The sequence below is a fragment of the Tursiops truncatus genome, chromosome 7, assembly GCF_011762595.2.
Source record: "Tursiops truncatus isolate mTurTru1 chromosome 7, mTurTru1.mat.Y, whole genome shotgun sequence".
In the NCBI taxonomy this organism is placed as follows: domain Eukaryota; kingdom Metazoa; phylum Chordata; class Mammalia; order Artiodactyla; family Delphinidae; genus Tursiops; species Tursiops truncatus.
Genome location: NC_047040.1, coordinates 66446729 through 66571695, shown reverse-complemented (window position 1 = coordinate 66571695; position 124967 = coordinate 66446729). Strand labels below are relative to the sequence as shown.

Sequence of the window (124967 nt, the reverse complement as noted above, 5' to 3'; positions counted from 1 at the left end):
GGATCTCTAACCCATATTGGGTTAATCTTTGTCTTCTATTTTCTGTACGCAGGCAGTTAAAACCAAGCTATAGGTCACTGGGATCAATAGAAGCCCACAGAATAGCCTCTGACTTTAGTGCTAGCTTACCTTTCACTATCAGCCCTAAGGAATTTCCCTTGTTTTCTGGTAAGGCTAACCGTACATTAAAATGATCTTCTAAAAATATTTTATTCTGTTTTTAGATATTTTGTGACAAGAGTTTTAGGATAATTGTCCCATTATATGCTGGAAATATACATTCATCAAGCAAAATCCTAGTTATCAGTGTATTACCAGTGTACCTATGAGTTATTCAAGTGAAGAATATATACATGATTAAGGTAGTGAAATAAAACCTGATTATGTTTTTTCATCCATGCAGCATACATCTAATTGAGGACAACTAAGTAAACCTATTCTTTCACTGGCAGAATTAATGAAATGAAATTATTTTTTTTCAGTAGTTTTTGCTAGGCAATAGGCATTGCTTGTAAACTATAGTTACAAGGTGTACTGTATTTCTGAGATATTTTGTAATTATGGTAGTGCTTTATCTGAATTTAGATGCTAATAAATTAGAGAGTCATTCTCAGTAAGGACTGGAAAAATTTACTGGTGGTGTTGTTTGGCACTTAAGTATTTTTGTGTTTTCCTGCAAGACTCAATTCTAGCAATGTATCTGAAAACTGGTAGTCACATACCCTGTTAGTCATTGCTGATAAAGGATAAAAGGGTGAGAAAATTAATGAGATGCATCCCATACCTTGGATATACTACAATCTATTAGAAGAGATAAGTGCAAAGGAGGTAATACAGCATGGTATGGTACATAAAATCCTAGATGCACATTAGGAAGTCTGAGGAGAAATGTTTCGGGGAAATCTGAGGAAGCTTTGAAAAGATGATATTTGAGCCAGTTTTTGAAAGATGAGCAACAATTTGTCAGGGAAAAAAAGAGAAAGACATTTCAGGCAAAGACTGTAGCATGTGCCAAGACAGGAGAGATGTCCAAAAATTGTGTAATTGGAGACTATGTGATTCCGTGGGGAGGAGGCATGAGTTGTGGAGTGATGGCCAATGACAGAGGATAGTAGTGGGATATGTGAGGGACAGGTTATTCAGGGTTTTTTTTTTTTTTTTTTAAACTCTGTAATAAGAAAGGGAAATGGATTTTCTGAATAATGGGATGCCATCAGGTTTAGAAGATTTCAGATGTGTATTTCAGTATGCCAGCTGGACGGAATATTGGAGAGACTCTGGAGAGAAGAGGAGAGGAGAAATACTGCAGATGGAAGGACACATAGGAAGGAGACAGTTACAACAAAGTTTGGTTGCATCAAATCATAAATGTCTTTCTCTGTGAAAGAATAAAACATTTTAGGTGTTATCATAAGAGAATGATGTGCATCTTTTATTCTTTTTTCAGTAAAAATAGTGTTCTAGGGAATATAAGACTTAAGCCCAACTTCCTTAAGTTTTGTGGCAAATGTTAATGACAGAAGGAGTAAGTACACTTGTAGTTCGAGACAATTTTACAAATAACTAATGATTTCTTTGTTTTAATTTCTTCTGTTACATATCAGGTGTTGTCTTTTAGAAATCTGTAACATCATAGAAGAGAAATAATAGCTGTCCTTTCAATTATTTAAAACATTCTTCAACTTTGTCATATAAAATCTTTGAGGATAAGAAGACTTCTTCATTAGTGGGGCTAAAGTCAAGGTCAGATGTTGCATTTCTATTTTAAGTTATCTGAGTAATGTTTTAAATGGTGTATTGACAATGCACATTTTTTTAAATTAAGTATTATTCATATAAAGGAAATTACTCATTTTGAATGGCAATTTGATTTTGAACATAGAATTTTAGAATTAAAGTACTACTAGAGACAGCATACCTAATCCAGCATCCCCATTCAAATAAAGGGGGAATCTGAGGGGCCAGAATTTGGTTTGCCTGGATTACACTGCTAGTTTTATACCAGAACTGAAACTAGAAGCCAAGTGTCAGAACTCTTGGTCCAGTTCTTCTTACATTTTTCATTTCCACAAAAATGGTCAGTAAGAACTTTCTTTATGATTACTACTGAGTAGTTTGAAATGCACAAGAATGATTTTCAAGTTATTGTATTCTAGTTATTTGAAGATTAGTAAAACACGTAAATTTATATAGACATTATCTTTCAGCTACATTATTTGAAATGCAGAATTCTCATTTTTCTCTCCACACAAATGGTTTTTCTTTACTAAAGGATCACTTATTGGTAATTTAGTATCACTTATTGTTGATTTAGTATCACTTGTTGGTGAATTTAAGTTTCTTTAATTTCATGGTATTGTTATTTCTATGTCCAACTTGATTAATTCTATTTTTTACAAAATTCTATCATGAAGTTTAATAATAGAAGGATTTTTCTTGTGAAAGTAGTTATTTCAAAAATCTGTCAAATTGTATTAGCAACCCTGTATTCTGAACATTTTTCCGAATATCCTTTAGCTAGGTATATTTTTTAAAGTATTTTTTGTTTTTTGCAGCTGAGACTCTTCTGAACATAAGATCATTTAGATATAATGCATATCAATTAATAGATTGCTTGGCTAATGATTATATAATAGGATGCATAAAAAGGTTAAGGACTTTGCAGAGTAATACTTGACTTCTCTGTGGTGTTGGCAAGATCTGAAAATTTACCTGAACAGCAAGAAGGCAACAAATTACAATTAAGTCACCTCATACCGTTTATGTTGGGGAAATTATGAAATGCGTATTTAGATCCAATTCATCAAAAATATAAGCATTATAACTGGAGTTTTCTACTGAGAAGAAACATTTGGTTTTGACCTGACATAAATCCAAGGGACCCTGAAAAAAATGTTAATATAAATTTTCAATCACTGCATCATTAATATTTTATGTGTAAATAGGAGTTCATAAAATGGATTTAAGTAACAAACTATGTAATATAACATTTATTTAGTGCCAAGAAATTTGGAGATTACAATAATTACATTGAGAGGAGTTGAGGTCAAAATGTTTACAGCCAAGGGAGTTAATTGAAATGGATAACCATTATAGATGGCTACTATTATTGTTGTTGAACTTGAAAGTTGGAATATGTGAGCTTCATCTTTTGCACACAGAAAAGTTCACAAAAACTGCTTTTAATAGACTTTATTCTATAGTACTGCTTGGTGGATCATGCAGTAGGTTGTTATAAAATTCATGGGAACTTTTATGTATACAAATGTCAGATCAAGTACAGGTTTCATTAATTATATATGTTTTAAACTTCCAACAATAAAAAAAAACCCAGAAGCCAGGAAATTAAATACAATAAAAAATGAAATATTTATTCGTTTGGCTCAATAATGACATAGCTCACCATTCGTTTTAGTAATAGCAATTCCCTGCATGCAGTTCATCAATACACTACAAGTAAATAGTTGTGTAAAAGGAATTAACATTAATCTTTTAGTTTGTGCAAAAAACAAAAATTTATATCATGTTAGGTAATTGCACAGCTTAGCCACTATGTTCATGGCTAAAAGGGTCAGAGCCCAAGTTATATCTCTGATAGCTTTAGTGCAATAGGAATTAAAAAAATAAGACTAGTCTGCATAAGCAAATACTACAAAAGTTGAGTAAAAAAAAACCTTCCATGGATAAAGGGTTATATTGAGGCAACCATAGTTGGTAGAAAATGATCTAGGTTTCAATTTTTGACCAATGTTCTCCTACTGGAATGGTAGAAAATATAACAAAGAAATCCACAAAACACATTGTTTAACTTTTATTTTAAGAAATTATCCATTGAAAATTCTTATGGATTTAAAAGTTTGGAGTTGTGATTAAAAATAAAAAGAAAAAGCATAAAGTAAAATAAATTGGCATGTCATCAACCTGAAAATAATTTTCTTATGTACAAAATGCAACAAATAAAATTGATTATATTTTTACATTATTTATATTTAAACAAGTTTTAGACATATTTTAGCAAAATATGAAGTATAGGTTTTGACAGTAGGCAGTATGCAGTGTGTTTCCTTGAAATCTAGAGAGACACCATATGACACAAGTTGAATTAAAAATGCAAAAGGAAAGGTGCTTTTAAATAACTGCAAGCTATTCTGCTTGATGTACTAGACATAGAGCTGGTTAAATCACTCTACTACCAACATGTGACGACTTCTAACCAAGACTTGTGAAGAATGGATTGAGTAAAATAGAGCAGCATAGGTAATTAACATGCATTAGTGGTAGTCTTCAAACTATTTATGTTTAATGAATGGTGCAGGATACAACCCCGTTGGAAGCTCGTAAAAGACACATACACTGTGGTACATACTTGATTTAATAGAAGTTGTTTATCAGGATATATATATATATATATATATATATATATATATATATATTCCCAAACATGCCCCACAGGATAAAATAACTATTTACATAAAAGAGGGTGTGTTTAATTGACATAAAATGTCAGCTTTGCTGAGAGCAGAAGATGGCAAAGCAACACTGAATCAGAAGGTGGAACAACTATTCTAAAGCGATACTTTAGATATACTTTTCTAGAACAGATTTATTAGATTACTTTTTTTGGAAAGCATTTAACCAAAATTAAATATAGTGCTCTGGAACTTAGAATAAAATTTGCACTTGCTGAAACAGAATACTTTGCATAAAAATAATCCTTTAAAAATTAGAGGAGACTTTACAGGCACGTAACTGTTTAGATATAAACAAACATAGACTAAAACACTTTCAAAATTAAAGCCGTCTAGAAAACGGAAGTACCTGAAATTGTTATTAGATTTTTTCTTTCTGGTTTTGAGCAAGAACTTCATCTCTTGGACAAAACCCTTTGTCTGATTATTCGAGAAACTTGTGGAGTAGGAACACAGGGCTCTTATATACTTTTTTCTCAACTTAAATTTCATTTGCAAAAATAGTGACATAGTATTATGAATAAACTATGAAGTAGTGACTAGGGAAATCCACTAGAACAAATTTTGTAAAAATATTGCAGATATGGAAGTTAAAAATAGAGTGGATGCAAGTACTGTACTAAAAGTGTTTGGTGTAGTTACAATGATCACTTTGCACAACTATCCCTACAGTCTAGGTAGCCATTGAGTTTCTCCTCAGCAGTGTCAGCTGGTAATGAAAACAGCAACCTCTTGTCAGTGTTGATACCCTGACTCACAGAGTTATAGTGATGGAGAGGTCACTGTCTTGTTATAGGCACTGACCATGAGTATTTGTTAAAACAGTTTGGCATAGACCTCCTCTGGGAGTCCAGTTGACACATAAACTTTACCTTCTTAGGCTGTAAACAATTGATCACAAAGATAATTCTTTGTCTCTTTTTACTTTTGATTTTCCCTCACCTCTTTCCCTTTGCTTTCTTTTTCTGGTCTGTCTTTTCCAAACTTTTCTTTGTCTGGCTTTGTTACACTATCATAGGAAGGAGGAGAGGTGGTAGAGGAACTTCCATCTGTTTTTTCTGGGGTGGAGTTCCCATTTAATTTGTCAATAATCATATCGTCTTTTATAGGTAAATCAATCCTCCCTTTGATTGCCTCTTTGTTATACTCACTTAATACCGTCTTTAACCTTTGCCTTAAAAGATAACATCTGAAATTACGCTGAATGATAGCAGCAGATACCTCCTCTTGTTTGCGTTTCAAAGTGGTTGTAATGGGCTCATAGGAGACTTTGGAGGGGTTCGATGCCATGAACCGATCTTCCATTTGTATTCGAAGGGCATCCATCTCTCCACTTTCACCCAAAACACGCTTTGTAAAGGCAAATAAAATGTCGAGGCAGTGGATCCTGTCCCCATTGACCATGGGCAGATCCATGGCAATGAGCTGGACTTTGTTTGGTTTTGCTATGAGAAGAGGAGGATCCAGGGCAGCTGCAAAATCAGAGAGCTTGGAGAACTCTATGAACTGGGTGGCATCAGGATCAAACTTCTCCCAAACCTCATAGAACATCTCAAAGTCGTCCTCACTCAGGGGCTCTGCACTTTCTTCAGTAGCAACACTGAAGTTCTCCAGGATGACAGCGATGTACATGTTCACCACGACCAGAAATGATATGATGATGTAACTGACAAAAAAGAAAATCCCCACAGATGGGTTCCCACAATCTCCCTTAACTGAGCTGCCAGGGTGAATTGTGTCAGGGTCACAGTCAGGCGGTGCACTGTTGAGAATAGGTGCTAGCAATACATCCCAGCCACCAGAGGTGGTAATCTGGAACAGGCAGATCATGCTGTTGCCAAAAGTTTCAAAATTGAACATGTCATCAATTCCAGCTTCCTTTTTAACATAGGCGAAGTTGGACATCCCAAAGATGGCGTAGATGAACATGACTAGGAAGAGCAGGAGGCCGATGTTAAACAACGCAGGAAGGGACATCATCAAAGCAAAGAGCAGCGTGCGAATCCCCTTGGCCCCTTTGATCAGACGCAGGATTCGGCCAATCCTGGCAAGACGGATCACTCGGAACAGGGTAGGGGACACAAAATATTTCTCTATCAGCTCAGCCAGAAACATACCTATGGAACAATACAGAAAACAGCTAAACAGTGAGTATCTTATGCTTATATGAATGCTTTTTCTTTGCAAGGTTAATGAAAACAACAAATTTGTTACGCGTATAAACCTTTACTGTTTGGATCCACTTCCTAATATTACCAGTGAAAGATTATAGAGTTTTATTTAATAATTCTATAATGTCATAAACCAATATGGACTCTTGCAAAATCCCATAAGTTAAATAATCTCACATAGTGGTATGGCATTTTAAGATTATATACACCCAATTACTATGAATAGTTATCCTCGCATATGAAATGTGCCAACAGCAAACAAAGACTATTTCTGAAATCTTCAAATATATTGTTTTCTTTTTTTGAATAGTTAAATTCTTCAGTTAGTGGAAAATGAACAAGAGTGTTGAACTTTAGAGTTATACACATTATGATTCTCAGATCTAATTTCCATGTTACACAGGTGATAGGCTTTGGGGACTTTTCCAACAACTGCACTTCTCTGTAAATAAACCATTCTTACCTACAATGGAGAGAATCACCACCACAAAATCAAAGATGTTCCAGCCTATGGTGAAGTAGTAGTATCTGAGGGAGATAAGTTTCAGCACAAATTCTCCAGTGAACAGGATAATGAACACAAGGTTGATCCGGGACAAGACTAGAGTCATATATTTGCTCTGGTCATCAGTTTCTACCATCATGGTGACCATATTGAGGCAGATAAGGATCATGATGCTGATATCAAAAACTTGTCTGGTTACAAAATCAAAGACCATTCCTTGGTATTTGTTCTAGAAGGAGAGGAAGGAGAAGGTTAATATGCATATTTCATAAATATTGATCCATAAAATTGCAGATGAAGTCCTTTACGTATGGCCCATGGGATGTGCACCCTTCTCACATTACCGCAAACAAATTTGTTAAAAAAAGAGCAATAAATGAAGAATGTCATACGACAAAAACAAAATATAATTGTTTTATTTAGGTCCCATGGGAAGACAAAGCTGAATAAAACATAAATTGGTGGCAACTGGTTGATAATGTGCATGGGCTTTGCTTGATTTTAATAACTGATAATTTTTACAAAAAATAATGACAACTAATAATGAAGATTTACAAAGTAGGTTAATATAGACAGACTTTTAGATGGATGAATATGCCAATTCATTTATCAATGCTTTAGGGATTTTGAATTATAGCTTATTTCTGTCTGTCCATCCCTCAAAATATGTCAGTTGTTTTCTATTTAATTCTGCCTCTTCTAACTATAATATTTAAATGACATTCAGTAAAGTAGGTATATGCCCTTTTTTGTGCCCTCCCTTACATCATCCCTCTGCCCTGCTTCCCCTCCCCCCCCACCCCCCTCCTGCACCTACTCCAACTACTCTTAAAAATAATGCAAAGTGGAGTCATTTATAGGATTCATGAGACCTTGTCAAGTCCCAGTTCTGGCGATTACAGGCTTTGTGACTTTACGTACAGTATATACCTTCTTTGGGTCTCAGTTCCTTATTCCTTACCCATCTAAGAGGATAGGTGATTTAGAATACAGCTCTGTGAACATAGTCCGCCATCTTTATGACTTTCCACTATAATGAAGCTCTACAGAGTATGCATTCTGAATAAATCTTTTGTGTGTGGGTGTATTTGCTGAAACAAACTATTTTGATGATACACTTTTCCTTTCTAAAAACGTTAAAAATATTTTCTAGTCATAACAATGGAGAGAACAAATAGCATAGAGGGAGCCCATGGGTGTAGAATGGGAAGTCTGGAAAACTCCATCTACTTAAAAGGATAAGAGGGTGACATGTAACAAGATCAGAGGAGCTGGAACCAGGTGTGTTGTTGGCAGCAGTAGGTGGCAGCAGGAGCATGAACCTTGCTTTGGAAGCAGTTATTGGGAACCCTGACTTGGAGGTTTTCAACTGACAAACTAAAGAACATTGCCTCATTTTTAAGAACTTAGTAATTCTTACAGTGTAGTAGTTGCAAATTGTGTTACACAGTATGTACTTCACAATTAGGTCATATTATATATTGATGATATCACCTAATATGTTCTGATCCAGAGCACTGCCCAATTTCATCATATGGAAATAGGGCTTTGGAATGTTAAAGAAGATGAGTAATTCTTACTGCAGGCCGAGGTATGGGTTTCTGAGGTTTCTTGGACCCAAGTTTCTTCATTGCATTGTAATATTTTTTTTGTTCCTCTGTCATAAATATGTCTTGACCTCCAAAGTAAAGACATAGTATAAAACTGGTTACAATCCAACCTGTATTACAACAGTACTTTTACAAAAGTATTTCTGAGTCTCTCCTTTAATGCTTTTTTTTCAGTTTTTAAATGGATATTATCCTGCTTCATATAGATTTATCCTGCTTTTCCCTTTTATGTGAAATTCTGAGTACCTTAACATTATGTAAAACCCATAATCACATAAAACTCTGATTAGTACAGGATTCTAATTTGATTATATTACATTTAGAAGGAGGCTCAGGAGTCTCAAATATATTTTCATGAAAGAAAAAAAATCTTAGTCATTTCAGTGTTGACAATTTTACTTCTTTATTCAACACTTTTTGAGCACTTCCTGTGTCTTAGACAGTGCACCCAGTATCAGAACTACATAGATATATAAGACACAGTGTCTATATGCAAACAAACAAAAACAACCCAGTACTGCAGAGATAACAATAATCTGTTTCTGAATCTGTTCCGAGATTCAGAAACAGGCTTTGTATAGGGGAGTACTCTTAAGCTAGACCTTAAAGGATGATTAAGGGTTTGCTAGGCAAAGCACTTTAGGAAGAGAAAATATCCTATGTAAAGTCATGGAGGGAGAAGAGCATGCCTTGTTCAGAAAAGGGCAGAAAATCCATGTAGCTGTGTATGTAGCAAGTGATAGTGTTAATGGTGGGTACCTGAGGAGTAGGGAAGTGCATATAGAAAGTGTGGTGTGGAAGAAGATGAAGCAGGAAGACTGGGTGGAGATAATTCCTGAAAGGCTCTGTAAGCAAGGGTAAAGCATTGAGGCCCACTGGATGTTTTGAAGCAGTGGTCATATTTTTGAGTCAGAAAGACACTACAGCAGATCTGCAGAGGATGAATCTGGAGAGGAGCCACCAGTTAGAGGCTGGGCTCCTCTGCAGCTGAACTGACCACATAGTGAATGGAAGACAATTTAAAAATGATCTAACTCCGTCATGACTATGAGTGTCCTGGTTATTTGGATGTAAAACAGACAGAACCTCAGAATGGAGAAAGGTGAGAGCTGAGGAATACTTATCTTCTTTTTCTGTTGGTTGAAGTTATCTATGATGACACCAATGAATAGATTCAGAGTGAAGAATGACCCAAAGATGATAAAGATGACAAAGTATAAGTACATATACAGATTTTCTTCATATACAGGCTGAAGTTTAACCTAAATAATATTGAAAATATTAAATAATATTTAAAAACACAATAAATACTTGAGCTAAATTAAAAATTTGGTGAGTGTTGTTGCTTATTATAGAGTTATTTTTGCCTTGACCTGAGATACTGTTCTGCAAAAGCAATTCTTTTCTCAAGTTAGTATGACCTAATATAATGAAAATTTGTAATTTTACGATTGTTCTTAAATCTATTTTCCCATTGTGGCTTACCTGTACCTATTCTTTAGAGTAAGTAGCAGTGGTATAAACAAGGCAAACATTTTGAACCTGTTATTAGTCTTACTATAATTTTTTTTGCAATATTTTCTCCTTGGGTTTGTAAATGCTAGCTCTTGGAGATAAGGCTTTAATAACAGAACATCAAATTCTAAGAGGAAAATTCAGCATAAACAGATATGTTCTGAGGAACTATTTTTATTCCTATTTTCTAAATTGAGTTTCCCTGAAACTTGCTTGCTTTTATCATGATATTTTTGGAAGCTGCTTCACAGACTCTGGTTTATCATACTCTCCAGGGGTAGGGAGAGACAAATTACTTGCCCACTGAGCAGCTTTCCCAATCTTAAGAGTCTCATTTACTGGACCAATCTGATTCTTCTAATCCATGCAGTTAGATATCCTTTCATATTAGATCTATAATAGACATATGTTAACCAAAATATCATTTATATTGAAGTGAATTGGCTTAAAAAGAGAATTTATATATGCAGTTATAAATGTTCTGATTGCTTCTAATATAAAATTCTGGGCCTTTCAGTTAAATTATCACTATGGAAAAATCTAGTAGCTATAAATAGTATCTGAGTGAAACTTACATCTCGTGAATCAACAGCTGCATACATAATATCCATCCAGCCTTTAAATGTGGCCTGTAAACAACATATATTTGAATTCTGCATAAAAACCTAATCCAAGAATACGCATTTTAACATGAAAATATGATAGTGTTATTAAATATAACTTTTTGTACAATATTATGAAATATTCTACAAAGAGATTGAAATGGATTGAATGAAGAAATGAAATTGAAATAGAACAAGATTTTATTTCAAAACTGGAACTCTTTTTCTTTGTTTGTCTTGGAAGGTATTTTGTTTTTTTCTACACTAACATGTAACTAGGTGAAACTCTCATCTCAGTCTCAAATCCCTTTCAAAAGGTAAGCTCTATGATTCAAACCTCTTGTGTCTTTAAACACTCAACTGTTTTCATTAAATTCTTGATTAGTTAATATACTGTCAGTTAAGTCAAAATAATTAAATATTACACATTTTGAAACCCACTCCATAAGATTTGCATTTCCACACATAGTAGAACTATACTCCTTAGATCTTGGTACAATTATCTGTACATTAATCTGTACATTATCTGTATCTGTGTGTTAATTAATTAATACTTAGATTAATACATAGATTAATAATCTATACATTTAATTAATCACTACAATAGATACGTTATTATTTTAATACATATAATTGCTTCTTTGGCATTTATTGCTACAGAAAATTAAAAATGGTAATAGCACGATAACACTCAATAATAGAGTAAGAAAAGACAGGAAGCAGAAATATAAAATCACATTAAAACATATTAACAACTGAACACTGGGGAAAATACATTTTAAAATCACTGCAAAACATCTTCTTTAGTCAAGTCACGCTAATAGTACAGGTGTTATCATCAACTACTTTCGTGCTATGAGATATTAATCACTCAAAGAACATCAGAGAAATGATTTTACTTGAAACATTTTGAAAACGTATTCAAAACTCATACAGTAGGCACTTACCACTTGAAGCAATGCGAGATAGCCAGCGCCAACATTATCAAAGTTTACTTTCACATTTTTCCACCGAGCTTTCTTGCCAAGAGCCTGACAATCACTCAAATTGTTAACTTCACTAACTTCAAACATGTTACCAGTTGTCGTGTTTACACAGTGGTAGAACTTGCCAGCAAACAAATTCACACCCATGATGCTAAAGATCAGCCAGAAGATGAGACAAACCAACAGCACGTTCATGATAGAGGGAATTGCTCCAACAAGAGCATTCACAACCACCTAGAAGAGGAGATAAGGATAAGGCAGCTTACAAATTGTTAAAATGGAAACCATTTCTTCCATTATTTATTCAATATAAAATGGGTGTGAAACGAGTTAAATAAAAATCTAGGTGGACAAGTTTGTTTCTTCTGATATTTTCTAGGACATATTCGGTAGGGGAAAACAAACAGTGACACACTAAAGAGCTAAAGGATTTAAAGAAAGCAAAATATGCCAAAGTGTGAAAAGAAATAAACAAAAACCTGATATAGTAAGATGGAGTCAGAAAATGTTTGTATGCTGGGGAAAAAAAGAAAAAAAAAAGATGTATTAAATACCAACAAGAAATAATCATCATTCAACAATACATGTTAACTTTCAGGTGTGTTCATGAATGATTGATTGAAAACATGGTTAAACAAACCCATTACAAATAAAGTATTAATAATGCCTTAAATCTGTATCACCAGATCAAGTTAACTTTTGATGAAGTTGAAGAATGGTATAAGGAATTTACAAGGTCCTTTTTCCCCATATTGATAATTCCTAATTTTAAAAAAGTATATTAAATTAGGAAATGAGATGGAATTTATCTCTGGACATAAATTACTGAATGTATTCCCATTATTATTGATCCAAATCTCTTAAATGTTCACTTCAGGGCACATGTTACTTCACCAACCCAGGCCAACCTATTTCATGAAGGAGAAATTCAGTCATCTTTCCTCTAAATTCAGAAGAGATTAATGTGTATTTTCAAATCTCTAGTGATTTGTATCTTTTCTTATCTAATTAATCTAGCTCATACTGGGACTATTTTGTTAGGCACTTATATTAAATGAAACGATTGTTTTATTTTAAAATACTGAAACATTATTTTAGAAATCAACACCAAAGAATTAATATCAAAACCTGAAATCCAAAATTGTAAAAATTTCTTATGCTACTTGAATCTTATTTCATTTAGAAATTGTCATATATATTATACTGAAACCAGGTTGTCTTGGCTCTAAAATGTGTGTAAAATGACCTCCCACAAGTTCTCTTATCATCAAATAAATGCATGCCTTTTACCATATTTTATACCTAGAATGTTAATTCTGCCATATGACAAAATTAAAAATGCCAAACTAGAATAGTTTTCAGATTAGAGTAAACTTGGAAGTTTTCTATTTTGTTCAATTGCTGTCTCCCCTCAAAAATGGATTATTCGGGCTTCCCTTGTGGTGCAGTGATTGAGAGTCCGCCTGCCGATGCAGGGGACACAGGTTCGTGCCCCGGTCCGGGAAGATCCCACATGCCACGGAGCGGCTGGGCCCGTGAGCCATGGCCGCTGAGCCTGTGCGTCCGGAGCCTGTGCTCCACAATGGGAGAGGCCACAACAGTGAGAGGCCCACATACCGCAAAAAAAAAAAAAAGAATTATTCATATGAAACCATGCAGCCAGATGAAGGCTTAAATAATGTGAATGATGGTAAAAGATTGATGTGGAAAAAACTTGAAATTACATAATCATTTTTATTAACTTTATCTTGTCTTGTGACTTTATCAAGTAGCAATGAAAGAAACTTATAATGTAAAAGCAAGTATTTCTTTGCTTACAGTGCATCTGGAGAGTGGTTTCATTCTTCCTGGTGAGTGAATCTCAAAGTCAAAACTGAAGTGTTTTTATCACTTAAACAAACCACCTCCTAACATAAAAGCCCCATGGCATAGAAGAAATTCAGTATCCATGTGCATTTGCAAGCTGGATTAAACAAAGCTGGCCTTTGTGCTAAATAGTATTTTGAGGGGCGTGACAAGTAGATGTGTATATAAGTGTGTACTTTATGTTTAGATGCATAAAATATACACTAAGGAAGAGAGCTGGAGAGGAAAATACAAGTGCTAATGGAAAAAGTGAACCTCATTCAGAATGCTCACTTAAAAGGGAGATCTGTGAAACAAACCCCAGGGGTTGCCTTCAATACTTAGTTAATTATCCTAACCCCTACTTTGGTTGCTTAGGATATATAGATTTTGTCAGAGGCTACAATTTAGTGTTGTTTTCTTGTACAACAACTTTTATTACTGATATTAATTGAAGAAGTAGAGCACACAAAAACCATTCTATCTTTCATTCATTACTGGTAATTTTTTAGAAATCAAACTACCTACTGAGAGGAAGAAAAATCTCCTCCTAGGATGAATGTCAGTAGTAAATAATTATAAAATGCATAAGCAATGAAAAGAAATAAATGGCAACACATAGGTTTTACTTGTTGTGGAAATATCCTTGAACTGTCACCAGAAGACTTGGATTCTAGTTCTAGTTCTGCCACAAACAATTTTTGAGGGCCTATTTTAGTTTCAGGAGGCTAGGCTCAGTGATCCTTAGGATTTCTGCTTTGAAATTTTGTAATTCTATGAAATAAATATCAGAAGAGTATGGCAGCCCTCTGTATCTAAATCATTACCTACACTTAATTTTTTTCAACAACGCGTTTTATTTAATTAATTAATTTTTTGGCCGCGCTGTGTGGCATGTGGGATCCCATGTGACCAGGGATTGAACCTGTGCCCCCTGCGTTGGGACCTGGAGTCTTAACCACTGGACTGCCAGGGAAATCCTTACATTTAATTTTGACATGAATCATCAGAGAACCTGTATTTTTCTTACCCTCATGCCTTCAAACCGGGATAAAGCCCTCAGTGGTCTTAAAGCTCTTAATGTCCGTAGGGATTTGATGGCACCAAGTTCTGAGTAACCGAGAGCATTGGCTACCAAGCTAACCAAAGAAACCTAAAGAAGAAACAAATATCAATCAGTCCACCAAGAATATATCTATTCTTTAGTGCCGACCAAATAAAAATTCAGACATACCTTGGCAGCCTTCATATTCCACATAGTGCGATCATCTTACATTGCCAGCCTCATATCATATTATTGCTTTTCTTATCAGTGAAACTGGAGTCTTTGCCCATTTATATAAACATCTGTAAACCCGTCCAGTTAGATATTTTACCCATGGAGCCCTTTTCAACCTGTGCATACACCACTGATGATTTGGGATTTGATTCAAAAGCCATGTGCTCCACGGATCTGTGCTTAATATCATTGATTAGAAATCATGCTTTGCTTCCAAATTTATGTAATATCTTGGTTATGTGTATTGGAGGCATTGACCATGTAATAGAGTCAATACGTTAGATATCTTCTCTCCCCTTCCAGGTCACATTAACTTTTTATGGGCTGAGATGAAGCATTTTTCTTTTAACGTTCCTAATAATGTCTGGTTGAATATGTTTTAGTCAATATATGTTGGATAAATAAAAAAAGAATAAAATATAACCTGGAAAAACATTTTATCAGACCACATAGTTTCATAGTAATGAAAAATATTTTATCTAAACTACTGGACTTACAATTTAAAATATAGTACCTCTCATTCAGAATGATAATACATTTTTCTGATATTTACACAAATGCTAAATTTTACTTAAATATATGAAAGGTTAAAGAAGACATGTCTCTTTTGGGAGGAAGAGACTTTATTTGCTTTTATTTTCTTTCAATATAATAACATTTATTGAAAATTTACTATATGTTAGGTTCTGTTCTGAGTGTCTTACATGTATAAATCTCAAGAAGTAGGTACTATTACTTTTGCCTTTTCACCAGTGAGGAAGTTGAGTTTCCCCCACACTCCCCCCTTCAAAAAAAAAAAAAAGATGTACAGGTAGAAAGAGGTGAAGTTAGAATCCAAGTGATCTGACTTCAAAACCATATCTCAGCCTTTTTCCTCCATTATCAAAAATTCATCCTTAATCTGAACCACGGAACACAGAAAATGACTTGTATGATTATCTTCTCAATTCTTGCAAGGATTTTATATTACTAGTCCTCTTCTTGATGCATCGGAGAGAGGTTAATTTACTACATCCACTGGATGGCTTAAGGGTCATGGTGTAAAGGTGACACCAAAACCAGAACTGAGACTTTACAGGCAAATGGAGCCACTGTCCCTTCATTATTTAATTTAACATACATTTCGCAGAATTGAACAGAAAAATAAATGACTTGAATGTTAAACTTCACTAGTGGCAGTATAATTTATTGAGCTATTCATTTCTGTCTAGTGTTTGCTGCTACAGAAGAGTGGAAAGATGGGGAAAGTTATTATCAGAGAATGCACAGGCTTGTATATTCTGGGCTCATTTGCCTCCGGAAGCATTCACAGCTTTAAGTTTCTGGAGCTGCTTTCTGAAGACTTCCCTCATCTTCCCAACCAAGTCCTGAGACTTGGGCATTTAAAGGAAAGTGGCTGCAAATTTCTCAAGACCCTGATGTAAGGAAGCTCACGCTTTGAAAGGAAAAGAAAGGTAATGGTCAGAACCAGGAGGTTCTGGAAGAATAGCAAGTTTTGGGTTCAAATCTGAGAGGTACCACTTGCACACTGGGGCGGCTCTGTGTGTTGCTAGAGAAGCTGCATTTTAGTGAACTGCCCTCTTTTAATGGACTTCATGTCATTTTGTGTAGGACAAAAACTCATTGAGTTAAGTATTGTGAAAAACTTAATATGCTTTAAAGGCAATTTTGAAATAAATAATTTTAAAGATTTTCAACATACTTAAAATTGGAAGATGATGCCTTATGTTGGTAGGGTGCTTTAAAACTTACAGTGATCTTTTTCACTCATTATCTGTGTCTGAGAGTAGTCAAATGACTAGTCCAAGAAAAGGTAGCAAGGGGCAAGCACATAACTGGAATTTCTGTTTTCAAGTCCAGTGTGTTTCCCATCTCAGCAACTTTGTCCTTGACCTTTCAATACACAATGTTTTAATCTTAGTCTCTTATGCTAAACACAAAAGGCATTCTTCCTAATGTGTGCAAAGTGTAACAGAAACTCTTTGCCAAAAACTGAATTTTTAGTACAAATTTACATGATTCTAGATACCTTACTACCCAGAAAATATATGAAACCACAGGGGGTGGTTTAGTTGTCATCCACACCCTTCCACAGTCCTGTGGCAGTTGAGATTGAGAAGGAAGGGAATAATGCAGGAGGGAGTTGACGGTTCTGAAGAAGACCCTGGAAGTCCTGTGATTGTTTAATGAACTAAGTGATATGAATTTATTTCCCTTAAAATGGCTAAAGATAATTTTTTAAATTCAGTATAAGCAGTTAAAAGATTAAAACCATATGATCACCTCCATACATCGAGATGATACATTTCATTGCAAAGCCTTGCTTAATTTTTGATGGAGAAATTTAGAAGCATTCTCATTAAAACCAGAAATAAAAAAATATGTCCACTATCAACATTATTATTTAACACTTTCTGGAAAAAGAAATAAGAGCTATAACAATTAGAAAAGTGGAAGAAGCCATTATTTACATATATGTTATTTTTGACCTCAAAAAATCAGGGGAATAAAGTGAAAAACTATTGTAAACAATAATATAATTATTTTCGGTTGTAATATATTTTTTTCATATTAATTTTTTAAAGTTTATGTGTGTCTTTTGAAACTACACAAACTTTAAAATATTAACAAGGAAAAATAAAAGTATAAGAATAATCTAAAATATTGTTCCAAGAAGAAGAGCAATCAGAAAGGACAAATTCCACCTGATATTAAAGCTAATTATAGATCTACAATAATTAAAGCTGTCATATTAGTAGACAAAGAAGTGAATTAAACAAACCCAAATTAGACGCAAGGCATACTGGCATACCAAGATTTAGCACATAGAAAAGGGTAGCATTTTAAATGAGAGGTGAAAGAAACAACTAAAATGAGAAGCCATTTTGAGGAAGACAGAATTGGAGTCTCACCTCACACCTTACACCAAAATAAGTTCCAGACTGATCAAAAGTTCAAACATAAAAATGGATGAAGAAACAAAACTCAAACAGTAAAGCTGAGGGAAAAAGCATGACAAAATGTTTTAATAATCTTTAAAGCAAATGGTCTTCTAAGCATGAGAAAAACCAAAAAGGGAGAAAAAGGCTGATAAATTTGACTAAACCAATATGAAAACATTTTCACATGACAAAAAAAAAGCTCAAGAGACAAAAGCCCAAATCAGCAAAATAGTCATACCACATGTGACAAAATAGTAAATTTCCTTAATGTAAAAGGAGGTCCTACAAATCAGTAACAAAAAGGTCATTAACCAAATAGTATGACATACAAATTCCCTCTAAACTTTCATTTTAATATATTTGTTTGAACAACATATTTATTTATACTCCTTATTGAAATTTAACTCGAAGGAAAGCAAAAGAATACAAAGAGAATGCAAGAGACAAGAAGGAAGAGAGTTTTAAAAAAATTCTGGAGTTTGAAAAAATGAAGCACACCGGAATGATTACTTTCTCAGCAGAGCAAAAGCAGCAGCAGAAACCCAAGTTCCTGAAGAAGTAAGTCAAATTGTTCCAATGGACTCTGAAAATTTCTGGACATGGAGGCCCTGTGTTCTTCTAAAACAGGCGGTAATGGATGGCATTGAAAACAGAATCGATTCAAAGTCTCTGTATAGGGAAGCTGGACATTCTTGAGTCCCTTCACCCACCCTTCTCCAGCCCTGCCAGAGAGCAGAATGGAGTAATACTCCTTCACGACTTACAAAGTAAAATCTGTATTTGTTACAGAGGTCAGAACGTAGCAACAATAATCCACATTGTGGTTGGGTTTCCTTGTGAGACCACAAAAGCCTCTTTAATACATCATGCAATGGAGGGTTTTCCATTAATAGTACCATAGGGTTTAAATAGCATGTAGACTAACTCAGTATTTCCTAGAGAAGGGCACCTGGAGTTTCAGATTGCTAAGTGCATACCTCCTTCCTTCTACTCCAGAACAGTCGGCTAAGCAGCTTCTAAAATGGGGCTCAGGTGATGGTGAGGGAACAGGTACAAATCTTCCATGGAAGTGGTGGCAGAGGGCTCTTAACGAAGATGGGAGGTTGAGGATACTGGAGATGGCAGGGTTTGATCAGCTGGGATGGGTAACGTTTATAGTAGGAATAGAGTGAAGACCATCCAGTGTCTGAGAAGTGAAGAGCAGTTCGTATGCAATGTCAGTCAGGAATGAAAGTCCTTACACTTTTATGTAACGGAAGTCTGTAACTCAAGCCTGCCTCTTTGCTTTTGACATTCTCCTACTTTTATCTTAGGCTTTTATAGTTTATTTATTTGTCTATAACTTTTTACATGATTAGAAAATTCATAATGCTCACCAGACATGTAAAAGTGAGCATCTTGGTAATTATGGTATTTGTGGCAGAGGGAAACTGGAGATAATCTAAGTGCTCATTCCTGGGGAATGGATGAGTAAATTCTGGTGGTGCATCGCTGGGGACTGCACTGTGGCATGTAGACACCATGGGTTCCATAGGAATTTCATTGAAATATTGCAAACACCATTTTTAAATAAATGAGGACTTTGAATCAGGTGATTTCTAAGTTTACTTCCTTGCCTGGAATTCCATAATTCAGTAATTTCAAGATGATTAAAGCAATATAATGCTATATGTTATTCATGTTGAGAAGATAAATCACAGTATCTTTACTAATGGAGGCATCATCTTTAATCAAGTATTCTACTGGTAAAATACTGGTAAAAGTGCTAGTCTGATTGATAGTGAGCATGATTACTTATGGGGTATATAATTGTGAATCTGTTCTTAGGTTTAATTATTGTTTTTTTCTAGGAAAATAGGAATTGTTTTTGACATTTTACTTAATGAACATATGTTATATAGTCACTTAATAGCTAAGTAATTACTCCGTGTCTCAGTTTCCTCATCTACAAAATTGGGATCATAACAGTGGATACCTCAGTGGTTGTTGTGATGATTAAATTAATTAAAGCAAAGGTTAATCATTATTAATATTATACATGAGAGCCCTTATCTGCCTTCAGTGTCACTGCTTGGAATCTTAGCAGTGATGAGCTGGTACGATATCCCATGGGAAGGCTTTTAGAAAAAGAAAGAGACATGTGGATCTTCCTAAGGGAGATATTTAACGAGGTCATGACTAGAGAGGCAGGGAGAACATTTATAAAGCAGCTCAGTGCTTTGTGACCACCTAGAGGGGTGGGATAGGGAGGGTGGGAGGGAGACGCAAGAGGGAAGACATATGGGGATATATGGATATATATCTCTGATTCACTTTGCTATAAAGCAGAAACTAACACACCATTTTAAAGCAATTATACCCCAATAAAGATGTTAAAAGAAATAAAAGCCATTGCTTGGTCTAGTTAGTCATTGTGATGTTGGTGTGTTGTTGAAGAGGAGGGTCCAGACCTCCAATTCATTTTTTAGTTGGTAATTTGAAGTAGAATTTGCTGATTGATTGACTGTGAGGGGTGAAAGAAAGGGAGAGGCTGAAGATGACATTTAGCTTAGCTTCATAAATATACCACTACCAGACTAAACAGGACATTCAGGAAGAAATGCATGACTGGAGGGAAAAAGTAATGAATGTACTCAGTCAGGAGGAGGATCAGTAGAATTATCTAGGAAGCAATTAGAAATGTGAATTGGGGTTAAGGGAAGACCAGTATTGGCTAAAAGTCATAATCTTTTAAAAACTGGAATATAGAATTTATGCTATTAAATTAACAGGATTATCTCTTTAAACATAGCCAGTGAAAAATTTTTCTTATTAATAAATTGATAATGCTAAAAGAATTAAATTCTTCCTGAAAAGGAACAAAGTGAGTCATTCCTATTAGGAGACATTTGTAGAAAAAGCCAAAGCACATACTAGACTGTTGACATGGAAGTATGTTTGAAGAGAGATCAGAAATTGATATGAAATGACAATAATTTATAGCTATTCAGTTCCTTTACCTCAAAGTTTTTAAGTTAATCAAATATTTCCACAAGAGCTCCAGGTGAAATTCAAGGCAGGTGTGTACATATTAGCAAGGCATCTTATTGTTTTCATTCACCACCACCAAAGGCAGCCACCTTCAGAGTGTAATGTGGGAACTCTTTGACTAGTGCAACATGACATTTTACGTATATCTGTGCTCTGTTGAAAAATATGGGGCAAAGAAAGAGCACAGTGCTAGACAGAGGTACCTCTGACCTAATAGCTGTGTGACATCTCTAAACCTCATTTTATCAGTAGCAAAATAGAGATAAAAATAAGAATTACATCACAGGATTGTTATGAGGATTAATAAATACTGTATAATTAAAAAGAGATACTGATAATGAGGTTGGTAATGTAGGGGTTAGGAAGCACAGTCATTAGAGCCAGACTCCTTGGTTACAAAATCCAGCTTAGCCTCTTCCTTATTTACTGTGTTTACAAGTAACAACTTTTCTTTGTCTTAGTTTCCCCATCTGCAAAATGAGAATAATTATGGTTTCTAACTCATAGAGTTTTGAAGATTAGATGAATTAACATGTAAAGTGATTTTAGCAGCAGTTGTACACAGTAAGCATTAAATCAGGGTTACCAATTTTCTTTATTATTATTAGGTAAGGCTCTGAATTAGTGCTGTTCCCACAGTAAGTGTTCAGGACTAGGCATCTTATTGTGGCTACTAATATTAATAACAATTCTGGCTTCATTATTGAGGATGCTGATATGTCAAAAATAAATGTCAAGAACAGCCAGGATCACCTGATTCTAGAGGTTGATGGCAATTGTAAATACATACTAGAATCAGAAAATGTCCCTATTCTGCTTTTGTTCACTTCAGCAGAGCAGCTGATGAGGATTCTAAGGAGCCCTTGAGCAAGCAGGATGTCTGAGTAGCAGACATCAAGCATCTAATTTCAACCACATCAGCAACCTGTGCTGTCTCTAAAGTGGAAATCACTTGTGGACAATAAATATTTCATGATGGTTGAATCTTTACCAAGAGTGTGTTTTGGAAACATTAGCACCTTAGGATAATTTAGAACCAAATTTGAAGTTGTCATGATAGATGCTCAATGAATTTTCTTAGGGATGACACTTATGCAAAAATCCATAAGGACCGCAAGAAATGTGATTTTTTTTCAGTAAATTATGATCACATGTTTAATTCATTCTATGGATAATAATAGCATCTAAAGTATAGCTTGTATAGTTATAATACAGGATAGTTTGGTTTTCATATGAATATAGTATATTTTGCCTTTGGATAGGAGAAAATAATTATACAGAGTTAGAAAAAGTGGTCCATCTAGTGTGCGATTCTGACAACAAAGGCATGGGTTAAGTTGTCCTACTTGATTCCAACCTGAATTATCATACTTGCTGTCTCTATCTCTTCGCCTCCATTCTTCCTCAATCTTACCAATATTTCTAGTACTTTATCCCCATACTTCCATGAGACATCTCTTAACTATGACAGCAATGACGTCCATTCTGCCAAATCTAAGTGTCATTTCTCAGTATTCCTGTCACTTGACCTCCTTGCAGCCTTTTGATCACCTCTCCTTTGGAAAAATTGATCACCTCTCCTTTGGAAAAACCCAACTATCCTCCTCTGGGCTTCTGTGATACCATGTATATTTTGTTTTCCTTTTTCTTCTAATTGCTACTTCTCAATCTAATTTACTGGTTCCTTCTCTTTTGCCCAACTTCTAAATGTTGAAGTGTCTCCAGAGTTTGGTCTGGGCTCTTTTGTTTGTCAGCTTGCATTCTCTCCCTAGGTGAGCTAATCCAGGTTCATGATTTCAAATGTCATCTCTTTCCTGCTGCAAGTCAGACAGGTCTTGTTATTGGCAATGTTCCTGTGACTGTTCACCTCAGGGTAATCAGATTCAGAACAGGGCTTCTACACCTATCTCTTTGCATGGTAAATATTTCATTAGCTACTGAGATATCTAACTACTGATTTAAGAATGGAAATACATTTTATTGTCTCTGTGGGTTTGTGGCTGAATGAATACAGTGAATAGGTTATTTTAACATTATTTAGTAACATACACTCTAGTAAGGGATTAGAGTACAATTCTGACAATTCCTGGCCCCAAATATGTCTTGATTTTGCCTCCTGGAGATATTTTTTTTCAATTGAACTGTTAATAAGCTAGATCTGTCAATTAACAGATTTTTAACTATTCCTTACCTTGAGATACTTAATTTTCAGAAAAAGAAGAGCTATTTGCTTGTGGCCTAGAACAACTCTCTCTGTGTTTTCTCTTACCACTGTCCACATTTTTAGGACCTTTTCTACTGCTTTCCCTTGAGACTTACCTCATTTTTGCATTTTTTTGTAGTTTTTTAAAAAGATAATTGCATAATTGTGTCAGAATTAGTGAAACTAGGGTCTAATTAAAGTCAAGGTTTTAATTATAGAAATATATGAAATGTCAAACTTGCCTCTTTTAAGAATAATTTCATAAAAATCACTTAGGATACTTACATCGACAATCAAGAAATCTAGCCAGCACCAGGCATTAGTGAAATAGGTTTGAAATCCATAAGCTACCCATTTGAGAAGCATTTCCAGGATGAATATATAAGTGAAGACCTTGTCAGCATATTCTAGCATGGTTTTGATAGTTTTTCGTTGTTCAATGTATATATCTTCAAAAGCCTGTGAATCAAGAATGCTTTTATTTTATTTGAATGGCTTGCCTCCACCCAAATACTTGATAAAATTCTTAGTAGAATGCTTGGCACAAAGCACTAATTTGATAAATATTGGCTAGTATCAGACAAATGTGGAACCAGATGAAATCTAAAGACTAAAACTAATGGAAAATGTTGGCAAGAAAACGTCAGTATCTTTACTGATTTAGTTTGGGCTTTCTTCTCTGCCTCTCACCCCAAAATCTGTATCTCAATTACTTCTACAAAGACATGCTCTTAGAGAAGTAATATGAACTCAGAAAATATCTAGAAGTTCTGTTAACGAGGGATAGACTCGGCCTATTCCAACCTTACTTTCATCAATTCTCTGAATGATCTGGCTCATTTTGAAAGAATAAATTGATTAGACATAAAAAAATACACTTTTAGTCCATAAATATTACTATGATTATTTGGGAGAACTGGATGGGATTTGACATGGAAGGTAATGTAGTTACAGAATGTCCCTGGAAATGGTTGTCTCAGTAAGGAAAACATCTGTTAGAAAAGCACCAGACGAGAAATTCCATCTGGCTGCTCATGGTTCTAATTTATTCTGTAATGAATTTTGCATAGTTAAACCCTGGGTGCCAAGCTCTGCAAGGTACAAATACACCTCTTGTTTTGCTCCTTAAACTAAGTGTATGCTTCTGGTATTTTTGGAGATAAGCTGTTTCACTAGAACCTGATTCTTGCCAATAATGCGTTACACTTACCAAAGCACCACTACTGAGAAGGATCATGAAGACAATGAAAGTCTCAAACCAGTTGTGTTCAACAATGCTGTAGCAGGTTTTCCGCAGATTCCACCAGACTTTTCCTTTGCCTTCTTCTGTACTTACTTGACAGAATGGAAACTTTTTAATACATCCTAAAAGATAACATTAAATATAATAAATTAGAAATATATATTTCAATCTTAAATAGGAAGAAATAAACTTTGTTCCTCCCTCCCCAGTCCTAGTCTCAGATCATCATTTTATACAGCAACTGGCTACTTCATCCCTTAGTTATCTTCAGCATCCCTCCTGTATAGTGAATCATTCTCAGACTTACATATCAGCCAGCTACCTAGAATCAAAGAATTACTTTACCAAGAGCTGCTTGAGTATAAATGGTTCCATTCTTTAACCCTGCTTAGGATCTGTCTTTGCCTCAAGGCCAATCATGGACAAGAACATCTCTCAGGTTTGGGGAAAAACTGCATATTCAAATTGTTTATTCATTTTTTGATGTGATCCTGGATTTTTACACACTTCTTTTCACACAGAAAATTCCCCTGTCTCCCAAGGTATCATCCACTGTCAGTTTTCCCAAGCTATTTATTTTCAGCCTCAGTGCTTTTCTTAGTCACACCTATGACTCATCTTGTCAGTCAGTATCTCTCTTCCTTTGTCCTACCTCTCTTAGCTTTCATGTTATTTCTAAACTTCCATCCACTCTTCTGCTCTGAGTTACTACTTATGGGATTCAGTCCAATCACACTGAATCAGCAAACCTTTATTGATTTGTGTGCTAGCCACTGTACTGGTCACTGTGAGAATAACCGCTGGTCTCCCTGACAAGGCTCTAGAGCACATCTATATCCCCAAACAGCTCTGGTCACAGCCCAAATTAACCACATTTGAAACTGTTAGAGATGGAGTGTAATTATTGCAGCATCTATAAATCAAATCACAACATTGCCAATGAGGTCTGAAGGGATTGCTTTATCAATAATGAGATGATGTTCCAGAATGCCATTTATCTTCTAGGGTTCACTTCTCCACATTCTGGAGGATGAAAAAAAGGACGTGTCAAATTATCTTAATTGTCCAGGCACAGTAGCTGCTATAGTATAATCAGGAAATACAGATAAATTAACTTTTTGGAAGAAAAGAGGAAAACAAAGATAAATATGCCTTCACCATTTCATTGAAATATTTCCTTCAAATGAGGTATATTTAGTCTCTGTAAGGAAAGAAGGGAGATTGCATTTAACCATATTAGAGCTTGTTTACCTTCAGTAAAACAAGCTTCTGGCTTAAGGTCTTCCTCGGGTTCAATTTCAGCTTGTTCACCTTCTCGGGGCAGAGCAACATCAACTGTACTTCCTTCAGATGAGCTGATTGCATTTAATTTCTGGAAACAAAATCGCATTGCAAAGATGTGATTTTTCTCCCCTTTTATTCAGCTAATTTGGAAATGCTCTGTGATGGTGTGAAAAAATGATGGTGGTAGTGATAGCATTTGACTCTGTTAACAGTACTGATAATTGTGTACTAATAATTTAACATACTTGAAGTCCTATTGTTTAAAACAGTGTAACTACTAAGTTGATTCAGACAAAAAATGGTTAGACAGCATTCAATGTGGGTGATTTGGAAGGGAGTGATTTTACTGATTAACTTGTTTATGATCTCTATTTGTCTATGGATGCCATATGAAAATAATTTAATACATCAACACTCAGGCCAAATCAAGAATAGTTTGATAAAAGTTTGGTATGCTGACATTCACTATTGATTATATTAATTAAAATGCTTCAAATCAAATTGTAATTTCCACTCTTCAATGGAAATTTTCAGAGGGCAAAGAACATTACCAGTTGTCTGTAACTACTGTCCATGTTTCTGTAATTTTAGAAAGGAAGAGTGGCACATTAACATTAGTCACAGTCATTATAGTTCAACTTTGAGCTATATTTTTCTCTGGCTTACATAATTTTCTTTTTACTTTACTAGCAGAAAAATGATAGATCTCTCTTTCTCTTTCCCTTTTTTGAACTGCTTAAATGAATTCAATACTTGCCAAAGAATTCTAAACGAAATGGAAATTTCTTCATAAATGACATTGTTCAAAATCTGTATAGACTTTCATTAGGAGCATATTCCGAATTCAACATGTGATCAGGCTGTGAATTTTTCCTTTAAAAAAATTATTGTGACATGCCACGTGGCTAGGAAGAGCCACTTTAGTGTTGCAAGAATAAATATCTAATAAGTACTCTGATACCACTTGGGATGACATTATGGATGTGCAATGCTTTATGAAAAGTGATGCAAAGATATGACATACAGCACAACCCAGGGAATGTAAAACTTTTAGAGTGAAAGAACATGGACATGTTAATGGTTTCAAAGGCCCCATTAACTTTAGTAGCTGAGTGATAGGGTCACTCTGCCCTAACCCTCTGAAAGAGTTAATGTGTTACTGAAAAATACCTGGATAACTCCCTAAGCATCAGTCATATTGGAGGAAATTTGGCTCAAAATTCTTGATTTTTTGAAATCACCATGCAAATGTAGTTTAATACTTTATAACGTGAACATGGAAGAGTAGTGTCCAGATGATATTTTCTGTGGTATTACTTTGAGGGTGACGTTAACCATGTCCAATTAAATATATTATGAAAGTTACCCTAAGTCAAAATATAATTCTATAATAAAATGTCTCCTAGTCTGGAGTATGCTAAAGAGAGGCTAGGCCATCGATTATGGCCTATGGTTCTTAGGATCATTAGAGTACAAGAATTTTTACCATTAAAATCCTCTACTTTTTGGAGAGGTGGAAGGTAAAGACGTATTTTATTCTCTCAGGATTTTTCTGCTTCTTACAGCCAGAATATCTTTATTCTTTTAAGAAAATCCCAGGAAAGCTACTGCTGGATAGAATTGCAGCAGCCTCTGGTATAACCAAGAAAATACTAGATAATTCTTCCCTTCCAATTTCATTGGTGGTTTATGAGTTGGACACTCTGACATTTGATGAGTGGCAGCAATAATATCCACTGTATAAATAAAACCAGTAAGAAACCAAATTATTTTGAGGTTAGTTATAAAAAGCTTCATGTTTCTTCTTCCTTTTGGCCAATCCAAGCTGAATAATTTCTTCTGAGCCTGGTCACGATCCACCTTTTCCATGAAGCCTTTCTTTCTTATGATTTCTCCATGCTAAATTTTATAGAACGTTTTGCCCATAATACTTGTTTGCTTTGACCAAATAGTCTCATAAATATATATATATATAAATTATATATATACATAAAATTGTATATTTATGTACATATATACATATATATTAAAATGTACACACATACACAAATATACATCTATACACCAAAAGATTCAAGCATAGAATAGACACTAAATGGTTATGTTGAATTTATGAAAAATGAATAATTGAATGCATTTTGTTATTACTCTTATAGAGAGAATTATAGCGTTTAGATAATTTGATCTCTTCATTTTGATATGTAACTCAATTGTGGCCTTTGCAGAAGTCTGTTTAGTTGTATTAGAAAATGCATTTTCTTAATGAATAGGAATTATTAATGATATTTTAGTGATAAAAACACATATTTCCAAAATGTTTCTCTAAAATATTGGCAGACATTCAATAAAGAAATCTGAAGGAAGAAAGTTATAAGTATATATGTATACACACGCAAATACACATATACTTTTCCATTTGAAAACTTTAGAAAATATACTCACCCTTCACTTCTTATTTACCACTGTTAATACAGTTGTGAAATGTTCAATTTTTTGCATTATAATTCTCTGCCATGTATTACACAAGTGTCTTATATTTAAATACAAATATTTAAAGCAAATCCTTTACAGCACAAGTGATGGTAGCCATTAATCTGAATGGCAATTGTATCCACCATTTACCAAGTATCGACCTCTGGATGTATCTTTGTTATTGGTACTGTCTTTAGATTGTAAACTTTTGTGAATGTGTTTAGTATGTTAAAATACAAATAATTTCAATTTTCTAAATAGCTATGGAGGTAATGTACATTGTAAAGCAGAGAGGGTCCGTGTGTGAGTTAGTTTACCTCTATCTGCCTGGCATTATGAAGCATAGCATGTCTTTTGAAAACAGACAAGGAAAAAAACTCTGCATGTATTCTGCTCTTCTCAAATGAGCAGAACCAATTTTACATGCGGAATTGCTTCACCGTTATCCAGGAGTTTTTCTGATTATAAGGATAAGCTCATTAACGTTATGCTCTGCAAAACTCCTTAAGGAATGTTTAGACAGAGACTTGATGAATCAAGGTTTAAAAAATAGTTGGTAGGCTAGTGTTTCTGCCACTGAAAGTGTTTTGTGGGAGGCTCCTTTTCCTATGAAAGTTGGCATAAAGTTAATTCCTGCTAGTTGGAGAGTCAGGCTTATTCATGGTATAATCTTCATAGGCCACATTTTTGTCATAAGAAGGTACATATACTTTATCCTATGAAGTTATAAAAATATTGTATCAACTACATAAACATTTTAAAGTTGTGAATTTACCTACATTTATAAATTAAAGCTTAGACTGTGTTCTTATTAAGTTACAACAACTTACCAATTAAGATATACTGCCTGATAAGCTTTAGTCACTGGAAACATAAAGAATTTTACTACTGTATTTTAAAATTTTGAAATTTAGATCCTAGAAAACTACTTAAGCATTTAAAATTCTGTACATGGATATAATACTATCTTCATAATCTAAACATTTCTAATTAAGTTCAACATTTTGGCATTCATACTCTGGTAGAGGGTAGTTTGTCATACATTTTGTCATAACCATACCAAAATGACTTCCAAATTTTATTTAAAAACACATAACTGATTTAAAAGCAGGTGACTGATGATAAATACAAAGAATAACTTACTTTCTTTAAATTGCCATAGCTGTGCTACTAAAATGATAAAAAAAAAAGATACCTGAAATGAAATTTTCCACATTAAGGAACTTGATGACTATACTAAATAACTAAAATTAATACTTGTTCTGAAGTAGTTATAAAAATGTAATTAGGTATATAGGCATAACAGTAGAAAGCTTCCATATAAAACCACATAGTACAAGCTCATTACTTGTTTTCTTGTACTGTTTTCTCCCTATCCGTCCAATATTTTATGGCACTTAAGGCTAGATTCTTCCATCCCTTGTAGAAACTACTGAGTCTACAGAGGGATGATGACTTATGCTCTACAAATGCACACTGGAAAGCAGGTTTGAAGATGCAACATTCTCCAGGCCTAATTCAGCCACAGGAAGCATGCCTGGCTGAAGCAGAAGCCCGGCGCAATGCTGTGGAAGCCGCACGCTGGTCCAAGAACCATGTTCTCAAAGACATGGTACCTGAATGTGAAGTTTTCAAGGTTAGCTGCAAATACTACTTGTAAGAAATGACAGAATCAGCACCCAGAAAGGCCATTTTCCCCTGATAACATGAACTTATATAGAAATCCCCCCTTATGGCGAATATTGCTCAATTTTTATCCAATTAAATAGTGAAATTTAACTTTCAGAAATGGAAGAGAATGTTAGCAACTGGCCTACTTCCACCGAAATGCGCTCACATTTCATTTATTTTCAGTCAGCTATCAAATATTTGACTCTCACAAACTGCTATATGATTCAAAAGGCAAAAATAAAAGATTCAGCCATTACAGACTGCCTTTAAAATCTAGCCATTTCTTTCAAAATTTCTGGGTTTTGTCTTGAAAGTAAAAGAAGAAAATCTTTTGGTTACACAATCTATCAGGGCCTTAGTCTGATCTTTTGGATATGTATATCCATATCTTGACTGATATTTCATTTGAAGGACAGGTAGCCACACAGTGAGGTCACTGGGCTGCATATCCAAGGCAGGAGGAACACGACTAAAACCAATAGCTCTTTTTTTCTGGACCACTTATTGAATGGTTAAAAATACAAACCATCTCTATTTAGTTTGGCCTTAACATATTTTAAATGTGTAACACCCCTGATGCACCTTTTATTTTAAAAGAGCCTTACTACGGACATAATATAGGAAACTGACAATAATTATATGGTAGTTGAAGAATAAGGTAAAAGGACATCCAGCAGGCAAAAGAAAAAACTGGTTTATGTTAAGAAGATAATACAAAATTTCCATCTAAACTTGCCTTAATTTTTATTTCAGCAGAAGTACACTGAAGCACCAAAACCTTTCTCTAAAGGTCGAGATAGGTTTAAAATGGCTATTCACACTCCCATCTGTGCCACATTCAGTTTCTCAGAGAGCATTTGGAAGACACTGAGAACGTAACAGAAATAGGAAGCTAGAGGTATTCTCCCATTGTTCTCCAGATTCTGAAAACGGAGCACAGGGCCTTTTCTAGAAGGGTACGTGCTTGGGACCTTAGTCAAGCATCATTTTCAAAGTTTCCATAACGACTTTGAAAAAGAGGGAATCCTGTTATAAACATGGTGTAAAAGATAATTTTCCAGTACCATTTAATTCTGCCCTGCTTGTGAAGAAAAAATAATCAGATTTTCTTCAATGACTAATAATCTTGTTTTACTCCTAAAACTAAAAAGTCATTTTAAGTAAAATTACATAAATCACCAGGGGCTGTATTTTAGAAAAATTTTTATTTATAATTTTATGTCTGAATTTGTTTCATTTTACAGCTAATTCTCAGTTATCCCTAAAGAAGAAGAGAGTATGTATAAATTAAACCTACAGACAAACCCCAAGCTCTAATTAGGTTTTTTTTTTTTTCACCAAAAGCCTTGAAAAGTGCTAATACTCATGAACTTTTCACTTTTGCTTTTTAATTTGCCTTCAAGAACACTCACTCTGGGGAATTCCCTGGTGGTCCAGTGGTTAAGACTCAGGCTTTCATTGCTGTGGACCCGGCTTTGATCCCTGGTCAGGGAACTAAGATCCCACAAGCCGTGTGGTGTGCCCAAAAACAAACAAGCAAGAACACTCACTCTGGCTGTGATTCCAGTAACAGGAGAAAGTTGAGTCAAGAGAATAAACTAAAGATTTATTTCATCCACAAACCTACAGCAATTTTTGGAGATATCCTTTATTCCTCATAAAACTATAATCAATAATTAATAATCCAAAGTAGGAAATTTTCCAAGTCTCTTTTTTGCCTGCTCAGTTTTGGGTAGAACATTTAGGGAGAAATTAATGTAGATCAGAGAAATTTAAAAAAATGGGTACACTGAACCAATTACTTAATATTAAGATGCAATGAACTTTTCCTACCCTGTATCATGATGCTTTTCATTTTTTAATTACAGTGATCATTTAGGGTTTGGCAGACACATGACTTAACAACTTCCCCAAACTACATGAAAATCCAAGATATGTAGTGCCCAAATGTATACAGACTATGGCCCTTCATATCCAAAATCTCATGATCACCTTGCTCTTTTTTTTTTAATGGAGGCTTTCCCCCAAAACATGAAAGTAAACATTTCTATCTGGAGCACATGAATTGGATGGGTTGAAAATTATATTCACAGATCTGAATATAATGATCTGAAAATGGCAACACTGTCAAACAAACCCTGTGAGGCTCATTTTGGTAATACAGTTTACTTATAAGGGCTGAATCAACAACAGCAAAAAGTTGTGGTCTTATTTTAATGAAATAAAAGCAGAAAAAAAATGCATCCTCTCAAGTTCTTAACTATTTTGAACTTTAAAGATTTCTATCATGTTTTAAAATAGATATAAATCCTATAGAGCATGCAATTATTGCTTTTAAAAGCCTAAACAGACTAAACTGGAAAGTCATTAACAGAATCAAAAACGGTGTTGGGACTGCCCGTCTTGCCTGACCATGCTGTGATGTGTCACACGATTCAGCAGAGAGCAGCTGGGCACGTCTAGCACTTCCTTGCCATGGCAGGGGAAGGAACGTAGCTGAGTAGCATGCAGGCCAGTCAAAATTTATTTAGAAAGTGATTGTACGTGTACAACTTGCTTGGGTAACCTGGGTAAAAGTGGTGGCACGAGCCTCTGGCTGGTTAAAAAACACCAGAGTTTCATTCTTGAAGGCTCCAGCTTGATTTTACCCCTGTGAGAAGTAAGAATGGTAAGCAGTGAAGGTCACAGTATGATATTCCTAGATTGAGCTTTGGAATTCAACTTCAAATATGCTTCTTAAGAGCATTTATTCTATATCCTTCACCTGGGAAGACAATGAAAGCTTTCAAGAACTAAATTGTACAAAATCCATAATTATATAAAAATGTCAAGAAATCATGTTTATATAAAAACAGAATTCTACATTATATCTTGTCATAAGATATATACAATCCCAAGGTTTTACAAAATAAAAGGATCACTATTTTGAAATTCATGCCTTCAATTTCCTTAAAATTTTTTTCATGCAAAACTGTATGTTCGTTTCCATACCAGTCTGTTTATGTTACTGGTGCATATAATAGATACACATATATAAAATATGTATTACATAATATAATAACAGCAATTCATATTTTTATCTCTAAAAACTTCTAGAGATCATTTCTCCCCAACTGTGGTATAGCTAGATATTTTGAAAATGAATGGAAGGAATAGAGCAGCTAGAGGTTTCAAATACTATCTAAATTAATTTACTGCCTCTTCTTAAAGCAGAAATGTGTTGCAAATTTTTTTTTCTTTTCTTTCTTCCTTTCTTTTGAAATGTATCATTCTGTTAGGTTTAACTTGTATGATTTTTCACTTTGTCAGCAAAGAGAAAGGATATTTTGTGTCCCCCAAAGCACAGCCCAATGTTCTTTATCTACTTGTGTTCAAAAAACTAAGAAGTGCGAACCGATATGCCACTTTATGGATACGTTATTTTTAATTTGTGTGTGTGTGTGTGTGTGTGTGTGTGTGCAATAGCTAATAAAAAAAGAACAACCCAGCCAACATAAATGTGAATCTGATATGTGACCTGTGTTCAATGCCAGCAGTTTTCAGAAATTTCAGATCAAAACTGAACTTAGCTGGAATTTATTTAAATTTATTCTATAATGCTGATTTTTACTTTTATTTTTGAAAACAGTGTACAGTTGACCCTGGGGCGACACAGGTTTGAACTGTGCAGGTCCACTTACACACAGATTTTTTCCAATAGTAAATACTACAGCTACAGGATCCTCAGTTGGCTGAATTTGTAGATGTGGGAGTGCAGATACGAAATCATGTATATGGAGGGGCAACTGTAAATTATACTCGGATTTTCAACTGGATGTAGGGTTGACACCCCTAACTCCTGTGTTGTTCAAGGGTCAACTGTACTTTTAAACTTAGTGTGAGCATACGTGAGAATTGCCCTATTATTCTTTCAAGGTTTTTCTGGTACTAATTTAAAAAATCATCCACGTAAAACTTACTGCTGAATTTAATTTTACTGTGCAAAATAATTTGAAATTTTATCCTAGCTTTACAAAAGTTTTAATTTTATATTTACTTTTAAGTATTTTCCCTCTAATATATCTGTATACTTTAAACAATTTTATTACATTCTGTAATTGGATTCCATGTATCCAAAACTAGCTTGGAAGAGGACAGATGATTATTTAAAAAAATCACCCAACAAAGAATTTTTGTTCAGATAATAAAATGTTTTCAAGGACTTGAAAATGAAGACATTGTATCTCATTGTTCCAAGTTTATGATTTTTTAGTCATTAAAAAAAAGGACATGACAATGAGGTAGTATTCTCCTAAAGCAATAATTTGAAATATCTGTGGACATCATAGAGTTTTTTTTTTTTTAACATCTTTATTGGAGTATAACTGCTTTACAATGTTGTGTTAATTTCTACTGTATAACAAAGTGAGTCTTTGAAGTATTCTGGAAACCAACTTTTTGGTAAAAAGAAATTAAGATATATCATTTCCATGAGTGCAGTGAGATGAAACCTATGATGTTAACATAGCAAATGTTTCTCTGCCTCTTTGGCTTTTCTATCTCTTCTTGACCCCAAGCTAGTCTTGTCCCGAGTCTTCCCTTATTTTCTCTTTGTAATTACTTCTTTAGGGAACTCCTCTATTTTCAAGGAATCAGATAATTATGAAATCTGCGTTATTAAATCTATTTTTAAACCCTGACTGCTCATTCAGTCTCTCGTTCTCACTATATCCCACTTCTAATTCAGTATGTCCCAATTGAATTCTTTCTCTTCCCCCATAAACCTGGTAACCTTCTTAAAAAGGCCATTTCAGACAGTTGCATCACCATTTTCCCAATTTCTCAGATTCTTTACTAGGTTGGTCAAAAGCCAGTTAGTCTCAGTTCCCATACTTATTACCGTAGCCCAGAATTCTGTCACCTCATTATTATCAAATTATTGTTGCCACATTCCCCAAGATAACAGTTCTCACTCTAAACGGTTTTACTTATTGCTATCAAATAAATTTTCCTAAAACATCACTTTCCTATTGCTTTTCACCTGCTTAGCACCTTATTGACTATGCAGCCAATTCCAAGCTCCTTGACTTACTTCAAAGACTGTATAATCTGAAACTACCTTACTCACCCATACATATTTTTCCAGTCTTTTCAACCAATACTTTATACATGCTGATTATTTCACTGCTGCACCTTAATACTAAGCTCACTCTAACTCTGGCTTTTGTTTAGTAAGTTTCTGCTTTTTGCTCTCTGTTCATGTATTTGACCCACATTTTGAGGCCTACTTTAATTTTATCTCTTCCGTTTAACAATTTGCTATGTTCTTGCTGTTCTCAATACTTGTATAATCTTGTATTCAGTCCTACAGGATTAAACTTTTTAATAGGTTTTTAATAATTTTGTGAGTTAGTATTAGCTTCCTCAAAGATGCTGAGATTTCCCTGAAGGGGGTTATGTTATGAATCTCTCCTTTAACTCTTCCTTACCCTTAGTATCCAGCAGAGTGCTGAATTCACAAAAGTGCTCAATAAATGCCTGTTAATTAATTGATGGTTTTCTTAAATAAATCTATGTCAAGTGATGGAAAATAAAATTAGAATTGAATTCTTATTTTACCAGAATAAGCAACACATAAATTAGAATTGAATTCTCTAAGTAGACTTTGAGTGGAATTTCGGAGAAAGAATGTTATACCTCATTTTGTGTGTATTTTTACCTTTTTCAAAATATTTTCAAATTTACCATTATAATATATCTCAGAAGCTCTGAAATGCCTGAAAAAAAGGATCGGGAGGCTATCAGTTGTGACACTGTCAGCTACTTACTACTTATACAAATTCTGTTGACATATTACTAAAAAAGGAAAGTTCCAAAATATGCTCACAGAATCAGACATCATTTGTCTGATTCCTATGGTGTCGCTATTTATACCCTCATGCTAAAACCTGTCTTTTATAACCCTGTGCTAGACTTAACTTCCTACTTCCTACTGGTATATCAGAAGTCTATAAATAAGTAATAATAAAAAATTTAATCCTGTTCTGCACAATGCAGAATTGCAGAATTAATACCACTAAGCTACTATCATAGGACCCTGTGCATTTTAATCCTACAGGAGGAACAATTTCCTTTCTTTTCTTTTAAATAAGTAGTAATATGACAGTAAGAACAGCTTTCCAGTCTACAGTTTAACTGTAATCCTTAAGTAGAGTTTTTTTAAATAGTTCTTACTATTTCCAAGTTAATCTGGAAGGCCTTATAGATTTGCTCATCCTTGACTGGGCAAAATGTAATCAGTACTAATTTTAATTTCCTAATATGTGTAAAATTTTAAAAAATGAATAATACTCTTATCATAGGCAATAAAAGGTTTAGAGGAGAACAAAAAGTACACAAAACTTTCACATTAAAAAAAATCATAGCAAAACTTAATATATTATAGAAAGTAAGGAGATAACACTTTAACAATGATCAATAAAATATGGTTCATTGTTATTTTTTCTAAAGAGCATAATCGAATGTAGAATAGAATGTATTAAATAAAATCTGTTTTTTTGAAGGTCACATCTTTTAATCAGACTTTCAAACTATCAAGAAGATGAATATACTAATTATTCAGAATGATGATTTTCTGTGGAAAGTTGGAATTTCAATGGATGGAATTCTCAAAAAAGAATATCTCATAATTTTCCAACATTACTGTATATATGACTTTCAATACACTTTTTAATAATGCATATAAGCACAATAAAAATACTAAGTAACTTGTGCATGGTTTTTATAGGAAATGCAAGAAAAACTTTAAAAGCATTCTTACCTCTTTGCTTTCTTCTAGTTCTGACTCACTGCTGAACTCTTCAGTATTTAAGTTTTCAAAGTCAGACTCTCCAACAGCAATTGGCACTGTTACAGTGAGGCTGGGATTATTTATGAATGACATATAGTCATTTTCATCGATTACATATTTTTCAACACTGCTTCCAGTACCTACACCACTGGTGGTTCCATTCCCATCCTTAAGATAATTAAGCTCTTTGCTTATTTCAATCCCAGTATTATTGGACACACAGCTGTCTATTTTGTTGCCTTCATGGATTTCTATACCTTTTGGCTTTCTGAAAAAGGTTTTTTGGAAACACTCCTGTATCTTATTTTTCACATAATCAATTCCCTTTTGCATCCTTCCTACTGCAATCTGAAGATTGTTCATTTCATTATCATCATCAGTGGCAGCAAGATTGTCTGAGCTAAATGAACTCAACAATAAGGCCAGAAAGAGGTTCAGAACCTAAAAGAAAAAAAGAAAATTTTGCTGTATTAATATTGAAGTATGCATAAACATAATAGCTTAAACAGGGAACTCATAGATCTTTGCTAAAATTAATTCAACAGCTGCTTCTTGAATGCTTACTGTATTTCAGAAACCTTGTCTTAATCACACACCATTTAAAGAACCTGAAATCTTCTACCTGCTCTAAGGACAAAATGGTAAAACAAGCACCCTTCCTTTCAAACCGAGAGGGACAACAGGAAATTGGAGGTTCTAAGATTTAAATTGTGTCTACTCAGGGTTGCCAGTGAAAAGACAAAAATCCCGTTTTTGTGGTTTTGGCCAATGAGAAAAAAAAGAGATATTTTCATTTTAGTCATTTTACTGCATTTTACCAGTTTGTCTAGGGAATGTCTAGCTTCATGTGTGTAAATAATGAATTTATCTGTTTAATGGCCTGATGGATATGTGTTAAAACAACATACTTGAAATACAAATTCCATTGTCCCATGACCACAAACTTTTATAGCAGCAGAAATTACTAAAGGCGAATTATAAAAGGTTTAACACATTTCTCATCAGTATACTTTGAAATATATGTGTCCAAATAGTTCAACAGATGGAGAGAAGTCTAAAATTATTCCAGGGTTTAGGCTGGACCCATATAATGTAAATTACTTTTCTTTTTACTTTTTTTTTTTTTGCAGAAAACATGAAGAAATCTCAGTGTATCATTTGGATACATGGGGAAAAATATTACCCAATTAACTGATAAAATATGAATAATAGAAGAAGAATTCATTATAGCTGATACAAAATAAAATTTATTTATAGTAATATTTTTAGCTTGAAATGTAGTTACTGAGTTTCAAAATATGTTACATGGTAGGAAGACTCTTGCTAAGCCAGAACCCCAGTTTGTTGCCTTATTTTTATATCAGATTTATTCAGAATCTAGAGCTTCCTTATTTACTATTCTGAAAAAATTGCATGTCCACAGGTATCCCACAAACATTCTTTTAAGCAGTCTCATTTGAAATGTACTTCTCAAAGGAAAGGTTCAGTATGATAGCATAAAGAAACACTCTGACCACACATGATTGAAAAATGTAAGCATTAAAACACATAAATATACAAATTGTGCTTCTATATTAGTGCTTTTAAGTCAGAGCTAAAAGTAAGTCTTTTAAATCTGGTCAGTGTTTATACATGTGCATAACTTAAACCTCAATAATTTATTTTCCTTTAATAAAGCAAATTCAAGGAAGAATATATTTCCAAGATGTTTGGATAATTACAATACATAGCTAAAATATAATGCACTATTTCATTGAAATTTGTCTTCAAAATTTGGTAATATGCAACTTATGCCTCTGAGTAAGCAAACAATATGAACTATGTATGTGTAAAGAACAGTTTTAATACTCTTTTGTTTAGAATTACTGGAGATTGTAACCTCATCAAAATAATAATAGAATAAAAATAATTCAGGCCATAAAAAATAATATTAGGACAAAGTTAGTCTTGATAAAAACATTTTTTTTGAAGAAGGAAAACTAAAAACTAATATTTTTGTCCCTGGACTGTCACGGGTATACCTCATGTAATCCTCACATAAACCATAAGATTTCAGTTCTGTTTTTACAGTTTCATAGTCGGGGAGTTTTAGGCTGAGAAAAGTTAAGCAACTTGCCCATGCTCAGAGTGCTAGTACTGGGATTTGAGTCTAGGTTGTTGATGATAAAACCAGATGTGTCTGCTGCATCAGGCCACCTTCTTAGCCACTGTCTGATCTTGTTCTTAATTATGAGCATTTGTAATACATACGTACCACCAGGTTTCCAATGACCATGACCAACATGAAAACAATAAGGCACATGGTTTGGCCAGCGACCTCCATGCAGTCCCACATGGTCTCTATCCACTCTCCACACAGCACTCGGAACACAATCAGGAAGGAGTGGAAGAAGTCATTCATGTGCCAGCGTGGGAGTTGACAGTTACTAGAGATCTTGCAGACACATTCTTTGTAGCTCTTACCAAAGAGCTGCATGCCGACCACAGCAAAAATGAAGACGATGATGGCCAACACCAAGGTGAGATTACCTAGAGCCCCCACTGAATTGCCAATGATCTTAATTAGCATATTCAGGGTGGGCCAGGATTTTGCCAGCTTGAAAACTCGAAGCTGTAATCAAGTGAAAATATACTCTTAGTAGTAGTCACAATATAATTTTAAAAGTTAGGTAGACATCATTTTATCAGTATGATACTATATTGTAGTCCCACCTCTGAGGAATATAAAATCTCAAACTATACTAAAATTCAAATCCAGAAAAAAGTGTTAATAATACTGGAATTGTAAATCAAATCATAATATCATTTAAGTGCAAATATAAGAGAGAGAAAATATTTCAGAAATGAGAAAACATTTCTGATTCATCAACAGATATATCCATGAAAACAAATTAATACTTTGATTACAGACATTTGTGAATTTAGCAAGCTAATGTCACCTCCAACTATATTTTCGAGAGTAAAAAGAAATATTAAAAGTATGAGGTGTATATATATATATATTTTTTTTTTTTTTGTGGTACACGGGCCCCTCACCGCTGCGGCCTCTCCCGCTGCGGAGCACAGGCCCCGGACGCGCAGGCCCAGCAGACATGGACCATGGGCCTAGCCGCTCCGCGGCATACGGGACCCTCCCGGCCCGGGGCACGAACCCGTGTCCCCTGCATCGGCAGGCGGACTCTCAACCACTGCGCCACCAGGGAAGCCCTGAGTTATATATTTTTAATGGACACTTATAATATAAAAGTAAAATAAATTAATTTGATAAACTTAAGGAAAAGCTTCTTTTCAATTTGAAAAATACACATTTTACTTAATTTCCAATAAAATTTTGCATATTTTAAAATAATTTTTCTTGCTAAATTCAAAAAAATTTGTTATACCATTGTCTAAAGTGCTAATGGGATCAAATGTTTTCTCACATATTCCTTTAAAGTAGTTACCACTAATATAGGGCTTCCCTGGTCGCGCAGTGGTTGAGAGTCTGCCTGCCGATGCAGGGGACACGGGTTCGTGCCCCGATCCGGGAAGATCCCACATGCTGCGAAGCGGCTGGGCCCGTGAGCCATGGCCGCTGAGCCTGCGCGTCCGGAGCCTGTGCTCCACAATGGGAGAGGCCACAACAGTGAGAAGCCCGCGTACCGCAAAAAAAAAAAAAAAAAAAAAAAAAAAGTAGTTACCACTAATATAAGTAAGGTTGATAAAAAGATAAGATTTATTGGGTATAAAGTTTTTATTTATATTTCTTTAGAGACTTTAAAGCAAAAAAAATTTTTTAATGAATTTAAAACATAATTTTAGAAGCACATGTGTGTTTTTAAATGTGCCTTACATAGTTAATTATTATGAAGTGTTTCATTTTTCATCATTCTTGATAAACAGTCACACTCAGCTTTAAAGAGAACATTTATATATTTTCTTAGAATATCACACATACTGGTTTAAGTTTAAAATATCATTGAGGTAAAAAGCTATAAAAACTATACACATTGATTCATTTTTTGAAATAAGTATTTTGCCAATGAAAGATAGAATATAAACATAGTCTATGCAGATACCAGTCTGAACGATCTCAGTACAGACAGTCCCTCCACATTTGCCAGGCCAAGCTCCATTAAACTAAGGCTGACAATAATTCCATCAAAGATATTCCAGCCCTCTTGGAAATAATAATATGGATCCATGGCAATGATCTTGAGGACCATTTCTGCTGTGAAGATCCCAGTGAAGACCTAAAGTAAAATAGAGATCAGTACTTCAAGCATTGAAAAAGTTTTGACACTCTAAGAATTTGTAAAGAAGGTTAAACAGTTATGAGTAAAAATACCTAAAATTTAAAGTGAAGAAATGTGACAAATGGATATACAAGTTTAGCATTTTTTTCAGGGGAATATTTTAAGTGGATTTGTGTTAGTTAATGAATCTGCTAGATTTCCAAGACAATGCTGATTTGAAAACATTTCATTGTCCGCATTTGAAATCCGATACTAAATAATAGCTACTGAATTATTGCCTTTTTTGGTACCCTATGTTTCTACCATAATCCCAACCAATTTTTTTTAAGTATTGCAATAAGAACAATTTATGTATTATTGGAAGTCACTAAAAAATTACTTCAAATTGGTAAAAACCATATTTTGTTCTTCATTTTTATTTGTTTTTAAGGGACATCATCTTATTTCTATAATTTTATAAACATTCCTGAAATAAGAGTGAGTTTGCCACAAATGTTTTATAATAATTATCTCTGGATTTATGCCTCAGAATTAAGGTTAATGGATAAGTAGAGCAAGGAACTGCAGATTCAATTGAAAGCATCAGGAGAACATTCTCAGTATGCATACACCCAAAATTAGGATTAATAAATTATTTGAGTGGCTGGATGAATGTCTATTTGAAAATGGTTTTGTTTTTAATTCAAAACCACAGGCTAAGACGCCCAAGGACATGAAGAGCTATGAAATTATTCTTGCGAAAAATCTTTTAAAGCAATTATATTAACTATAGGTAAAAGCTGCATATTATGACTAAAGTCAAGCTTACCACTTACCAAGGTAAATCAGCCTTTACCTTGAAGGAACTTTGTCAAAATAACAGTATCAAAATTATTTGGTTTCCTAAAATATATTAATTAAAGGAAATCTTGTTCTACTCTTACAAAGTGTAATTGCAGCCAGCATCTCATTTTCCCAATCACAGAAAGACCTAAGGGAAATACCCATAGCAGAAAAGATAGCTTAACTTCAGTTCATCATTCATTCACTCAAATAGAAGTAAAATGTAATTCAAGCAAGCTTAGTACATGAAAATCCAGATATGCCGGAATGCACATTAAAAAGTGATTTTTTTCATTTATAGAAGGACTTACCCTGGGGTATTTTTTCCCTGGTGAATGTAAAATAAGTTCTGATTTATATGAATTTTATTTCTTATATAAAGTTTTAGGAGCAGCTACTATTTGAAATACACAGCCTGATTATAGAAATATATGAGTTAAATTGAGTTAGAAACAATCCAGGTAAATGATCTACACATATCTCTTCCTACAGAAAATCATAAGGTGAACTTTTCAGCTCTTCTGAAATGACTAGAAGATGTCCTGCATTTTAAAAACCCATACCTTAAACTTACATTCTTTCATCTAAAATTTAATCCCAGCATGAAATTCTCTTTAAAAATAACATTTTAATTACAATTTGCAGTTTAATGTCATAGCTATTTATCTCTTTAAATGCTTTCAGTTTAGGCCCTATAAATCATTGGGATTGTTTTACGTACATTTTAGTCTAGTTTAGCATTGTCAGTGATTAAGAGTTTTGAAAAAATCTTTCTCATTCTAGCAAAGGTCAACTGAGGCTATTGATCATGATGCTTATGTTTATAAAATTTTAAAACTCCATCAAAAAATGCTAAGAACACAGAGAACTGCAACCCCTGGATATGGTTATGTACATAAATCCGTGTATGGTTTATAAACATACATTCTGCTGCCTTTGAATTTCTTTATCATGAGGAATTTTTAAGACTAAGACAATTAATAAAAACATACTGAATGTTTATTGTTTGGACTTAGCCTAATTATAATATATCTTGTCTTCTGAAGAAGCTTTTTGTGTTTTGAAATTTTGGATTATATGTTTCTGTAGCCATTCATTCATTAATAAAAAATTGCTGAGTACTTACTAGACGTTGTACTAGGCTTTGAAAATGCAGTACTAATTAGGATATACAAACTGAGAATGCATAAACCTAATTCATTTAGGCTGATAAATTTCTTATGGACAATACATCTATAGGCTTCCTAAGCCAGCTTCTTTAATGAGGAGGTAAGTTCAGTGAAAAGTTTCTAACCTATTGTACGTGATGACACAAGACAATCAGCAAAAGTGTAAGTGCTAAAGGTGGGGATGAGAATCAGCCTGGGAGTCTGGACCAAGAGTAAACAAATTTCAAGCATTTTGTTTTGGGGGGTACTGGGCTTGGATGATCAAATGTTAGGGCTTAAGGTCTCAGTTCAGGGATAAGAAAGTTTCCTTACTGAGTATTTACTTAGAGAGGAAAGTTCTGTTGATACATACATTAAAAAGATAGAAATGTTAGTTCTAAAGGCTCAAGTTTGAATATCGATCAGTTTGCTCCACAGAACCTCTTCTTGTCCAGACTGACATTCCACTCTTCTGTAGTGAATTTGACATAACTGTAGCCGCCTTTCGCTCCATTACTATTAGCTTCTTGTTTTAATGGTTTTAGTTTTATCATCCTCATGCCTTTTGGATTTGTATCTTTAAATATTTGTTGTTGTTGTTGATTCTTTTTTGAAGGATGAAATTGAAATATATTTAAAGAAAAATGGTGGGACATCATTTAACATTTATGATTTTCTTTTATCTCATCTGTCAGATGAGGATAGTGAGATGTTTCATCAGGTCTGTGTTTAATATTCTTGGATTTCTATCAGTATTATATTGCTTAGCAAATTTTATTACAAACTGTAGTGTACACACAATTATTGTTACACAAGAACTTTATTAGTAGTTGTTAGAAAGAGACGAGAAGGCAGTTTTATATTACACTAGGAGAGGAGTTAGATGGCCAAATAACACTTCTTCATTGATGAGAGTGGCTTCATAGGTGAGGTCTAGAATTTGGCTCCCATGGTTTTATCTTTCAATAAACGAGCCATTTTTTTCCTTCAAAAAGTTATCATGTCCCTTTCCTGAGATTTTGAATTCATATCCTACACCACACCATTTAATTAAAATAATTTTGCTAATTATGTTTCTTTAGACTTTTATTTGCAATAGCCTGTAAGATTTTTAGAACAGGTACCATTTTCTAAGTTCCCATCTAGGTCTAGCAGAATAAAGGGATATCATGGACCTCTAATCACTGGTTAGGAAAGTTATAGTAAGAAAAATAGTGTAGGAGCTACAGATCTCTATCAATATTCCCTGAAGAAAAAGTTACAGGTTAGTTGGAAATGTTTGTATGATGAAGAGGTTATCTAACCTACTATGATTGATGGAAGATTCCTTGCTTATAGAATCCCTAAGATGAGTGCATGGGTTTTATAATGGTTAAAACAAAATTTAAAAATGAAAGCAAAACAGAGCATCTTAGAGAAACTCAATAGAGATTTGAGGTCTCTTGATACTCAAATTTGATCAATCCAATCAAAAGGAAGTGATGTAATTTTTATATGCTCCAGAAAGAGGAAACAAAAAGGCACATTGATCTAAGTAAAGACTGGAAGTTCCACAACTCTTTTATGGAAAATTCTTTTGTTATCAATTCAACCAAAAAACTCGATGTCCTTATTTGTAAGGCAATATGCAATCATTTGCGTAGTAATAAACTAGTCCATAGAAATCTTAAATTTATTTTAATGAGAAAACTGTAAAATCCCCACAGAATATGCGATGTAACATCCATCCATGGAGTATAATATAAATCCAAATTCAGCTAAGTACCCATGCTATAAGGAATATATTCTCTCTTTTTCTCTGTGTATATATATATTATATATATATAATTTTTCATATATAAATATTTATTATAAAGCTTGTTGTGGGTATAAAATAAGATATGTAAAACTATGAAATACTTTACAGATATACAACATTATTACTACTACTCATAATGAGCTTTTAGCCAATAGTAACAGTCAGTTTACACATTCTCTTATTCCTAAGGTTAGAAATAGTTAAGTCTGTTCTCTGTCGTCTACACTCTCTGTCTTCAAGAGTCTTGTTTTCCCAACAGTAAGCTCAGCTTATGCATGGTTCTACCACAAACAGTCAACCAGTGGTAGAACCCCACTTCCCTACTTCATTATCTCCATCACTACTCAAAGTTACAGATTTTAGAATGAGGGACATCTAGTCCAACACATTATGCTCATGAGAAGGAAATACTTGTGACTTTTTTAAGACCACCCAGATATTTAGCATGGACAACTGGATTTGGACCCAAATTTGTTGCTTTAGTCTAGTGCTTTTCCATTTGATTGTCCTATAATCCAATGTCTCTTATCCTGTCCCTCCATACTCAGTTGCTTCAACATTGAAATTCTATAAAACCTCAGTTTTCTGCTTCACTCTGACAAATTTCCAAAATTTTCCCTAACTGTTCAACTTCCCTGTCTAATATCCTGGGAAAAATACAGCAGCTAGAGCAGAACTATTTTCCGTCAGTATTTCAAAGAAAGGTTAATAGCATACAGAAGAGGAAGGAAATTGTTTATTGAGCACGTGCTAGATGCCAGGCACAGTGCTACGTGTTTTCACATTATCTCATTAGATCTTCACAGCAACTCTGGGAGATGAGTATTATTATATCCATTTCAATAATAGAAAACAAAGACTCAGATTTTTTATCAAACTTGTCCAGATGCTTCATTATTAGTAAGGTCAAACCCAGTTCCACCTGACTCCAAACCCATGTTCTTTTATGAAAAGATGCTGCATGATGCCTTTTTGGGTAGGAAACAAGCAGTTGGTTATTTATCGAGCTACAACCATGTAAACGCTCTGCAAGATACAAAAGAAAAATGGGATGTGAGCTCTGCCATGGAGTAATTTATAGTGGATTTTGTTTAATATTCAACTAAGTTCTATTCACAAATGCATTAGGAATTAAGAAAAAGTGTGTTTGATATGGGCTGAGTATCATATTAGAGGAGATGAGGCTTCAGTTGGACCTTGAAGAATATGAAGAATTGAGATGAAGTGATTTGAGTTGGAGTACTTTAAATGTGAAGGTAGAGAACAGTGATATACTATCCTATATGTAAGCATATAAACATTTGTGTGTTATAGTGACAAGGCTGTTCTGATAAGACTGCTGGTGGTTGGTTAGGAACCAAAGGAAAATAAGCTGGTATAGGAAGGATGGAATCAGATAGGGAGTTTTGAAAACCAGTTAAGAGTGTTGAACCACAAATATAGGCAATAGATACTTTAACAAGATGAAAGCATACTGAGTGCAGAGTACTAGAAATATGATTTTAATAGTAGTTAGAGGAGTAAAGAAGTTGATACCTGGAAAAAAAGAAATAATGGGTCTTCATATAAAATTGTATAAATATATAAGAAATAAAGAGAAAGTAAGTCAAATGGCTATCTTCGAAGCTGGAAGGCTCTTTGAAGTTGGAAGGCTACTACTAGAGGTAATACAAGACTAAATTGAGATTTTTAGGGCTTTCAGTAAATTGTGAGAAAGATGATATTTCAGATGTCTCATACTGTGTTTAAAGTTATCCTGGAGCAATGATCTGTAACTGTTGGAAATACAGGAATGGAACACAACTTACTCTATAATTGTAGATAATACCTAGAGTTGTTGAGTACATAGTAATATTGAGTGAAAAACATAGCCTTAATAGGTAAAAGAAGAGAAGTCCAGACAAGGACGCAGAGATAGAGTGATTGGAAAGATGAAGGAGAAATCATCTCCTTCCGATGAAGGAGAAACTGGAAAAAACAATCAGTATCACAGGTGTCAAAGATGAAGAAAGTGTCAAGAATCTGGTGGGTGTTCTATAATGCAGTGAAGTTGAGTTCTCTTATTGGAGTAGACATTTATGCAACTGTCTGCCCAGTATTCGCTTTCTTCTTTCTGTTGGAAATAGTTCCTCCACCTGTGTAATTCCTAAGGACTGCCATTTTCACATGACTCCACCCTTGCCAATGCTGATGAAACCACAGGTGAGCATCTGACCCAGGTTATGCTGAATAGAATCCTATCACGAGAGTCTGAGCTGGAACTGAAAAAGAGATCCAGTCTTTTTCCAGTGCAGAAGTTACAAGATGTAAAACCAATGAGCTATGGCTGATCATGTTCCTGACCTACAGAGAAAAGATGCAATGAATGTTTGGACTATATCCAGTCCCTTGGTTAAAGGATATCCTGAAGCCCATCCTGAAGCCCAATTGCAAAATTACCCTTCATATGTTTTGTAGTTCATCTTTTTCTTTCCATTCCATGAGTCAGTCAAAAAGACTTTCCTCTTAAGCTAGTTTGAGTTCTGTTTCTGTCTTGTGCCAAAAAAGGTCTTGATTAATAAACTATGTAAATTCTTTTCTTATTTGTTCATCCATTTCAGATTCTTCGTATACATTTAGGAGGAAATGTACAAGTCAGCATACACATACACAGATGTCTGCCCAAGTAACTTGAACCAAAAATGTGGCTAAATTACAAATGCATTTTTATCAACTATTTCTTCTCTTCTGTGAATTCTACTGAAGCATTTTATTAAGAAGTTCAATTTGAAACAACTATGCCCTCTTTTGCACAGAAATCAATCCTTATGTATTCTCTTCAAAGAACATGATTTCTTCAGAAGCTATGTGTGCTAAAACTGCATGCTTGTGGAGCCAGAATTAGACGTCATTGTTTCTCTGGGCCTATATTTCCAGCAAGAATGACAGTAAAGATTTTAACAAGTTTACAAAGGGTAAGACACCATGATCAGTCAGCACAGATGTTGGTCTCAATAGTCAGCATTTATACCCGAATTCTAGACCTTATCACTGAGAATACCTTCAATATTCCTTTAGATATTTCTTCCTATGAAGAAAGACGGTATAATTAGGGGGTTCCACACAGCACAAATGGATTTCTTCTTTGGTCTATCTGCCCCATCCCTGACAAAGTAAATAAGTAAACATCAAATGAACTCACCAGGTTTCCTACAGTCAACACACTACTGAATTGACCAGTCATTGGGTAGTGCTCCATGGCCATGAAGAGGGTATTCAAGACAATGCAAATAGTGATGGCAAGATCAACAAATGGATCCATAACAATTAAATTCACAAGATGCTTTACTTTTAACCATGGATCACAGCAGTCCCAGATCAAGAACACATTGGCAAATCTATACCAGCATGGTGGACATTTCTGCCTAGATTCTTCAAGCTCTGGAGGAACAATAAAGAGTAAGAGTAGTAAATAACAATAAAAACAAATTGTTGTTGTTGCAGATTATACATTATTTGATAAAATTGATGCTTCTACTTGGGGTTGGAAGTTCATATTAGTTTAACAGACTTGAGAAGACAATCCCATTAAATATTTTCACAATATATTCATAAAAAATGTCAAGTAAATAGACTTTCTCCTTTAATTAAACAGAAAATAAATACTTTGAATTTAATATTTTGCCTCAAACTAACTTAATTATCTATTAAATAGGTAATGGGTCATTAAATTGCTATATTTTCTTTATCAAAACAGAATTTTAAAGTAAGCTTTTAGAATTATTAAATATATCAAATAATTATTCTTTTGAAAGACCTTTTTAAGAATACTGTCTAAAGCTGTGATCCTTATTAATGTGTGTGACCCATTCTTTCCTCTCTCTGTCTCCACATCAGCATTGATCTTCCACACACTGAGAATGTAGTATGCCCTTCTTTTTAATATAGATTTAGAGCCAAATCTAGTTCTGTTATTCATAATTACTCATATATTTTTCAGAATTTTAGCTTAATATATTAAAAAGGCACTAGTAATTTAATGGGTGAAACCTATTATAATTATTATATGCCCATTTGTATATCTAGTACGCCAATGGGATAAGATACAAAATGTAATTGAAGTTTTCTAAAGAATTCATATTAGATATGACTTATAAATGATTTATAAAATTGCAGTACTAATATAATATTCCTCCAAACTTGAAGAAATGGGGACTTAATGAATGAACAAGGAAGTAATTGTTGCTGCCCATTCCAGTGTATCAAAATCAACAAATATTTGTGTCAGCTGTTCATTGGAGGAATGTAATGGTTTCTGTGTATGTGGAAGATGGAGGAAAAAATCTTTTTTTAGGGTCCCTGTCGAAGTGGAGCATAGGTTTTGATTCCTCCAACTCATTCATATGCCTCCCCAACCCATCACTACCTCCATGCCTGGACAACAGATTGAAGCTTGAAAGAGATGTTTCCTTGTGCTTCTAAAACTTAAAAAGGCAAGTTTTTACTCTAATTGCTTAAGGATAATATAAGGATAAATCCTCACTGATGAGGTATCAAGTGGTGAAATATCACTCTTCAGATGAGAACCAGAATCAAAAAGAAATAAGGACAATATTAGTTTTTGTAATCAATGTGATAATAGTGTATTCCATATATTATCTACTTAGGTCTATTATACAATTTTGATCTTGGGTAACTGACTTTCGTAATTCTATGGGAATAAATAATAGTTTCATAAAGTATATAATCATAGGAAGCTGACTATCCCATGACCTTCTTCTTACCCTCCATTGTGTTAGTCAGGATGCTGGCTATGCTCATGGCTCTTTGTCTTCCGGAGGAATCCTCTAGCATCTCCATTGAAATCTGGTAAGAACTTAGCCTTCTCTTTCTGACTTCTGTTTCAGTGGTGGTACCCTGCAAACCAAACACTGCTGGCTCAAACCACCCTTTTCAATGAATAATACAACACAACATAGCATTTCTCTGGAAAGGCATGCTACGTGCAGTTTTCCCAAGTAACAATTTTCAAGTAATAGTAAAATACTAAATTTATTATTAAGTTATAAATACTTAAAAAAATCACAGGTGGTACCCTAAAGGGTTAAAACAAGAATTTACTAGTTGGATGTAATTATATAAGGCAATTATGTTGCAGAAATATTTTAGTTTACCTGTTGGAATTTTCAGGGAAAATTTTCATAAGCATGCCAAAGTCATATATTATTCCATTTCATTCAAATGCAAGGAATTTTAACTTATCTCAATGATTAATAATCAGATCAATCTTCCCCCAAAACAAATAATAGTATTATATAGTCTTAAGGCTGAATTATTATCTTTGAGGCTTTATTGAAAATATTGACATATATGGGCCAATTTTTTCCATGCACAAACACAGATGTACAATGAAATGTGTGTGCTTTCCTGAGATTTCTTTAGTTATTTCTATATGCCATCCTATAAGAAATCAAAACACTTTAGAGTCATTTAACAGACATCAAAACATTTTAGAGTCACTGTAATATTGACACTTGTATGAAAAGTGCCCATTATCAATATATTGGTCATTACAATATTGAATTTTAAGTATATGAAATTTCCAGAATATGAATAGATTATTATACAATTCTGGGTCGACAAACATCTATAATAGCAATTTGGTTGTCAAAGTGCCCATTATTTTGTGCTGGTAGGTCGACTGAATTTGCAGATACGAGTTTCATCCCAGTCTCTAAAAACTGGGCTCTTTTAACCTAAAGCATTTGGAAGTTAATGGTCCCACACAATTTAGTTGGTTCTAAAGATCCTATTGTTTTCCATTCAATAAATCATATATTATTTTTAAGGACTTTCAGTTTGGGGAAGCAGGTTGGTATAACAGGCTAAAATGCCCAGGCCTTGGTAATTTAAAATTGGTATATAATGTCAGTAGAGCTAATTTATTATCTATTATCACCTCTGGTGGAAGTTGTCCAGTAGGTGAGGTTAGAGCTGATGGTCCACCCACCAAGGAAACCACACCATTGCAATCCACAGTGCTGTGCATCTTCCCATTTGCTGGAAGCCCTGGCACCATCCTGGATGACATACTGGCCTGACTAACGTTACTGTTGCGTCGCTCTCCGTGTCTGTGTGGCACAAACAGTGAGTCTCTCCTGCTCTCGCTGTCTTCAAATGTACTGTGTTCATCATCAGCAAAGTCATTTTCAGAACCAATATCCTTTGCCCGACCTCTGAAGCTGAAAATACTCGTTTTGCTATTGCGTCGTGGGGAAAACAGGGAGCCACGGATACTTAATAGAGACTGAGGAGAGAGCAAGGAAGAAAAGAATTGGGATGGGGGACACAACTATTTAATAAAAGTCTTAATATTACAGAATCTATTTGCTTTTGGGTTAGAATAGTCTTGCTCTTAAACACAGGTAATCAAGTTTACAGAGAACTCATATGTTTTGATATTTTTATTAAAGACCACAATGCAAATTTAAGTATAAAAGAGTAGTTTTTCTGATTAAGAATTCTGATATGCAATCTACTAAGTGCGTGACCACTTCATTTAATCTTCACTCTAGTACTGTGAGGTGGATTTTGTTGCTGTAATATTCTAGGAGCAGAACCTGATGCTGGAGAGGACAAATGATTCTTTTTGGTAGGTGGCTTTCACTCCTAAATGCTATGGTCTGAAAGGGCACACAACTTGGAAAACAAGTTATGGTTCAGTGAGACTGTTGGCTTAAATTTAAAATATTTGTACCAAATATGTTACTTTTGGATAATGATTTAAAAATGAAACCATTATCTCTCCATTCTCTTATTTTGAGTTCTAAAAGGAAATTACTCTTTTTTTTCTGGACTTGCTTGTCTCTATCCACATGGGCATAAAAGTCACAAAACTTAACCTGTGATGCTATCTTCTAAATTTGCTAACAGTTTCCCAAATGGCTACTAATGATTCACCTGTTTTGAGGGAATATATGTCATAGCAAACACAACAGAGAGAATGCCTAAATTGCTGTATAAATTACTATTCTTACTTAAAATTTAACACTGCCTTAAAAAAGTAAGACATTTACACATGACTTTACCAATAAGGGTGATGTAGAAGACAGCTTATCCTTCTAATCTCAATTTAACTTTATTAAAAGGAACTGGATGATTCAGAAACTTTTAAAATTATATTTGTTTGTGAATAAATCAAGCAAACAGTTTCTGGTACTTGAAAATGAGGATTTAGCATGAAGCCCCTTCTTCCAGTTTTTCAATAGACTTTAAATCAGCAGCATCAAATAATTCTGTGTTTATTTTAGCCTTGGTGAGTTTTCAAAAACATCTCTATTCTCTTGCAGAATCTTTGTTTACTACCTTCCTCATTAACAATGACATTTCCAATATTCCCCTCTCACCCCCAGCAGTTTCTCATGGCCTTTTCTCTCTCTCTGCATAGCCAGGGTAACGTATATACATACATACACATACATACGCATACATATCCATATGCCAGCAGGAAACATGCCTGGACTTTCCCTTTCTTCCTCCAAGCTTCGGTGTAAAACCAAAGAAAATAATTCTAGTGGAAAAAAACGTAAGAAAGGCAGACTCCCTCAAATTTATTTTTGGTCCCTCTGCCTAATTAGGTCATGCTGATTTTCTTAGGCCCCATTTTTAGTTTTATTTTTATGGCTTTTCCCTGCCTGCAAAGCACTAGAATAATCTTTTTGCCGTCTGTCTCAGTGATGTTCTGGAAAGATACTATTCATTGAGAAATGTGCTATTGCTTTGGATTTGGTTAGAAACATTCACAGGAATTATTGACTGCCCAGCTTATCTAGCCTGAGACTGTGTGTATGTGATACTCAGTTCATGCAGAAGGTTTGTTTACCCAATGTCAGTCGGTAGTTAGACTAATTTTCCAGTCATCAAAGTGATCAAGAAATTAGACATTGTGAAGACATTAATTCAGCTCTCAGTAATAAGGAATGGTAATGTTTTTAATCTCTTCAGACTCAATTTAAATTATCAATATGATATTTGTATGTTCAGACTCATATTTGAAACCTTAGTGTATTTTTAGGTCCCAGCTTTCTGGAATTGGGATTCAGTAAACAGGGGGTAGGACTCTGGAATCTGAGTATTCAACATACATTCTAGGTGATTCTAATGCAGGTGGACCTCACCCTACACTAAGAGGAATACCAACATTGTCTTACACTAATTCCTAGGATGGCTCAATACAATCATCTTAATATACCTGTGTTAGAATACTGTCTTTGGAAACTGAAAATCTGTATACACAGTATTGGTTGGGAGTATGTGGTATGTGTGTACATCCATAACGTATCTGGTACATGCGTTTAATTTGCATGTTTTTATGTCAGGCTGTTTTCAAAGGCGTTCCAGATCCTTGGGTTTATTTGAAACTTCTATGCACTCTTTGGAAAGTATAATAATGGGTGTGAGCACAGCTTTCAAGGCAACAGAAACTGAGAAAAGAAGATAGCAAAAATAGTATTGAGGGAAAATAAACCAAAAATAACACACTAGAAGATGCAGCAGAGTGGAGGGAATACCCACAGCTGTGGCAGCTCTTTCTCTACGGAAAACAAGCTTTTATGTTTTAAGGACCTAAAGGCCATCTTTCTTTGCCTCAGGCATGCCAAAATATAAATTCCAGACATCTTTTTCTTTTGCCTTGTTCCAAGAAGGTAAATCTGAACTCTTTTTCTTAATTTTCAGTAACAAAAGGGAAAATAGAAGAATTTAGGTGTGTAAGACACAATCCTGCATGTAGGGACTGAACCTGAAGTGGAATGGGATGTCAAAATGGAAGATGCAGGGAATTTGAAGATGTTCTAGTAGAAGCATGTAAAGTGAGTATTTGTTGGAAATACTCACTTAATAGCATTTCAAGTTAAATATATGTAGCTTATCAATGTTTTCAATAAGTCAACAACTACACTTGGTTCTAGCTATAAAGCTTCTGGTTTAAAATAGTCTCCTCATGTCCAGACAACATAGATAAAATCTTTGGGGGGATTCACTTTCCATTGTATGCCTTTAAGTACTTTTTCATGCTGTCTAGGAACATGTATTATCTATTTAAGAATAAAATAATATAATAAATATAAAATAACATGTAAAGTTTATGTTAGTAGAGGACAGGGTACCCATTATTTATGGCTTCTTGGCCTTAACATTGTTAGAAGATATGTTTGTGTTGAACATTATGCCATGTCCATCTTATGCTTCCTATCCCCACTACCTCCACTGATTCTCTTACCTTTTAGAGAGTTTGTTTATACAACCAGACACTGTAAAGTGCTTCTGGTATATTTTTGCTTGTGAGTTGTGGTGATGCTCTCTGCCTGTCTTTACTGGGATATGTAACTATCAATGCTAATAGGCGATTTCTTTTTCTTTTGCAACATCTACTATCTATCTATTTCATCTACCTATCTATCTATCTATCTGTCTATCATCCTATCATCTCTTTCTCTCTCTCCCTATCTACCTACCTACCTCTACGTATGTCACTATCTGTCTATTTACAAATATGAAATGAACTACATATAACGTAGGTATATGCCAATTCTGTTTTTAGTATTTAAACTCTGGCTTTCAGCTAACTTCCCTGTGCTGTTCCCTCTCTGTGGTTCACTCAACAGAGGCCTTCCAGCTGCTTCTTGAACATTCTGGGCATATTACCACATCAGGGCCTTACACTTGCTCTTCAGTGAGCCTGAAATGCTCTTTGATGAGATAGCCTCTCCCCTTGCCTCCTCGAAATCTTTGCTGAGATTTCTCCTTTACAGTGAGGGCTTCCCAACCCACCCTATTTAAATTCTTTTTTTTTTTTTTTTTTTTTTTTTACCACCGGTTAGTGTTCCTAATCCCCTTTTCCTGCTTTATTTTTTTTTCCATAGCACTTATCACTTTCTGACATAGTCTATAACTTACTTATCTTGTTTATTGTCTATCTCTTCCTTTAGTATAAAGTTCCATGAGGTCAGTGAATTATATTGTTTTGTTCATTGAGATTTTTTTCTAGAACTCTTTCTTCCACATAGTAGGTGATCAATGTGGATTGGCTGAGTGAACTGATCCACAAGCTTTTATTTGAGCATTATATGATGAAACAATGATGGAAATAGTGCTATTTTCAAAACACCTAAATATGTTCATGTAATTATTACTACTATGTGTATACATTTGTGATAACTGAAACTACTCAAAAAATTTTAGTTTTCCTAATTTGTAATTCAATGACCCATTTTAACTTAATAAGAGCTCTACTATTTGTCACATAGGGTTTCTATATATTGCTTAATATATAGAACTCTTTAAGCACCCACAGCTCTTTAAGGTAGACATTATTACCCCATTTTACAGAAATTTTACAAAGTACAAGTGACTCAAGGTCACAGAACTAATTTGGAGTGGAGATATGAACATAAGCCTTAAGTCATTATGCTATAATATCAAATATTCCTAATCTTAATGACTCCTAATGGTCTTAATAATGCTAAAATATCAGGAGTGAAGTTTAAGCCAAAAAATCTAATCTGAGAAATTAACTTGGCCTATTGAGCCTCAAGTTAATCCCAAATGTATTATACTCATGTAATACCATACTTTATATTTGTACTATGCAAGGTAATAGTTGGATCTCTTGATACTGGCATTATCTGTAGGGAAATGGTTTTTGTCTTATAAATTTTTGTGTGTGCATATATATTTTGTCCTAATATGAAAATTCAAGTTATAAGTTATTAATATAGAGTTTATTTCTTTTTAAAATTCTTACATATTCAATATAAACTATAAAATAAACACCCATTGTTAACTAGCATATGCATTTTCCTCAGCCAAGAGCTAAACACTATACTGAATTTTGTGCTTATCACTCCATTTTTTCAAAAATATTTGTTTTTTATAAGACCCCTTGGATGATGTACAGTTTTTTGATTTAACTTAATTATATAGCGTGTCTCTCAAAGCATTATCTTTAGGACATAATTCTGACCCAGATTAATATAATTAGAAGAGTTAATAATTCATAGCCCATGAAATTCTAATGGAACCAGATAGGGTTCAAAGCCATAATTGTACTTATCACAGATTTCATAACTATTTACTCTTCATTATGCAACTGATAAAACTTATAAACAAAGAGTTGAAACTATTTTCCCTCTTTGACTTGAAAATATGCTGAAGAATTGGGTACTTGGCATTAAATCAGAGCAAAAACAGACTGTCTTTAATTTAGTTCTCTTCGAGAGCATTTAGGTCATAACTTCATTCTAATGTATCAAGGCATGACACCATATCAGCACAATGGAAGCTCATGAGAGTACAGTTCTCATATCAAAAGATGAAAGCAGAGCTTCCCTGGTGGCACAGTGGTTGGGAGTCTGCCTGCCAATGCAGGGGACACAGGTTCGAGCCCTGGTCCAGGAAGATCCCACATGCTGCGGAGCAACTAAGCCCGTGCACCACAACCACTGAACCCGCATACCACAACTACTGAAGCCCACGTGCCTAGAGCCCGAGCTCTGCAACAAGAGAAGCCACTGCAGTGATAAGCCCACGTGCCATAATGAAGAGTAGCCCTCGCTCGCTGCAACAAGGGAAAGCCCACGTGCGGCAATAAAGACCCAATGCAAACAAAAATAAATAAATAAAATAAATAAATTTATTTTAAAAAAAGATAAAAGCAAAAATCCAGAGACATTTCTTTTCAAAATTCATACATATCTTGCATCACAACCTCAGATAATAAAGGCAGAAACCCATATGCAAAAAAAGTAGGTTCATCTGAGGTCTCAAAATGGAAAAGGTAAACAAGGGATTACAAAACTGTCTCACTGAAGAAAAAAATCTGATAGATAGTTTTCACTCCCCCACTTCCTCAAAAAGCTGATTAAGAAAATGGTCTCAAAATAGTGCAATGCTTAAAACTGATTACCTTAAAATAAAAGTTATTAATGATTTAATAAAAGTCCCTTTTAAAGACACTTTAGGGTATAAATTTAAATAATCGTATTAAATGTTAGTTCCCCATCCCTCATTTAAATCAGGTATTACAAAAAATATACCAAAGTACAACAATGACAAAACAAACTGGAGCACTTAGTAGAAAACCATACCTGATGAGGGGAGTAGAATTTCTTGTCACTAGTCAGTCGATTTCCATCCATGGAGAAAAGGAATCTTCTTTTGACACTGTCCTCAGATACAGATTTGGGAAACCTGTTTCCCGCTCCTTTGTTTCCTTCAAGATGCTCCCTCTGTCTTCTTTTCTTTCTTCGGTTCCTCCACTCCTTAGCACTTTTAGAGCTTAATTTTGATGCTTCTGAAGAGCTTTCCAAGAGCTCTCCTAACCCACCTATTCCACTGAAATCTCTTGAAGCAGCTGCTGCTGCTGCAACTGCCTGTTTAAACAAAACCAGGCATTATTTAGAACATACAACTTTGGAACAGTTGAATGTGATACAAATGTTGCTATTTAAGACTATTAACTATATGTGAAAATGATGTCTTCTGGTCATTTCATTGTGTTTTACTACAAGAGAGTTTACTTAATAATGACAATTTTAAATAGTATAAAGCAATATGTTAGCTTATGCATTAAGACTAGAAAAGTCTGGTTTGGCACATCTTCTGAAGAGTCTTTTTTTAAAAAACTCTGTTGAGATTAGCTTCATTTCAGGGAACAACTGCTCTCTTAAAAATATCTTCTACACTTTAAAAGCAAATGTTCTCTAAGTGGTGGTTCTTGGTCTGATTACTATTCCAATTCCATCCATAGGTTTATTCCTCCCACTTGTGATTGTGAACAACCTAGTGGTATTTTTTCCTTCTAAATCTAGGACAAAAGTCTTTTTCTTTTCTTTTTTTGTGAACTCAAAGCATTTAAAGTGTCTACTCTTTTACCTCTAGATGGGAGTAGTGGGAATGTATTGGCTAGTTGATCCTCTTCCTTTATTTGAATCACATTCAGTGTTATTGTTCCCATTCCTGGGGTCATATTAATCTCACAGTTTAACATGATTAATTTATTAGATAGCACTTTTAGCTTTAAATTTTAAATGTTTATGTATTATTTATTATTATTATAAATAGTAACAAATGATTAACATATAAGTCAGTAAGTACCTGAAATAATCATTCAAGGGATTATGAGTACTTCTTGAAATACTTTCTTTTCATATTTCATCACTAAATATACTTAAGCATTTTGAATTTCTGTACCTACTAAAGAAACACAGCAGGTCGGAGGTGAAACATGGCATGCCAGATGTTTTGTATTTTTATTTATATGAATAGTAGTTTTAGATGGGAATTGATCTAACCAAACTGGAGAAGATATGAAACTCAAAGCTGAGTTCTCATTAAGTATATTCCTGTTTATAAACATAAATGATTAAATTATGAGAATATTGGTTCAACTCTTTACATATGTCATTACTGAATACAAACAAATCTAATATAGCTACCATTTTGTTCTATCTTCTCCACTTAGACTCTAAGCTAGTTAGGAATTCTGTCATTTGTGTGTGTGTGTGTGTGTGTGTGTGTGTGTGTGTGCGCGCGCACATTGCCTCTTCTGTCTCCTGACGTAAAAAAAGACTCAGTAAATATTTGGTGAATTAAGGCGAAAAAAGGCATCGTGCTGTCAGTTGTCTTAGACACTGAGTGAGGGTGGGGGAAGAACAAGACATACTTAGACTTGACTTTTTAAGATCTCATAAAAACTATGTGTCAGAATGGTCTGTATAATAGAAACATATTTTAGAAAAGAAGATAAAACTCATATTGAATGCTTTGACAACATGTTGTGCTTTATGTTTCCTCCTCCTTGAGAAGCAAACCTTCCTAAGTAGCTTCCATTTCTGAATCTCATCTCAACTAAAGATTTTAAAAAAGGTTTAAAACTAAAGGTGCTGTGATACAAATTCTCTGAGATTAACATGACCCCAGGGATGGGAACTATAGCATTACATATAGTACTAAATATGTGTGTTAGGCTAAGCAACACATAAAATGTTTATATTGAATACTATATTCATCATGGAAACCCAGATCTCGATATAGGACAATGCCTAACATTTAAATGAAACTTTAATTCAGAACTTATAGAATTGCATATAATCAGATAACCAGATTATTTTATTGAATTCTTGATCATCAGTATCACTTTTAATATCATCAGTAATGAAAGATGAGAAATATTAAGGGCCCTTTATAAATATGAATGTTTAATATAAATGTGTAAAATAAAGTGGATAAATGAAGTACTAATCTGTAGCAAGTTAAATATAGTTGCATAGTGCTTGATACATAGGAGATACATAATATACACCACTCCTTGAAAGAATGAATATATATATATATATTTCTTTTTATCCGAATAAAGTCAGTTCTCCCTTCCATTTTGTATAGGCAGAAACACACAACACATAGTGTTAATAATTTATTGGCTTGTTTGTCATCAGGAACAAAGGACGTGGAAGTGGTGGTAATATTCCCTTGCCATAATTCTGAAACTCAGTTCATTTAAATCACTTCTGGAATTTGTTTTGCATAAGACATGATTTCCCTACCTATCATGGGTAACAGTTGGAGTAACTCAAAACCAAACAGATTTGCAAGGCAACAACGGTAACCTCCCAACACAACACATTTTCTGTGTCACTCGTTAACTCAAATTTGTCACTTGTTCCACTTCCAGGGATTTGCCAATTCCCTTTCAAAGGCAGATGTTTCCTGTCACCTCCCATGTCTGTGTACCTGTTTATACCCAGCTCTGTGACATGGCCAGTGTCCTGTTTACTTAGACTAATAGGGTTACTTTCACAACTGCCTTGCTGAATTCCTCTTGTAACAAATAACAAGTATGTGCTAATATTTCCACAGGGAATAACATTTGCTTTTTCTTATATCATTTCTGTGTGATTCAAAATAGGCTCTATAACTTACTGTATCTGTGTGTCCTTAAAAAATAAAACCACATGACTATGTGTGATTATACTTCACTGTAAACATAAGATCCAGTTTTAAAATCCCATTTTAAAACTACAAGACATTAACTATACTTATTACAATTCTACCCCTAATTATATTGGATCTCTTAAATGCCACTATTTCTAATTTTGCCCCAAAGCTTACTCCTAAATTTTTCCTATCAGACCAATATATACTGCTATGGAATATGCTATGTTGGGCACTATTAGACGTTTAAAGATCACAAATTAAATGCCGAACACAAATATGACGGTATAGGACAAAGCATTTCTTTCTTTGTTGGCTTTTCTCTCTCTGTCTTTTAAAGTTGTACTTGGTTTGTGAATCCACTGAGCTGAATACGAAAATTTTTTTTCATGTCTAAACAATGACTAGCACTAGGAGGTCCTTCAACAGTTATTAAATAAAAATGGAAATGATGCTAGGCTTCATGAAGTCATTAGCTAGATAGCAGCTTTTGAAGAGTCAGAGGTGGTCAGCAAGACTCACATTACACTGGAGCACCAGTGATCTCATGGGTGGACTAAGTCCACCCCCCCCCCCCCCTGCCTCCACTCCCTCCTCTCCTTGAACACTGGCTATTTATTGGTCATTGCCAACTGCATTGTCAATAAGGAAGTAAAATTAACTTAGTCCTGTGCCATCCCAGTCAATATTAAAACACTGGGATAAGATACCCTGGAATCAGTATAATTTTTTTTTGTGTATGAAGCTAAAGCTGAGTCAAATCATGATTTGATCACTGTAATCCAATAACTGACTTTTAAGTGAAAAGAACTGACATTTTTTAGCTGACCTAATTAGGATAGAGATAATTAAGTTCTTTAAACTTCTGTTAGACATAGTGCACTTTTACTGCTAAATTTAAAAGATTATACTCTTAATTGATGCCATATTTTCCCTAAAGTGGCTGAATTTCAGAGTACATTCTTACCCCTGTACTGTATGTCTGTTTAGTATTTTCAAGCACATCGCTTTGTCTGTTCTTATAAATGATAATAGAATAATCCAATGCTTTAAAATACAACTGTGCATTATCTATGTATACATGTATATTATTTCCTATAACATTTATTTAAGCTTCAAAATGAAGAAATTCTTTGCCCTGCAAATAGCTATCTTATTTCATTATCTTACAAATGTGTTTTATTTGTAGTGATCTGGAATAAACTCTTAGATACTTGAAATATAGAAATTTATGGCAAGCATGATGTATACTTTATAAGATTTTCAAGAATCACCAAATTTGTTTATGGCTTTTCTCATAAAACTCAATAAACTATAACCATGATACTGCTCTGTACCCAATGGTAAGACGAAGATTCCAAGGATTTACTGACATTTGAATAATGCTTCAAATATTTGGAAACATCCATCTGAAAAAAATCACTATGCACAAAAGTTATTTGGACTTCTGCTTCTGATCAAGATATAGTAACAGCTCAGATTTGCTCTTCCTCTGAAACAACCACTAAAACAGACTAAATACATGTAACAATGGTTTTGAAGACACTATATGAATGGGCCATTGGGTAGAATTTTCAGAAGGATTTTCACTTAGTAGTAGGGAATAATTAGCCTTAGATAAAATTCTAAGTTCTACCTAACAAATCTTCAAAGGTTTGAAGATGGAAAAGATCAAACTGTTTATAAGTAATTTAACTATGCTCCCAAACAAGGATTGAGAATTTTTATAGGAATACAACAATATCCAGCACCCCAAAAGGTAAAGTTTCAGACGTCTGGAATTTAATTGAAGATTGTCAGAAATGCAAAAAAAAATCAGGAATATGTAACCAAAAATGAAGAATAAATTATGAAAATTGACCAAGATCTGACACAGATGTTAGAATTAGCAGACAAGGACTTTAGGACTCTAAACAGTTATTATAACTGTATTGTGTATGTTCAAAATGTTAGCTGTGTGGGAGATATAAAAGAGATGCAGATCAAGCTTTTAGAGATGAAAACTATAATGTCTGAGATGAAAAATACAGTGGATGGGATTAATGGCAAATCCAGTGTTGCAGGAGAAAAGATGATAAATTTGAAGACATAACAATAGAAACTATCCATACTGAATTGACAAGCTGATTCTAAAACTCATATGAAGCTATACATTTTTAAAATATATTTGACCTGGAATAGTCAAAACAGTCTTGAAAAAGACTATCTGATTTCAAGACTGTAGCTATCAAATAGCTACAGTGATTAAGAGAGTACAGTTTTGGTACAAAGAGAAGCAAACAAATCAATTGAATAGGATAGAATCCAGAAATAGACTCACTCACATATGGACAATTGATTTTTGACAAAGGTTCAGTGACTGTTTAGTGGAGCAAAGATATTTTGTTCAACAAGTGGTGCTGGAATAATTAGATATCCATATGCAAAAAAAGCCTCAACACATAAATCACACCACCTTACACAAAAATTAACTTAAAATGGGTCATTGACCTAAATACAAAACATAAAACTATAAAAATTTCAGAAGAAAAATTAGGAGAAAATATTTGTGATTTTGATTTGGCAGAAATTTCTTAGATGCAACACCAAAAGCATGATCGAAGAAACAGAAAAAAAAGTTTGATAAACTGTACTTTATCAAAGTTAAAAACTCTTACCTCGGAAAAGTACAGTTAGGAGAATGAAAGACAAATTACAGACTGGGAGAAAATATTTGCAAAGCATAGATATCATGAAGGACTAAAGGACTTATTTCATTTATATATTAAAACTACTCAAATTCAATAATAAGAAAACAAACAGCCCAGCTAAAAAATGGGCATAATATTTGAATATCCACTTTACAATAGAAGCCATACAGATAGAAAATAAAAACATGAAAAGATGCTCAGATTCCTTAATAATTAAGAAAATGCAAAATAAGACATCAGTGAAATACCTAGTAGAATGATTAATAAGACTGATCATACCAAATGTTGGTGAAGACGTAGAGGATCTATAATTCTCACTGAAGTGAATTGGATTTTGCTTTGTCTTCCCATGACTTTCACCTTCAATTTATGTTTTTTTCTTTAAATCAAGTACTGTTGTTCTCTCTCTTTTCCTCAAGACATGAATGCCCCATTCACTATGGCCCTAGCCCAAACGTCCTTTAATATTAATGAGAATTTAAAGTTGGAATCTAATAGCAGATGCCTTCCTGATATCCTATTGTGCTATAGAAATTCCAAAGAATGGTTAATGTTAGGTATGCATAAAGTTTTCTTGTTCACATTTGAGATCAATCAACTATAGAATAAAACTTCAAATGTTGTAATTAGGGGTAAAACAGGAATAGTTGGAAATATCCATTATGTATATTTTCTACATTAAACTGAAAATCAAAATCTCCCCTGAGTTTTCATGTGACAATTGCATAGTTAACCTTATTCTGAATACGTTTTCTACCCTGAGCTAATTTCCTTATCTATAATATCTAAAAAGCTACTCTGACTCTAACTTAGGAAACAATTTTATGTTTGAATAGCTTTCTCTTTTCTAATGACAATGCCTGTATGCCAAATGAAAAGCCAGTTCCAGTTTGACCTCTATGGTACAACAGTATTCCTACTTAAAACTAAATAATAATAACAATGATAATAATAATAATAAAGCAGCTTTGCTTATTATCACTTAGTACCTGAGCTTCTTCCTGTTGCTTTTTAATCTGTTCGAGCATTTGCTGAAATTCAGCCTCTTTCTGTTCTGCCTCTTCTAAGGTGGCCTGATTCTGTTCTTCATAGGCCATGGCTACCACAGCCAGGATCAAATTCACCAAATAAAAAGAGCCCAAGAAAATCACCAGGACAAAAAATATCATGTATGTTTTTCCAGCAGCACGTAACGTCTAGGGAAAAAAAAAAAGATAAATTTCAACAATATTTTATAAAATGTCCCCAAATAAAGATCGGATTAGCATCATTAGACAGAAGACAAATGCTTTTTAGCATTCAATGTATTTTGACCAAGATTTTATTTGGTGTTCAAATGCACACACACACACACACACACACACACACACACACAGAGACACAAATAATAGTTAAATTATTTGAGGCTTGATTGTAGTGTCATTTGATGTAAGCATACACATTTCAAATTAGTATATACTGGATATGTATTTGAGCACTACTAAAATGCTTTTCTTAGAGTCTATAATGTGGGGCAATATTACAAGTAAGGACACTATTTTTAATTCCTTTCAATGGAGTTACTACTCTCCACATCATCTAGAGATAACATCTTTCTTCCCTCCTCTTCTAGCTCCAATTAACCTTAGGTTTAATTTGAAATTTTTATATAATTGAATTTCAAAATCTTTTCACATGTTCTTGTTAAATCCACAACTATATTATAAACTCAAAGTCATGAACATTCTCTGCATCCTCCATAGCGCCTAGCAGAATGCTTGTCATCAAAGAATCTCAATATACATGTACTGAGTGAATGAACAATTGGGATCCTAGGCACACTTGCTTTATGCTGTACCCTTCTCTGTATTCTAGAGTATTATAAACAAATATCTATACTAGTCATTTCATATATGTTCATAAATTTAACTTTCATGCATGTTAGTTTGAACCTTTCTGCTGTGCTCTGAATGTGTGTGTCCCCCACCCCCCGCCCAAATTCGTATGTTGAAATCCTAATGCCCATTGTGTTGCTATTAGAAGGTGTGGCCTCTGGGAGGTGTTTAGGTCATGAGAGTGGAGCCCACATGAATGGGCTAATAAAAAGAGTGCCTAATAAAAAGGGACTCCAGAGAAATCCCTAACCCCTTCCTCTGGGTGATGACACAGCAAGAAGATGTCAGCTTATGAACCAGGAAGAGGGCTCTTGTCAGAATGCGATCATGCTGGTGTCTTGATCTTGGACTCCCCAGCCTCCAGAACTGTGAGAAATGTATTTCTGTTATGGCATTTTGTTATAGCAACCCAAAGGGACTAATACACTTACCAGCTGGTAAAGGTTCTCCCAGTAGTCTTGAGTCATGAGTCGAAATAGAGACAAGAAAGCCCAGCTAAAAGTGTCGAAGCTTGTGTAGCCATAGTTGGGGTTTCGACCAGCCTTCACACAGATGTATCCTTCCGGACACTGGCTGCAAGAGAGAGAAATGGAGCTGGGGTCAGCAGAGCAATTATAGCTATTTCAATCCATATTAATTTATAGGAATTGTCAAAACCCAGAGTTGCTGTCTGTGATGAATTTGCTTGCCTTCATTTCCAGAACACTTTAGATAATTGTTCACAGTGAAACTGTTATCAGATGAAATTTAATAGGAAAATCAATAGAAAACTTAGGTGTGAGGAATCATTTATAGACATTTAGAATGGCAGAGAGGCAGCAACCACACATTTTTTTGCCTCTGACACCTTTCTTTTCAAAGTGGCAAGAATCAGTGATTAAAAATGAAAAGTCAGAAAACAACCAAAAGGTAGGGAAAAACTTAATGAGTTACTTCATTAGTCACTTCTATAAAAATTCCTAAAATAAAACTTACATTTTAGAATAATTATAGATGTGCAGAAAAATTGCAAAGAGAGTACAGAGACTTCCCATTTATCCCATGCCTAGTTTCCCATATAATTAACATCTTATGTTGGTATAGTACATTTCAATCAATATTGCTATATTATTATTGCACTTCCCTGGTGGCGCAGTGGTGGAGAGTCTGCCTGCCGATGCAGGGGACACGGGTTCGTGCCCCGGTCCGGGAAGATCCCACATGCCGCAGAGCGGCTGGGCCCATGAGCCATGGCTGCTGAGCCTGCGCGTCCGGAGTCTGTGCTCCGCAACGGGAGAGGCCACAACAGTGAGAGGCCCACGTATTACCAAAAAAAAAAAAATTGATATATCATTATTAACCAAAGTCCATAATTTAGTCATATTTTCTCCGTTTTTCCCTAATATCCTTTTTACGTTCCAGGATCCCATCCAGGATGCACATTACATTTAGTCATCATGTCTCATTAGGCTCCTCTTGGCTGTGATAGTTTATCAGACTTTTCCTTGTTTCTGATTACCTTGACATTTTTGAGGAATACTGGTCAGGTATTTTGAAGAATATCTTTCAATTGGGATTTGTCTGATGTTTTTCTCATGATTAGATATTGAGGTTATGGATTTTTTGGGAGGAAGACCACAGACGTAAAATATTTTTATCCTTACATCATATCAAGGGTACATGCTATCAGTATGACATCACTGTTGATCCTAACTTTCATCACCTGACTTGAGATAGTGTTTGTCAGGTGAGGTAGTGTTTGTCAGGTTTCTCCACTGTAAATCTACTCTTGTTTTTTCTTCTTTTTCCATACTGCACTCTTTGGAATAAAGTCATTATGTGCAGCCTACACATAAGGAGCAGGGAGTTATGATCCACCTTCTTAAGAGTGGAGTATGTACAGAAATTATTTGGAATTCTTCTGCATGAGATTTATCTATTATCTCTCTATTTATTTATTCAATCAGTTATGTATATAAGTATATACTCATGGATATTCATTTTATACGTTGAATTATAATACAGTTATATTTATAATATAATTATTGTAATTTTTTGCTCAAACTATTCCAGTTTTGGCCATTGGGGGCTTTTTCACTTGACTCCTGTATGTCTTTGCCACAACCCATGGAGGTGTGTGTTTTGTTTTTGTTTGTTTTTCAGCACTTTCTTACATTCTGGAACTACAAGATGCTCCAGGATCATCTTTTATATTTTCTGCCCCAGTCCTAGAATCAGCCATTTCTCCAAGGAGCCTTTGCTCTTTTATTGAAGAACAGCATTAGAAATTACGATTAGTGTGTGTATGTGTTTGTGTATACACATATATCTCCTCACTCTGCCAGCTGAGGGCCTAGAAGCAATGACACTGCCTTGGTAATAAACACAGCACCCAGATCTTGCTTTCTAATACCATATATATATATTTTTGTATGTGCCTAGATTAAGCTAAATATATGGTCATACTCATTTCTCCAACTTTATTTCATTACTATGGGATCATTCTGGATTGATCCTCCTCCCTTGGCTTATCTGTAAACCCTCACTCCAAAAGTGAGAAACCTGGCTTCTGTCATCTGCTATCTGTATACTTAATTGTTCAGTACCAGTATACATGTATAATTGTTTCAGTATTGTTAATCCATATTATCATGGAAAACAGCTTTATCAAATAGGGTACAGTTCCTTTTGCCTTAGTCTTACAGGCTCCATTCATTTCTAAAGTTTCTTAGATTAGCACCTATTCCCCTCCTTCAGTGAGGTTATTTTATATTTTAAAATATATTTAGATACCTTTGTCACATTCTGTGTTTCAACCTGGGATCCCTAAACCTCACGTAAGATTTTTTTTTTTGCTTATACTGTTCAGTCTTTGTGCTGTAAAGTTCTATGAATTTGACAAATGCTTAACGTTCACCATTTCAGAATCATACAGAATAGTTTCTCCACCTTACAAAATCCCCTATGCATCAACCAGTCAAGGCCCTACCCTGAACCCCTGGAAAACATTGATCTTTTTATCATCTCTATTGTGTATCTTTTTCAGAATGTCATGTAATTGGAATTACACAGAATGTAGCTTTTTCAGATTGGCTTTTTTTCACTTATTAATATGCATTTAAGGTTCATCAATGTTTTTATGGCTTGATAGCTCATTTCTTTTTATTACTCAGTAATATTTCATTGTATGAGCATACCACAGTTTGTTTACTCACTTCTTGAGGGATAACTTGATTGCTTCCAGTTTCTTGTGATTATGAATGCAGCTGCTATAAATATTCATATCAGGATTTTGTGTGGGTATAAATTTTCAAATTAATTAGCTAAATATTTAGTAGGGCAGTTGCTGAGTTGTATGGTAAGACTGTTTATTTTGTAAGAAACTGCCAAATTGTCTTTTAAAGTGGCCGTACTATTTTGCATTCCAACCAGCAATGAATGAATGAGAATTCCTGTTCTGCATCTTCACCAGCAGTTGGTATTTTCAGTTTTTAAAAAAAATTTCTGTCATTCTAATAGCTATATAGTAGTAACTCATTATTGTTTTACTTTCAACTCCCTAGTGACAAAAGGTGTTGAACATCTTTATATATCCATATTAGCTATCTGTGTATATTCTTTTGTAAGGTGTCTGTTCAGAGTTTTGCCCATTTTTAAATTGGGTTATTTGCTTCCTTTTTTTGAGTTTTAAGGGTGCTTTGTTTATATTGGATACAAGTCCTTTATCAGATATGTGTTTTGCAAATACTTTTTCCCACTCTATGGCTTGTCTTTTCACTCCCTTTTACAGTGTCTTTGCAGAGCAGAAGCTTTTAATTTTAATAAAGTCCAACTTATCAATTATTTCTTTCATGGACTGTGCTATTGGGGTTGCATTTAAAAACTCATCACAAATTCCAAGGTCATGTAGCTTTTATTCTATGTTTTCTTAAAGAATTTTAATAATTTTGTATTTTACATTTAGGTTTATGATTAGTTTTGAGTTAATTTTTGTGTAGGGTGTAAAGCTGTATCTAGATTCATTTTATTGCATATGGATCACCAATTGTTTTAACACCACTTTTTGAAAAAATTTTCCTGTGTCTATTGAATTGCATTTTCTTCTTTGTCAAAAACTAGTTGACAACATTTTTTGTGGTCTATTTTTTTGGCTGTCTGCTCTGTTTCATTGATCTATAGCTACTATTTCCCAATACCATATTGTCTTAATGACTATAGTCTTATAGGAAGTATTGAAGTTGCATAGATTTCTTTAGAATTTTATTTGACATTTAACAATAGAGTGACAGTCAATTTTACCATGTAAATTACCTGACCCATAGCAGGTACTCAATAAAGGGAAGGGATTAGTATGGTTTAGTAGGGATAAGTATGCATTAACCAACCTTATCCAAAATTTCATCTAGGTTTTTAACCGTAATAATAAAAACAATAGCTAACATGCAATAAATGTTTTTGATGGACCAGGTGCTAGTCCAAGTGCTTTATATGTATTAAGTAATTAATCACCATAATAGCCCCAAGGGAGAGATGATATTACTCTCTTCATTTTAGAAATAAATAAACTCAAATACAGAGAGCTTTGGACACTTTTCCAAGGTCAAAGAGATTTTAAATGGTGGAGGTTGGATTTGAACCCAGGTATACATAAACTGCAGAACCTATGCTCTTATTCACCATGTTCTCCTACCAAAGTTTGAGAAAACTATCAGGAAAAAAAATTTCCCCCAAATTCCATCTCTGTGACTGGTATATGGTTTTAGTAACCCTCTTAAACCTTTATGACCACACCAGTTTCCCATTTTCTAGGATGACTCAAAATATGTTCTGTGTAAGTTCTGTGATCTAAGAGTCACTTACTATTGCTATCCCTTGGCTTCTAAGAAATTCACTCTCTACCCTGATTTAAAATTAATTTATAGTACTCTTGGCAAAATATGTTAAGTATGAGAGACTAGCAGGATAGCTAAGACATTACAGCATCTCTTATTGTAGAATGTGAAAAAAAACTGTAAAATATGCAGATGCAGACTCAAACATGCCTTTGACATACATCTGCCACGTGGCTTCCTTGCACACAGGATTTCATGCTATTTCAAGAATACCTAAGTCTCTCAAAGCAGTTTCCCAACTGGGTTTGCACCCTGAAGACCATGTTACAGTCTGGATCATTTCTAGCCACAGCAAAACTTATCCCATCAATACATCCTCACATCAATCAAAATGTACCCATCTTATGTTTCCTTCCCTGTAATTCTTAAATGGCTCTGATGGGTTTACAGACAAGACAGATGCTGGGCCTTCACACTTGGAGCAATAATTCAGGTACATCCTAACTGTCAAATTCTTGATGACAGTTCTTCACCCAAAGGGATGATTTTAATGGCTGTGAGTTTAGAATTGATACCAATGCAATTAAGACAGAGAAGGTACTTCCTAGGTAGGCAGTACCACTCTTTATTATACACATGTAAGGCTACCCCGGTATATTTTTCCTATTTGCTTTTTTTCCAAAGTGTTCTACATCTTTAGAAAAAAGTTATCCTTACCCTGCATCTGAGCCATTTCCACAGAGTAAAGGGTCTTTTTGTCCATCCAAAACATAAAAGTGACCTGTTAATATAAAGAATAAACTGTTTCATTTCATATCAGTCCTATTGCCATTAGGAACAAATGAGAATTTGTTTAGTTCAGTTATTTACAAAGTGGACACCAATTTACAAAGATGACTTCAAGCCCACAGCCTCAACTATTTATAGTTGAAAACTCATTCAGCAACACTGAGATTAACAATGGAGCAATCTTGCTTACCTTCCTCTTCAATGTAATCCTTCCAGTTAAATGTGCTCATTGTTACATTAACAAATGTCCCATTTGAATTCCTTGTGCCATTAAAGAAGGAGGTGGTGTTGGTTTCAAAAGCAGAATTGCTTGGGGGCCATTGCAAACATTTATTCCGCAGGTTGCCCATGAACAGCTGCAGACCAATTAGAGCAAACACGCTCAGACAGAACACAGTCAAGATCATGACGTCAGAAAGCTTCTTCACAGACTGGATCAGGGCACCCACGATGGTCTTTAAACCTGAGGAGAGAGAAGGATAGGTCAGCTGAGGAAGAGTGTCATAAGCCACAATGTCTTCTTAATAGTCATACACATTCTCTTTCCCCACAAACAATTGTTTGTCTCTTTAGACACCAAAGCTTTATGGACAGCCAGATAGTTTGGGAAATGGATGAAGAGCAGATTTGATTTATGATCAGTGTGCTTTCTGGAGGTTTAAAATAAAGGTGTAAATATCTAGGCAGGAGGTTTTCTTAATGTGTGGTTTTATGTGCTGCCACGAACATGTAAAGGCAAACTTGCAGTTGTTTTACACTTCAGATTTTGTGTTTCATGAGGCTGTTTCTCTCCAACCATTTTTTAATACTAGCTTCCAAGTAGCAATGATTTAGAGGAGGAAAGAATTTTAAAATAATAAAAATCCCATGCCATGTACATGCTGTTCAGTAATAATCTTTGCTCCTTTATAAGAGGAGATCCACTTTCAAAATAGATCCGCGGTAAATGGTAAAATCTAAATCAGTTAGTAAAGCCATGGTAGCAAAGCTTTTTTAGAATGTAAGAAAAAGAAAACATTGCATCGTAAATGCAAAAAAAAGTGGGTGAGAAAGAGAGCAAAACCAGTATTTTTTATAGACACCTCATGCAATTCTCTGTTAAACTCAAAGGCTGACTTTATAAATAAACATGCAATTTCATTTGGCATTCTTGAAGATGACAAACAATAAGCAACAAGGCTAATGTTATAAGTGTAATTTCAACCTCAATATTATTACAGTGTATTTAAAGTCAGCCTCGGTGTTTAAGCTAGCTCTCACCTGGAATGACTGAAATTGTTTTCAGTGCTCGGAGAACTCTGAATGTTCTCAACGCTGAGACATTGCCCAGGTCCACAAACTCTGTCACATATCTGTAATAGGGAGTTCACACACAAACACAATAACACAAAAGAAAAGTTGGAGATATAAGGGGCCTACCATCTTACACCAGTTTCTTCTTACCTGGGATTACAGAAATAGTTTTCAGAGCTCTCAAGACTCTGAAAGTTCGAAGGGCTGAAACATTGCCTAGGCTTACAAATTCTGTTACATACCTGTAGAATTAAATCAGAGTTACTGATAGTTTTGGAAAAGTTTATACTAAATAAAGAATGAAAAGTGGTTTGGTTTGGCATATAGAGCCCCTTGAGTTTTATGGAAATGCTATAGACTTCAGGGTGCCATGTGCTAACAGCTGCCTTTACGGAATAAAATATTGCTGCTTTATTTCAATGCAGTTTTCACTAATATGAACAAGTTTGTTTACAAAACTAATCGAAGTACAGTTGGTGGTATTAAATTATAGTCAATGAATAACTTCACTTTGATGAAGTAGAAGGCTATATGGCATGAATGTAATTCCATTTATTGCTCATTTACCAGATATATTTACCTTGCAATATATATTCTAATATGTATTCTGAAAATATATGAGGCATATAGTTAATTTGGCTTATAAGCAAACTCTACTTTAAAAATATGTCACAACTACCTTATTTATGCTGCAACTATTTTCATTCCTTTGAGCTTAACATGTTTTCAAAAATACTCACGCCATCACAATGACACTGAAATCCAGCCAGTTCCATGGATCACGAAGGAATGTAAAATCTTCTAAGCAAAACCCTCTTGCCAAGATTTTTATAAGTGACTCAAAGGTATAGATTCCAGTGAATGTGTACCTAGGAAAAGCATCCAAACAAAAATTAACTGCTTCGTTTGAACTGTTAAAATATAGCAAATCCTATCCTTTTGTGGTTTTTCACTTCACTAAGACCTTGTTCCTTATTTCCACTTACAAAAAAAACCTGCTAGTTTAATCTTATGAGCTTGAGTAAAGGGTTAAACTGAAGAGATAATATCTTCCACAAAGAATCTGATCTTGTTTAAATATTTAGGTTTTAGAATAATAGTTTCATGTGTTTTATGGATATTTATCAAGCTTGATGTGCTAGAGCAGCACTGTCCAAATGAAATATAATACAAGCTACATATGTAGTTTTAAAATTTCTAGTAACCAAATAAAAAAGTAAGAAGGAATGAGTAAACTTAGTTTGCATATTATATTTTATTTAAACCAATATATCTAAAATGTTATCCTTTCAACAATTAAGACTAGCCAAATTTCAAGTTTCAATAGCTGCATGTGGCTTATTGGACATTATAGCTCTAGAGATAACATTTCTTGGATTTGTTTATTTATAATAAATTATTTCACTCAGATTTCTTAATGATTAAAATAATTTGGGGGGATATTTTACATGTCTAATCTAGAAAATGTACTTCCCCCTTTTTTCTTTTTTTTTTTTGCGGTACGCGGGCCTCTCACTGTTGTGGCCTCTCCCATTGCGGAGCACAGGCTCTGGACACGCAGGCTCAGCGGCCATGGCTCACGGGCCCGGCGGACCGGGGCACAAACCCGTGTTCCCTTCATCAGCAGGAAGACTCTCAACCACTGTGCCACCAGGGAAGCCCTACTTCCCCTTTTTATCCTTAAGATTCAGGCATAAAGTTATAAATCTGCTTTTCTCTCTCTCTCTCTCTCTCTTTCTCTCTCTCTCTCTCTCTCTATATATATATATGCACACACACACATATATTCACCAAATATATATATATATATGTATATATACATATTCATTAAAAAACTTTCAGTGCATTAGTATTTTCTGTGTGTGTGTTTACACAATTACCAAAATTACCAAAATTCAGGGATACCAAAATTCCTGAATCTAACCTCTCATCAGTTACTATGCAATTGGGCCAAATCATTTAAACATGCTCAAATTCAAGTTTCAGCCTCCAAAATGGTGAAAGACTTTTCCATTTGTTGTTTGGTAGTGAATTTCTAGCCCTCTCTCCTTTGAGTGTTGACAATACAAGTTATTTCTGTTTCTTCCAGAAATAGTTGGGAGAGAGTACTTGTTTTTCAACAGTGGATTCTTTTTAAAAGTACAATCTAAGTTTGTTCTTCAGATTACTCCTCTCAAGCCACAAAGATTTAATTTACTTTCATTAAAATTCATTATCTTTTCTAGCCTACTAGTATTTTATATGTGAAAAAAGTTAGGAGAGTTATTTTCGCTTTTTTTTTTTCTGTAGAAATTTCTGTCTTATGAGGGAACAAAGAAATCAAAGGAAAATGTATGCAGAAATCTTCACGTCTAGTTTTCCTAAGTCTTCCTTTTTTAAACAATTCAATTAATTTCATGAGGAGTAAGTATAACTGCTATCTTTACTTATTATGAAGTAGCTGACTTTATTAGGAAGACATAATTTACAATGCCAAGCTTATGGTTACTTGTGTTTTGGTTTGGATCTTTGTGTATTACATATAATCACCGTGACACTTCTGTTTGGAGAGTGAGACAGCTCCCATGTATGTTCTGTTTATCCTATTAATGGTTAGTGCCCTGTGGTTTATGCTTAAGCAATTCTAAGTTACCTGCAGACTAGAAACAAGATTAAAGTCCCTGCTCCTATTCCTGTTTTGGAAAAGGAAGAAAATTTGTGGGGACATTTGGAGTATATGGTGAGTGTGATAGCTATCCAAGGAAGAGAGGTCTTAGAACTTAACGTTTGAGACAGCTTTGCACAGAATGGGTGTTCAGATGTACCTATTAGCAAACTAGATTGAACAGGTCAGTGAGAATCAAGGGGATTTTGATTTTTCTTGGCTGTACCCCCACTAGGCTCTTAATCATATTGTTGATTCTGTCCATTTTACAAGGTGTTTTATTTTCCCCTGTAATTTTGATGTCCATAGAAGTGCCTTGCCTTACATAACAACCTTCACTATGCAATATGGTCCTCAGGCCTTCTGAGTATGCTACCTCTTTGTACAGGGGTGGTTTCTGCTATCAGTGACTTCTATTTTCATGTCGGGACTGACTTCTCTTTGCATTGGACTCTGTTTTTTGGTGTGGTTTTTTGTTTGTTTGTTTCTTTGTTTTGTTTTGTTTTTTGGCTGTAACCACTAATATTTTGCTTGTTTTCCTGCTGCCTTGCTGTCAACTGACTAGAGATAATTGATCAGAAACCTGTGCAAAGCTTCCCAACTAAACCGTGTAAGTCAAAAGCTTTTGTAAAGCTAAGACTTTTCCTAATGGATATAGTCATCTCTAAAAATGACTTTAAAAAGAGAAAACTGCATATTCAAATAATAATATTTAAGTGTCCCCTTTACCTGTCTCTCTTCTTTTTAAATATCTTTATTGGAGTATAATTGCTTTACAATGGTGTGTTAGTTTCTGCTTTATAACAAAGTGAATCAGCTATACATATACATATATCCCCATATCTCCTCCCTCTTGCGTCTCCCTTCCACCCTCCCTATCCCACCCCTCTAGGTGGTCACAAAGCAGGAGCTGAGCTCCGTGTGCTATGTGGCTGCTTCCCACTAGCTATCTATTTTACATTTGGTAGTGTATATATGTCCATGCCACTCTCTTACTTCATCCCAGCTTACCCTTCCCCCTCCCTGTGTCCTCAAGTCCATTCTCTATGTCTGCGTCTTTATTCCTGTCCTGCCCCTAGGTTCCTCAGAACCCTTGGTTTTTTTTTTTAGATTCTATGTATATGTGTTAGCATACGGTATTTGTTTTTCTCTTTCTGAGTTACTTCACTGAGTATGACAGACTCTAGGTCCATCCACCTCACTACAAATAACTCAAGTTTGTTTCTTTTTATGGCTGAGTAATATTCCATTGTATATATGTGCCACATCATCTTTATCCATTCATCTGTCGATGGACACTGAGGTTGCTTCCATGTCCTGGCTATTGTAAATAGAGCTGCAATGAACATTGTGGTACATGACTCTTTTTGAATTATGGTTTTCTCAGGGTATATGCCCAGTAGTGGGATTGCTGGGTCATATGGTAGTTCTATATTTCCTTTTTACAGGACACACCTGTGGTGTTTTAGCACACATCCTCTGTCTAAATAAACTATGTGTCGAAATGTAACTAAACATCAAAGTAACTTAAATACCTAAATGTATTTTTCCTAAATGCAATGATAAAACATATAACTGAAATGCCTAATATAGTAATATAGAGCTAAACACCTAAATCTATTTTATCAGAATATAACAATAATGGTAATATACTAGAATAAAATAATTTTATTTATAAAATTATTCAAATGGTAATTATATTTTATCTAAAGTGCATAACTGTGATTCAGTCTTAACTTCTATGCTAAATGATTGTTTAGTTTACCACCTAGTATATACAATTAATAACCTTTCTTAAACAAATACTGTCCTTTGTCAGAAGAAATACCTACCTCATAGGAGAAAAAGTCCCCTAAGAACTTCCTCTATTTTTTTCATATTATGGAAATAACTTTTTCTTAAAAGTGTTTAGCCTGACTTCAAAAAAGTGGAAACCATGAGTCAGACCATAACTATAAGGAGATTGCTAGAGAATTTGAGTGTGTATTTCTCATTCCAAGAAATTATTTCTACTTACTCTACATTCTTTGTCCAGTCTGGAGGATTACTCAGGGTCATAAATACACAGTTGGTCAAAATAGTGCACATGATAAGCATGCTGAATAAAGTAGATCATAGTTAAGGAATAAATGCTAGTACAATGTCATGGCCACTTAAAAATGATCCAGTACAAAAAAAAAAAATCAACACAAGTTACCTGTAAAATTAACCTTACTTATTTCTTTTAAAACAATGGCAAAAACAGTAAGAAACTTCAAAGTCTGTCATATACTCTTGGTCCATTCTTTTTTATTTTACATCATTTTCTCACAAAACTGAATTCAATAGAAAGAGATCTCTATTTGAAGCAAATGTGAATTTTGCATTTCAGTGAGTTGTGTGAAACTGCACTGCAGGGGAAATGACCATTCTTTAGTAAGTTTATAGTATAAGTCTAAAAGTTATACTTCAGGTATCGTTTACAATTTCTACTGACAGAAAAAAGGTTAATGAGTGCAATGTAATACACTTGAGAATGTACAGCCCCATATATTTGAGGATTACACTGCTTGAGAATTCCACTGTAATTAGAAACTCTAGCAGTCTTATAGTGATGTAACTTGTTCCTTTAGCGTTTACAACGTAAGAATAAAGAGAGAGACAATTTTTGCTAAAGAGCTAGTATTATTTTCTAACTTTCTATTTTCACTTGAGAGTGTGGGAACTTTGACCACCTAGCTATCTTCCTGTATCTAGTCCACACCATACCTAAACAAACACTGTTTTTAAACCTTCCTAAGAATTAGATATGGTAATTTCCCTTAGGATCTCAATCCAGACTTCACTCTAAGGAAGTTTATGATTACATATTTTGAGGTAAATCTTTTATTTTAAAACGTAAATACTTTACAGTATCAAACCATAGAATGGGAGAATTCAAATGCATTTCAAAAGGTTATCAGTCCTATTTCCCCTGTCTCTAGGTTAACCCTGTCTCTATTGTCTCTCTTTTAGTTTTTATGTTAGCCTGTTTTGAATCTGTATAAGATGCCATTCTTGAACACTGCATCTGAAGATCACCTTTCTATTTTATTATCATGTGTTGAGAATTTTCTTGAAATCCACCCCTATTATGTCATTTTACATATACATTTTGACTATCACTGTAAGTAGTTTTAAGTTCAATGGGTTTTAAATATATATTATCAATCAGATACATAGGCACATAGTAGTTTAAAAAATATTTACTAAAGGAAGGAAAGAGGGAAGAAAGGAAGGAAAGAGGGAAGAAAGGAAGGAAAGAGGGAAGAAAGGAAGGAAGGAAGGAGGGAGGCAGGAAGGGAGAGAGGACAGGCCCAGGAGATGAAAATACAGAACGAATTAAGGCACAAAAGTTTGAACATTTGGTAATATAGATAATAATACTAAGCACCATAGACTATGTTTCTTTAGTCGTGGTTATATATGGTCTAATTGAGGTTAATAAAAAGTTTGAAGTAGATTTGCTGTTATTCGTACTACACAATGTGTCTCATTTACACATTCACTATCATGGTAGCGTTTTTACTTCTAGAATCATAATAGTCATTCTACAATAATCTTGTTATAAATAGCAGAAAATCATGAGTAAAACAGATTAAACAACAATGTTACCATTAATCCCAAAGAAATTTTATATATATATTTTAAAAAGAATGACATTTTTTGTAAAATCAACTACTAGAAACAGCATTTAGACAATTCACATGAAAAGGATATGAATGTACCAAAATCTTAATAGCAATTTTCCTAACAGGGTTTAGCGGAGTTAAAATATACAAGGCAGAGGTGGCACTGAATCGGAAAATTGCCTTCCCTTTATTCAACACTATAAAAGTCTGAAAAAGAAAATATGAGAAAAAAATCACTAGATTAGACATGTGGCTTATTTGAAGAGCTTATACACATAAAAAAACTTTTTACCTGATTTGTTTGAACTTGTTTAAGCCAGTTTGTATATCATAACTATAAACATGTTAGATGTTTCTCCCTTAAATTAACATATAGCTACAAATAAAGATATGATATACTATTATCTAATCTGTCTCTCAGGTATCAACTTCCTGATACAAATTGATGATCCTACACAAAATTTTTACCAAGATGTAAGGTAACTTTATGGACTCTACGTCTATCTAAGCCTTACCATCTGTCTCCAGTTTTGGTAACTTTTCAGATTATTCTGTACATACTGCTATTAAAATAATCTTTTATAAATATTTTAATTGCATCAAGTCTTTTAACTCCAAAGTTTATGAAGGCTATTTTCCCTCTGGTAGTTGTCCTACTTTAAAATGTTCAAACAGGCTGAATAAACTGTTTTTGCTCATTCTATAGATCTGCTGGTAATACTGAGAAGGAACAGCTGCATTAAGAGTTAGGCTGAACTACATCATTTCAAAGGGCATTCCCTGAAAGCTATAATCTTCAATTTACCATTTAAGCTGTACTACCCAGTGATTACCTAGTAGGTCTCTCTAGGATCATCTTTTATTTTTTTCCCACCAAAGCATCTCTGTTCCAGCCAATTCAATTCACTTGCCAGTTCCACTCACTGTCAACTTCTCCCTCTGATTCTGAAAATGAGTGTCATAGAATCCTAGAGGAGGGAGGCACCTGAAAGGTCATGTAATGCAAACTTCCTCCTGTTTCAGGTCCATAACAGACCTGACAATAAGGTCCCACCTACAATGACCCACTATTATATCAAAGGTTCTTAGTCCTGTCCACATGTTAGAATTTCCTGGGGTGATTTTAAAATCGCCAGTATATGGGATCCACGCGAGAACAATTGAATCAATTTCTGGAAGATGGGCACAAACAATGGTATGTTAAAAAATTTCCTCACGTGATTCTAATATGCAGCCAAGGATTGAAACTTCCTACTCTCTGGGAATGTCCTCAGCTATCAAGATCATCTCCTCCACCATGTCTTTCCAGATAAATCACACTGCCTTCTGATCACTCCCTAATTGTTTCCCTTTTCCAGTAAGTCTTAGTACATTAATATACGCACATTGGCATGTTGCTTGTAATTAGAGTCAAGTAGCAATTTACATGTAGAGTTCATTCCACTGAGGACTAGCTTAGAAGTTGTTATAAATCATTGAACATAAAGAGCCTGTTCACTACTTTTTCTCCATTTTTTCCACAGTATTTAATAGCCTGGTTTGCAAATAAACACTTGTTTTAAATAAATGTGGGTTTATCTTTAAGATGCCATTTACCTTTAAGACATCTATTCTATATAACCAGTTACTTAATAATATGTTTTTATCCTTTAAGTAAGGGCTATATCCCATACATTCATGTTCACTGACAACATGCTCTGTTTGAATAGATATATTGTGAGTATAATATTTATATTTTATAAATATAAAATATTTATATTGTAAGTATAAAGGGTAGAGAAAACAACTTCTCTGCACATTGGCCTTTCGTATTCAAGACAATGGACCTCACCAACCATTTTCCATGAACTGTACTCTGTAAATTTGAACAATTCTATGACAAGGGCAAATAAACTGTTCTTTACTAGCACTGAGATTATCCACAAGGGACAGTGGACATTGGGAAGAGTGCCCTTGAAGCACAAATGCATTAAAGGATTTTTTGAATTCACAGGGTTAAATCATGTAATATTATAGCCAAACAATCTAGATCCATTTAAACATTCAATGACAGCAGTAACATGTAAAGTTTACCATAGTTTAAGGTGCATTTACTCATGCTTTTTTGAAACAATATCCCTGAAAAAACCACTTGTAACATTGAGAGGATTTTATTTTGAAAAAATCTCCAAAAATAGAGTGAACAGGAATGAACTGTCCCTTAAAACATGGAATCCTCTTCTCTTCCCACAAGATTGGCCTTTGTAGTACTAATGGGATTAAAAACGACATGCCAAGGGCATCTTCGGTGAATTTACTGATTCTGGAAAAAGCAGACCTTAAGAACACAATACCAGTTTATTTCTGGAGAACAGCCCCTAACACAAAGAAAACTCTGAGTTCTGAGAAATTAAGAATAAAACGTTAATGTCCTGTATAGTGAAAAAATTTCAAGAAAGGCATTTGAAATTTGGGGCTCTTATGTTATTGAGAGATATATCTAAACTGAAAATTGACAGAATGACACGTAAATAGAAGAGAGAGAAATAGTGTCAATTCCAAAATCAGTCCTCTAAGAAATGATAAGTATTGATGTGACTTAAAAAAATAGTACTACTTATTGCTACTAAGATGATGAATGTTATATCCGGAAGTATGTTAAACTGGTTATTGTCTACTCTGGAATTCTGCCTGCTTCTTTTTTCCAGGTAAATGCACATTTTACAGGTTCACTAAAATTTTTACTACTTGAGGCAAGAATAAGTTCTCTGAGTAGAACCGCATACATCAGAGAATTCAAAATTATAAAACCAATTTTTAAAAAAACTTTCTTTTCTTATATTAATAAACACCATATGTAGTTTTGCTTAGTGGTTAAGAGCTCTGGTTCTGGAGCCTGACTGCCTGGGTTCGAATCCTAATCCACCACTTATGGAATGTGACTTTGGTCAAGTTACTTAACCTCTCTGGGCTTCACCTTCCCATCTATAAAATGAGGTTAACATAGTACCTGCCTCACTGGTTCTTTGAATATTAAATAAGTTATACCAGTTAAAGCACTCAAACAGTACCTGACAAAGTATGAGCATAACAAATGTTAGCTATTATTATTACTGTCACTATTCTTAAGTTTTATCTGTTCAATTTGAATGCCATTAAAATACACTGTGATGTTGCTCATATGATTAAATTAGGTATGTAAACTGTATCATTAACTGATGGAAGCAAAGTTACATAATGCTTTACAATTTTAAAATGCCTTTCTCCTGCATTATTTCATATAATTAACAAGCTCTATACCGTATTTTAAATTCCAGAACTTCTCCATTAACTTCCTATATTAGCTCCTTCTATCCTAAGAACCACAAACTACCTTTTTCTTCAATAGCACCTCAATCTTTATCTTTATGGACACTTCATAAAGGAAAGCTGTGCAGACAACAGTAAACAGTCTAGATGTCTCTCAAGATGGGTCATGGCCATTATGAATAAATCAGGGTTCAAGTCTTGCTGTCAGACAGGAAGGCAATAAAAACTGACTTTGTCAGCACACAGAGAATAATTCTGTTTCTCAGCAGCAAACTCACATTAACCAAGCTTTAAAGCCTGATATAAAATCAGAATGCCAATCTACTTATATACAACCAGTTATATCACTGTCACATGGGCTGAAATAATTGCCATAGCACAACCAGCACATTCTTTTCTTTAAGCAGATCTATGGGAGAACAAATTATAAGATATTCTTTGCTGAGGGTGGAGTCCAAATAAGCTGACTTAGTTAAATAAAACATATGTTTGATGACATCTTGATTAGGTAGTACAGTGTAGCCCCTTTACAATGAAGTGACTTTCTGGGAGGAATATGCTTTCAGGGCTACTACTAAAGATCTGTCTCCCTGGGAAAATGCTAATGTTTGTCTCTATTATTCTCCTTTTTCCACCTTAATTTTACCAGTTCCCTTTCTTAAGAACACTTCCTTTCTTTAAGTAGCAAATACTTTTAATCATGTCAGAGTATCAGTCATGCCCCTGTCTCTTGAAGGTATCTTTGCAAATATATAGTTTGAATCAATAATTTTCAGAGGAGAATTTTCTTCTAGTTTCTTGGGGAATGCCTCACTAGCATCATCATGTGTTATAATACAGTAACTAAATTTCAAAATTTTCTTTATCAATTCTATGGTAAAGTACTGGAATAAATTATTTTTAGAACTATATGAATATTTATTATCTGCCACCTTTCATGAAGCTAGTTTAAAAGGAAGAAGAAAGGACCTGTTTATTTAACTTTGTTCTGTAACTTTAAATAAAACATTTTAAAGCTTGCTACTCGAAGCATGGCCCATGTACTAGCAGCATGAGTCTCACTCGAGGGCTTGTTAGAAACGCAGGATCCGTGACCCCACCCCAGATCGATGGAATCAGAATCTGTATTTTAACAAGATCCTCTGGTGATGTGTATGTACATGTAAGTATGAGAAGCAGTCCTTTAGAGCAATAGGGCTAGTTCCATGTCTGAATGGTTGTCAGTTCCTTTAACCATTTTTGATCTTATAAATTGTATGCTGCTTAAAGAATGCAATTTCTTTCGCCATTCCTTATAAAAGGGCTGGCTTTGGCTAGTAAAAGTGCTCAATATCTCCTTTAATCTGTAAGCGAGTGGCTCATGGTGATATTAATTTATCTTTAGTTTCTACATGGGCCTGTTTTTATGCTTGTGAACGTGAAATATAAATTGTGGTTGTAAGATGTCAAAATACCCAATTAGAAAGCATAAAATCTATCATCCGTTTTTTATATTTCCTATAAAATACTGTACAGCTGGTTTAACATCAAAAACTAGCTAATTCTGACAGAATTATGTGATTATTATAGTATTAGCAAGGCACAGTCATAGCTGTTGATTTAAATCATATATGGATGGAAAAATGAGGTTTTGGGGGGGTTGCCTTCTGTTCTTGACATTTTTTTCTTGGAGTGATTTTTTAACAATATGTAAGTGTTATAGAATCTAGCCTGTGACAAATTAAGGTTAAGAGAAGCTCCCAATCATATTCCAGGTTAGTGGACCAAAAACATGTATCCTTGGGTGAACATGCTTCTCACTGTATATCTTCCTATAGGAGGATGCTAAGTAAAAGCTTATTTATTGCTCCCTAGAACACAAATCTATTGTGAAGAAACCTCAAGCCAAATAAGAACTAAAAAATAGTTATATGTACCCCATAACTCTTCTTTCACATAGCTACTGTTCTGTTGTCTACCGTGTGCTTAAATATGTCGGCAATAACAGATATTTTGCTTTGTTGATGTCAGTTTTAAGTTTGACAGTATCAATTACTATGAAATTGTACAAATTGTTCATCTCTTTATATCTCTTCACTGTGGCCAGATCTTGACTTCATTTCTTATAAATGTTTCTGCTTATTATATTGTGCTTAAAAATAAGTGGAAATAAAAAGTATAAAACCTTTAACAGTAGAAAAATTATGGTGTGGTATATATATGAGCCCCAGCAAAGTATATTAAAGTTGAGTTAAATTAAAGACTTATTGGAAGGATAAAATCAACACTCACTTTCTTATTGATATAGTACGGGTCCAGGTCCTCCAGTGGCTCTGACACCATCCCTGGAGGGATGTCTCCGTAAATAAATGGAAGGTTCTTTCCAGCTTCCAAGTCACTGTTTGGCTTTGGTTTGTTCTCGTCATCGTTGTTTTGTTCTCTCTTGGGTTTCTTGGCTTTCTCTTCTGCAGCACGTTTTTCGATAGCAGCAAGAGATTCTCTAGTAAAAAGGCGGAAGCTTTCAGGTCCTGGGGGTACCGGAAGTGCCTGTGCCATCTTTTCATCCTGCACATTTAATTACGTTTAGCTTCTTGCATAAGAATATCCTACAATTTTTAAAAAATGCATGAGAGATAGGAAACCAAATGAACGAGAGGGATTAAGAAAATCAACCAAGATGTCATTTAGTGTTTCTTCTAGTAATTTTTTTTAAGTATAAACTTTAAGTAGTGCTTTTCATGCTGCACTACAAATTTTAACTTAGAAGCATCATTCAGTCTAATTTTCAATACGCCAACTTTATATGTCCTTCAAAAGTCTGTTCTGATACCTTTGCACCAAAGTATAGTATATGTTTGGTAAAGAGTAATGCCAAGAATGCTTGTCAATAAAATTACTCAAGGACCCATTATTTCTCTCATTCCTCCTTTTATCACATCTTACTAACTTTCCAAAGAAAGAAATCCTGGTGACAATGCAGTGGTATATCCCTGACTCATAAAATCTCAGGATAGGAAAAGAAGTTTTGCCTAACCCAGCCACTCTTCTGATTATCAGCATCATTGACCACTGGTTGTCCAGACAAGGTCTGACTGTCAGCAGGGACAGAGAAGTCAAAACTGTTTCCGTTTAGCTTTTCACCTTGGATCTTTCTGAGGTATCTTCTGAAGCAATGCAGAATATATTTACTTCCTTTCCCAGTCTGCTGCTCTTTAAGTATTCCAAGACAATTTTCATCTTTTTCCTGAATCTTCCATTCGGTGTAGTGTGGTAAAAGCATGGACTATGGAGCTAGACTTCTTCTGTTCTAAACCCTGGCTCTGCCACTGATGAGCTGCATGACTTTAAAAATGTAACCTCTCGGTGCTTCAGTCTTCATCTATAAAATGGGGATAACATGAAAACTGACCTCCCAGGTTATTGTAAGGAATAAATGAATTAATTTACATTAAATGTTTAGACTATTTTCTGGAATTAGCAAGCACTGTACTAGTGTCAACTATCATAATCTAATTATCTTCAGTTCCTCCAGCCATTTCCTCTGTTGTGGTTTCAAGCATCCTCACAATTCAAGCCACTCTTCTTTAAATAAGGTCTTAACTTGCTGGAACTACAACTGACTGTGGAGGTTCAGGAATGGGCTGGGAATTGCAGAGTACAGGGGCACCTTCATTCATGCCTACCACCTGGCTGGGAGAGGAATGGAGGTAAGGCAGACATGTGGAGTGGACATGTTCAATTTCCCAGGGAAGGGAAAACATTCTATCTGCTGGAAATGTGACAGAGCTGTCAAAAATACAGGAAATCAGCTACATAAATTTTGAAACATAAGTTAACAGTTACATTATTTTGCACTGTGCCAAGAATCTCATTATAAAAATCAAGATAGAAAATAGAAAAAATAACAAAAATACAATGAGTACACCAGTCATCTTGTAGAATGATCTACAACCTTGGCATCAAAATAATCATCCAAGTCATCTGTGACATTTTCCCTATCTGCAACCACCCACCCGTCTCTGCCCTTATTCTAGTCTCCATGGTAGTTTATCCCTAAATGGCCTTCTAATTCTTGGCAGTTGATTGCATGGATATACTGACCTTCCAGAGAAGCAGAAACTCTAGATCTTATAGTAACATAAGAAAAATGATATAAGTTATTATATGTTTTTTGAGTGTATATCTGAGTTACTGGTTCCCTGGTCTGTTCCAGTAACAAAACATATTTTAATACCTGTGTCTTTTCATAGAATTCATACTCATAATATGACATTGTTATTATATTTCCTGCTATTATGAAGGTATATTCTAGATAAGTTATAAATTATCAGACTTGTCAAAAAATTGTGCCATTTTTGCTACTAGTTCTGAAAATGAACTTCTGATTTGTGGTGGGACAAGGCTCTTTTTTTATACTCCATCAACCGGTATATAAATCAGAAGGTTTGGGAACAGTTATTCTGTTTTACTTAAAAATCAATCAATCATCTATTTTGTGCCTTCTAAATTCATGGTAGACAGCACAAAGTAGAATTAATAGTTTCAGCCATTTTATGTCATTTCAATGGTGACATAGTCACTCCAAACTCTAGGCTGCTGTGGAATAATCACAGCTTTTATACTTTTCAGTGTGGAAAGAGTTTGTGCTTAACTGCAAACCTTAAATACCCAGGGATGTGTAATCTACCTGTGTCTCATCACCTGTCATGAATTAAATGGATAAGGTTCTTCCCCATTGCTAAATGAAAATGACACAGCATGAGAAAACTTTCTTTAAAAATTTCTGTGGAACGTGGTTGCTTTCTTAAGGGAGAAGAAAGGTTACTTTTGTATTTGAGCATTTAGTTGCACTGATTTTGGTTTCTTTACTGACAATGGAATGAAAACCATGCAGCAATTGGTATCAGAGATCTAGATTAGTATTGAGTCTGTTACTGTTTGTCATTTAACCTTCCTCAACCTCAGTGTCATCGAAGTACCTTATCATGTATGAGGCAACACTTTGCCATAAAGAAATAATTATAATTATTTAATTGGAGTCTCCTGGTTCCTAAGTTTTAAAATGAAATTAGTTTAAACATGTAGAAATCTTTCAGTAATCTTTACAGATGACTGATTTCTCTGGGATGACATGGAACAAGGAACCATCACAAATCATGGAAATTTATTTAAAAATAAATAATCCTTTACCTTCCTGTTCACTTATCAAGGGCTAGAATAAAAAATTTGAGTCTTGGTCAAAAGGAAGTAAAGAAGTCTCTGAAATTCCCATGCTGCTGTCTCTAAATCCTGAGAAGACAGGCCAGTTCTAGACTCTCAGATTTTTGTCTGCAAGGGGAACTAGGGTTTGTTCAATATTTGGATAGGCTGAGACATTAAAGATTATAGTGAACAAGAGTTTCTCGGGGCTTCATCTACAGCATTGCTGTTTAGAAACCTCTCATAGTTCTTTGGCAGTTCTATTTTAATTTTTTTCCTCTTCTTTCTTGTTCTTTGTGAGCTTATTATACAGAGCTCTTACATAATTTTATATTCCTATTAGGGCCAGACTTTAGAAAATTAATTCCTACTGATGCCTTGGTGTGGAATATATATTATTAATGAATATCTGTGCATTATAATTTATTAAAACACATCAAATTTAACATACCAAATTTTCTCCAGAACTGTCCTTGCAAGGACAAAAAAGATAAAAGACTGAGGAGATGATCTCTTTGATTAAAAACTAAAGTGTTTTTGTGTGTTAATGTGTGTGAGTAAAACAAATACATCCTTCTGTTAATCAAGAAAGACTGTGGTTCAAAATATCCTATTGTAGGGGTGGACGACAGAATGTCAAGCCTGGAAGGAACCTTAGGATCATTTATTTAGGATATATTAATTGAGGGACTACTATGTATCAACACTGTGCTTGGACTAGGTACCCATAGTCCCTGCCCTTAAGGAACTGACAGTCCATTGAGAGAGACAGATTTCTATACTAATAATTATAATGCAATTATATGTAACTGCTTATTGTCTGAGGTCCATAAAAGGGAGCAATTTATTCTGCCCAGAGAGGTATGGTTCAGGCAAGTTTTCCTGAAGAAGTGATATTGGGGTGGGTTTTGTAGACAGGTTGGGTTTGACCAACTAGTTGTTGTGGTGGTAGTTGGGGGAGGGTTGGTAGGAAGACATATCAGTAGAGACCTACTTGGTAGGCAGGGAGGCAGCATGTATATGGACCCAGAAATAACAGAGAGCATGGATTGTTTGGGAGGAACTATAAGCAGTTCATTATGGGTGGAGACCAACCTGCCCAAAAGGGAGTGGAAAGAGAAAGGAATGGAAATTTAGGCAGGATATAGATCACCAAAGGCCTCATTCAGCACACTAAGGTCAGCTGTGGGTGGGGAGTGGCATGATCATTTGGAAGGTTGGAAAGATGGTGGCGGTATGAAAGGCAGACAGATAGGGAGTGATCCGAGAGCAATGGTTTTCACACATTTTGGTTTCAGGATTCCTTAGTACTCCTAAAATTATAGAAGACCTCAAAGAGCTTTTGTTTAAGGGGAGGCTTATCTATCCATGTTTACTGTATTAAGAATTAAAATAGAAAATTAAAAAACATGCTTTAATTAACTTAATAACAAGCCCTTGTATGTTTACATATAAAACAGATTTTTAATGAAAATAACTTATTATCCCAAAGGAAAAGAATTGAGTAGAAGAATGAACTTGTTTTACATTTGGGCAAATCCCTTTCCTGTCTGGCTTAATGAAATACACCGAGATTCTCACATCCTCTTCAGGGTTCCATCTGTTGAGATTTGTTGTTTTGATTCAAGTACAAGATGAAAATCCTCCCGGGACTTCCCTGGTGGCACAGTGGTTAAGAATCCGCCTGCCAAACCTGGGCTTCCAGTGGTTTGGTTTTTGTTATTTTGTAATTTTGTTCTTGTTTTTCTTCTACTGTTCAGCTCTGTTTCAGATAATTGCAGTTGATACATTTCTTTGTTCTTTAAATCTTAGATTGAGAACTATTTAAATATTTCTTGCTAGAAAATGGGAATTCAAAATCAAGAACAATCTTGAAGTTAAGAATTTGATATTTTAAACTGTTACCTTTATGTTGTATTCAGCTAAATGCAGTTATTCTTTTTTTTAAAATTTTTATTCTTTTTTAAAAACAGATTTTTAAATTAATTAATTAATTTATTTATTGGCTGCGTTGGGTCTTCCGTTGCTGTGTACGGGCTTTCTCTAGTTGCAGTGAGTGGGGGCTACTCTTCGTTATGGTGTGAGGGCTTCTCATTGCGGTGGCTTCTCTTGTTGCGGAGCACAGGCTCTAGGTGCACAGGCTTCAGTAGTTGTGGCATACGGGCTTCCATAGTTGTGGCTTGAGGGCTGTAGAGCGCAGGCTCAGTAGTTGTGGCACATGGGTTTAGTTGCTCCACAGCATGTAGGATCTTCCCGGACCATGGCTCAGACCCATGTCCTCTGCGTTGGCAGGTGGATCCTTAACCATTGCACCACCAGGGAAGCCCAATGCAGTTATTCTTAAGAGCTCATATATACAAAGCAAAAAGTTGCAGAGTATAAAATTAAGTTCATGGCATTTTAGAAATTACCTGGAGTATTGACTCCCACTGCTTGTTTCTATGATAAATAAAACTCAAGAAACACACACACACACACACACACACACACACACACACACACACACACACACAAAGAATCCGCCTGCCAATGCAGGGGACACGGGTTTGATCCCTGGGCCAGATAGATCCCACATGCTGTGGAGCAACTAAGCCCATGTGCCACAACTACTGAGCCTGTGCTCTAGAGCCTGTGAGCCACAACTACTGAGCCCATGCACCGCAACTACTGAAGCCCTTGCATTCTAGGTCCTGTGCTCTGCAACAAGGGAACCACCACAATGAGAAGCCCGTGCACTGCATCAAAAAGTAGCCCCTGCTCGCTGCAACTAGAGGAAGCCTGTGGGCAGCAACGAAGACCCAACACAGCCAAAAATAAATAAAATTTTAAAATAAAATAAATTTTTTTTAAAGAAAGGAGAAAATCCTCTCACATATATGTAACTGGAAAATAGGGAATATTTTAATTTCTTTATCAGACAATTGGGATTATTATTCTTTGATAAATACCAAAACTCTACAAATGGTACTCCCTTAAATTAGTTTCAATGTGGAATCAGAAACCATATCAGTGAACTTTTGATTGATCTTGCCCTTTGGATGGATTTTGTACCATCATGCAGGGATCATTTGGGAAATATCAGCACATTATTATGCAGATTTTTCAAGTTTTGACAAATTTTATTATATAACATTCAAAAATCACATTTGTTAATATCACCATTGATCTCTTGAGAAAAGTCATAATGTATTGGGAGACTGTCAAGCTCCCAGTGTCAGATAAAAGTTTTCCAAAATTCCAATTTCCACTTGAAAACTCCAATTTTAACATTGGCAACAAATGCTGTCATTTGCTTTCCCTGAAATGACAAGTTTTTCCTTTGTTCATTTTTGAGAAAATATCTGCCAGATACCCAAGTTTGAATAACATAGTTTGTCAGTTCTTTCTTTCAAGTGAAAATGGGGTTCCATGAAAAAAAAAGTGGTATTCAGCTCCTGACACAATCACACAAGTGCTTTTCCTTGAGACAACCATGGTGCTCAGTATGCAGAAGGAATGCTTTATGTATTCTTTCCCTATCGTCATACAGAATATTAAAAATATGTGTTCTTTAGGGTCAAGATTTAATAAAGTTAATAATATTTACTGCTTCATCAAAGATGTTCTTATGTGAACTGGTATTTTTTTTCTTACTGAAAGTGTTTGGTGGTGAAGAAACGAAGGACTCCTCCTTCAGTATGACGCCACTGCCTTGATTCCCACTCAGGCATTAGCAGTTTTACCCCCTGACTATAGCACTGTCAATGCAAATGTCAGAACGGCGAAGAAAAGGCAAATGACACCTTGGTATTGTTAAGAAAATAGTTTCTACCTCAGAGCCCCTCTGAAAGGGACTCAGGAATACCGCATTGTCTGCAAACCACCCTTTGAGAACAGCTTCCTTAAAAGGAAGCAGATGGACACCAGTGGTCTAAAGTAGAGGGCAAGAGAATTTGACTATAGCTTTATTATTTAAGGGCATGGACTTGGCAATTAGGACTGCATTCAAGTCCTGGCTCTGCTACATTCTAGCAGTGTGACCTTGGATAATTTTTTTTATCCTTTATAATCTTCAGGTTCCCAATCTACATAGTGAAGATAATGATAGCAATGATAGCACATACTTCATAGAGTTAATGTGACCTTTAAATGAGAAAATGCATCTAAAGGTGAGCAGGTGCCTGGAAAATAGTAGGCAGTCAATAAGTTAGAGAGAAAACAAACCATGACCCGAGGACTGTACTCAAGGCACCATTAGGAAGAGAAGACCAATAAGATTTTGTGATGATTTGATAGGGTGAAGAAGAGTTATGGGGTTAAGTTCATTTCCAGATTTCTGGTTTAAGCCACAGATTTAACCCAACGGAGACATGGAGAAGGTTTATAGGGCACAATAATGAATTATGCTTGAGTTTTATTTAGTTTCAGATGCCTGTGAGACAACTGGATGTGTAATTAAAATATGGGTCTGAGACTCAAGAAAGCTGCCTGGGCGGGGAAAATGTTGATTAAGCAGTCACCAGTTGAAACTGAAGAATATGCAGTACATTATTTAGGAAAAAATCGGAAGATGAAGAGCAGGACTCTTGTGACTACCAATTTTAAGGAGAGGGAACACAGAGGATATTAGACAATGGAATTAGAAGAGTTATATGGATGCCAAAAGAGGAATTTCCAAGATGCTAATTAAAAGGCATGCATTAGATTTGACCATTAGTCGAACTTCCTGCCTTTAAAATAAATGAGGAACAGGCACAGAGAAGCAAAGTAATCTTCACTGAAGTGTCTATTGACAAACACAAATTGTTGCTCTGAGGCAACACATTTTCCACACAGTCTGTTCTTTATGGATTTTTCCTACTGTTGTTGACATTTTTTTATCTTGAATCTTACTATTGTGGGATTTGATATTAAAGATCTAAGCTGTATATTAATAACTACAGAAAAATTGATTCGTATACCTCAGTTCAGTTTTCCAGGCTCACATATCTGTATGCTATGATACTAACATAAGCTGCTGTATGCTATGATACTAACATAAGCTGCTATATGAAACCAACAAATGAAATGAATACAAAACTAATAATTGTTAATGAATCAGAATCTAAGAAAAGTGGCACAGTAAATATTTGGGATATGCAGTGGCATTATTGCGGCAAAGACAAAGTATTTTTTCCATTAGTCATTTAGCCCGTGAATTCTCGTCTTGCCTGATTTTCCAGAACAGAAGACAGTATGTTGAATTGTATTGGTTTATAGCCTGTTAGTATCAATAGTCTCTCTCTCTGTAGGGATTTTTATAATTATGTTACAGACAAAATCAATTAATTCTGGTCTGTTCCCATGAAAAGAAAATTATGTCAGAGGCAGTAAGTTTGCCATCTTCAAGGATAGAAAGTTGCTCTGTGTCATGCAACTTGAGAGATCAGGGGGAAAAATAAACATCCAAATGTATTTTCATGTTCTTGATGACAAGGGAGGGAGTTGTCAGGGAAAGACTGGGTCCATTACTAAGGAAAGGATGCTGTCTATGTTTTCTTGGTATCAACAAGAGACTATTATAGGAAGGGTATAATCTAGAAGACAAAGTGGACCAATTAACTACTGTCCTACTAAAGAAAGTTATTAATTTTTTCCAAAGGAATTTTCATTTAGGGCTAATGATTGTCTAGTATTTGCTATATATCCTCAGGTAGCATGTGTGACCAAGAGCATATTTTATCAAAGGCATACACACAGCATTCAGCACATTATAATAATAAACACTGGACACTCGCCAAGGCAGAATAAAATATTATTTTCCATGTTTTAAAAGAGTTTTGAAATAATACTTTGTTGGTGTGCCTACCGAACCAGGTGGCTTTGAGGATTAAATAATACTAATAGATAAACATCTGTTGAATGATTACTATGTCTCAGACACTCTGTCATTTAATTTATGCACACTAACTCATTTTTTTTTCTTTTTTCTTTTTTTTTTTTTTTGGTGTGGTACGCGGGCCTCTCACTGCTGCTGCCTCTCCCGTCGTGGAGCACAGGCTCCGGATGCGCAGGCTCAGCGGCCATGGCCCACGGGCCCAGCCGCTCCGCTGCATGTGGGATCTTCCCGGACCGGGGCACGAACCCGTGTCCCCTGCATTGGCAGGTGGACTCTCAACCACTGCGCCACCAGGGAAGCCCCACACTAACTCATTTAATTGTCATTTTAATCTTATGAGATTAGTACTATTATTATTATTCCCATTTTACAGATCAAAAGACCTAGGTGCAGGTAGGTTAGATAACTTGTTCAAGTTACAAAAGTAATAAGGAGTCAGGATTTGAACCCAGATAGTTTAGGAAAAGCTGGGCCCCAAGCCTGCAAAATGAGAAGAATTTTAGTTCATGTTTTCAGAAATGGAAATTAGGATGAGTCTGCTACCTTATTAGGAGGTTATTATGTATAGAGCCCCATGTTAGGAACAGGGTGGTGCAGCCTAAGAAATATAGCAATATAGTCCTCACCTTTGTTTTAAAGTAGAATACAAAACAAGCAGGAATGAATTAATAAAACCACCATCTAATAGATACCTGCTTACATGTATGTTAAGCATTTTGGAATTATTTAAAGGTAAATTAAATGCTTAGGCTAGCTTCTTCTTCTGTGTAATGTACCTCTTGTTCTTAGTGTGATGTCAAGGAATTCAGTATTACTATTGGTTTGGACAAACCTACTGAGAAAGTAACTGTAGTATGGATATCACTATGCCATGGCCAAATACAAATGAAATGTAGGCTTTCTCTACCATTGTTCCTTTCCTGTTAGCTTAACACATGATTGTCTATACACAAATACAATTATTGATTTACTAACTGTTTAATAAAAAAAACTATTTTTGCCTTTCTCTAATGTCATGCCTCTGAAAAAAATAGCTGAGTGTGAAAGCACAAGTCATCTCTGTCTTCAGAACAATTTTTGTCTTGGAAATAATAATCATCTTCTAGGAGATGAAGTTCCCTGTGACTTTATCTTTATCAGACAGCTATAAGCTTAGAGAGACAACTGCTCACTAATAACAACAATTAAGCCAACGTTGTAATAGATATATCAGCATCATTGGTTTCATCAGCTCCTGAGTTTTTCTACTGTATGTTTGCAAACTGAAGCAGATTTTGTGTTCATCTCCCCAGTGACCATTCCACTTTGACACCTCCTCCAAGCCCCTTGCCAATCATTGGTTAAGGATTAGGCACTTGGTGCAATTCTGGCTAATAAAAGATGAGGGGAAGTCTGCCAAGTGGGTGTTTGTAAAAGATTTCTTCACTCAAAAGAAAGAGACCGAGGAGGAGACAGAATTCTCTGTCCCCTGGACCTTAGCATCAGGGTATGATACATGGCACTACTGTAGGCACTTACAACCAGAATGGATGCCATTGTGAGGGCAAAGCTGACAGACTTTGGGTGGCAGGTCACAGAGACAGATCTACCCCTGGTCTCTTGATGGATCACTCAGCTCTTGGACCCAAACAACCTGTGCACTGCTTGTTATGTTCAATAAACATCCTTCTTGACTTAGATAATTTTAGAGAGCTTTTTTAGTTAATTGCAGCTGATACACCAAATAAATAAACACTCCTCAATAGGTTCAAAAATTTGGCCAGTCCAGAAGCCAGCTTATAATCAACTTCTGACCACATGTTTTGTTGTCCTGTATCCTATACAGAGAGGTGAACTATGGAACCAATTACCACATAAATATAATAAAATTCAAGTAAATACAGTCCTAGGTAATACACAGGATGAATGTCTCTTTTGAAAGAAAAATAAATAAAAAGCTGGGTTAGTTTCTCTTTCTTACATCAATAGCCTTTATCGTCATTCCACTCCCTGAGGTCATCTCTGCCATGTCTCTAAGTGTTTTTCTCTTTGGAGGAACAAACTAGCAAAGAGGCAGGAAATCACTCCTCTACCTTCTTTTTGTCCTGAAACTGCTACCGCTGTTAGCTAATAAAGATTTTAGTTTACCTTCCACAAACACAGATTTATACCCATTAACAGATTAGGTACCTTAGATAGTCACAGCACCTTTTTCTGGAAAAGCTCCAGGCCGCTTCTGGGAATTATCTCATTTGTTCTTACACTAGTCTTACAAGAGATTCTTTTTATTCCAGTAAGCCACTCTACCGCAAGTCCTTGACAGGTATCTCATCCCTGATGAATTCTGATGTGGCTTGACATCAGCTTTCTTGCTCCATGATCTGTGTAGAAAGAGAACACAGGTGAAGTGAGCCCAGCATCTTTGGCATTTGGATTGATGTGAGTGCTCTGGTTCTAGGTCTGGGTTTTTGTATTTTGTTTACTTACAGTCCTAGATCAAGGAAGCAGGATTGACACAAAACAGATTGTTTGACCCGTGTGAGAAGCATGCCCTTGTGTGCTCAAGGAAGGATGGAGCCTGGAGCCACTGTCAGTATCCTAGGGTGGGCATGGGGCTCACTATCCGTCGTTGACAGCCCTGATTCAATCACCCCTTCTGAAGCCAGGCTGGAGCTCTAGAGCATCTTCCTGTTCTTCACCTCCTACTTCCTTCCTTCCTCTCCCCTCTTCACTTCCCCTTTGTTTCTTTTCTTCAAATACCAGAAAGGTCGAAGAGGTAGACCAGTGGAGCATGTGGTCCACATGGATGTTGTGGGTTATTATTCCAGTTCCTTTTCAGCTCCTTTTCCTCTCCACCTAAAACCCCATTTGATTGGCTGACTAAGATAAGACCAATAAACTTTATTCAGTGGCTTCTAAGAATAAATTTTAGATAAGCAGGGGTGAAAAAAACAGCATGTTAAACCTAGGCATAATATCTGATGTCATATTCCTTCCAGCTATAACCATTAGCAATGGCTAAGCCCAGTTAAACCAGGATTTTTAAAAGGACAATATATGTAATTTTTAAATCAGCAATCGATATTTTAAAAAATATTTCAGTTCACTTATACAAAGCTTACGAGTCAAACTGGTCTGAATCCTCACTAACAAATCTCCTTTTACAATTTACTATGACAAAAAACCATTAAATGTCACCTTTTTATTTAATGCACAGTCTTCTACCATCTTTGTTTTCAGATGAGAACTCATTCCTAAGCTACCAATCTTTAATCTGTCATCAGAGTGATCTTTCTAAAACATACATTTTACCCTTATTAAAATTTGTCAGTGGTTCTCAGTGACTTATCATCACTTTAGCAAAGTGTGCCGGTGCCTTTATGATCTGGCCTCTGCCTCTCCTCTCTTACCTTTCACTTGGTAACAACACAGACCTGGCTCTGCCACTTGCTAGCTGTTTGACATTGAACGTGTTACCTAACCAATCCAATTTTTAGTTTCCGATCTGTTAATGGAGATTATAATACACAGTGAAAGAGGGTTGTTGTTAGAATTAAATGATCTCCCGCACACACACATGCATGTAAAGTCACTTGTACAATAGCTGGTATAAAGTAGGTATTTCATAAAAGCTGGAGGTTTTAGTAGTAATAGAAGTAGCAATAATAGTAATAATAGTATTATAGCTATTATTACATTAATAATACCCATCAGACAGATCCGTGCATCAGAGCTTGAACCATTAAATTGTTAAATAAATTTATAGTCCTTAAATAAATGTTAGTTCCCTCTACTTTACAGCCACAGCTTAATAAATGCTACTTCGCCCCTTCACAGCACATAAATAACTGGGTTTTAAATACCGTGATCTCCAGCCTGACATATAATGAGCGTGACGTTAAATAACCAAAATAGCAATTTAGATATTCCAAAGTATTTGCAGTCTTTTCTCTGAGGACAAGGAGGGGAGTGAGGTAAGGAGGGCTGAATATCAAAGAGGAACTAAGAAATTAAGGAGGAACAGAAGAGTGGAGTTTGAGAAAGCTTGCCAGCTTGAGTTCTCTTTCTTTAACCTTCCCTTATGAAAATCACTGATTCATGGATCAGAGAAAATATATCTCATGGCCTGGGCTCCAAATGCGAGAGATTTTTTCAGTCTCAAGTACACATGGGAAATAGTGATTTCAGCTCCAATTTAGGCCTCATACTGTAAGTTGTATTATGTCCTAATAAGATCTCTATCTCACTCATCTTTCAAAGTAGACCATGGCTTATAGATTAATCGTAAGATAAAATTGGACTACATGAGTTAAGAGGAGAATGAGGACTCTTTAAATCAGTTCTGAACTTCAGTGCGCATAAGAATCATTTGGACTACTTGTTAAAGTTGCAGATTTCTGGGTTCAACCTCTGGAGATTCTGAAAAATTGGTCTAGGGCAAGGCCCAGGGAACTACATTTTAATCTAGCTCCTTAAATGAATTTGGTGGAGATGGCACATGGATTACAAGTTAAGAAGTTTGTACTGAAGGAAAAGAGTAGAGATTACTATGAATATGAGATGGTCACTTTATACAGTTGAGGCTGGCATTTAGCGCTCTTGTTCCCAGTAGGTAAGAAAAAGTGGAAGCACACTAGGTCACATGTATTTGATTTTATTTTAGGAAACAAAACCAAAAACAATTCTTAAAGGCTATGTATAAAAAGACAAACTTTCTCTGAGAACTAAACTGAGGGATGTTTTGTTATCATAAGGGACACTAGGTAACATGCTTAGCAGATGTCTTAAATTTAATTTCACAGAAGACCCATACAAGGTTTAATCAAATAAGACTTCTACTGATGGCTAAAATTAGTTAAGCTCAGTGAATTCCATTTAGATGGTGATGAGATAAGATGATTCAGAAACTATACTTTCAGATTATTTAATACAAGTATTGGACCTGGAGATCCCCCCAAAATGGATAGCCTACCTTTGAAATTACCTTAATAGAATTTTAGCAGTTTGGAAATTAAGGGGAAGTTCTTTATACCACAAATGAGGAAGTGCTTGTTCAAAGAGTGTAATAGAAGCTTTACTCTGAAAAGGGTAGGTGTCACCAGCTGAGGAACTTTGGACAAAGTTGGTTTAATTTTATTAACTCATTTCTATTTTTACTATTAATAATTTTAATACTAATGCCAACAAATGTATTTTGTAGAGATAAGTTTATTTATATTTCCTTTTGTGTTAGTTTATCCTAACAATTGATTTATCATTTAATATCTTTAAAGTCCAGTGTATATTTAATTTTTGTCTTACTCCAACTCCATTGTTTTTAACCATTATTTTGCCTCTTTAGTTTCTCCTTTAGCTACTTTTGGCCACTTATGCCATTTTCTTTCCTTTCAATCCATTTTATCTTCCTTTATGCTGATGTGATGTACCTGCTTCAGAATTTTCCAGATAAAAACCATTTCTGGCAGGCATTAGGCTGTGAAATTCTGGGACTCAGCTCTTTGTGCAAGGGTTGAAGCAAATCCAAAGCCGCTCACTGAGTAGCTCACAGATTTTGCCAGCAGGTCCCTGGCAGCGTTTCCCCATGGGGAAAGGGCAGCCTTCCATCTGGATGGGATCACTGGTTGGCCCTTCAATGTCTGTAATAGCCCTATCCTACCAGCTGCTCATTTGGTTTTAAGTCTTGAGACTCTTATCAAGGAAATAACTTCACATGGTCAAATCACCAAGATATCGTGAAGTGAAAAACTGGAAATTTGTCTAGGAAGCAAAACCATGCATCTACTTCTCTGTGTACTCCAGAGATTCTCCTGGAGCAAATTTGACCATTAGAAGACTAAATGGGGGTCTAGGTTAGGTTAACTGAATAGCTGGGATTTCTTTCTTTGAGTTGTATTAAATTCATTTCTGCCTTACTCTAAAAATGTTGAGCCCAGGAGGCTCAGAGCTAAATGTACATTCTAAAACAGTAACTTCATTAATGCACAATCTTTAACAGGTTTATCATCTACACTTTCTCCATTTTCCTTGTCTTCAACTGCCTAGTGCATGTGGATTTTGAAAAAATAATATACCACTTAACTTTTTTATAAAGAGATAGAATATAATAAATAAAAGTTAAATTTCTCTAAATACATGATTTAAAAGATTTATTTGTTCTTAATCATGAGTCTATGCTTCTTATAAACAAATCATTTTTCTCAAGGACTATACTTAATTTTACAATGAAAATAAATGTTAAACACTGAGCTTGGAAGCTCAGTACCCCAAAATTGAAAAGGATCTTTCAGGCCATCTAGTTTTCACCATTAGAGTTTATAGCAGTGGTCCTCAAAATTTAGCATCAGAATCACCTGTAGGGCTTTTATTAAAACACAGCTTGCCAGGCCCCACCCCAGAGTTGCTGATTCTGTAGATATGGGTGAAGCCCCAAATTCTGCGTTTCTAGTAAGTGCACAGAGGATGCTGATGATGCTGGCCCAGGAATCACATTTTGACAATGACTGGCTTGTAGACGCCAGAAGTGCTTTTTTTGTTTGTTTTGAAGTTAGAAACATATATACCAGTCATACTGCTCTCATTTTTATGATTTCTCAACGATGACAGTCATAGCTTCTTCAGTGTCATTTGTTCATTTGTTTAATGTCCTGTGGTGTAATTCTTCTGAACCTGGAACCTTGAAACGATTTATGGCAGTATTTCACAGAAGCCTGCAATAGCTTCCTAACCATCTCCCTGCTTCCAGCCTGATTCCCACATAGCCTATTTTCACCCAGCAGTCAGAGTGATTTGGGAAAAACAGAAAGCAAATCAAGTTATTCCTCTGTGCAGGAGCCTATAGGAGCCACCCAGAGAAAAAGCCAAACTCCTTACAATTGCCTCTCAGACCTTATGATATGGCGTTCCAGTTACCTAGCTGAACTCATCTTGTGCTCTCCTCCTTTCTCACTCCTCCCTAGCCAAATTGGCTCTGGCTGTCCTCTGCACCTACCAAACACACATATACTGTTCCCTCTCCCATGAGTGTTCTTTCCTCTAGATGGCCTAACTTTCTCATTTCTTCAAGTCTTGGTCAAAAGTTTACCTTTTCAAAGAGACCTACTGTGCTTCCCCTCCAGCTGCTTATCCCACTTTATTGTTTCCAAAGCACTTATCACCTTATTATGTACTATGTAATTTACTTACTTATAATGTTTATTGTTCATTTTCTATTTCTCCTGGGTAGAACATAAGACTTACAGGGGCTGGAATATTTGCCTTTTTTGGTCCATTTTGTTCACCAATGAATCCCAAGTGCTTAGAACAGTGCATATAGCACATACTGGGTGCTCAACAGACATTTTCTGAATAAATGAATTATTTAATTTTAGTTTATCAAAAAGATTTAAACTTTTTACTTAGACTTACTATTTAGAAGTTCAGCCTACAAGTACTCTTTAGAAAGTCTTGTATTCTATTTAAGGCAGCATATATATATATATATATTTTTTTTTTTTTGCGGTACGTGGGCCTCTCACTATTGTGGCCTCTCCCGTTGCGGAGCACAGGCTCTGGACACACAGGCTCAGCAGCCATGGCTCACGGGCCCAGCCGCTCCGCGGCATGTGGGATCCTCCCGGACCGGGACACAAACCCATGTCCCCTGCATCGGCAGGCGGACTCTCAACCACTGTGCCACCAGGGAAGCCCAAGGCAGCATATTTTATAACAGCAAAGTCTGGGAAAAAACTGAAATATCTACTAATAGGGGATTGGTTAGGTAAATAAAGTAACTCAGTTTTGTATCATACAGCCATGAAGATGATAACACATAAAAGAACAACAAAAGCTAAATTCTCTATAGGTACAATATTTCTGAATTATGTTGTCCTATTTAACCTAGACCAAAATACATACGTTCAGGTCCTGTTTACCTCAAAGATAATTGACTAAGTAAGCTAGGTTTACCAGACTCTCTTTAAAACAAAGCAAATTGAGGACTGAATGTTTTACTCAAAGAATTTCCCATTTCAGAATATCTTAGAGAAGTAATAGTGGTGATAATAGAGGACACGGACTAAGCACTTGCTCTGTGCCAGGCACTGATTAGCTCATTTTATCTTCACAATAACCCTATGAGATAATGGTGATTATTGTCCTCATTGTGTAGGTAAGGAAGTAATAGGGTTCAGAGAGGAGAGGTAACATGTCCAAGGTCACATGGCTGGTAAATCATGCCACCAAATCCAGTGTCTTTTTTTCTTTAGAAAAAGTAATAATCAGAGACTCTCTCTAAAAAGCATTTTACTAATCTGCTTCTCCAGCTTCATCTTACATGTATGCTCCTCCGTAGTCAAACTGATCTAGTTGCCATTCCCTGAAAGCCCCCAGTCTCTGGCCTCTGGCTTTCAAAAACATTCCCTCTTCCTGAAATATCATTTACCTCCAAAGAACACATGCAGATGGCCAACAAACACATGAAAAGATGCTCAACATCACCAGTTATTAGAGAAATGCAAATCAAAACTACAATGAGGTATTACCTCACACCAGTTAGAATGGCCATCATGAAAAAATCTACAAACAATAAATCCTGGAGAGGGTGTGGAGAAAAGGGAACCCTCTTGCACTGTTGGTGGGACTGTAAATTGATACAGCCACTATGGAGAACAGTATGGAGGTTCCTTAAACAACTAAAAATAGAACTACCATATGACCCAGCAATCCCACTACCGGGCACATACCCTGAGAAAACCATCATTCAAAAAGACACATGCACTCCAATGTTCATTGCAGCACTATTTATGGGTTGGCCAAAACGTTCATTTGGGTTTTTCCATAAGATGCTAAGGAAAAACCCAAACGAACTTTTTGGCCAACCCAATGCAATAGTCAGGACATGGAAGCAACCTAAATGTCCATCAACAGATGAATGGATAAAGAAGATGTGTTACATATATACGATGAAATATTACTCAGCTGTAAAAAGGAACAAAATTGTGTCATTGGCAGAGACATGGATGGACCTAGAGACTGTCATACAGAGTGAAATAAGTCAGAAAGCGAAAAACAAATATCATATATTAACGCATATATGTGGAATTTAGAAAAATGGTAAAGATGATCTTATTTGCAAAGCAGAAATAGAGACACAGACGTAGACAACAAATGTATGGATAACAAGGGGGAAGGGGGGGTGGGATGAACTGGGAGATTGGGATTGACATATATACACTACCATGTGTAAAGTAGATAGCTATTGAGAACCTACTGTATAGCACAGGGAACTCTACTCAGTGTTCTATGGTGACTTAAAAGGGAAGGAAATCCAAAACAGAGGGGATATATGTATACGTATGGCTGATTCACTTTGCTGTACAGCAGAAACTGACACAGCAGTGTAAAACAACTATACTCCAATTAAAAAAAAAAAAATCCTACCTATACCCCAAGGCTCATCATACCCAAATTCTGAGTCAGAAGTGATTTTGCCTTCCTCTGAACTCCAACAACATGCACATATTGCTTTAAGAATTCATATAATAATTATAATATTCTGGCTTCTGCTTTTATTAAGGATGTGTCTTATTGCTTCTACATTTTAAATTCCTTGAGGATAAGGATTTTATTGCTTACCTACCATAGTAAGCAGGACATTATTAGATATCTCTTGAATATAATTACCTAAAACAAATTCTGCAGATACCCTGTCCAATGTGGTAGCCCTGGTCACATGTAAGAATTGAGCACTAAAAATGTCGCTAGAGCCAAATCAGAAATAATATTTTGGGTATATTGGCTTAAAAAAAAGCATTAGTGGGCTTCCCCAGTGGTGCAGTGGTTAAGAATCCACCTGCCAGTGCAGGGGTCACGGGTTTGAGCCCTGATCTGGGAAGATCCCACATGCCGTGGAGCAACTAAGCCCGTGCGCCACAAGTACTGAGCCTGCGCTCTAGAGCCCACGAGCCACAACTGCTGAAGCCCGCTCTCCTGGAGCCCGTGCTCCGCAACAAGAGAAGCCACTGCAATGAGAAGCCCATGCACTGCAATGAAGGGTAGCCCCCGCTTGCCGCAACAAAAAGAAAGCCCACGCGCAGCAACGAAGACCCAACACAGCCAAAAATAAATAAATAAATTTATTTGAAAAAAAAGCATTAGGAACATTAATTTCACTTGTTTCTTTTTCTTTTTTTATGTTAGCATCTAGAAATTTTCAAAGTACATATGTGTCTCATTATATTTATATTGGCTACTGCTTGTCTAGTGTATGCCTTTCCCCTATTCCTTCACCCTCCACCAGGTGATCAAACCCATAAACAAATGCGTGAATTAAGAAAGGGGGCAAATCCCTCGTTGTGAGATGCTCTAAAAGGGAGGGGCAGGCTCTCTCTGGATTGACAATTTTCCTGTTTTACTTGGTCAGATTTTGTTATTAATTCCTAGGATTTGGGGCTGAGAAACAAATGTGAGCATTGTGTGTGTGTGTGTGTGTGTGTGTGTGTGTGTGTGTGTGTGTGTAATGCATGCACGTGTTTCAGGAGCAGAAACCACATTTAAATCAGAATATAACCAGAATTATAGGAAGCCTTCTATTCTGAAGTAAATTGGCATCATGGAAAATAGAAAGCAAAGTTCTCAGCCCAATAAACAATCCTTGATCCATATTCCTATCGTAACATCAGTTTTGCTTCAGCCATAATAGAGAGCCCTCTGAGTTGCCCTCAGCCACGTCTCTCCTACTGCTTGCTGGTGACTTGTGCTTTAGCCAGTTTCTTTCCAAGCAACCACAGACTGTTTATTTACTGTAATCAAAATGACAGTGCACTGTTTTCACAACAGAGTGTTAAGAGTTGATTGCCTTTTTCACTTGGCAACCTCAGGGAACTCGAGGTACAACTTGCATTACTTCAAAATGGTGGTGCTTACTTCACATGTTACCTGTACTCCTTTGAGGCTTAAAATACAGAGGATTGAGCTTTATCTAGCCTGGAGCAGGGAAGCTGTAAAATCTGCTCTCAGATTAGTGCTAGTGGTAAACTCCACTGGAGCACAGACTGATTTAGGTGGGGCTGCAGTTCGGCTGTCACGTGATTCTTCACCAGCCAGAACCCAGCCACCTGAGTGGCTTCTGTGTTAAGCATTTTCCCTCGCTAGATGGTTATAATGCTGTGGAGTCTGATTGCCCTGAAGTGGTGCTGCAGAAGACAGTGTAATATAATGGAAAAGCATGCCCTGCCCCATCTTTTTAGAAACAAGGTTTAATGAAAAGATAAAGAAGAGAGGGAGGAAAACAGAAAGAGGGGAATGTACCTGCGATTCAGGTAACCTGTTTTCTAGGCTTATCTTTGACATCACTTGCTGTGACATATTGAACACTCAGTGTCTTTGGTGTTGAGTGTCCACATCTGTTATAGAGAGGGAGTGGAGGAAAGTGACTAGTTGATTTGTAGTGCCTCTTTTATCTCAGAAGCGCAGGGACTCTGCACTCAGTGTATTCCAACATTCATTCCTTCTGAGAGACAACGATCTAAGGGTATAGCAGTCGCCTTATACTCTGAACAAAAAGGGTCATTGAATATTGGACTAGTGATGTAACTGGAGTTGGCTGTGTTATACCTATTAAAGTCTGCCTTCATATTCAGAATACTTCAGTGAACTATGTGCTTGCTCAAATTTAAACTATGTTTTTTGATGAGTCAACACTATGAATGGCTTGAGAAGAGCATAGCCAGAGAGTTGGTTTCTGAAAAGAACTATCCCTTGAATCCTTTCTAGCTTTAGATATTCAATTCTGTATACATGATTTCTTCATGAAATTGGTAATATCAAAAATCTTCTCATCTGAGAAATTCTATACAAATAATTTTTTTAAAAAGTGACAAAACTTGAAGTCTAGTTTTCAGTGAAATATGACCAGTCACTAAAGAAACTGAAAATATCGTCCCTAGGATCTGAATTCAGGACTCAGAGAGTCTATGTTTTTCCTTCAGCCATTTAGCACATCACTGGCACCAAAATAGAGCAGGGGCCTGTGTGTACTGCCCTGATTTAGGTGTAGATGTGTGCCACTTATTGCAGCGGGAACACACAGTGAAGGGTCTCTGCATGGAAAGGCAGGAGGAATGCTGTTCGGTGCTCAATTCTTTTGAGGCTAAAGGAAAGCCAAAATGCCACAGGTAAGAGAAAATTACATTTGATGCAAAACTTTATTTCTGACAGATTGCAGCAACCAATATGCTAATTAGAGAAAAGACAAGCATAGCCTATCTGGCCCTTCCCAGGATGGAGGATCTAGCAAGTAAGACCATGGCTAGAGAGGGCAGCAATCATGAGGAGAAAAGTAAGAGCTGAATAGAGAAGATGCTGGGAAGGACAGAACTAGAATTTGTGGCATTTCTACAATGTTCCATGTGTGCAACCTGAACTAACTCCTCAAGGACAGGGATAATTTAGGATTCTGATCAAATTGCCTGTGCAAAGTTGAGCACTGAATTCAGTTATTCTTCAATTGTCTTTTCCCTTTTAAAAACACTTAATAGACTTTTTTTTTTTTTTTTTTTTTTTTGCGGTACGCGGGTCTCTCACTGTTGTGGCCTCTCGCGTTGCAGAGCACAGGCTCCGGACGCGCAGGCTCAGCGGCCATGGCTCACGGGCCCAGCCGCTCCGCGGCACGTGGGATCCTCCCGGACCGGGGCACGAACCCGTGTCCCCTGCATCGGCAGGCAGACTCTCAACCACTGTGCCACCAGGGAAGCCCCAATAGACTTTATTTTTGTAGGGCATTTCTAGGTTTACCAAAAAATTGATTAGAAAGTTTAAAGACATAGAAAACAAACTTATAGTTGCCAAAGGGGAAAGGGGAGGGAGGGATAAATTTAGGAGTTTGCAGACACAAACTACTATATATAAAATAGATAAACTAACAAAGTCCTACTGTATAGCACAGGGAACTATATTCAATATCTTGTAATAATCTAAAATGGAAAAGAATATGAAAAAATATATATGCATTCATACATATATATATAAATGAGTTACTTTGCTGTACACCAGAAACTAATGCAACATTGTAAATCAACTATACTTCAATTTTTAAAAACCGTAGAAAAAATAAAATATCTATCAAATGTTGAAAAAGAAAATTCAAAGAGTTTCTAAATCAAGTGTGCCTTTTTATGTCTTAGATATTTACTTTTAAAATTTTTGTTCAGAAAGAAATTAAGAGAATAAATAGAAAATATTTTGTCATGCATAAAATTGCCCAAATTTAGCTTTCCTGAGTGATATGGATTGTTGGAAAAAATGAGTATTATTTTATGGTTAAATTGGTCTCAAGAGTGTTGTTTGAAACCTAGCACCATTATAGTACATTTAATGCATATTTAAAAGAAATGTGTCTTACACAGACTCAGGATAATTTTGAGACAGAGTAAACAAACCTAACAAGTGTATGAGAGAGCTTGCTATTGTGGTTTCCGTGGCGTATTTTAACTCGTGCTAATTTGCATAGAGATCTGCATCATGATTTGGATGTGCTCTGCCACTTTTCATTTACGCCTAAGCATTACCTTTTCCCTTTGCAAAATATACTTGATGCTTTTGAATAACAAGTTGGAATTCTTTTCCCCAAAGAATCAAGTTAGTTCTCACAGTTGTCACTGTGTTGGTGGAGGGAATGCTTTAGTCAACAGTAAATTTTTTGCTCTCTACACTGACTAATTTAAGGTGATCCTTCATCAAAAAACATTCTTTTTGGTTCAGGCTTTCTTTCTTATTAGTATTTTACTGGTTTGTTACTTATATTTTCATTGTAGACTACCAAAGTACTTTGTGTATAAAGCTAGGATGTAATTTTTTTGAAAGTCAGTGATCTAATCCCAGTTTGAGAACCCAAGCACCATTTCATAGACATCCATCATAAACTTAGCCTCAAATATAATATAGTATTCCTTCTGTTCACTGTGCAATCACCAGCCTCCTGATTCAAAATATGTATATTCTTATCCTGAGATTTAACAGATCTTTCATACATGGTGATAATTGTGGTGACCTGGTTGACAGACTGGTAGAGGTCATGAAGAAAGCATAGTTCGGTAGTAATATTAAAGGATGCTTCTCCAGAGGAAAGACTTTAGGATATAATCTGCTCTGAAGGATGTAGAGGATTGTTTTAGTAGGGGCTACCACAGTCTCTCCCCAGTCGCAGAAAGGACTGTGGGAAATCAACATGGAAAAGCAACTGTGGTGTTAACCCAGCAAATGTCTGCTTAAAGAGTTGAAAAGGCAGACTCACCTTAGTAATGGAATTCCTTTTTGGAAACTCAATTCATTATTAATTCCACTTAGCTATTAGGTTAATTCATTTCTTCCTCAGAAATGCCACTTGAATTTTGGCTTTAAAAAATTTGTTGGTTTACATATCTGCTTTTTCTCTAATCTGCCACAATTGAAGTTTCAATAATTACAAATCAATGTTTTGTTTCCAGCTGAATGACCTGGACATTCAAAGAGTATCGTTCAATGGACACTCTTATTTGATTTTTTTTTTTTTTGCGGTACACGGGCCTCTCACTGTTGTGGCCTCTCCCGCTGCGGAGCACAGGCTCCGGACGCGCAGGCTCAGCGGCCATGGCTTACGGGCCCAGCTGCTCCGCGGCATATGGGATCTTCCCGGACCAGGGCACGAACCCATGTCTCCTGCATCGGCAGGCGGACTCTCAACCACTGCACCACCAGGGAAGCCCTCTTATTTGATTTTAAGACAGTTTTCAAAGGAGCAATTTATAAGGTACAGAATAAAAAGAGGGCAAATCTCTGGTTGTATAAATTGAAGTTAATGGATGCTTATTTCTGAGTGTGCACAATTGTTTATATTGTTAGTTTGCAAAATATACCATAACCAGCAGCTGGGTCAACTTTCAAGTAGAGGTAAGGGTAGGAAATTAACAATTTGAAATATAAAACTGCTTAAACATATAGAATAAATACCACCCTTTTCAACCAAGGGAGAAATAGACACGAATGCATTTTTTGCTATTTTAAGTATTTGCATAATAGTCTTTTTACTTAACATGCGCCCACTTGTTAGAATTTTGAAATTATTCTGAAAGTCATTTCTCAGTTGTCTTTCACTTCTCTGGCCAGGCTTTCATTAGCTTCTCTTATTTTTCTCTGTCTTCCTTTAGTCAGTTGCTTTTCAAACCTGGCTGCATATTTGAACTATGCTTGCAGAGCTTTTAAACAAACATGGATAGGCAGGCTTAGCCCCAGAGCATCTAATTGAATTGGCCTAAGGTGGAGCCAGCTTTGCTCTTTTTTTAAGCTTCCCAGGTGATTCCAATGTGCAGCCAGAGCTGTGGGCCACTCTCTGAATAAGCTCATCACGTTTTACCTCTTTCCATTTTCTCTCAGATGTTTGCATATCTATTCCCGTTCAACTGTTTTTTTTTTTCTCCTGTCATTTTTATTAGGAAGTTTAAAAAATCTGACTTTTTTCATTTTGCTTTTTCTTTCTGATTTTCCATAACAGCCAAGAAGTTCTCATTCTAGGCACATGTATTTGATTTTTATTCTTATCTAATACTACCAAGTTTCATATCAATGAAAGAGAATGCAATATATTTGTGAATAATACTTTTGTCTGTTCTTCCAATGCTAATATAATAATATACTTTAATTTTTGCTATAGGTATATAAAGATTGATAATAGAGCCCAATAAAATTGTTGAAAAATAATATTAAGAATGGATTTACTTGAACTGTAATCAGTATTGGCTATGATTAAAGATAGTTTAATAAGATATTTTAAAACTTTGAGACCATATGGACTCAAGGACATATAAATATCCTATTAATAATATTTTTATCTTTTCACAGCTAAAGGACATGTTTGCCCTACAAATTTCAGTCATTTCAGAACAGTGCAGAAATGGGAATATCACATACCTCATCAAATAGCATATCAGTAACAAGATATCCACAGCAAGGGGAGCATTAATAGCAACAAAAAAGGGGAGAAAAAAGATCTATGAAGACAAAGTTCAGTGATGTAATTAGCAGCACTATAAACAGAAATGTGGGAGGGAATATGTAGAGCATTCAAGGATTTGAAATGAAAGAGATAGAAAAATGGTGGGCAGTTGGTTGAGCCTGGAGGAGCAGACAAGAAATCTGAGCTCTAGTGTAGCAGTTCCTCCAAATACAGTCAAGCCATTTCCTCTCCATGAAGTTTATTTTCCTTCATTGGTAAAACTTCTGGTTGGATTGGCAAAAGGAAAAAACACCTGGCCAAAAATCCCTTGGCCATATCCTGCCTGTAGGTATGCTTTGTTGAATCTATCCAGTATTGTAAATAATTTGAAACAGATGACAACATTTAACAACAGAGAGGTTTCTCATAAAAATCTAGATTTTAAGCTTCATTGGAAAAATCATTTGATTCAACAGTCTCCTAGCCCCTCTTTAGAAAGTACATGGGCTTTGGAGTTCCTTAGTCCCAGCCTGACTAACTTTACTCATTTTTCTTACCTGCTTTGTGCATGTAGGAATTTGGGCTTATTTCTTGGAGAATTTATTCTTAAGGTTATGTCTAACCATGATATAAGTTCCATGAAAAGAAATTGCTTAGAATACTTTGTTTAGTCTACAGCCATACCACCCTGAATGCTCCTGATCTCATCAGAATACTTTGTTTGGGTACAGCAAAAGTAACCTATAAAGAGAAAAATAAATGTCACAAGCAAAAACATCAAGGACAAAGAGAAGCTAACAAACAGGTCATCAGTTCTCAAATAGAGGCTTGAGCCCATAAAACGTGTCCTATTAATAAGCTCTGTGCAAGAATATTTGGGGTTCTGGTTCAGAAGCACAATGTCACTTAACAACAAGAGCTGGGATTTAATGAATTATTCCAGTTCAAGCTCTTGGAAAAAGAAAAGGACAAAGTGTTCTGTACAAGCCAAGTAAGAATAAAGTATCTTCTGAATATTAGGAGATTAAAATTCCCCAAAGTTAGCTTCTTGGCAGAAAATGGCCAAAGTTATTTAAAGAGTGACTTCCCATCTTTGAAATCACCCATTGAATAAAACAATATTAAACCACTGTTTAAAAATTTAAGGACCATCATTTCTTTCACTTTCCTCCAGCTCAGAGCTTAATCACATGCAGGGCTCCCTATATGCAGTCTCCAAAAGGGTGAAAACCTAATTCAGTTATTACAGAAATAACTCCAGACTTTTAAAAGTTTTCTCTGAACTAAAACAACCCCTGAGAATTCCCTAATACAACCACCTAGCATATGTTATATGCACTGTATTTGTGTTTAATATGTATATTTAATTTGTAAGCATGCTTATAAGTTACTTTGCCGCTGTTCTCTATTCATATATCTTGGGCAGAAATTTCTTTAATATTCTCTCTATAAGGTCCTTTATCATTTCAAACCCTGGTAAAAAGAGGTGTAGGATTATAAGAATCACTCAGTAAATACATATTAAAACTTCTGTTATCCAATTGAATAGGTATGCATATAAATTTTAAAGAACTCTTCTGTTGTGGCTAATTATATGTCTGAATGTAGATTCAAATTTCAGATATCCAAAGAGCTGATGCGCATCAGGCAGTTCACAGAGCAAAGCACATCTTTGCTTAGCAAGAGAGCAAGATTCTCTTCATTAACTTATTTTCAAGTAAAATTAACAGAAAATTAACATTACTCTGTTCTTAAATCTACCCTTGTTATATCCCATTAAAATGCATCCAAAGAATGTGTTAACTTCACCCCAGTGTGAAAAATATTATCAGGTAAAGCTGACCTGGAAAGGCAGCTTCCTAATCAGAGATAAATATGTGAGCTTGCAACCCAAGGGACAATAAAATTGGCTTTATCCTTCCAAAATTTTACAACTACCTCAAAGAACAATCTACCTCAAGAACGAGTAGTTTGTATACCAGGTTCTACACTGAATTGCCATTAAAGGTGTTTATGGATAAAATTTAAGTGGAAGTAAAGATAATTTAGGATTGAAGTTAATAAAAATTTAAAAACAGATCCCCAGTACAGAAGTGTACTGTTAATATCTTAAATTATATTTCAGGGGTAGGTGGATAAATTAATCCTCATAGTTTTGGAAAACTGGTAAAATAACCATTAATATTAAGGTGGAAAGAATATTTTTAGATGACAAATTAAACATTAATTCCCAGCCTTCAGTGAGTTCATAGTGTTCCTATACATGAGTGATGATGAGAAAAAAGTAATCTGCACAGCCACCCATGCAAAGAAATTTCACTGTCTAGTCACATGTTCATTCCTTGGTGAAAAAAAGTATTAGTTTTTATGTGCTTACACTCATGGGTGCTTTCATTTAACCCCTAAAAATAAGGAATCAGAAGAGCTGGGAGTGAGCCAGAGTCAGGGAGATGGACTAGTTACAAATTCCAAGCAGAGCATTGTCTAATTGAGAAAACTTCCACTCATGTCTTTAAGACTCTCAAACTCAAGGCCATCTCAGATCTGTCTAATCATGAGCCCATTAAGTCATCTTGGCTGCCATGAAGATGAAACTGACAGCACAGTTATTTGAGTCAGTTTAAAGAGGCCCAGGGTGGTTGAAGGGAAGGCTTAGGAGGCCTGGGGTGCTGAAAGGACATCCCAGCTCTAGCTCCCCAAGATCCCAGTAGCACACAGCTGTCAAGAGCACGAAGCTGTATGTAGAGAAACCCTTTGGAGGGAAGCAGGGATTTTGCTGTATGTCAACAATTTCATCAGGCACAATTTGACTTTCCACCTTTCATTGGACCATCAATATGATTTAAACAGTAGACAGTTTGTGAGTTGATTGCATAGCCAACACATGCAATCATTTCTGGGATTCAGGTTCTGTAATTTGATGGTCATAGTAGAAATTATTTGGCATATAAATGTGGTTCTTGGTGAAATCTAGATTTTCTCTGTGAATCTTCACAAAGCCTTTTGTCTAATGGGTGTATCTATTAAGGTACAAGTGAAATAAAGTCTTTTGCCCCTATTTTTGTTAAAAAGAAGCAAGCCTTTGAAGTGGGGTCTGTGATAATATATCATTGGGCAAAAGAGTAGTCTTCTATAAGGTATTATGAGAGTTCTATAAACAATCCAGGAAATGGCCAGATGTTAACACTAATTGATATTATTATAGGGAACACATGTTTTGTTGTTGTTGTTTCAGCAAGGACATGCTTCCAGGATGAGAATTATTCCCTTTTCAACTACAGAATTTCTTGGCAGTTTCACTCTGTTCTTCCTGTTGTGGTGGAAGATATATTACCATCACCAGTATTAAAATGATATCTGTTCCTTTTGTCAGGGGTTGGGGAACAGGGGAGGAGGGGAGGGTGGGCATTTAGTCATGTCCCAGGATATATAATAAACACTGGACAGACAATATTTATTTACACAATCCTTCAACATAGGCATCATCATTCCTATTTTATAGGTGATATAATAGAGGCTCAGAAAGTTTCAATCTTTGTCAGTTAATAGTGGAGCTAGGATTTATTCTGCCAGACCTTTCTCTTAGCCACTTCTCCATATTGCTTTCTGGTTGTTTCCACCACAGAAAAGCTGGCCAAGGACCTTTAAAACCTCTCTATTTCTCTATCCTCATGTTTAGCACACCATTAATGGTAACAAACAACTCAGTAAAAGTCAAAGATGCATCAGATTACTATTAAGCGGAGAAATAAATTGGTGAAAATCCAGATAAATTAGAATTAATAGAATTTTAAAATGAAAAGTGTCCTTATATAGCCTTGATTCCAATTCCCATCTTTTACAGGTATCTCTTCTGAGGTGACAAAGCTTATTAGTAGCAGAACTTGCATCAGAAATCAAGACTTCCAGCTCAGTGTCCAACCTATTTTTCTCTGTCACACTAATAAACTATAGTTATTATTCTTGACCTTACAAATGAAGTCACTATTAGTTCTTTAAAAGAATAAGATACCAAACTTATTTTATATATCATTTAATCAAAACAGATTTGATTTCTAAAAATTTTCAAAGAGCACATTTAGTGAAGAACTCTGTATTTGTTCTTCACATTGTGACTACATATACAGACAAAAATTAAGAGATTCTTGCAACTATACCGATAAAAATATTGCTAATTATCAGGGCCAAAATGTAAGCATCCATTCATAAATGTAAAACAGTTCTGAAAGACCAGCTCTGGTGTTTACACAGAACAAAGTTATATTCAGTCACCTGTAAAGAAACATGGAGTGTACAATATGCTCAAGCCAATTAGCATCCATTTCTGGGAACCCCTTTCAAAGAAACAGTTTTCTCTATATCCTATGGTAGGAGATCTCCTGAAATACATAAAACCTAGGGCTTTTCTCTGAGGCAACTGCTATTTTGTAACATTTTTAGGGGTAGTATTATTGCTACCCATGGTAAAATCTTAGGTGAGAAATCAATATTTTTCCATATTATTAGAGATTACAGTTGCTTTTAAAGCTGAGGCCTCAAGTTCTGTTTTTAGGCTGATTTGACCAGTACTAACTAGAAACCCAGGTTGAAATCAGAGGTCTTTTTTCCACACAGGGCACTCACTACTTGGACTGATTGTGATGAAATGTTTTCATGCAAATTCCTATAAGCACGTATGCCTTTATCTTTGTCCCCGTATGCTACATTACACCACCTGTTGTATTTTTTAAAAAGCTTTATGATTTTCAAAACTCTTCTTTAAATTAATACCTATAGATTTTCTGCCAATAATTTCCTGTTCTAACTATGTGATTGCTAACTGAATAAAACATTTATGATTATTCTATAAAATATTTTAAAGAAAACTACAGAAAATACAGATTATAAAGTAAATAATTGTTTTTTGTCCAAGTGGCTCTCCCTGATAATTAGTAATAATAATAATAACCAGGTATTAAATACACACAGAAAAAATACAGAAATATATGAAGCTTATGAGACAACTCATAGAAGGTACAGTACCCTTTACATCAATAAATAGAATGGTAAATATTTAATATAAAGTGTACATATTAAAATAAAGAAACAACACATACTAGAGTATATAGGGATCATTTTATTACTAGAAGGTTAAATCTCATTTTAATGATTGGTATTGGTGAGAATAGATTATTTTAGAGACAAATGTTAATGTTTTTCAAACAGCTATATACCTCTATATTGTTATCACTCCCTATAGGCATGGCCTCTCTAAAGCTGTTAAAAAAAAAAGACCAAAGCACAAGAATGACAGTTCCAATTTCACTATACATTTATGTTTAAAAAATACTTGGCACACTGGACATTTAAATAGATAAGGTGCAGCCACAAAATCAATTAGGCTAGCTCTGTGTAATAAAAAAATATTTTCTCTGACTACAATGGATCATAAGCATCTACATGTTTCAAAAATACAAGCTCAGTAGTGCCTAGTCTGTACCATAAGTCACCATTTCTAGACAGAGGCTCTATTTCCTTTGAGATAAAGGAATAGTAAGCAGTTTACACATCAGATGATGCCTTTGGTTCCTGTAATTTACATTAAAACAACATTAGGTTAAAAATAGAAGCATGAAGATAGTTTTAAAATAAGAAAAATGATCTGGTGGCTAGATTCTATGGTTCAGATAATTAAATGTTTTGCCAGCTTACCTGATAAACCAGAGTCTTATGGATCACAGCGTAACAAAGCCCTCATCCAAGATGGTTAGAGTAGAATGAGCCTCCTGCAGTTGTTCAGATTTTTGGCCACAGAGGTTTACATATTAACTACAATTTTTTTTTCTTTGCTTTCTCTGGGGACAAGAAAACAAAGAGACCTTTCCAGAATCCTCTCTGCTTATGCCTCGGCTTCCTGTTCTGAGATTCACTCTGTGGTACCCAACATATATCAGAAAACAGCTTTGAGGAGAAAAAAAAAAAAAGCCGACAGCACTCAACTTGGTACCGCCATCTACTGGCAGACACATAAAATTGAATGAAAGGAAAAACATCCCTATTATTCTTTATCATGAGGTAAAATGTAACCTATCCCCTGCATATGAGTATGTACAAAAATATTCTATTGCATACTAAATGACTTGAGTATGCACATTTTCTAATATTGTATATTTTTCTAAATTTTATAAGTTTACAAAGTTGTTTCAACCATAAATGACTACAATTAAAAACCCTCCAAATTTCTGTTTGAAAATTAGGTTTTTAGATTACCTTACACCTTACATGTAGAATTTTGTAAAATCTCTCTTGTGGCCTGCTCTAGCCTTCTGAAAACTTTATCTTTGCACAGGATGAATTCTTTTCTGAGTGAGTAATCTGACTCCTTAAAGAACAGTGTAAAACTGATAGTCATTTTGTATTGCTTTTTCGTAAAACATTTACGAGAAATAATATCTGGGAAAGTATTTTAAACTTAAGTGAGGCCTATGTAATTTAGAGTTATGGATTATTTGGTCTGTATATGACACAAGGAACAGGTGAAATTCATCTTACATAAGATAATTCAATCGAAGGTTATATACTATTATATCTATGTAGTTAAAATACTTAAGAAAACATGGCTTATAAGGATATTGAAGCTCACAATACATAAGCAAAATGAAAATGATTTTATCAGTTTATTAAAAGAGATTTCTTAACTATAAGTGCTATTCATTTCATTTGACTATTCAATTTACTTTAGAGAAAACAACTATAATTTCATTAGTTTATCATTAATTAATTAAATATGTTCATACTGATGGAGCACCTTAGTATATGTCAGGCATTATATTAGCTTTGAAAAGACAGAGATAAAAACACACAGTGCCTGTCATCAAGGAACTTACGTATAATGAAGAGAGAAATATAGCGGGTACCGTATTTTTATGCCATGTGCTCAAGGAGTGTTATTTACTTAGCTTTTAAATTCTAGAGCCCATTTTGCCTAATGGTAGAAAAATAAATCCTGTCAATTCCAGGTGGACTGAATCACTTGAGGCTTTCTCCAGTGATTTCAGGTTTATACTCTTCTCACGGGGACTGATCTCAGTCAGGAATACGTATGGAGAAAAGCAGAGTTTGATCCCCAGCCTCCCACTTTTCTATGTGGGAATCCAGTGAGGTGTAGAATTCTGTCTGATCCCTGGGCATTATCATCCCTCCATGCAGACATCTACCAATGTGGCTTCATTCCTGTTTGGCCCCAGAAACACCATCAATTCAGTTTTGCATGGCAGCATCCCCTCTTCATGACCATTAGTTACCTCAGGTTTTGTCAGCTCTTTCTCTCAGGTAACTTTTGTTTCTGTGCTTAGGGCAAAAGGGAAAACAAGCAAGTAGCGACTTTCCAGAGTCATTCTGGGCTGTAATTGGCTGACATAAGTCCCATGTCCCAGGCACCCCACATGGCCATCTCTGTTCTACTGTTTCCATCCCATGGAGCATAATGTGTTCTGTGGGCTTCAGACAAATGAGGCACAATCCCTGCTACATTAGAATATTTCAACTTCTTATCTTTCTGCCTTTTTAGCTACTACTGAGCAGGCAAGCTATGTAGGGGCCCCTTATTAGAGACCCCAGTTGGGTTGGGTTCCCTTGCTTCTTCACAAGCTTCCGTTCCAGCGCCCACAGAGTTTAGCTTGGCTCTCTTCCTTTTGTGCCAGTAGTAAACTGGATCCACAAATTTTCCTCTGAAATCTTTCCTGTCTTATATATAATGTGTTGGTTTGCTTGGGCTGCTATAAGTATCACACTGGGTAGCTCACACCAACAGAAATTTATTGTCTCACAGTTCTGGAGGTTAGAAGTTCTAAATCGAGGTGTCAGCAGGGTCATGCTCCTTCTGAAAACTGTAGGGATCCTCCCTTGTGTCTTTCAAGCTTCTAGTAACCAAGACATTCCTTGTGACAATATAACTCCAATCTCTGTCTCTGGTCTTTCCGTAGTGTTCTCCCTGCATCTCTTCATATTGTCTTCCCTCTGTGCACACCTGTCTCTGTGTCCCAAATTTCTCCTTTTTATAATGACACAAGTCATTTTGGATTAGGGTTGACCCTAATGACTTCATTTTAACTTGCTCACCTATATAAAGACCTCATTTCCAAATAAGGGCATACTTCGAGTCACTGGAGATTAGGATTTCAACATATTTCTTTTCTGAAAGTGTGTGGAAACACTTGAACTATACATTAAGACCTTTTCTTTCTTTCTTTCTTTCTTTCAACATCTTTATTGGAGTATAATTGCTTTACAATGGTGTGTTAGTTTCTGCTTTTTAACAAAGTGAATCAGTTATACATATACATATATCCCCATATCTCTTCCCTCTTGCGTCTCCCTCCCTCCCACCCTCCTTATCCCACCCCTCTAGGTGGTCACAAAGCACAGAGCTGATCTCCCTGTGCTATGCAGCTGCTTTCCACTAGCTATCTATTTTACATTTGGTAGTGTATATATGTCCATGCCACTCTCTCACTTTGTCCCAGCTTACCCTTCCCCCTCCCCATATCCTCAAGTCCATTCTCTAGTAGGTCTGTGCCTTTATTCCTGTCTTACTCCTAGGTTCTTCATGACCATTCTTTTTGTTTGTTTTTTAGATTCCATATATATGTGTTAGCATACGGTATTTGTTTTCCTCTTTCTGAGTTACTTCACTCTGTATGACAGACTCTAGGTCCATCCACCTCACTACAAATAACTCAATTTCATTTTGTTTAATGGCTGAGTAATATTCCATTGTATATATGGGCCACATCTTCTTTATCCATTCATCTGTCAGAGGACACTTAGCTTGCTTCCATGTCCTGGCTATTGTAAATAGAGCTGCAATGAACATTGTGGTACATGACTCTTTTTGAATTATGGTTTTTTCAGGGTATATGCTCAGTAGTGGGATTGCTGGGTCGTATGGTAGTTCTATTTTTAGTTTTTTAAGGAACCTCCGTACGGTTCTCCATAGAGGCTCTATCAATTTACATTCCCACCAACAGTGCAAGAGGGTTCCCTTTTCTCCACACTCTCTCCAGCATTTATTGTTTGTAGATTTTTTGATGATGGCCATTCTGATCGGTGTGACATGATATCTCATTGTGTTTTTGATTTGCATTTCTCTAATGATTAATGATGTTGAGCATTCTTTCATGTATTTGTTGGCAATCTGTATATCTCTGTTGGAGAAATGTCTATTTAGGTCTTCTGCCCATTTTTGGATTGAGTTGTTTGTTTTTTTGATATTGAGCTGCATGAGCTGCTTGTAAATTTTGGAGATTAATCCTTTGTCAGTTGCTTCATTTGCAAATATTTTCTCCCATTTTGAGTGTTGTCTTTTCATCTTGTTTATGGTTTCTTTTGCTCTGCAAAAGCTTTTAACTTTCATTAGGTCCCATTTGTTTATTTTTATTTCCATTTCTCTAGGAGGTGGGTCATAAAGGATCTTGCTGTGATTTATGTCATAGAGTGTTCTGCCTATGTTTTCCTCTAAAAGTTTGATAGTGTCTGGCCTTACATTTAGGTCTTTAATCCATTTTGAGTTTATTTTTGTGCATGGTGTTAGGGAGTGTTCTAATTTCATTCTTTTACATGTACCTGTCCAGTTATCCCAGCACCACTTATTGAAGAGGCTGTCTTTTCTCCACTGTATATCCTTGCCTCCTTTATCAAAGCTAAGGTGACCATATGTGCGTGAGTTTATCTCTGGGCTTTCTATCCTGTTCCATTAATCTATATTTCTGTTTTTGTACCAGTACCATACTGTCTTGATTACTGTAGCTTTGTAGTATAGTCTGAAGTCAGGGAGCCTGATTCCTCCAGCTCCGTTTTTCTTTCTAAAGATTGCTTTGGCTATTTGGGGTCTTTTTTGTTTCCACACAAATTGTGAAATTTTTTGTTCTAGTTCTGTGAAAAATGCCATTGGTAGTTTGATAGGGATTGCATTGACTCTATAGATTGCTTTGGGTAGTATAGTCATTTTCACAATGTTGAGTCTTCCAATCCAAGAACATGGTGTATATCCATCTGTTTGTATCATCTTTAATTTCTTTCATCAGTGTCTTATAGTTTCCTGCATACAGGTCTTTTGTCTCCTTAGGTAGGTTTATTCCTAGGTATTTTATTCTTTTTGTTGCATGGTAAATGGGAGTGTTTCCTTAATTTCTCTTTCAGGTTTTTCATCATTAGTGTATAGGAATACAAGAGATTTCTGTGCATTAATTTTGTATCCTGCTACTCTACCACATTCATTGATTAGCTCTAGTAGTTTTCAGGTAGCATCTTTAGGATTTTCCATGTATAGTATCATGTCATCTGCAAACAGTGACAGCTTTACTTCTTCTTTTCCGATTTGTGTTCCTTTTATTTCTTATTCTTCTCTGAATGCTGTGGCTAAAACTTCCAAAACTGTGTTGAATAATAGTGGTGAGATTGGGCAACCTTGTCTTGTTCCTGATCTTAGTGGAAATGGTTTCAGTTTTTCACCATTGAGGACGATATTGGCTGTGCGTTTGTCATATATGACCTTTATTATGTTGAGGTAAGTTCCCTCTATGCCTACTTTCTAGAGGGTTTTTATCATAAATGGGTGTTGAATTTTGTCGAAAACTTTCTCTGCATCTATTGAGATGATCATATGGTTTTTTGCCTTCAGTTTGCTAACATGGTGTATCACCTTGATTGATTTGCATATATTGAAGAATCCTTGCATCTCTGGGATAGACCCCACCTGGTCATGGTGTATGATCCATTTAATGTGCTGTTGGATTCTGTTTGCTAGTATTTTGTTGAGGAATTTTGCATCTATGTTCATCAGTGATATTGGCCTGTAGTTTTCTTTCTTTGTGACATCTTTGTCTAGTTTTGGTATCAGGGTGATGGTGGCCTCTTAGAATGAGTTTGGGAGTGTTCCTCCCTCTGCTATATTTTGGAAGAGTTTGAGAAGGATACGTGTTAGCTCTTCTCTTAATGTTTGATAGAATTCGCCTCTGAAGCCATGTGGTATGGGACTTTTGTTTGTTGGAAGATTTTTAATCACAGTTTCAATTTCAGTGCTTGTGATTGGTCTGTTCATATTTTCTATTTCTTCCTGGTTCAGTCTCAGAAGGTTGTGCATTTCTCAGAATTTTTCCATTTCTTCCAGGTTGTCCATTTTATTGGGATAGAGTTGCTTGTAGTAATGTCTCATGATCCTTTGTATTTCTGCAGTGTCAGTTGTTACTTCTCCTTTTTCATTTCTAATTCTATTGATTTGAGTCTTCTCCCTTTTTTTCTTGATTAGTCTGGCTAATGGTTTATCAATTTTGTTTATGTTCTCAAAGAACCAGCTTTTAGTTTTTTTGATCTCTGCTATCGTTTTCTTCATTTCTTTTTCATTTATTTCTGATCTGATCTTTATGATTTCTTTCCTTCTGCTAACTTTAGGGGTTTTTTTTTGTTCTTTTTTCTGTAATTGCTTTAGGTGTAAGTTTAGGTTGTTTATTTGAGATGTTTCTTATTTCTTAAGGTAGGATTGTATTGCTATAAATTTCCCTCTTAGAACTGCTTTTGCTGCATCCCATAGGTTTTGGGTCATCGTGTTTTCATTGTCATTTGTTTCTAGGTCTTTTTTGATTTCCTTTTTGATTTCGCCAGTGATCTCTTCATTATTAAATGGTGTATTGTTTAGCCTCTATGTGTTTGTATGTTTTACAGATTTTTTCCTGTAATTGATATCTAGTCTCATAGCGTTGCAGTCAGAAAAGATACTTGATAAGATTTCAGTTTTCTTAAATTTACCAAGGCTTGATTTGTGACCCAAGATATGATCTATCCTGGAGAATGTTCCATGAGCACTTGAGAAGAAAGTGTATTCTGTTGTTTTTGGATGGAATGTCCTATAAATATAAATTAAATCCATCTTGTTTAACGTATCATTTAAAGCTTGTGTTTCCTTTTTTATTTTCATTTTTGATGATCTGGCCATTGTTGAAAGTAGGGTGTTAACGTCCCCTACTATGATTGTGTTACTGTCGATTTCCCCTTTTATGGCTGTTGGTAGTTGCCTTCGGTACTGAGGTGCTCCTATGTTGAGTGCATAAATATTTACAATTGTTATCTTCTTCTTGGATTGATCCCTTGATCATTATGTAGTGTCCTTCCTTGTCTCTTGTAATAGTCTTTTTTTTTAAGTCTATTTTGTCTGATATTGCTACTCCAGCTTTCTTTTGAGTTCCATTTGCATGGAATATCTTTTTCCATCCCCTCACTTTCAGTCTGTATGTGTCCCTAGGTCTGAAGTGGGTCTCTTGTAGACAGCATATACATGGGAGATTAAGACCTTTCAAATTTAAAACACAAGAATCTGATGATTCTTTTTTCTGTTTCCCATGACAGTTCCACTTAGGGAATAATAGCCTTGATATCTGGCCAGAATTTTGGGGGAGGGCTGCAGGAAGAGCCTCTGGTAATAGTGAAGAAATTTAATAACAACAATAAAAAAATATTTATTTAGTACTATGTGCCAGATGTTGTTTTATGCATTTTGCATATATTCATTTAACCCTCACCCATAGAAGGTATTATTACTTGCATTTTACAGGTGAAACAATGAAATATCGAAGGAGGTAAAAGCATGTCAGTTAGTACTTCACATATCTTAACCACACAGGCAATTATAAGCTAGTAACATAACTGCTATGATACAAATATGCACCAAGTGCTGGACGAGCATAAAGGAAATGAACTTCTACTAATTTAGTCCACTGCTACTCACAAATTCAGTTAAAATTCAAGACAATTTACAGTTTTGCTGTGTAAGTTTTCTGTCATGAGATATTTCTATTTTCTAGGAACTTTTACCTTTTTCTCTTGTCACAGCCAAATTATCCCTTCACTAAATGCTCATTAACTCTGCCTGTCCTTAGCGCTCCATACTAATTTCTCCACTAGTAATGATACTTAGAAGCATATTCATTCTGATGCCCACTTTTGGGTATCCATATGCTCAAGAGAGTTCCTGGTAGTATTTTCTGGGGAACTGATGTTTTCAGGTGATTCTAGGCTATGTGTGTGTGTGTGTGTGTGTGTGTGTGTGTGTGCGCGCTTTAAAGTATAAACTTTTCTTAGGACAATGAGGGATAATTATCATGGAATGAAATTGGTGGAAGAAAAAGAAAAGCAATTAAATTCTGTAACAAATAAACAAATGGAATCATAACAAATTTAACAGAATTATATAATTATAATAAGTATGAATTACAAATATGAATTATACTAAATTTAACAGATAGAATTCATACGTTATCATGGAAATATATGTCTTATCTGATTCACATAGTCATTGCTAATATTTTTAATTGTTCCAGTAGATCTGTCAATGAGTAACAATTATTATTCCAAATATCCAAACCTGATTTAGCAATTCTCTTTTAAAGTTTCCTAGATATCTCCCTCTCATTACCTTCCTCCCCTACCTTACTATTTGGAATGGTGGTTCCCTGGGCCTAGACCAAACATAAAAACTAGACCAAACATAAAAACTAATAAATCTGAAAAATCAAGACAATGCATGGAGCTAAGATAAATATGTGAACACTATATTTAATATCCTAGATGCATCTATGAAGTGAGAGTAGGATACCTTGGGGGAATAATAAAATATATAAAGATCTCTCATAAATTATATATATCATAGATAAAGCAGGGGAAAATCATTCGACAGTTTGGAAGAAAATAAAGACATCTTTTAGAAAGTTGAACAAAACACAAAGATATAAAATGTGATAGAAGAAAAAAAGTTAGAGTATCAGTCCCTAAAGTAAAATAACAAGTAGATATATAGTACAAGACAAATTTCCAGAAATGAAAAGGCTCACCAAATGTTCACTTGATGAAAAAGAGCACACATTGAGATACATTATAAAATTTCAAAACATCAAAGATAAAAAGAACAAACAAGAATCAGATCACCATCAGACTTATTAACAATAACTGTTGGTAGGAAGCAAGGAAGAAAGGCCATCAAAACATGTAGGGATATAGTTTTATTCCCAGCCAAGCTGGAAAATCAAATAAATCTTGTATGAGAAGCAAAAAAAAGGTATTTATGATTATCTAAACTCTGAAATTTTAACCGCTCTATATCCTTTTTTAATAAATTATTTGAGCATACAATCCAGCCAAGAAAGAAAAAAAAGAGGGAGGGAAGAGAGGAAGGAAGGAAGGAAGGAAGGTCAAGGAAGAGAAAGACATGACATCCAGAAAACATCCATGAATCTGCCTAGTTGGGTAAGAATATCCTATCCCAGGATAACATTTTTGTGGAGGCTGAAAATGCTATTAGTCCACGTTGTAAGATGGAAACAAAGGAACATCCACAAAAGAAACCTAATTTAAGTATCCAACATAAATGGGATGATTAATTCCTTTTTGTTAGACTGTTGCTGTGATGGATTGCATTAACTGTTTTTTTAAAATGCTTTTTTATTGTGGTAAAAGTCACATAATATAAAACATACTACTTTAACCATATTTAACTGTACAGTTCAGTGGCACTAAGTGCATTCGCATTGTTGTGCAACTCTCACCATCATCCATCTCCCGAATTTTTCACTTTCCTAAACTGAAACTCTGTCCCCTTTAAACATTAACTCCTCATTCGCCCTCTCCCCCAGCCCCCACCCCCCAGCCCCTGGCATCTACCCATGTACTTTCTGACTCCATGAATTTGACTATTCTAGGTACCCCGTATAAGTGGAATCAAACAGTATTTGTCTGCACCTAATACATATTGGAATACATTTTGCATTAATTGATTTTTGAATGTGGAACCAATCTGGACCACATTTTAATGACTGATTTGAACAAAGTGAGGAAAACAAATGATAATTATTGTGGCAATATACCTCATAGCAAAGAGAAAATAAATGAATATCCATGAAGAAACCTTTACCTTTTGTTTCTAAAGAAATTCTTTTATGTGTGCAGGTTTATCATTTTAAATACAAAAAAGAAAAAGGAAAAGTGACCAGAAGGGTGGTATCATTTTCTATAATTCTAAGCTTCATTGTGACTTTTGGGCTTTCCTTCTGCAGATGGAATGACAGATGAACTTCAGGTCTTCAGGAAGTGGATCTTGAGGTTTAGGTGAAATAGATACTAGCTACAAATATAGGGCTTCTGGAACCTCAATGGTATCTGACCATGCTTTGTAAATATATTATTTGTGCATATTAACTGTGCATAAATCACAAAAGTTCAGAGTTAGAATAGAGCTATAACCTCCAGTTAGGACCTTTGAGTTGGTCTCTGTTCCTTCAGCCTCTAGTTCCTCGAGATCTTTGGAAACTTTGTGGGTAGAACTATAACTTTACTTGGCTCTAATTTGATATCATAAGCATCATAGCCAAATAATGCTTTTTCATAATATCTATAAACTTCATGAAAAAATTCACGGACACAAGCCTTATTTTCCTGTTTCCTAGACCATTATTTTCAAAACAGTGTTTAGAGGAACACTCTTGTCCTGCTGGTACCACTCTATACCCACCAGAATGGCTAAAATTTTAAAAGGCTGCTAATACTAGTGTATTATAGCAGTATATGATCCGCAGTATATGAGTGTAAACTCTCATGTACTGCTGATCAGAATGTAAATTATTGTAGATTTTTGACTTGTGTTTCCCATGAGGTTTTGAGATAGCAGTCTGTATATGTACAAGATTGTTTTAAGTTCCTGGTCTCTTAATTTCTAATGCATTCCCAATATCCTACATTTGTACTCTCCTCATGAGTTCTGGTTTTGATATCATATTTACGTGTGGATGATTTCCTACCTTTACTTTATGTTTGCCTTTACTGATGAGCTTTCCCATTCATAATTTTTGTGATTCTAGTTTTGGCCTTTTCTTTTCCACCTAGAGAAATTCCTTTAGGATTTGTTGTAAAGCTGGTTTGGTGATGCTGAAGTCTGTTAGCTTTTTCTTGTCTGTAAAGCTTTTGATTTTCTCCTTCAAATCCGAAGGCGAGCCTTGTGGGGTAGAGTATTCTCGGTTGCAGGTGTTTCCCTTTCATCACTTGAAATGTATCATGCCACTCCCTTCTGGCCTGCAGAGTTTCTGCTGAAAAATCAGCTGATAACTTTATGGGCATTCCCTTGTATGTTATTTGTTGCTTTTCCCTTGCTGCTTTTATTGATTTTTTATTTTTTTAACATCTTTACTGGAGTATAATTGCTTTACAATGGTGTGTTAGTTTCTGCTTTATAACAAAGTGAATCAGTTATGCATATACACATGTCCCCATATCTCTTCCCTCTTGCTCCCTTGCTGCTTTTAATATGTTTTCTTTGTCTCTAATTTTTGTCAGTTTGATTAATATTTGTCTTGGCATGTTCCTCCTTGGGTTTATCTTGTGTGGGACTCTATGCTTCCTGGACTTGAGTGTTTCTTTTCTCACGTTAAGGAAGTTTTCGGCTATAATCTTGTAAAAATACGGAACACTTCACAAATTTACGTGTCATCCTTGCACAGGGGCCATGCTAATCTTCTCTGGATTGTTCCATTTTTAGTATATGTGCTGCCGAAGCAAGCACCAAAATGTAAAGTAGTATATACACTTTGAAAACCTATTTGGCATCATCAGCTAAAGCTGAGCATAAGCATACCCTGCGCACTAATGAGTTCTGCTCTTAGGTATGTACTTGATAGACATGTGTGCAGGTATACAAGAATGTCTGTAGCAACGTGAGTGAAAACAGTTCCAACAAGAAAGAATCCAAAGAGCCATCAATAGGAGAATGGATAAAAGAATTACAGTATGTTCTTGATCTATAATACTGTACAGAGATGAAAATGAAAGAACCACAGCAACTCCCTGAAACCTAATGAATTTCACAAATATAACATTGAGCAGAAAGACGGTAGACACACATAAACAAAACATTTTGATTCTTATTATTACATTTAAAAACAGGTAAAATGAACACTAATATTAGAAGTAAGAATAGTGAATCCTCTTGAGATAACGTAATCTTTGGCAAGGATTAGTTGAGACTGGGGCCATTCTGGAGGCTGGTAGATCCTGTTTTATGACCTGGGTGGCAGTAACACAGGAATTCACTTCATAATAATTCATTGAGCCAGACATTTATGTGTGGTATACTGAAATTTAAAAAAAAAAAGATACATCAAGGGTTTGACAGCTGTCATGTTTCAGGGGAAGAAGGGAATGAAGGGTAAATGTATGGATATTTCAGGATTTGCTCTGTATATTTCTGTTCTGTTTGAAACTTGTACAATTATATATATGTGCATTAGTAGTGCAATTTAAAAATACATTTAAAATATTAAAAG

At 35.2% G+C, this 124967-nt stretch overlaps 1 protein-coding gene and 1 non-coding gene across 9 annotated transcripts; both read right to left on the bottom strand.

The window, feature by feature from the left end:
- Positions 1–3350: 3350 nt before the first annotated feature.
- Positions 3351–113528, bottom strand: LOC101316873 (sodium channel protein type 3 subunit alpha). Of its 8 annotated transcripts, none has more exons than XM_073807623.1 (28): positions 113320–113528; positions 93873–94063; positions 82940–83253; positions 77470–77587; positions 75748–75838; positions 71827–71955; positions 71237–71328; positions 69984–70256; positions 69722–69785; positions 64625–64766; positions 63309–63515; positions 56785–57069; positions 50598–50945; positions 49423–49555; positions 47841–48079; positions 40715–40888; positions 38911–39267; positions 36627–37097; positions 25652–25772; positions 24368–24522; positions 23443–23616; positions 14734–14856; positions 11820–12092; positions 10846–10899; positions 9880–10017; positions 8726–8830; positions 7104–7374; positions 3351–6586 (listed from the first exon to the last, which is right to left on the bottom strand). In XM_073807623.1, the coding sequence occupies exons 3-28, from the start codon at positions 83201–83203 to the stop codon at positions 5391–5393; spliced, it is 5997 nt and encodes a 1998-aa protein (XP_073663724.1). In that variant the 5' UTR covers positions 83204–83253; positions 93873–94063; positions 113320–113528; the 3' UTR covers positions 3351–5390. The 8 variants fall into 8 exon arrangements, with proteins under 8 accessions (XP_073663724.1, XP_073663729.1, XP_073663723.1 ...); XM_073807628.1 differs by having other exon boundaries at positions 50745–50945; XM_073807622.1 differs by lacking the exon at positions 71237–71328 and adding an exon at positions 71054–71145.
- Positions 113529–124100: 10572 nt separating this feature from the next.
- Positions 124101–124207, bottom strand: LOC117313095 (U6 spliceosomal RNA). The gene has a single exon (XR_004527558.1). It is a non-coding gene; the product is annotated as a U6 spliceosomal RNA (small nuclear RNA).
- Positions 124208–124967: the final 760 nt, after the last annotated feature.

Excerpts from the sequence above, each read along its gene's own strand:
- LOC101316873 (XM_073807623.1), bottom strand. The coding sequence starts at position 83,203 with ATGGCACAGGCACTTCCGGTACCCCCAGGACCTGAAAGCTTCCGCCTT. Across the intron at positions 40,889-47,840 it reads TGTTGACTGTAGGAAACCTG|GTCTTCACTGGGATCTTCAC; the intron begins GTGAGTTCATTT and ends ATTTTACTTTAG. Across the intron at positions 10,018-10,845 it reads CAGCTGTTGATTCACGAGAT|GTTAAACTTCAGCCTGTATA; the intron begins GTAAGTTTCACT and ends AATATTATTTAG.